The sequence below is a fragment of the Chelmon rostratus genome, chromosome 13 (assembly GCF_017976325.1).
Source record: "Chelmon rostratus isolate fCheRos1 chromosome 13, fCheRos1.pri, whole genome shotgun sequence".
Taxonomy (NCBI): domain Eukaryota; kingdom Metazoa; phylum Chordata; class Actinopteri; order Chaetodontiformes; family Chaetodontidae; genus Chelmon; species Chelmon rostratus.
Genome location: NC_055670.1, coordinates 25,692,210 through 25,834,266, shown reverse-complemented (window position 1 = coordinate 25,834,266; position 142,057 = coordinate 25,692,210). Strand labels below are relative to the sequence as shown.

The 142,057-nt window shown below is 45.4% G+C and overlaps 7 protein-coding genes across 14 annotated transcripts; 3 read left to right on the top strand and 4 right to left on the bottom strand.

The window, feature by feature from the left end:
* Positions 1–72,787: 72,787 nt before the first annotated feature.
* On the bottom strand, positions 72,788–80,468 carry insig2 (insulin induced gene 2). Its single transcript, XM_041950705.1, has 7 exons — positions 80,334–80,468; positions 78,424–78,617; positions 77,974–78,146; positions 75,578–75,702; positions 75,139–75,305; positions 74,554–74,653; positions 72,788–74,405 (listed from the first exon to the last, which is right to left on the bottom strand). The coding sequence occupies exons 2-7, from the start codon at positions 78,543–78,545 to the stop codon at positions 74,364–74,366; spliced, it is 729 nt and encodes a 242-aa protein (XP_041806639.1). The 5' UTR covers positions 78,546–78,617; positions 80,334–80,468; the 3' UTR covers positions 72,788–74,363.
* Positions 80,469–86,163: 5,695 nt separating this feature from the next.
* On the bottom strand, positions 86,164–90,042 carry si:dkey-251i10.3 (uncharacterized protein LOC553498 homolog). Its single transcript, XM_041950704.1, has one exon. It carries the CDS (start codon positions 90,003–90,005, stop codon positions 87,666–87,668), a length of 2,340 nt encoding a protein of 779 aa, XP_041806638.1. The 5' UTR covers positions 90,006–90,042; the 3' UTR covers positions 86,164–87,665.
* A 1,091-nt stretch (positions 90,043–91,133) lies between these two features.
* Positions 91,134–101,880, top strand: ccdc93 (coiled-coil domain containing 93). 2 transcript variants are annotated; one of them, XM_041950485.1, is made up of 23 exons: positions 91,134–91,249; positions 91,641–91,754; positions 91,967–92,061; positions 92,612–92,723; positions 93,731–93,829; positions 94,445–94,501; positions 94,671–94,771; positions 95,575–95,611; positions 95,703–95,801; positions 96,029–96,079; positions 96,400–96,486; positions 96,615–96,728; positions 97,219–97,281; positions 97,389–97,462; positions 98,633–98,714; positions 98,837–98,911; positions 99,051–99,122; positions 99,542–99,650; positions 99,746–99,828; positions 99,940–99,977; positions 100,070–100,154; positions 100,276–100,389; positions 101,127–101,880. In XM_041950485.1, exons 1-23 carry the CDS (start codon positions 91,166–91,168, stop codon positions 101,181–101,183), a joined length of 1,902 nt encoding a protein of 633 aa, XP_041806419.1. In that variant the 5' UTR covers positions 91,134–91,165; the 3' UTR covers positions 101,184–101,880. The 2 variants fall into 2 exon arrangements, with proteins under 2 accessions (XP_041806419.1, XP_041806418.1); XM_041950484.1 differs by having other exon boundaries at positions 96,612–96,728.
* A 1,025-nt stretch (positions 101,881–102,905) lies between these two features.
* On the top strand, positions 102,906–106,076 carry fgf9 (fibroblast growth factor 9). Its single transcript, XM_041951439.1, has 4 exons — positions 102,906–103,193; positions 104,946–105,074; positions 105,183–105,286; positions 105,435–106,076. Exons 1-4 carry the CDS (start codon positions 103,034–103,036, stop codon positions 105,615–105,617), a joined length of 576 nt encoding a protein of 191 aa, XP_041807373.1. The 5' UTR covers positions 102,906–103,033; the 3' UTR covers positions 105,618–106,076.
* A 642-nt stretch (positions 106,077–106,718) lies between these two features.
* tmprss3a (transmembrane serine protease 3a) lies at positions 106,719–116,680 on the top strand. The gene is made up of 14 exons (XM_041951132.1): positions 106,719–106,785; positions 106,913–106,959; positions 107,778–107,997; positions 108,911–109,024; positions 110,226–110,342; positions 110,675–110,798; positions 111,352–111,471; positions 111,778–111,824; positions 112,453–112,618; positions 113,461–113,630; positions 114,094–114,189; positions 114,273–114,415; positions 115,308–115,457; positions 116,552–116,680. Exons 1-14 carry the CDS (start codon positions 106,719–106,721, stop codon positions 116,594–116,596), a joined length of 1,626 nt encoding a protein of 541 aa, XP_041807066.1. The 3' UTR covers positions 116,597–116,680.
* An 87-nt stretch (positions 116,681–116,767) lies between these two features.
* On the bottom strand, positions 116,768–126,835 carry pknox1.1 (pbx/knotted 1 homeobox 1.1). Of its 4 annotated transcripts, none has more exons than XM_041950881.1 (11): positions 126,794–126,835; positions 125,165–125,277; positions 123,690–123,820; positions 122,996–123,167; positions 121,684–121,884; positions 121,355–121,505; positions 121,135–121,232; positions 120,263–120,391; positions 120,099–120,175; positions 119,578–119,744; positions 116,768–118,635 (listed from the first exon to the last, which is right to left on the bottom strand). In XM_041950881.1, the coding sequence occupies exons 2-11, from the start codon at positions 125,213–125,215 to the stop codon at positions 118,454–118,456; spliced, it is 1,359 nt and encodes a 452-aa protein (XP_041806815.1). In that variant the 5' UTR covers positions 125,216–125,277; positions 126,794–126,835; the 3' UTR covers positions 116,768–118,453. The 4 variants fall into 4 exon arrangements, with proteins under 4 accessions (XP_041806815.1, XP_041806812.1, XP_041806814.1 ...); XM_041950878.1 differs by lacking the exon at positions 126,794–126,835 and adding an exon at positions 125,457–126,510; XM_041950880.1 differs by lacking the exon at positions 126,794–126,835 and adding an exon at positions 125,664–126,508.
* A 499-nt stretch (positions 126,836–127,334) lies between these two features.
* On the bottom strand, positions 127,335–133,824 carry ndufv3 (NADH:ubiquinone oxidoreductase subunit V3). 4 transcript variants are annotated; one of them, XM_041950641.1, is made up of 4 exons: positions 133,752–133,824; positions 131,824–131,935; positions 129,444–130,682; positions 127,335–127,655 (listed from the first exon to the last, which is right to left on the bottom strand). In XM_041950641.1, the coding sequence occupies exons 1-4, from the start codon at positions 133,794–133,796 to the stop codon at positions 127,498–127,500; spliced, it is 1,554 nt and encodes a 517-aa protein (XP_041806575.1). In that variant the 5' UTR covers positions 133,797–133,824; the 3' UTR covers positions 127,335–127,497. The 4 variants fall into 4 exon arrangements, with proteins under 4 accessions (XP_041806575.1, XP_041806576.1, XP_041806577.1 ...); XM_041950642.1 differs by having other exon boundaries at positions 129,444–130,679; XM_041950643.1 differs by having other exon boundaries at positions 131,830–131,935.
* Between the last annotated feature and the right edge of the window lie 8,233 nt (positions 133,825–142,057).

The window sequence follows — 142,057 nt, the reverse complement described above, 5'->3', positions numbered from 1 at the left end:
GCAGTTTCACTTCAGCTCGTGTTGCTTTGGTTCTGGACGGCACACGGACACCTCCCAAACACCGCGAGAACAGCCACCGGCTCCATGAGACTTTTGTTTTCGTGCTTTTCTGGACCAACTTGAACTGTAATAATCCTACAGAACATTTCACAGAGATGCCACACACACATCTCAAGTGCCAAAAAGCAGCAGTCCAGTGATGACGACCGCTTCAGGGTTATTCCAGGAATATGACTGAAGAGGTCTGCAGTCCGGGCCTGAGCTGCCGTCCTCAGACTGGAGACCTGAGCAGTTTAAAAGGAGCTTAGCAAAAGAAAAACACACACATGGATCAGAAACAGTATTTTTGGAATCAAAACATTTCAGTTGGACTATTTTTGGCCAGTAAACTAATTAAATAAACGAAGGAGTCCAGATTTTTCCCCCAGAGTCTCTCCTAATGTGGAGAAAATATCAGAGGATATTTAACGGGAGAAATAAAATGTGAAAAATCCAAATATTTAAACAGAAAAAACTGTGAATCAAATGAATCATCCTGCGCGAGGCCATAATTAATATTTTATTTTACTGAAGCACATTAAATTTAATACAGTGTGAGGGCAAGTTTATATAAATACATTAAGATCAGGCCACTCATCTGAAGCAGGTATGAGATTCTTCTCATGTCCTGAACAGTCTCGCGATACTTTATTCACGCTTAATTTGAGGCATCTTGATCATTTTCCTGTCGCGTTTCCACCTGGACCCGGACTGTGTCTGTTCTGTGACTCTAGAACATTTCTACATTTCACTGTGCCGTGTGTTTAATATCTTTAGGATTACTACAGCTCTCACACACAGACAGCGTACAGGTCCGATCACACCTGGGGCGCGTGCTCCCCCCCCCGTGCGTCATTTCCTCCGGTGTGGCTTCATTTCGTCCAGCAGACACTCAGACTGTCTCACATGTGTGTTAGCTGCTCCCCGGAAGAAGAGCAGGGGGGTGGGGGTGGGGGTATATTCTGTACATTTAAACCATGTTTCCAAATAAACACTTTTTTATTGGAAAAAGAAAAAAACCGTCAGAAACACACTGACCCATTTTTTCTGGTGAGTGACACCGAATATTCAATTAATAAATGGAGGTGTGTGTGCGTGTGTGTGTGTGTGTGTGCGCGTGTGAGGAGGGGGTCGCAGCTCATTGGTTCAAGTGAGTGGGACAACTGAATCCATATTCATAGGTCTTTGGAAAGGAGGTGAATTTACACTGCGAGACGCGCCGCTATCAGCGCTGTTCAAAGCGTTGCAGAGCATGAAATTGCCTCTTCGTCTCTGTGTTCACTCATTTCATCAGCCAGCCCTCTGTGGGCCCGGAACAAACACACAGCGGTGCTGGAGCTCCAGGGACGGGGGGCGTCCTTTGTGCGGGTCTGGGAGACGTTCAGAGGAGGCAGCTGAACGCGTCCAGGCCGAGTCCGCGAACGAGACCTCATCCCACGCCCGAAGCGCGCCGGAGCGCAGGCACTCAGAGACTAACGAGGCCCCCATGTTTAAACATTAAGACAGAAGTAAAAGGATGGAGTCCTTTTCTCAACATTTTCACACTCTTGTTTCTGACATTTTCACTTTTAGTTTCACTCTGAGCCTTAATCATTAATCATTAATCAATACATTGATACACACTGCTCACACATCTGTCGACCAAGTGCTGGGTTTCTTTTAAATGAATTACAGTAAATTAAAACTGCAGTTAAAAAAAAAAAAAGTTTAAATACACATTCAGATACATGATAATCTGACGTCAATTAATTCAACATTTTACGTCACTTTGGCAAATTAATATAAAAGAATTATTTTCCATTTAAATAGTGAATTATTTAGTGTTTAATAAAGATGCAGGCAAACAAAAAAAAAGCATAAAAACGAGCTAAAGAGCTAAAACTATATTTAATATTTAAATTGTTTGTTCTAAAATGATTAGAGTTTGATTGGGTGATGAATGAATGAGTTTCTGTTAATTCCTGCTAAAACTTCCTAAAAAAAAAAACAAAAAGAAGAAGAAGAAAGCTCCAAATAATCCCTGGCCTTTTTCTTTTTCCATCTTTGAGCTGTTTTCATCAGAAACAAATACATTGCTCTGAATTACAGCAGGAAGCTTTAAAGAGAGAGAGAGGTGAGCAGCAGATGTGCTTTTAAACTGCCAATAAGGAAAAGATATGTTGGATGGAGAGATGGCCTCCGGTTACTCTGAAGTGAATGAATCATCACTTTAACTTCCTCCAGCTACCTGCCTGTCTGACCCATCACGTTTATGTGAGACAGAAAAACTTTATTTGTATTTCTACAGTGATGATGAACAGATTTTTGTACAAGGAAACTTTATTTATTGTGCAGGAATGATCAAAAAGTCCGTTTTTATAATTTAAGAGCTTTTTAAAGACAATGTGTTCAGCTGCTCACAGCGTCTCAGGTGGAAACTGAGAGCTGTGCTGCTGCAGTCCACTGTGTAATTATTTCTGACCAAATTACTTATCGAGTGAGCATCTTCCTGATGAAACCCGGCTATTTCCTGCAGCCTGGAGGTCATCTGTCATCTGGAGCTTCATACTTCCCTTATAGGAAGAGTTTGTCTCTTCTATAATCGCTCTGGAGCCTGTCCAAAGAAAGTATTCCCCCCTCCTCTTAAAAAAGCAGAAAGAAAATAGAGGGTAATAGTAGGCTGGGATCAATTTGTCAAATTCAAAGGTAAATGTTGTGACAGGCTGACTGGATCTTTGCCTCTACCTGTTTTCTTCCTCTCTGCTGCTGGCCTCAGATCTGCCGGGAAGAGAAGGGAGGTTTGCTTTCGAACGCGGGGCCTCTGTAATTATCCAATAGAAACACACAGGCAGGATAATATAATTTATTCACGTGCTTCAGTCCTGCTTTTTTCATTCCATGCATGCATAATTGCATAATAAAAGCATGGCGTGTGCATGTGTGTGAAATCACAGAGTGTGATGCAAATTTCAAAACAATTAGACAAATTAACATTTCCCTACCAATTACACGACACTGTATGTATATATGTGAGTGTGTGAGTGTGTGTGTGTGTGTGTCGCGCTGGACTGTGTTTGTACACGTGAAGCAGAGGGACTGCAGAGTACAGGCAGTGGCCACACAGCCGGCCCCGCGGCTACAAAGCAGCTTTAATTTACATGCAAATGAAGGTAATAAACAGAGAGGCAGCACAGAGCCACCGCTGCCTCCTCCTGCTGATGGAGAACTGTCGGATGTACAGTATCTACACACACTCATTTATTCACAAGAATTAAAAAAGAAAGAAAGAAAAAGCTGATTTGATTTGCTCTCAGTGATTTTGGGGTTTACAGAGCAGGCAGGCTGACCCAGGATCAGATCTGGTGTGTTTTTGTTTACATTTTAAAGCATAATTCTTTTTTTTTTCTCAACAAATCTCAAAAAACGAGCCCAGTTTTTATAAGTAAGAAATTTAAAAGTGCCAAAAAAAAAAAAAAAAAACAGGTTTAAATGAGGTTTGAGATTTGCTCTGATCACTGCCTTTGTGTCATTTGTTTGGTCAGAGACTTACATTTTATGGTTTTATCTTCTTTACTGTCATGCAGAAATTACTCCTATGAACATGTTCAAGTTGATCAAATCATAAAATATAAGCTTAATCTCATAATGACATATTTACACATAAAATAATGCAGCAAAAAATCATTGTTTTCATTGTTTTTAAGGATTATTTGATAAAAAAACTGAATTTCATATATTTTTGAGTCAGTTACTTCAGATTGTGACCTTTTATTTTTATGAAAATGACATCATGCTTTCCTGTAATAATGCACAGAGCACACAAGGATTTATATTCTCATATGGACTAATTTTGGATTTACAGTAAAGCTGCCGATGGCCGAAGCTAAAATTCTACATCTTCATGCTGACATTAAGAAGAAATCTTACAAATTGAAAACATTTCCAGCAGGATTTACTCAGAAAGCCGCAGAGAGCGAGAGAGCAAGTTGAGTGAAGAGCTAAACAAGGAACACATTGATCTGAATCAGTTCAGGCTGCAGACAGACTGTGCAGCATTGATCAGAATCAATATGATCAATCAAAGTGCAGCAGCAGCAGCAGCAGCAGCAGCGTCACACGATGATTCCTGCTCATCCGCCGCGTCTCTGCTGATCGTGGACGGTCTGGTGTCACGTCGAGGAAACCCGGATAGAGAAACAGAAGACCTCTGTGTTCACATCCTGCAACCAATAACTCATCCTCAGCCTCTGATCCTCACACACACACACACACACACACACACGGGCAGCGATGGGGTACACAAACACAAGCAAAGGCTTTACATGCATGCAGGCTTGTATACATGTGTTGCACACACACACACACACAGCGGCTGACAGTGGTGGGTGGTGCAGACTAAAACTCCACATGCCTCCCTCTGTCTACCAGCCTGTCAACAAGTGAGCTGAGAGGGCCAGCAGAGCAGTTGTGGCACAAATGGCCGCCGTTGTTTTATCATGGGTGAGTAACAAAAGTGGCATTGAGATGTTTGGGCCTCCCACGCTGCTGCAAACACTGTGTGTGTGTGAGTGTGTGTGTGTGTCGCTAAGCTGTGGAAATCATACACGGATTAGCTGGTAGATGGTCTTATGTGTGTGTGTGTGTGTGTGTGAGTGAGTGTCCATCTGTCTGCCTGTCTGTTAGGCCGTGTGCATTCGAGGGGGATTACGCCGATGCGTCACTGATTCCTGATCAGATGTTTTGACTCGTCCATGTCTGACGTGATGAGACGTCTTCCATTAAACGGGCGGGACAAGCTGGAGCTTTGCATTCGCCCCCTGATCGTGTTTTATGTGCTCATCTGCTGAGTGTTGCTCTTTCTGAAGAGCCGATAACAGTAAAATCATTTGAATTGGAGAGTTTTAGTGGTTCGTGATGGTTTAAAGCTCCTCCAGAGGAAACCTGAGCGACCATGAGTTCACAGACACACATGATGTGGATAAAAGCAGCTTCATGCCACACATTTCCCTGACTGAGCCTCCAAACGGCCACGCTGGTCGGACCCCGGTGCTGCAAACACACGCTGGTGTGTTAAAGCTGCCCGGCCCACCTCCTCTCAGCCCCCGTTTCCTCCCAGACGAACCATGCAAACAGGATTAGCTCATCCTCGGACGAGAGCGCTTCCAGCAGCCCGCCGTTCGATTCCTCCTCGACAGGACCGCCATTCAGCGGGCTGAGCCGGGCATCCCCCGCTGGGCGACGCCATTTTGATTCAAGCCAGCAGGTAGGTGAGCAGGGTGGGATTCAGACCTGCTCCTGGATCAGGTCCCGTGCAGTGGACCCACGGAAATAAATGCATTTACTCAAGTGCAATTTTTATATACTTGCACTTTACTTGAACCTTTAATGCTACGTTATACTGCTAACACTGCTGCAGCATTTATACGACAACAGATACAAAATAATAATCAGGTCATATTATTGGATGTTAAGATACTCTGCAGTATGAAAAGTAGCCGAACCTTTTCCAGCTGCACCATTAAAGTGATGCACACAGAAGCATCAGCAGTATAATAATGTAATAAAACACACTCTGAACTGGGATCTCCTCCTTTACTTTGGTACTTTAAGTATATTTTAGTAGTAATACTTTGTGTTTTTGTTTTTCTAAGATTAAAAACTGGAGTTTTACTTGTGACAGAGTATTTCTACACTGTGGTGTTTCTACTTTTACTGAAGGAAAAGATGTGAGAAGTCCTTCCACCTCTGGTTTATCTGGTCCAGCTGTTTATCGAGTTGAATTTATGTTGCGGCTGAGTTTGGGACGCATCATCCACAAACTCAGACTAAAACAAAGACACACTGTTAGCGTCAGCGAGCTTCAAACAGACTCTCTGCACCCTCACCGCTTCTACAATCTTTAATTACACCGGGCTCCGCGCTCAGCACATCCCACCGTCCAAAACACTCTCCCACTTCAATCCAGCAGACACTGAGAAGACCCAAACACACACCAGCCTTTTATTTGTTTTCCGAGCAGCACCGTAAAACTGTCTCTTCTGAGCGTCCAGTATGAAAGGTTAAAGAAGTAATAAATGTGACAGCGCTGGCATTTCCCCAAATCATCTGTTTGCAATCGCCCTCGCCAACGATTCCCCAACAAAATGGCAGCAGAGTGTGTGTGTGTGTGTGTGCGTTAGTGTGTGTGTGTGTGTGTGTGTGTGTGTCTGAGATAAAATGGGGTTTGCAGCAGCACAGTACACCGCGTTAGAACCCACAGCAGGAATTCATTTGGTGCTGTATCTTAATACGATAGCAGAGATGGAAAATACAACGAGCTGTGATAAAAGTCATATGAGAAAATCTTTTAACAAGACAACAGCCGACGTTCTTCTCTGCAGCGGCTGCAGCCCCACACGCCAATATTCAAGCTAATCTGGATAAAAGCAGTCACTAAAGGTATTTAATGTTTAATCAATAATCATTGTTTGATCATAAATTATTATATAATAAAACAATAATAATAAAATCATTAATATATGTTTAAATTCACACAGACATTTACAGAAATAAAGGAAATGGTTTGAACATAAAGTTCAATTGAATATTTAAATAAGTTCCAGAAACTTGAGCTCTGCTTTGCTCATTATGAGCCTTAATGATTATATTTGTCTTCACACGGATCATTTTTTGTTAGTGTGAGAGCTCGGCTTTGCTGTATCACATGCTGCATAAATATGTATGAGAGGGGGGGGGGGGATTCCATCGCCGCAGCAGAGCAGACATTTATAGAGGTGTCAGAGATAGATAATCGAGGCGAGGGCTTCTCCGCATGAAATGAAAATACTGTTGCAGGAGCCTGTGTGCACCTCCTCTGGGCAATAATAGACTCGCACCGTGTTGTGGTATTGAATCTTATCATATTCTCGCCTGATAAAAGGTTACATAGTGTTTCCAGTGCAGCAGAGATGGACAGCAGCACCGCGGCTGCAGTTATTACCGAGCCAGGCAGGACGCAGGGCCGCCATCAGCTGCATGTAAATCACAAGGTTTTACACAAGAAGACACGCACACAAGCACACAGTGTTAACACGGATATGTTTTATTTAAGCCATGAAAGAGAACATATTAATACACAGCAGGTATCACAATGCAGCGATCAGCTAAATATTACAGGTGTGCAGGTGTGCAGGTGCTGCGGGTGCTGCGGGTCGTCTCATAGGTTCTGGAATTAGCTGAAACTCTGAAAATGAGCTCAACTCCTCACAGTTCAGACGTGTTGCTGGAAGAACTGCTGATAAAATATCTATTTTCATTTAGCTCAGTCTGAATATTTGGTACCAAAACTCACAACATGGATGGACATTAATCACACCGAGTATTAGATTAAATAAATTTATTTGACTTACTTTGAGAATCAGCTAAATACAGCAGTTTTCAGCTCTTAAAGCTGCACTAATCAATATTTTGATAGTGAAATTGGGTCAGATCAGCTGTTAGCATTGTTCAGCTCATTGTTTGGGTTCGGTCTCGCTGCTGTTTTCAGTGAAATCACTCTGATGAAGCCACCGTTCGCTACCTGCTGCACACAGACACGGTTAAACACCAGCTCAGGAACATCGAGGAGCGTTTAGCAGCTAAAGGGGCACACATGAGACCAAAACAGAGCTAAAAGGAGAGCGAACGTTAGATTTACATCCATCAGGTGGCCAGAGACACGGCTGAAAATGCTAGCATGCTAACATGCTAACATGTGCAACTTTAAAATGTAATAATACGTCAATATCATCACAGCTTGTTCTCAAAACACTAACTGCAGCTTTAAGGTGAGACGTTAATCCAGAACAAGCCTTAGAGCCAAACAGTAATTATAGTTATAACATTAAACATCAAAAAGGTGATTTTGTCCTTCAGAATGATCCACAGGATGCGGTTTGTTCCAGATGTTCTACAAACTCAACATGATTTCTAGGTCATGTGTTGCAGATCTGTCCCACAGCGAGCTGCTGTGACCTGCGCTGTGTCTGACAGGAGAGGCTGCTGACTGATGGTTTTCACAGCTCTGCACGGGGCCCGCTGATAATCAATAGATTGGCTAAGGTTTGTGGCGAGGTGTTTGTACGAGCGTGATATTGTGTGAGGAGACTCACAGAGGGAGATGGAGAGGTGGAGTGTCTGCGCTCATCCCATGTGTTCCTCAAAGAGTTCAAGTTACAACTGGGAGGCATTTTGGGAATGAGGCTCAGCACAGACCGTGGCTAACGGCTTTAACACCAGCGAGCGTCATGTGTGGTCCCTGTGGAATTCTGTGTGTGTGTGTGTGTGTGTGAACCCCTACCTGTGTGTTTAATTGCAGGACTTTACGAGTGTGTACAGTGAGCTCTCGTGTCCAGACTGACTTTACCGTCCGGTTTTCCATCAGATGTCGGCGGTTAGCGCGGCGCGGCCTCAGGAGGCGGCTGAAGACTTTCTGTCATCACATGAAAAAGCAACTCAGGTTTATTTCCTGCGCTCGGTGCTGTTAAACGGTGCTGAGTGGACGGCCACAGTGTAGATCACAGGTTTCATTGCTGGTCGTATGGATGTCATGATGTCATCGACAATATTTTTGGACAACGCACACTGACAGGCGTGAAGGGTGTGTGTTTGTGTGTGTGTGTGTGTGTGGTAGAGTTAGCAAGTCATCCAAGTCAATTTTTTTTTTAGCAAAATGAGAAATGACATTTAAAGTCCTAAAATAATGTTATGTTTTATTGATTATAGGATATTATGTCATCTGCATATTGTAGCATATATAATAAATTAGCGGAAAATTATGTTTAAATTCACTTTTTCCCTCGTTTGCAAGTTGATGCTGGTTTTTATCTTAATGTGTGTGTAGTGGCACTCTGTGTCTTCAAAGTTGGTGTGTCACCTTTGCAGCTTGTCTACAACCAGTATTTGACTCACTCGACTGAAACCAAGTCTTCCTTTTATGCTTTTTACTTAACGAACTTAAATACACATTTTACAGAAAATAAAACGGTTACAAATCGTTTCAGTACGGTCAAAAAACTGTGTTGCTTCCTTCGCGTTCAGCTGCAATCTGCCTTGACACCCATGCAAGCAAAATTAAAAAGACGTATGACGCATTACGTAATGAAAGCCAAAGTTACATTTCACAGTAAAAGTTTCTCTTCAAATCAACTAAGATATGTATTCCTATGAAACATATATACACATCATGAATTTCCCAAAACCAAACCAAGCATATTTATACATTTTAAACCAAAGTATCATACTCTACAAATTCCCCATCAATTGGCTCTTACAGTGTGTTTAGAAGGAGTATGAATGCTCTGCTATCAGTAGAAATTATTTGTCATTTACTGGATGCAGACGATCTCACAGTCCAAACTGAAGCACCAAACGTTGACGCTGATGTTCATTTTTTAAAAACGTGGCTAATAAAGTCATGTCAAATAACCCAGTATGACAAATCACAGCCCAAAAGGAAAAACCCACAAAACGAATGACGCATGTGTGTCTGAACGCCGTGCTGCAGCCAAAGTCCTGAGCTGCAGTGATGAGTGTGCAGCCATGCAGCCAGAATCCTGAATCCAGTTCGCAAAGGGGACCGCCGACTGCAGTCCTCACAGCATTCGACCTGATGGCAGCTCGGCCCGATCGAGCAGGTTTTTTTCTACTTTTTAAAATTTTAAATTTGTAAGATTAACTTTTTAAATAAGCTATTAAAAAAAATCGATGCACACAATCTCACAGTATTAATTTTCAAAAAGGTCACAGCACAAATTATTTTATTTAATTTAATATTTTTAGCAGATTTCAGGCGACATTTAAGGTTTAAAAAGCCTTAAAACAAATTTGCAAAAAAATATATATGTAAAATTAAATATTTACTACTTTGAAAAACTTTTTACATGTTTAACCAGCAGAGCTGAGACCACCACACTCTCAGTCTCTGCTATTCTGAAAAAATGGACCTCATAACTTGACCCAGTTTGCAAACTGATGAGCCATTTTCAGATTTTTGTGAAACATCTCTCTCGATTTACTAAACTCTGTCAGACTGTGTGAGAAACGCAGGAATTGTCCTTTAAGAGAAGGCAGATTATCACTTGCTGTGGTATAATTGAGGCAGTGCTGCCTTAATTAACTGGGCAGTGTGTGTAATCAGCGGAGGGCGGTGTCGAGAAATAAAAACAGCTAATTAATTACCTATAGCTGCCGCCGCGACACGTCACAGAGGCACAAATTGGATGCAGTGATCTTGATGTATGAGCCCCACTCTGCTAAAACGCCATATTTATTAGAGGCGATGCTACAAAATCCAGATTCACGTGAGCTTCAGTTCAGGTCAGGCTCATTTTGAGCCGAGCAGCAGATCTGGTGTCTGTGTGGGCGACTCCGCTGTAGGCGGAGAGTGAGGAATACATAAAACTGTGGGGCATAATTCTCGCTCATCGCTCATCCACAAGCAATTGGTTATATGCTTTTTAGCGAGGCTGAATGGCCGCCTTTGTTGGATCCCAATTTATCATCTCCCCGATTCCAGCATGAGGGGAAATGTGCTGCTTTTCCAGGGGACCCTCCAGAGCGCAGAGCTGCACAGCTGGTCTGTATAAGCTGCCCGAGACACTGACTGATTAACTTACTGCAGGTGCATTTGCCAGCCTGCGCGAGCTGCGATTCAGCAGCAGTTGCTCTTCATCACCAGCGTGTCTGAGAGCCTCTTAAAAGTGTTAGCCACTAAGTTTATATGCAGCAGCACATCGTGTGTAATAGACATGGAATGTGGTGCAGAGCTGTCTAATTATCATGTGTGTTTTGATAGTGTGTGCACCTTTTGTCTGCTTTGTGTGTGTGTGTGTGTGTGCTGCGTTCAAGTTCATATTTGACAGCACTTCCTAATTCCAGCCGTGTCCTTTCCCTCGCCTGCCAAATCCTAATCTTCCAAGAAGCTGGATAGAACCAGCCCATAAAAGCCCTATCATTGTCCCACGATCCCCACTTGTTCCCAGAGCTGAACTTTGGAAACCGCTGCATGTGCACCTCAAAGGTTTATGGACTCTCTTAGTGGTAGACTTGGAGCCGAGGACTCCCATATGGAATCCATTACACAGTTGCAAGAAACAGATTTGCTTTCAGCTCCCCTTTTGGTGCGGAGGCGAGAGAGAACGGAGGGAGAGGTCAATCGCGTGTTTGCGCGTAAACAGAGAAACCACATGGCAAATTAGTGCATCGAGGGTTTTAGCGGGGCGCACCTTCTCCCGCGGCCTCGTGATGGCGTCTGCAGATGAGGAGGCGTGTGACGTCCGGCGATGGAAGCGGCGACCCTGCAGAGGTCAAAGCGAGTCTGTGTGGTCTCTTTCCACCTTACATCTGGATCGTATGAGACACTTTTCATACACAAACACAAACTGAAAATACCGCACATGCTCGTCTGTGCCTGGGTCTGACTTTATTTCATATGAAGGTAAAGATTTGCAGATTTGCCAAATAGAGAAACTTTACTGTTTTATATCTTCTTTATCTTTTATATCTCTCTTCTTCACAGACCTGCAGTAGCCTACTGACTGTATCTCTGTTTGAGCTAACTATTAACAGGTGGAGCAGCATACCTGCCGATTCAGACCTCTGGACTGGCCCGCTTTCTGTATACCTGCTTAAAAACAGGTTCAGATATCAGAGTCCACCTCTCAGAGTGAAGGCGGGGACACGCCTGAAGCTCATTGGTTCATGCAGCTGCCCAAACCGCCACAATCCAGACCCAGTGTGAGTCTCGTGAAACTAGAAGCATTGAAGCATGTTTGTCGGCCAATCAGCTTCCTTTCTACCTGCCTCACAAACAACCAGAGCCAACGTGTTTGTGAAAAACAAGCAGCAGCGAACTTTGGCGACTTTCAGGATCCCTTTAGTGACTTTCTTTAACTCGTCTGCTGCTCTTATTCCTTCTCAAAATACTGGAGGGCGAGTTTATTCTGAGGCTGGATCCTCTCTGTTCAGCTCTACAGTCGATGAAAGAGGCAGATTTTGATGCATACGGATGAGATGAGATAAGATAAGACGTAACTTTATTGATCCCACGCCAGGGAAATTAGGAAGATTGAAGTATTGGTGACATGTAGCAGCCTGAAAAATGATAATAGCCGATGATAACATTAGTTAGAATCAGTTTAGCTCGACTTTTTTGTTCTTTCTTCCTTTAAATTATTTTCTATTTGCAAACAGTGACACTATGACATCACAGATATGGAAATTATCATGTGATGTTTCGACTCTTTAAGCTACTTTCTGTAAAACTAGTTGGCGACACTGCAAGAACAGCTGCAAGGGGAAGAAAGTTTTATCAAACAGACATAAAGTCGGATTTTCCTGGAACATCAGCAACTTCCCGACGACAGCGAGACTCACAGGAGCATCACCTGTTTGAGCAAAGTGCACCCGCTCTGCAGACCTTCGTGTTTCATGCTCTGATTTCTGCAAAGGGGCTTTTGTTCCCTGATTTTCGCCTTTAAGGCAGTGCCTCCCCGCAGGCAAACTGGCTCAGCACAGTGGAGAATCTCTGACATTTTTGGAAAAAATATTTGGAAAAAATTCACACCGCAACTCACAAAAGGGTAGAAAAAAGCTCATCTTTTCACAGACGATGTTCTGTTGATTGTCTCAAGACGAATGTTTATCACCCTGCCAGTTGCTGTAAGGTATATCAGCCGTATGGTGCCTGCCAAAAACACAGAGGGCCATATGTGCCGCCATGCTGTTAGCGACAGAGCTGCTGTTACAACCTGGTGGAAACACGCAGCTGAGAGCTCGACTCCCACAGGGAAGCCTACGACACTTTGTCGCCTCGGAGTGCGACTCTGGTGATTATTGTGCTTTTCCACACAAATAAAAAGGGACGCCGTCCTCGTCAGACTTTGATCCATCCCGCCGTTTGCTCTCGGGCGGCGCGGCAAAGAAAGAGAGCGAGGCTTCGCAGCACTTTGCGCCTCAGCCTTAACAATCGACCTTAACCTTCTGCTGGTTGTGATGGTGGCAAAGGTCACGCAGAGATGGAATGAGTTTTAGGCTTTAGAACCAGGGCACGTCTGCCCGTGTCTAATATCGTTCAAGCCGGGGTAATGGCCTTTACCTGTCCGCCCGGCCGGCGCCGCAGCACGCAGACACATCCTCCTCTTCCTCACCTTGAACACCAGCACACACACACAAACACACACACACACTCTACAGCATCTTCTCACATCCTCTCCTCTCACAGATGAACTGCAAACACACACACCAACAATTACATGCAAAGATGTGCAAGAACAAACAAAGCATATATCTGTTTATTCACACACACACACACCTGCCACTCATCGTACAACACACACACACACACACACACACACACGCTCATACACATTCATCAGCAATATGAATTATACATAAAACAAGTACAAGCACACAAATACTACAGCTTACACACATCTACGCTTGGAATTTACACAGATGAGATGTTTCTACACATTCAAATGTAACATACACAAATGTACAACCACAAATGTAAACACACACACACACACACACAGAGGCATGCACACATAACATTCACACATACATGTGACCAGACGATGTCAGTTACAGTAATAAAACCCAGCCAGCTGCTCTCTGCACACAAGCTCACACATGCTAATTATACGCTATCAGCCCAGTTTGAAATGGTGGAGAAATAAGATTTGTCAGTGGCTGGAGAATAAAAGAGCAGGAGAGTCTTCTCAGCAGTCTGCAGGCACAATATAAGTGAAAATATCAGTGAATTATAAACAGACATTACGAGAATGAGGACAAAAACTCCCCGAGTTGTTCTGTTTCCTGCCCCCTAGTGGTCAAACAAGTCCTGGTGCAGCTTTAATCTGTGCCTGTATCAATATCTCATTCTGGGTTATAGGTTATTATACTGAAAAATGGAAACACTCACCATTATTAAGCATTTTCCTGACTTTTCTATTCCTCAATAGTTAAATTAAAGCTGAAAGATTCTGTAATTTCTTTTACTTTTTGGTTTTGTTTTTGTTCACAGATAGAGATAATGTAACCAGCAGCTCATTTGTCTCTTTACTTTTAATCAACAGGAGCATTTTACTGCAAACAGTAAAATATCTGCTCCTTTAACATCTGGATTTGTTTTTGGCAACAACGAGCACAAACACGTGTAATAAAACCACAACTACATATACACTTGGACATGCAGCGTTCCTCTACCCATGCATTCACAGCATGCATCAACATGCAAACAATACACAGAAAAATGCACAAAAATACTGCGGGTTGAACAACTTCCACACACGCAGCAAGCACCGACAAGCTAGCTAAGAGCGCCGCAGCGGCTCAATTGCAGCTGCTGAAGAGGATCCTGGCCAGGTTGAGCTCTGACTTCACCTGAAGGGATTGAACATTCCTGTGCCATCAGTCAGAGCGAGGCAGGACTTCAGCTACCTGTATGTCTCAATCCCGCCGCTCTGACAAACCGCATCCAGAACTCACGTCTCATAACTGATCGCACACAAGTGGACGCTCGAGGCAACGACCGGGCAGTAACAGATGAGTAAGAGCTGTTCACAGAGATAACACCTGAAAGCACGTCTCTCTCCGTCTTTTTATATCTCGTGTAGCAGCTAAAACATTCAGAGACTGTTTGATGTATTGTTGGTGGAAATCGTGCCTCTGGTGCTAACTCTTCAGCGTGCACGGTGTTAGCGCTTTAGCATGTTTAGCAGATCTGCTCAGTCCAACATCTCAGCCTCGATGCAGCTTCATGCTAACATGCTAACGGGCTGTGTGCATCTGCTCCAGTTCAGTTAAAGCTCTTTTTAAATCAAACTGCATCAAACAGGAAGACGTCCTGCTGCGTGCTGTGCAGCTTTCAACCAGCCAGTCTGTTAGCTTTGATATTTATCTGTCTCTGCAACTCTTTAACTGTGAATGACATCATTTTAAGATAAGATAAGACTTTATTTTTCCCATGTCAGAGAGGTAGAAAACAGAACAAGCAGAACAAATAGACAATAAAAAGGATATAAAATAAAATCAACTATAGAAAGCTGCACATTTATACAAAGAATAAAAAATTATATTACCAAAAATACACAAAAATAAAGTTTAATGTTCAGTGAATACGTCAAACAGCGACAAGTGACATCAAAAAGTCCTCCCATATGTACGGATGGACAGTGTGTGTGTGTGTGTGTGTGTGTGTGTGTGTCAGGCCTGACCCGTTGGAGGCCGTCAGAGGCTGAAGTTCAGCCAGAGTTCACCGGGCTACTGCCACCACAAACACCCAGGGAGCCTCGTTTCCATGTGTCACTCTAATGTGGCGCAGAGAAGAAGAGCTGCTCACATCCAACCTTCTGTCTGCTGGGGCCAGACGCCGGCTCCGACAGGGCCGACAGGGCCGACGGGGCGAGTGTGTGTCTGCGTCAGTGTGTGTGTGTGTGTAGGTGGTGTTTACGGTGCATCTGGAAGCATCCCAGCTAAAATCTTTTCCCCCGTGTGAACCAGATGTTTTCTCATCAGTGTGAAAAACTACATGGAGTTTGGTTGTGGAGATCAGATGCTGCAGCACATTTGATTTGACTTTACTGTCAGAATATTTAACCGTTCCACACGAACTGCAACCAAACTAACTAACAGTGAACTAACAACAAGGAGGAACGTGTTGGATGTGGGTGTTCTGGACGGTAAGTGATGGAGGATAAAAAAATCATCTAAAAACTTCAGTTTGAATGTATTTGTAATATCAGATGTGAATCAGTCGCTTAATTTAGTGTCATGTTGTTTGGATTAATTCTTCACTTAGACAAAATAAAAGGTCCAGTTTTCAGATTTAGTTCAGCACTCTGGAAAAGTGAGTGGACCTTGAGTTGAGTCATAATTATTTTTTCTATAAAAGCTTGAATAGTTGATGGTGATTGAAAGTTAATGAAACTCAACAATGCAAAGTGAGTAAAGAAAGGTGAAAGCTGACTTGCTGATGTTTCCTGATGCTCTTAGTGCTTCAATCTGAAACATCATCATATACTAACTGACTCCATTCTGTCCACCTGAGGCAAAGAAACACATCGCTTTATATTCACCACACACCTTCTGTGCCAAAGACAAACTCTACTGTGGTTTAAATTAGGCAAAACGGAGCATGAAGAGATGAGTTACAGACAAGCAGCTGAGTTATAACGTCTTTCTGTGACTTGTCTGCATGTGCAGACATGTTTTAAATATAGTGAAAAATTCAATAATTAAGATTCAGATATGAAATTATCAACCTCGTTTCCAAAGAAGCTGGGACGTTGTGTTAAACAGAAGCAGAATGTGATGATTTGCAAAACACTGAAACTCCACATTTAACTGAAAATAGCAGAAAGACAACAAATCAAATGTTGAAACTAAAACATTTCTTTGTTTTTGAAAATCATTTCCTCTTTTAGAATTTGATGCAGCAACACGTTTCTATAAAAAAAAAAAAGACCTTCCCAGAGAGGCATGTTAGCATTGTCACTGTGAGCATGTTAACATGCTAGTGTTAGCATTTAGCTTAAATCACTGCTTTTAGAGCCGCTAGCAGTTGACTCTTCATCTTAGGGGGATAATTGTGGTTTATTAGAACTTGGACCGAAGCTGGGCAGACTCGGCAGGTGGATACAAGAGATGATCCTGAAACACGAGGACGGGTGAGGCTAACAGACCTGCGCATGAAGCACATGAAGACGTGTTACCAGGCTGGTGAGCAGATCCGGGTTTTTATCCCTGGCTGGTGCTTGTGGATTGGCTGCAGCTGCGGTGGCTGATCAGGTGTAGGTGAGACATGATTGCAGGGAACGGCCCAGTCCAGGTTTTTCTAAATGATCTAAACTCTTTATTTGCAGGTAAAAAGTCGCTAAAAATCAGTGCACATCTGCACAAGCACAGCGATTAAAGCTGAAGCAGGAAGTGAGTCTGTAAGATGTGAGTTTGGGTGATAATTTGACAGTTTACCTTTAATTTGTCATATTTCTGGTGCAGTTTGCTGAACAGAGCCTGGACCTGGAGACCCTGGGCTACGAGTAACAGCGAGTCCTGAGTTCAGTCTATACGTCATGACTTGTCTTTAAAGTACACAAACCTGTCTAATGTGCACCACATTCTGTTCCACGGCGACTGCAGTGTTGATCAACCATCATGGATCTAATTACGTCTCAAACCTCAGCTGAGAGTCGTTTTTATTGCACACAGCTAAATATATCACATCGTACCAAAACCTGCCAAAAACATGAATGACAGAATGTTTTTACTCACTGACTGTCAGATTACAGTTTAATAAATATCATGCAATACGATCACATTAGCTGAAAAGGAAGTTTACTAAACCCATTTTAAATTGTAGGAAGCGACTCTTGATGCTCAGTGATCCTGCAGCTGCACACTGATTAAAGGTAAAGCCTGATGGAAACGTTACAGGGACACTTTTAATGCAGAGCTCCAGCATCATTGCCAGATTATCTTTAAACACAGCATTCCACAGCCAAAGATCTGAGTTCCTGTGTTACTGCGTGCTGCCAGTCGGGCCATCGCACCACACCTCATAGCTCAATCTGAGAGGCTGTGTTCCATTTTCTCCAAAATCAAATGCACACAGTGTTTCTGAGGAGAAAAAAACATATCAAAGGAGAGACGAGAGACCATGAGAACGTTCTGGTGCTCAGAGAGAAAGACTGACACTGCAGAGCTGATGTGATGCATTCAATGTGTTTAGTTTATTTGATGTTATGAGGAGGGATTTCAGTTCAAGACATTAAAGATGCAGGAGTCCCGGCGAGGTGAAGCCTTACAAACAGGCTAACATATATATACCAGCCTGTGTTATTATAGGTTAGGTTATCCAGCTCTATTTGACGTGTTAAACTCCACCTTTACCAGCTGCAGCACTAAACTGATGAACACAATTTTAATGCTTTAATTATATTTTGATTAACTGTTCATAAGTTTGAATGCAGGACTTTAGTTGCACTTGATGTTATAGGTATTATGTGCAGCTCCTGCCCTCAGAGGAAACCACCTGCCGGAGAGCTGCAACATGTTCCACTGAGTTCAAACCAGACACAACGCTGACTGACGTGTTCTGGAAGATCCGTAATTTATGTCCCTGTGTTTTATCCAGACCTTCACATCGCGAGCAAAGTGAGCGGTCAGAACAAGTCAATGCAAGAGGCCCGGCCAACAGCGTCTTTATGAATGAGAGCAGCTCATACCTCGTTCAGTAGTTGCATGTCAAAAAAGAAAAAGATTGTTTTTAAGACTAGCTCTCCAAAACTCCAGTGACGGACGTGAACGCAGCACCGTTTATGGACTTTTTAGCCTCTTTAGATCCATATCTTTACCAGCAAAGACAGAAAAGACATCAAGACTCACCTGATGATGATGGAAAGTTGTCCTTGGAAACTGTTTGGAAAAGGGCAGCCACTTTCAAAAAGTACTTAGCAGGTGATTGGATGAAGCATCCATCTATCACCGGCTAACGCCAACCAATCAGATCAATAAACGGTGAGAAGCCTTCAGTCCAGGGTTTATTCACCGTGTATAGAATCAGCCTATAGAAAATATAGCAACATGCGTTTTAAAAACAGCTGATTACAGAACAGTTCACACGACTCGTCAGAGACGTCTGTGAGGTTTTTAGTTCTCTTAAAGTCTCTGAACTCAGTTCAGCTCAGTGTTTTTAACCGTTGCTGTGGAAATCAGATCTTCTGAAATGATTGATGTTGATTTTCTCTGGAGGATATTCTTCATTCCACAGATGTCTGACAACAAGATCACAACCTTGAATTGTATTTTTAAAAATCAGTCGCAAGAACATCACCACAGCAGCAGGCAGTGGCGACAGCGCTAGCCGAGCTAAAGGCTTCAAATGGAGGCAGACAGTGTCATGACCCGTGCCATGCACGCCGGTTTTTTGTTTAGTTTTCTCTTATTGATCTCTGCCGTTGCCCCATTCAGTTATTAAGTGTTTGTCCATGTGCTGTCTTTGTTCATATCCAGGTCCCGTTTCATGTTAGTGTATTCCTAGTGTTGTCTCAGCCATGCCTTGTTTCTTGTAAGTGTTTCCCCTATGTCTTGTAAGTCATGCCACGTTTTATGTAAGTTTTTGTTTTGTCTTAGTCTCAACCATTGCCCCGTTGTGTTTGTGTTTTTGCCATTGTGTCTTGTCTTTGTCTGGGTTTTCTCACATCCTGTTTTATTTTGAAGGTTCATGTTATGTGTCTTGGTTTACTTTACTTCCTGTGTTTTCCCTCCTGTGTGACTGTCTGATTGTTTCCACCTGTGTGTCATTAATGATCCCTCCTTGTGTATTTAAGTCTGTGTCTTCCCCCCTGTCCTTCTTGGGTCGTCATCTGCACTACCTTGCTTTTTCGTCACCTTGTCATATACCACAGCCAACGCCACAGCCAGTCATAGCCATAGCCCCATAGTGAGTGTTATTGTCCTTCGTTTGCTACCGTCCCTGTAAGTTTGTCTCCTGTCTTTGTTCTTGTCCATGCCTTGTTTCATGTTAGCGTCCCACCGTCTTTAATGTTTGCCATAGCCCCTTAGTGAGTGTTATTTTGTTGTGTTGTCTTTGTTCATGTCTGAGTCTCTGTTAATGTCTGTGTTCACCCTCAGTTTGTCTGCGTTCATGTCCGTGCCGTGTTCTCTGAGTTTTTCTTTTCTTATAATTTGTAGAGTCAAGCCTTGTTTTGTTTTCGCTAATTATAGCCGAATTTCAGTTCGTTGTAAGAATGTTCCTTAATTGGTTTTATTTTCTTTAATAGTAGTGTTATTTCCCTCCGAGTTTTCAAGCAGTGATTTTGTTTCTGTTGTTTTGTTAAGTTCTCAAGGTCTTTCGTAGCTTGCCGATTTGTTCTCCTCATTAAAGAGTGATTTTCTGTTTGATTACTTTTGTTACTTGGATTCTTGTGCCTCCGTTTTTAGGAGTGTATTTTGAGTCGTTAGTTTTTCTTATCTAGTTCTTTCAGTTGGTCAGTTCTGTTTCATAGCCCTTTGTGATTTCCTCCTTCAAGAGTGTTTTCTGGTCTTTATTTTTTATTCATTGATAGTTATTCATAGTCTTGTCCCTAGCTCTGTTGTGTCTTCCCTTTGTTGTTTCATTGTTGTGTGACTCCTTTTCCCATACTGTGTTTTAGTCACAGTTCCACGAGTTTTAGTTTTCGTTGTTTTGTCTTGTTAATAAATTTGCTTATTTTTGAATCTACGTCCCCGTTGTGTCTGCATCTGGGTTCAACCCTTAGTTCTCCCATAGCTCCCTTAAATCCCCACTTCCTGACAGACAGGATCCCAAAAGGATGGACTCCCAGAAACCTGTAGGACCAAAAATGATCCGAACTGATCTAAACTGATCTGAACTTGCAGATATGTGCATTTTATTTACCTTATGAAAACTGCAATCCAACCACATCCATCCATCCATTATCTATACACCGCTGAATCCTTTGCAGGGTCACGGGGGGGCTGGAGCCTATCCCAGCCGTCTCTCGGGCGAAGGCAGGGGACACCCTGGGCAGGTCGTCAGCCTACCACAGGGCTACATATACAGACATACAAACAACCACGCACCGCTCATTCCAATCCAACCACATTTCTGACAAAATGTAAAATAAACGCACAGAATGTGAAACAGGGTTGAATTACCTGCCAGACGACAACTGAGGGTCAAAATGAATCTGATTGGAAGTTTAAATCCAGCATGATGTGATTCTCATACAGGAAAAACCTCCAGTTTGACCGTTTGGAGTGAACCAACAGTCTCATATAATTTACTGTTTTAGGTAGGAAAGCTTCGTCAGCTGAAGGTTAGGACTGTCGTATTACCAGCAGTAACAGCTCTGTGGGCGAGTTTTGGAAAACTCCAGCATGTTTCCCTCTCAGATGCAGCCGAGGCCTGAATTCCACAGCCTGGCTGGTTCTCATAGAGTTTGTTCAAAGTTATTTGGCACCATGATGGCTTGTCATGTTCGACACAGAGGCTCAGGCACCGACATATGGTACCGCAACGCATTCTTTGAGTAATGCTGTGTCAAAGTTACACAGCCCTTTCTGGATGCTCAGACCTCATCGACAAACTAATCCATCACTAGAGTTCAGGGTTTTGCTCCGTCAGAGATGAATGAAAGAAGTTGGGAGCGATTGGAAATATTTAGATTGAGACTGTGAGCCTTGACCGAGGTTTTCATATGTGGGGAGCAGATCGCGAACAAACCCTTCGCTCCGGAACCACATTACAGCTTTACTGGCACGAGGCTGAACTCGGCTCGGGCCGTCTCTGCTCTCTATCCCGAGCTTTGCTGCATCTTTATCGGAGGGCTGGATGTCCCCGGCTGCAACATCCTAAACTCTGATTCCTGCCACAGAGCTGAAACGACACACACCACGGCTGCATTTCCAGTTCACCTCACGATAATGCCGAAAGGAAGCTTTGAGCACGTGCTGCTGATGTTGTGAAATTAGTAATCACGATCCTGCAGAAGTCTCAAGAACATCTGAGTCCTGTGAGCTGTTGGAAACACCACAACGAGCAAACCAACAAGCTTTAAAACCAGTGCCATGTTTGCACCAACTGGAAGACAGAGTGAAAACAACATTTATTAGCTCTCACCACGAAGCCGCGATGCATGAAGAATAATCCCACGTTCTCCGTTCGTGCTCTCCAGAGTGAGTCCAGATCTGAAAACACTTCCCACAACGCAGCTCAACCGCATCTCTGTGCGCTCGGTCCTTTAAAGATCTGCAGTCATCAAGCCCCAACCCAGAGGAGTAACCCTGATGACATCACTATGACATCATCAGGGGTTATTCTCTCCTCCTGCAGAGTTTAAGTGGCTCTAAGCAGAGTTAACTGGCAGTCTGTCCTGACTTCACTCTGGTCTGAAGCAGCTGGAAACATCTTTGTTTCTAAGGTCGGAGCTCATCTCCGCTCTGCCGCTCCAACCTCTTCATCGCTGCACTATTTGCATTTTCTGGCTCAATCTTTGGGCTCACAAACACATAATATCTCCAAGGCACAATTTTGGTTTGGACGGGAGTGTGTTGGGGTCTGGGTGGTGCCAGTGGTCTGAGGTCAATGCGTTTCTCAGACCTGACTCCAGCTCAAAAATCAGAGTAAAGTGAGATCCATAACCTGATACTATAAATCAATTGGATGCTGACAAATACAAAGGGAAGGGAGACATTCAGCTGAACAAGAAGGACATTAATATAAGACATGATGTCACCATGGGGTGCGCAGGTGATGACAAGTCTACGCCTGCACAAATGCCAAATATATTGTAGTGTTATCTTCAATCTGCGGAGGGTCTGTCAGCAATTTTATTTCTGCTTTACATTCTGAGAGTCCTTCAGAAATGCTCTCAGAGTGCGGTTTTCAGGCCCTTTCTTCAGCCCAGAGCGGCAGAATTTCTCAATCACATCTACATTTCACATAATGAAAAACTGCAGCGCCTGTGTTAGTTCATATGTGCTCAATGTTAAGAGAGGCAGGGGCTCTGGAGGACCGTGCTCAGGATCAATAAACGCTCTGGCATAGGATTCCCGTGCCCCTGGCTCATGCAGAGAGAAAATATATGAAAAACAAAAAAGAGGCTTGCCAGCGAGCCTTTGGGGACCGCGTGTGTGTATTTAGTCTAGCTCCCGATGTCCTTCAGTGGTTTCGGTTCAAAGCGCGTGGAGTCTGAGCCAAAAGCAACTGTGAAACCAGCCCCTTGATCACAGTGGCGTTGCCTTTGATTGAATTTAGCATTCAGTGGTGGGTCGAGATCCCAGCAAGAAGGTGTGTGAGGTAGAGCGGGCGGAGGTCGGAGCAGTCATGTCGTATTTCCCACTCGTGTGAGGCTCAGGTCGGAATGAAAGCAGGGGGGAGCGAGGGAAGAGCTTTGGTAGACACAACAAAGGGAAACGCAGGCACAAAACAACCACGTGGTCAGTACCTGCAGAGACGGCGTGGGCCGGTCGAGCAGGGAGCCGCAGCGGTGAGCTGAATGAGGAACTGCAGGGCGTGAACACACGGTGCTTCATCACAGGAGAAACTCACCTGAAACAGTCCACCATGTCCTGCTGGAGGCATTCAAATCAAAAACATCTACAGCTCTACCTGCTGTTTTTACTTCTGTATTTTTGTGCTTTGAGTCCACTCTGAAGCGTTAAACACGTCTGAGTGGCTTTCATTCAACTTAAAGGTCAAACTCACTCAGGCTCCATCACAGAGGAGCGAGGAGCTGATGTTTAACACCCACTCCCTGCACACTTACAAGCCAAAACCTTTGGTTACATTAAAGAGCGAAGCAGGAATTCAGATGTCAGGCACTTCTGGAGATCACTCATAATAAAGTCATGTTAAAGAAAAGTACATCGCAGCATCCCATGACATAACAATCCCTGACACGTACCGAGCGTCACGAGGTGGCACTCCAATGAAACCTCCTCAGGTACAGAGACGAGAGACTTCTGAGCTCACTAATGTCTCCCCCCGTCTCTCCCTCTCACCTGACTAATGACTAATTATCCTGGAGAAGCCTCATCAGGATCGAGGTGGAGGAGAGGACGGGCGACGGAGCATTCAGACATAGAGAAGAGGCAGACGGTGGGTGTCTGTCTCCTCCCTGGGCGTGAATGAGGCACCGCCGCCTGGCTGCTCACGGCACCCTCGCCAGCCAGAGAGGAGGCGCTGCGAGGCGGGCGTCAGGAGCCACTGGATGGTATGATTACCGCGCCCCCCCCCCTGCCATTCTCCATGTTGGCCTGGTTGTCGTGCATCACTTCCCTGATGCGACGTTTACATCTGTCGCTGCTGAATGTGAATCACTCGCTGTTTGAGCCACTGATGCAAAGCTCGAGTTCGCTCCCTTAGTTGAGAGGCAGCACACGATTAGTCGGCTACAGACTCCGAGGGGGGGGGATACCCGACAAACACAGCTGAAGCTTCAGCTTGGTCTTCATGAGAGGATCTCTGTTTGACTGTTTAACTCTTTGAAAGCTTCCTTTAAAGGAGCAGTCCAGCGGTTCAGTATTGTGCTTTCATAAAGTGACTGACAAGAAACAAATCCAAGCTGCAGACGTGAGGGATCCAGACTTTCAGTCCTGCAACACAGAATCCTACATTTCCCATAATGCAACCAAAAACAGCTTTCTGTTATCATGTGGTTCAAACTCCCTGCACCCAGCTTGTGAAGCTCCTCCAGAGTTACAGGAAGCGCGACGAGCTTTAGAGCTCAGGTATCACAGTTGCCATGACTACAACGCTGACATTTAACTGTCTTACTGTCTTAAGTGTGTTTGTTTACGTGTCTTTGCATCAGTCCCACTTCATTTGCAACGAGGGTCATCAGGAGTAGAAAAAGCATCATGCATCATGTGAAACCTTTGACTTCACAGCTCTGATGACGGCACATTTTGCACTTTGACCCCTAAAACTTCCTGTTACTTCACGATCACGACGCTCATTCACAAAGCCTCCTCAACAAAAATCCCTCTTTTCTGAACATTATTTGTCAGCTGCGACACGGTGGATGCACCGAATGCCACCACGTGACGGTCGAGACACAAAACCATTTGATATGACAGACGTACCTGGAGGTGTCTCATAAGGAAATAAACGTCTGCTCCCCGAGGAATCCTGGTGAAATACTGAGGAGAAGAGAGCAGCGGGTCACAGAAGACATCCTTTCTGCTGCTGAGGCTTCCAGGGACAGAGCGGTGATCCTTCATCTCTTATCTGAACAGTATCTGTGTAGGTCACTGAGGCGGGGTAATGTCTTCCTGGTACCTGGCTAATGACAGGCCTTCCACTCCTCCTCCTTAAAGGTCATGACTAATTCCCTCCATCAGCCACCTTGACACTGTGCAGGCAGAAAGAGGCCATAAAGCAGCGGAATACGAAACTCCAAAACTTTATGAGGACGGGTTGTGGGTGCACGCTGCGTTGAAATGGATTATTGCAAAGCAGCAGCCAAAAAATGACACGCCTAATTAAAGAAAGACCCTCCAGTGCTCTTCTCCAAAGGTCAGGACTAACAGCTGCCTCCAGACCGGCTTGGTGCCACACCGGTGGATGCTCGGCGACAATGTTTAATATCTTGGCAGAGCGAGTAGAGCGAGCTGGAGCCGGCGTGGCGGCGAGTCTCTCCCTGTTGAAGTGTCTGTGAGCAAGGCCGAGTCTCGACCAGCTCATTGGCTGACACTGACCTTTTCATGGGAGGAAGCTTTATCCTTCCGAGGTTCAAGGTTTGACAATGTCGAGGAAGGAGTTGTATAGAAAATACTTGTTTCTGATTGGCTGGCAGGTGTCTTTTCTTACACTCAACAATTCATTCAAAGACCAAACACAGCGATGAGTCAAGTTTTGTGTGCTTATCCAAATATGGATTCATCCGCCGCTGAAAATAGTCCCAAACAGCTGCACTGTTTCCAGTAATGTCACATGGAATCAGAGCTCATTCTACTGCAGAGTGAGTATTTTTACTGTTGATACTTCAACTAGGCTAATACTACTTCTGTACTTTTACTTTGTAAAGGATTCTGAATGCAGCACTTCACGGTGATTGAGTATTTTTACTTTGTTGTACTGACACTTAGACATGCTAGTATGCTAACATTGGCATTTAGCTCAAGCCTCCGCTGTGCCTAAGTACAGACTGACAGAGCTGCTAGCGACCGTTAGCCTTGTTTACAGTAATGACATTTAAATAATGGAAACAGGAAACGTCATGATGCGAGCTGTCCTGGTATTTTGCAGCATTTAGCACGAACAGAGATTCGGAGGGCGGAGGAAGAGGCTGAAATAAATATGTCTTCTTAAAGGTTTTCATTTGGCAAAAAACACAAAATAAAAACGCATGAAAAAACAATCATATCAATGCATAAACCTGTCAATCAGCACAGCCAGGAAACATGGCGTCCACAGCGGAGGGAGATAACATGTGGTGCGGTTTGGTTCAGGCCGGAGGGCCGCACCTTATCAGACAGACGGGGGGATATTAAAGGACGGCAGACCAGGCGGTCACGGCCCGGCTCTGCGTCCTCCTCTTTCCGTCCAGACGGCAGCAGACGCCTGTTGCTGTCTGCTGGCAGGCGACGCCACATCCTCTGCTTCCCATAAATCACCCTGCGAAGACCAGAAGTCGGGACGCTGATTCTATCACCGAGCCGACCGCCGCGCAGGTGATGACGTGACGCTAAGTACGTATGATGACCCCACTTTATGACAGCGGTTCACAATTAGACACACCCATTCAACACCGAGACAGGGAGTGATGGAATAATAGCCGTGACTGTCATCATAATTCATTGCATTATAATGCCACTGCCAATATAATCTATGTATGAAGACGGCTGTCCAGTCAGCTGCATCAGCACGTTACTCCTCTGATCTTTTCTTATCTGCACCGTGAACTGAGTATTTATTTAAAGAGGCCTCTCTGCCCCTGATTCATTACAGCCTTCCGTCTTCATGTAGCACTGCGCCACTTATCTGATACACTGCAACCAGGCTGATTTACAACAACACTATCTTCAGCATGTCAATACTGGGCCCGGCAGCGGCAGGCAGGCTGCAACAATAGCTCCAGGCTGCTTTTATTTTCTCCCTGTTGAGGCTGAACAGACGTACTCACAGTCGCATGTTGTCAGACACCCGAAGGAAAAAACGCTGAGCAGACGACAGCCGTGGAAGATGACAGTGTTTAAAGCCGACGCCTTCCAACCTTCGCTGTCAGTATCCAAATGACCGCAGGAACTAAAGGCTGCAGCGGGAAACTAGAAGCACAAATGTCAGACGGCAGAAAGGTCACAGGTTCAAAACAGGCTGAACCTGCACCTCCCATACTGTCGGCCACCGCGGATAAAAGCAAAAAGCTAAATATGAACACATGTGTAACACATGTTTATCTGCTCCAGCCACTCTAATCAGGAAAAGATTTCTCTGAGTGATGTTCGGTGCGTCTCGTCTGTCGTCTACTGGTAGCAAACAGACGTGAATAAATACTGACTGACTGGCTGCAACAAGCCAAAGAGAGCAGCAGATTGTTAAAGCTGCACTCATCAGTTTATTCAGATTCATGTTTTTACACACACGACGAGCCCACAGAGAATTATCAGTGACGCTGCAGCGTTTTAGCATCTTTTAGCTCATTGTTTTGCCTCCGCAGCTTTACGGCACACAGCTTCCAGTCTCAGCAGCTGTTTTCAGCACAGCTGCAGCAGCCAGGCAGTCAGGGACGAGCTGGTGAACTTTTAACAGCTAAAGAACCCGACACTTCCCTCAGGAGGAGGTGGAGACCAAAAACAGAGCTCAAAGAGAGCGAACGCTGGATTCATCAGGTGATACGAACATGCTGCTGCCTCTAAATGCCTCAAAAATCAATTAATGCTTCGACAACAATAATCTACATGACGTGCTGAAATACTCCTTTTGCATTGTTTGTTTACCGTCAGCTCATGCTTCATCAAAGATTTCTATTCGTCACACTTTCTTTCCTGTGGTGTCGTTGGACTGAACTTCTCAGCTGCAATCAAACTGTGGATCAGGGTTTTTCTGGAGGTTTTTTCTTTTTATTTAAAGAAAACGGGAAATGCCAAACAAACACATGACAAAGCATCCAAAGTGAGAATGTTGATTGCACAATAGAATGATTCTAGAGCAGAGACGCCATCAGTGATCAGATTGCTTCCCTTTAAGCCACAGTTAGTATCAGCATCTCTGTAGTTTCTTTCACTTTATAAAAATATCAAATAGCATCATACCAACACAGTCAGAAGTGAACTGCTTATAGACTCAGTGAATGAGTGAATTCTCCCTGCCTTTGAATATTCTCATTCATCCAGGTCATTGTAAGCTTTAGGGCATTCAATCGTTCACAACTGGACCTCGTCAGTTTGTCTTAGAAGACGTTTCGCCTCTCATCCGAGCAGGCCTCATCAGTTAGGGGTAGGGTACCCCGCCCTAATGGGGGGATCGTTTGCCTCACAATAGAGTGAAACCATTCTTGGTTTTGGGGGTTGGCCTCACTCAGGGGATAAATACTTGAACCTAACACCATTTCATTGGACCTATCTAGTCTGGTGCGCATGAACTGATGAAGCCTGCTCGGACGAGAGGCTAAACGTCTTCTAAGACAAACTGACGAGGTCCAGTTGCGAACGATTGAATGCCCTAAAGCTGAATTCTCCCTCTCTTCTTCTGCTGCCCCCTCCACCCTGACTCCAGCCGTGTTATTGCTTAATATAGAACGATGACAGTTTGACTTCGCCTCCTCGGTCAACGTGCTTCTTCTTCTCTCCGGTGGTGTTGCTGGTTTCTTCGTGCAGCTTTGGAAGCAGTTGCAGTGTGTTCTGTGTTTTTCAGGAAGGCAGAACGCGATCTGCTTGTTTTAGAGACGGAGGCGCCGACAGTAATACCACAGGGAGACCTCAGCAGGGGGGGGGGGGCTGAACAGTTGTCTGTTTCCACTTTAACTAACCTAAATAATAATAACAATAATTGCACTTCCACTTTTACCTTACATATAATTCTCACTCACAGTTTTTAAGTCTGTTTATTGTCTGCGACACATTAAGAAACCGGCTCGCAGTGAGAGAGCAGTCTGAGGCTGATCAAAACACTGAACTGCTCCTTTAAACCAGGAGTTTGTTGTGTTGCTTGTACGCCATCAGAGGTAACTGTATGGAACCAACATCTTGTAAAATACCCCGCCGGACTAATTAGAACATCAAATGTGTCACCTAACCTCCATCACGTCAGCACAGTGGTTTTAATTGGCCGACATGTCGTCTCGTCTCACCTCAACAACAACATGCGTACTGAGAAACCAAAAAAAGAATGTCAAATTAACGTGTGAACAACACGACGAGGCTGACTTTCCTGTTAATGAGAGACGTGTTTTATGAACATACTGGAACTGAACTGAAGTGATCAAAGTGCACGTGTGTTGAACGTGACCTGTTCGTTAAAGAGAAACGTAACGTGCAGCATACGCTGTGCTGCGTGCATGACAGCATCAGATCACGTGCAGCCAGCCTGGATATCATCTGTTTACAACGATTATGTTGCAGTTTTTCTATGTAATGAAAATAAAAACTTATCTGTTGTTTCTTATTCGGTTTTTACACTAAAAATGTCCAAAATGACAGAGAAAAGGTGCAACTTTGAGCTCATCATACTTTACCTGTTATTCAGTGACGGCTGTTTGTGCATCCAGGAGCACGGTGCAAACAGGAAATGCTCACGGCTAATTCACCACACGGTTTCCTTCTCTTTTCTTCTCCCGAGCACATTGACCTCAGCCAAGAGTGAAAACTTCACAGAGGCATTTTTCGAATTTATGGCACATGTGGTGAGAATGCAGATAAAAACAGGTGGATGAGAATGTGCAACTGAAGAAGAAGAAGAAGAAATTTACTCATTAAATACGACTGAAGGCTGGAATTTATCAACTCATCAGCTCGATTAGTGAACAGATTCACACAAAACACCTTTCTCTGCAGGTGCAACACTGCAAAAAGTCAAATTTAAGTAAGACGAAAAATCTAAAATCAAGCCAATAAACGCTCATTTTTTAAATTTTTTTTTTGTCGGACCAGATTTATCTCCCTACCACATAATTTTTATGTTTTCTGTTTTCTTCATATCCACACAAATGTACTGTGGCTCTCTGAGACCAGATATTTTTACTCGTTTAACAAATCCTGTCAAGTGAGAGTTTCCTGTTCTGTTGGCCAATCAGAATTTAGTTTATTTCGTCTATTTTACTGCTTATGTTGTTGTTTTTGAGAGCTTCTCACGTTCTCAAACAACCTGCATGTTTCAAAAGTAGCTTCACAAAGTTTAAAAGCTATTTAAACATCAGTGGCAGACAGCAAGCGAGCCACAGTGAGTGGAAGCTGTGGGATGGCGTTATGTTGTGCTTCCTGTTTCCTGTTTGTTACCTGCAGTCAAATCTCTCTCAGATCGGACAGAAGTTCGGATCAGTGTGTGTGACAGTGTGCTGTGTGGAGCCGCGAGCAGGCAGGACGATGCTATGAGCCAGCAGGGGAAGCAGACCTGGCAGGATTCACGGGCGGCGCCGGCGGTTCAGCCTCGCCCGGCGGCTCACCCGGACATGTTTTGTCGCTCCGTGTTCTGTGTCACCTTGTACAAATGTTTTGATTCAGAATTGATTCCTTTCTTGCCGAGGCTGTGCACGTTTTGTGTGTGAGATAGACGGAGGGAGATGGAAGCAGACGTGGAGGAGAGAAAGAGGAGTACCTTTTTACGAGCTAACTCCATGCTCTAATGAATACAAATGGGCCCTCATCTGCTCCACTTTGCATGGCTGGTGGAGGGCAGTGTGTGACACCAGCAGGCCCCGCTCCGCGGACACTAAAGGAGCTAATCATTACCCTTTCAGAGCCTATCTATCACCAGGCTAGCCCTACTAATCTGCCCGTGTCTGCACATGATGGATGTTTTGCTACCTCTAATGCCAGCTCGCTCGTGCATGCCGACAGATAATCAGAAAAGGAAGTGAAAGCATATCTCATAATTACGATTATGATCCATACCGACGAATTACTACCGAGGGGTTTTGGCGCTCTGCAGCTTGCTCTCTGGTGACATTCATAATCATTGATCACTGTGGAGATCCCGGTGGTGATAATAAATGAGTTATGGCGAAGGGCTGAAAGACGGATGGGAGGTGTCTGACTGGATGTGGAAATGGGAGGATATATGGGTTAAACTGAGGCTGCTGTGGGAGCACAGGTTTCCCCAAAGATCATCTCCATCCCACTGTGAGCCAACAGACACACCGAGACCATCGCAGGGCTGACGTGTTCTGGAGAGACCGGGCGCAGGCGTGCATCGCAGAGGCCAGGGAGGGTGCTGTTTGTGCAACCTGTTTCAGCCTAAACTCAGATTTACAGAAGCTCTTCCGCCGTCTGCTGAAGACAATAAGCCTTCAGGCTGGAAACAAAAGCCTCTAGAATGGCTGAAATGTATTCATCTAGCACAGAGAGGACGCTAGGAGGGAGGGAGGGTGCCAGATGAGCCAGACGAACCTCTTCCTGAGGCTGAGCCACAGAGCCCGCTTGCTAATTTCCGCCTCCTGGTCAGGCGTTGTTGATTCCAGGAGATTCTCTCTCTCCCTCGTTAAGTGAGTGTCTGGAGGGGTGGTGTTAAGGGGGCTGGTGGGAGCGTAATCCTTGGCCTTTTCATTGGCCTGTAATGATACCGGAGCTCTGCGGCTAATAGGGCATTATCAGGGCCCCCGCCTGGCCGGACAGCTGATTAATGTCGGAGGAGAAGACACGGGGCCCGGCCAGGGCCTGATAAAAGGGCGCTGGGATTGGAGGGAGCAGGATGATGAATGAGCTACAGAGCCCACGCCCGTGTCTCATTAGCGCGCCCCTGCTCTTCGGCGTTGAGCTAATGTAGCGCGTCGGCGCTGCGGCCGGCGCGGCCAGAGGAAGTGAAGAGTCTGTGAAGAGCGAGCAGGAAGTAGACCAGAGAGAAAGAGAGAGAGAGTGGGGGTGATAGTGACCTGATGGTAGCAGGAGCTAATTGAGGATACCGCCGCCATCGCCATGCCAACCGCTAATACACACCTTCATGATAGCAGTGTGTTATGTAACATGCTGTCCACAGTAATTCAGTTAGCCTCTTTGTTTCTGGGTGTTTCGTCCTTCTTATTGTGGCAGCGACAGTCAACCTCAGCACCAACAGCATGAACACACATCCTGCTGTCTGTGCCACGACAACTCGACCAATGAGAAACAGGCTGGAGCTTCCCTTAAAGCTGGATGATGCATGTAAGACTCCTCTGTATCGGCCTGCCGGCGTACCCCAGGTCTCTGTTCAGACCGTAACGCTGACTGTTGTATCCATGACAACAGATGTGGTCGCACTGCTATATGGCCACAATTGTCATTGTTGGAATATAAACTGGCAGGAACTAGTATGGCTTAATTTATGAGAACATCCAAATATTTTAAGGGTGTTAGGGGGTCCTCGGTCTCACTTAAGGGGTCCTACATCCCCTGAGATCCTTTCTTTCTATAGGGCCAATATCGATCACGGTTGGATTTTTTTTGTTTTTCCGACGCTGCTCTCCAAACGAGGTTTAGCGTGGCGGGAGGGCTCGTCACCCCAGATCACACGTGATTGGATGAATCTTTGCGACCTCCTACAAGAGCAGGATGAGTCATCAGGAATGTGTCACTGTTTTACAGGAAGAGAGGAGGCACGAATTTAAACATGTGAAACATGTTGTCACTGACAGAAACATGGAATATTTGATTATGGACATTTATTCTATGTGTTTGTTTTGTTAAATCAACAAACTGATTAAACTCAACCTGACAAAGATGTGAAGTATATGAGCGAGTCAGAGCACCTTTTTTAAGTTTATGTGATCAAAAAACTCTTCAGACCTCCAAAAACTTTTATTGGACTTCAGCTATAATGTGACAGTGTGTGAGTGTGTGTGTGTGTGTGTGTGTGTGTGTGTTGGTGGCACATACTAAACATTTATGAGGATGTATCCTGTCTCGTTTACTGCCACCAGCTGTACGCCCACCGCCTCCCGCCTCCCCCCGACACCCGCCCATAAAAAGCCAATTACATCCAGGGCTACGGAGCTCATTGATACCTAATTAGATTATTGTTAAGGGTTCTGTTGCCCTCGTGGCTGAGGGGGCAACGTGACATCATCTGAGTGACACCAGAAGTGATAGGGGGCGTTGTCCCGGGCTGAACCCCTGACCCCGGCCCGCGTATAGAGCCGACGGGACAGTTTGGGGGAGATAGGCAGCCTAAAGACCCTAAAGAATACTTTCACATTCAAATGAGGAGGAGCCCCCATCTGCTTCTGGTCCCCCCCCCCCCCACCCGACCACAAGCTCACAACACAAACACCCACACACATGAACACACAGTCTGCACAGAAGCAGACATGATGGCAAATAAACGAACAAACAACTGAGCAACATGAGATCGATCACACATCACAGCTCCAGTCCTCTGCTGATTCATCGTAAAGCTAATCAGCCTGTGGAAGCTGCCCCCCCCAGCACTGATGTAACATCTGATTACCACTACTACTGTGTTTCTGCTGCATCATACTTGGTGCTTCTACTCCTCTCAGAAGGAAACACGCTCTTTTATTTTTATTTTATTTATTTTTAAAATGAACTGCTTGGACATAACATATTAACATAATATTTAGTAAGGAGTAACCTTATATCAGCCAAGGTATGACAATATGAAAATCCATTATTGCTGAAATAATCAAGAAGAAAAGATTGTTTGGTTTAAAACTTCTAACGACTGAAGAGGCAGAAACAGCACAGACTGTCAGAAACACTTCATATGACACAAAATATTACAGGTTAGCACCCGGGAAGCTGTGACATTAGACAGTTTATGTTATTTTTCAATATGCACCTACAAATTATGTACAAAATACATTACATGCAAAAAAAATGTCAGATCAATAAAAACAGAGGACATCCCTTACTCAATTACTATAATAATCCCACTCAGTAACTATGAAGCAAACAAGAGGCCCAGACAGGCTCTATCTCACTGAACAGAATCACCCTAAAGCATCAAGGTTTAAATGACCCAACGCCATTTAAATTAGAAAATGTGAACGCTGTTTACGCCTTATAAATAAGTCATAATATGAGAAATAAAATCACACAGCGTTGCTTTAATCAATCGTCAAAAGGATCTAAATGCTTTTTCTTGCATGAAAACAGAAGTGAAATCTAATTTTGTGTCTTTATACACTAACAATCAATTACAAAATCAGCACCCAGGTGTGGCTAAGTTCGCAGGTGTAGCTCGGGTCATGGGTGGGACCTGTTGGACCTGTGCACCTGTGCGATAAATAAGAGGCTGTTGTCATGGCGACCGACGGGCTCAGGCAGTGACTGTAGTGTTTGTGGCCTACAGACGGAGCAGCGACACCACAGCTGGACGAAGACGAGGAAAAAACAACAAGAACAATTCACAAAAAGACGTCACAGTCCGGCCCACGCTGCTTGACTGACGGGTGAATTCGGCGAATCGGGAAGCAGGCGGTCAGTAATACAGTGATGTTTCACATCACAGCTGTCTGGATAATCACATTTATGATAGCTTGTGAGACCCTCACAGGTCTTCATGTGTCCACACAGTTTCACCTTCGCTCTCGTTCTGATGTTACGTGATGCTGCAGTGACGCTCAGGATCCACGCTGGCGTTCAGATGTTTCACTGCGGATGAGAGGAAACACATTGGTGCACTGACAGAATAACACATGACTGAAATGACAGTTACCACAGTGACATTCACAGCAGCTTAAAAAGACATCAGCATCCAGCAACTGTGTGCAGAATAATAATGAGCCAAAGACTGAGCCCTGTGGGGCTCCACCAGGGATCTCGTGTCCCGAAAATATGAATAATTAGATTAGACGGTGAATAAAGGATACGTTCAAAAACAGGGAATCAGAAAAGGCGAGCGTGCCCCACGGTCTGGTGTACTGAGGCGTGTTTGAAGGGTAAATGTTACAGTGCAGCCAGTGACTGTGGGTGGCACAGCGCCGCAGTTGTTGAGGGATATACGACCCCATGGGGGGGGGTCAAAGGTTTATTAAAGAGCCAGTAAGTGCTTGTTCAAAATAGAGCCCTGACCCATTACCCCCTCTCCCCACCCCCCACCTGCTCTGCACACACACACACACACACACACACACACACACACACACACACACACACACAATACATACACAGCAAACACACACACTCACATGCTCACACTGCACCTGTTCAGGAAATGGTAGGAGACGAGTTCTGGGTAAAGAACAAACACTGCAGCTTTGTAATCACAGCCGTTATATATACACACACACACACACACACACACACACACACACACACAGACACACACACACACACGTATATGTATGTGTGTGTGTATATATATGGATATACGTACAGATGTGTATATATATATGTGTGTGTGTATAAATATATATATATACACACACACATATATATACATACATACATACATACATATACATATATATGTACATATGTGCAATATCCTTGCAATATAATCTGCACTATCTCTCTTGTATGTAGGTGTTTATATGTATGTATGTATATACATATGCGTGTATATATGTATATGTGTGTATATTTAGATATTTTTAATATACTTTTGTTTGTATACATATATATATTTACTTCTGTGAAGTATCTCGCTGCTGTACTTTCTTGTTTGGTTCTCTCGTTCTGTTTACACCTGTAAACTGTAAAATTTCCACACGGGGACAATATGTTATGTGTGTGTTATGTGTATATATATACACACACACAGACACATTTGCGTATATATGTATATATATGTATGTGTGTGTGTTATATTGATATAGATATTTACATCTATCTACTGTATAGATATAGATATAGACATATAGAGATATACATTCAACTTTATTGTCATTTGTTGTCACCAGTGCAGCAGTGTAGTATAATGTAATGCAGTTGTTTATTGTCAAACCTCAGACATACAGATATATCCACTCATAAAGAAATGCACAGAATAGATGATAAACTTATGGACTGACATGTGCGAGGCAAGTTAATTTGTACGACACCTTCCAACAGCAAGGCAACTCAAAGTGCCTCACATAAGATCTGAAAGCTAATGAAGAAACACAAGACAATATAAAGCTGCACATTAAACAGGACAGAAAACAATGGTTTGTGCATTAAAGACAGAACTAATAAATCTGTGGGAAACCCCGACATTTTGATTGGATGCACACACACACACGGCTTTTCTTCTGCAGGTAAATGCTGTTGTCGACCTCCACAGAGAGTCAAGAATCAGATTCTGGTTGAGACGTAAATGAAACGTAGACTCAGTGAGAAGCATCAGTCCAACAAAGAGCTGAACAGAAGTGAGTGGGCGCTGCCACATGTAGACCCTGTTGTCATCAGATCTCTGACATCAAGTTGTATCAGCAAGGTCAAGCTCTAGTTGTGCCTCGGATCAGTGAATCTGACCTCCCCACCTCCCCCCGGAACGCTAACCGGCCTCCCGTTCCCATCCTGAAGGGGAACAAGACTTTCTCAAAGTCATATTAAAAGAGGCTCGATCTCTCCTGTGAAGCGTTGATGTCTAGACGGCTCCTCTCCCATGAAAGGCTCGGAGGCCTCGTCCCTCACGCTCATCCTCTCCTCCCTTTGTCTCGTCCCTGTGTCCCTCCGTCTTCCCCGCTGGCACAGGACAATTACCAGCCAGCGCTACTTCCTAAACGTGTCGTCGGGGGCCGAGCGATCACCCGTCGGGCCCCGGCAGCCAGGGTCCGAGGGCGGGACTCCCGTGATCGACCATGCGGAGCCACAACACAAGAGGCCGGCTGGCTGCTCTCCAAGGCCGGGCGGATGCAGGTGTCAATCACGGCAGCGGAGGAGGACAGTGGGAAAAGAATGATCCTGATGATGACAGTAGGCTGAATATTTATCTGGTGCTGATCGTGGACTGCGGTCCTGGCGGTACCGCGGTCCTTGTTGAGGCGGTCGGGGGCCCCAGCGAACACTGAGAGGTGAAATAATACATTTTGATCTTGATTAGAAATCTTTCTTTGAGTACGAGCGGCGTGCACGCCGTAGGTTTACAGCTCGCACCATCTTTTTTCCTCCCAAATTGGATCCTGCGCTCTATCTCTTAGCGCCGCCTCCCTGGGCTTATCACGAGCTAATGACTACATCGGCACACCAGCGAGGGGGAGGTCCAACAGTGTGTCTCGGTCTTTTCATGCCAGAGGGGCCTCTGGCACAAAAGGCCGTCCACAAAAGACCTCTCTTATTCTCTCATTATTGACACCCTTAATTGTTTGTGCTGTCTGATAATGGCCCTCAAAGCTTCACCGTATCAGCAATAACCTTCTGTCTCAGTTGTATGGGGTGGATTGATGGGGGGGCGACTGTAGCCATGTCCCACTGCTGGGGGACTGAAATAAATGTTGAACTATCAGCAAGGGTTTTGAGTCGTTCTCTCTGCCACTTTCACAAGGTTGAAGCGCTCTGTATTCATAACCGCCGAGCGAGTGGATTCTCAGACCCCCCGGAGGTCATCGGGGAATCCCATTTCCATATTGTTTATTAGCAGCTTTGTGTGTTTGCCAGCGCCGCCATTCGAATTCGGAACCACGGGCGCTCTGCGATATTGTTGTCTTATTAATTACGTGTGGGGGTGTAAGTACAAATCTCTTGATACGTCAGGCACGCTCTTCAAACGGGCTGCTTTATTATGAGAGGAAACGTTAGCCTTAATTAAACGGCACACTTTTATTAGCGCGGCGTGTAATGGCGGCTTCCATTCCTGTCAGCGCTGAAGGCCTGACGCTGGTGGTGGTGCCAGTCAATGGCCTTTAAGAAGTAAGAACTGTCTAATCCCATTTCAACTTGTGTAATTAGAGCGAATGCTCTTGTCATTAGTCAGGCACAAATTGCCCACTTACCCTGGCTTATAAATATTTGAGAGACACTTCTTATAAATTGTCGGGGTATTGAAAGGAATTTGCCTGAAAGCAAATTAATAAGTTATTTATGAGGAGTGTTAATCAGTTATCTTTGTGCATTCATAGCTGCGTCTGAGCAGGTTTACTCATTGAGACGAGCGGCCGACACAAACAGGATCTGTAGTCGGCTGAAACTTTTAGCAGCACAAAGCAGCTGGTCACAGAAAGCACACACAGCATCGATGCTAACAACGCTCGCTAACCCGTTACACCAGCACGTTATTCCACCGACGAGACGGTCAGTGCAGCAGGATTCACCGCTGATCTGCATCTCTGGTGCAGGTGGTGTTACCTGGAACATTCAAACCCTTTGTGCTGTGCTAAGCTGCTAGCTAGCAGCTGCTAGCTAACAGCTGCTAGCTCTCCCTAGCTGCCACTCAGAGTGTTCTGGAGGGAAAACTAACCTAAAACAAGAAGGTTGAACCTGTTGAAGTCACCTGGTCCAGAACTTTTTTAAAGTTTTTTTCACGCTGCTTTTTGCTCCTAGAAGGAAATATTATACTGTTTACATTTATACTTTATACAAGTACAGCTGAAACTGTGACAAACTGAGTTGAGAGGAACCCAGGAGCGGAAACGGAGAAGGTTTAAACAAGGTTTATTGCACAACACAGGAGGCAAAAACAGGGAAATGGTGAATGTGATCCAAATAACAAAAGGAGGCTTCAGAGAGTGCTGGGCTGTGTGGGCACGGGAGGCACTGGAAGAAAAAACAAGAGACACGAACAATTACTCCACACGAAAAAATCACCAGAAGGTAGTCAATATATACATGTTACCACAAGAGAGACGTGAAGCCACTGGTCCCACGGTACGTAGTAGTATACTCTGGCGTCGAGGAGCGCCTCAGTGGAGTATAAATAGCGTCCTTGATTAGGAAGTGAATCCAGGTGCGCCCGATCACTCCTGGACGCCGCTGGGGGAGGGGAGCCTCAGGAAACAAAAGTAAAGTTAAGGAAAAATACAACAAAACAGGAAGTGGTCTTTAAAAATAAACAAAACGGAAGTACCAACCGCCACAGAAACGATGAGTTAATCAATCATTCAGTGGACTGACAGATAGTTAATGATCATCTATTGATGAAGTTTTAGTGTTTGTTGATGTTTGATTTGCTGCTTCTCCTCTGAATGATCTGAATGATCTGAATGTGTTTGTAATAATGTGGAGCTTTGGACTAAACAAACACTGTGAAGGCGTCACTTTGGCCTCATCGTCACCACATTTCTCACTATTTTCACAATGTTTCCAAACCGATCGATCGATCGATTAATGGAGGAAATAATCAGCTGATTGATCCAGAATGAAAAGAATCATTAGTTCAAATGAAGCTCAACCAGCTCCAACAGTAAAATCCTGCTTTGACATGAACGACTGAGTCACAATAATCTGATGAGAGCAGAATAAGATCAGACATTGATTATCTGCACTCAGATCCTTTCACTTAAGGACATGTAGCAACATCAAATCGCAGAAATATATAAAAAAGCAAAATCCAAAGTCCAAAAGTATTATCAGTAAAAAGTACTTCAGGCCACAACCTCCAACCTTCAGCTTTAACAATAAAATATACATTTCTGAGTGAAACAGAGTAAAAGGACTAATTATGCAGAAAACAGCTGTAAGCTGTGTTATAAAGCCTAATTTGGGATCATTATGATCAACATGTGATGATAGTGTTAGTCTGGAAGCTGATCAGAGGTTTTGTACTTCAAAATAAAAGCAGTTCTCCCTCTGAAATGTAGTGAAGTTGCAGTAAAGAGCAGCATAAACTGGAAGTCAAGTGAAGTAAAAGTACATCAAAATATTTTTAGTAAATGTATTAAGCTTATTTCCACCGCTGTCTGCGCCTACATGCTACACCGGACCTGCAGTCTGTCAGCCAGTCACTTTATACTTAGAGAAGATTTACACACAGCTGAGTCTATATGACAGCAGACATCGTCAGTAGCAGCGCTGTGATGCAACTGCAGAGCCTGGACGCGGCCGCGGCGATAACAGAACGGTTCCAGCGTGGCTGTTGTCATTGTAAATATTGTCGGTCACACTACAGCAGCGGGGGTGACGATAGGCACTGAGCAGAGAGAGAGAGCTTCCTGAGGTGACAGAGGGAAAACTGAACAGGTCTATTTGTAGTGGCTGCCCTGCAGAGGGGCTTTTCAACACCCCCAATGAGTGAAGATAATCCAGGGCCAATACAAGTCCCTCCTCCGTCTGGACGAGATTTGGCTGAAGTGAGGGCGCTGCTGGAGGGGCTGACTGAGAAACTTCAGTATCTCAGAGGGAGTTTGGTTTGCAAGAGAAAGCCGATATGACGGCAAACACAGCACAGAGCAGGTGTGTGCACCTGACACCCCCGAGCACCTGAACAACTGCAGGAGTGTCAGCGGGGACGGAGTCCTGACCAAGCTGATGTGAACCTGTTAGTCTGGTGCCAGTGCTCACAGCTTTGCAGACACTCTCAGCAACAGATGAGGAAAACAGTGACAGGTTAACTGAGACTGATGCTGCTGAGTTCAGGTTCAGTCGTCTTTCTGAGCCTTTATTTCGAGGAGCGAGTCGATGCTGAACGACCTGGCAGACGTTTACAACAACACTCACACTGATGGGCCGAGCAGCGACTCTGCAGCGCCTCAGTCAATGCTGCAGCCCCGCTCTGAGATCCAAGCTGATTGGATCTGTGAGTTCCTGTTTAAATGTGCTGTAAACGGTGGCGGTCGGGGAATCTGTCGAGCTCACGGGCTCGGAGAGGAGTCCCCCCCCCCCTGCAGCCCACCCACATCTAGAGAATGTGAGCGGCCCGGCTGAGACCCTGACCCTGTGACCGTGCTTCACTCTCTCCATCACGACTCCCTCCGTCACACACACTCACGCTCGCGGGGGTCCAGCGGCCCCGGCTTCGCTTCAGATGTGGGGGTGCGTGTCGTACATGTGACGGTGCTGCGGGCGAACGGCGAGACGCCGCTCGTGTCCGTCACTGCATGTGTGTCTGGTAGCTGTCGAGCAGTTGTTTTAATTTATATGTCTCTCAAACTGCATACAGCACACGCACACACACACACACACACACACGCACACACACACACGCAGTCGTCCAGCCTGTCAGTGCTGCAGTATCTGAGGAAGGCGTGTAAACCTATAACTGTGCTTGTACACATGAACTAGAGACTTTCTCTGTGCATGTGACGGCACTTCAAACCCGGCAGACCGGCTGGATCCTCTTACAAGTCCTGCTGGTCTGTAACTCATTCAGGGCGTTGACGGTGGTGAAACCAGCTCCTTTTCCCTGATCCGCACCCCTGCTGCCATTTCTGCCAGCCGAAAGAGCCCCCCCGCCTCCACACACACACACACACACACATTCTCAAAACTGAGACAGCTGGCAGACAAACTGCTGGACGGCTTCTTTCTTCGTGGCCCAGAGTCTCTAACAGGCGCAACCAGTTAATTCTTCTGACTGAAAGAAGCTAAAAATAAACTCACAAAATGCTTCTTATTAAATCTTTAACTTCACACAGTGTTTTAAACAAATCCTCTAAAGTTTACAGTGCGACATTTACATTTATACACCTACACACTGCACGTTAAGAAGGAGGAGGAGGAGGAGGAGGAGGAGGCCTTTGCATCATCAGTTCAGGCTGCAGACTCTGTATGAAGAGACTCATCCTCGTCCTGAACACCTTTATGTAACACACTTAAACTACAGTTCCCATGTTCACCGTTCAGCCATGATGTCTCTGCTGATCTCATCTTTAACCCCTTAACGCTGCTTGTCCTGAATTCGCATCAGACCGCTTTAATCCACAGTACCACACTGTGGAACCACACACCTAGGAACCTTTGCAAGCACTGGTTTCTCGTTGGACCGGTCAAAGTGAGAGAACCCCTGTTCTAATTGTTGTTACCATGTCATGGTTGTGAGCCAATTTTGTGGCTGTTTTGATGAAATAAATGAATTTTGAATACACAAAAAAGATGTTTTTACTGCATTTAAGCCTTGAAAAAAGTGGACATACTGTTTGTTTGAACCCTGTTCTAGTTAAATTTATATCTATTGTTTGTGCTACAGAAAAATGAACAAACTCCTCTTAAATTAGGATCAATTTGAAAGCAAAACACAAAGAATTAATTTTTTAATATAATTCTAAATAAATTCAGGCATCATGGGGTTAATCTCTGCTGTGTCACAGAAGTCCACACTGTTCGGCCCTCTCTGTCCTGTGACTTTTCATTAGCATTTATTAGCATTTATTTTGCATTGTCCTGCAAACGCCTGAAGGGTTCTTAAAGGTCCAGGTGATGGTGAGCTCCAGGTTCCAGGTCTTTAAGCCCCTGTAGAGGGAAAGGCCTCCATGTGGCAGTGAATGAGGTTTTCGAATGCGTGGACCTGAACGTGGACCCTCCTGTATGACTTCAGGTCTCTATAACGAGCTGCCGTGCTGATGTTCAGGCTGTTTGGAAAAGAAAACCTTCCGTTCTCCATTTTGTCTTCTCGCAGCCTGAAATTTGGAGCTCATTACTTCTGCCCGTCTGTGATATTGAAGATATTTATCATCGTCCGTCCACATGGGACTAATCACCTGCAAAGGTTCAGTGGCTTCCTGTGTGCAAATCTTTCATCAGTAATTTGTCAAGTATTCATTTCAGTAAAAACCACACATGAATTTTGTTGAATGCAAAACTTCCTGATAAGATTAATCCAACACAAACTGACCCTCATTCTGAACTTTCTAAAATAATTCACTTGTGTGTATTTTCTTCATCATCTTATATGAATGATTCATTACTTTGCATCCGTTGCCATTTGTAAGCACCCTTGCAAACAGTTGACACAAAATCTTGATGGGATTTTCCATATTGAAAGCATCCAGTTTAATAATGTCCAGGCGTGTGTGTGAAATCACCCTCACTCGTCAGATTGCCACATTTGAATGTGGACACACGATAAGAGAATCGCTCTGCAGGGCAGGAAATTGGCCTTGTTGACAGGTGTGTAAGAGAATGAAGGCGGGCCACAACAAAAAGATGAAAATGATTTCAAGTGTGGATGAATGGAGGCGCTGCAGATGTGCCAACCAATTTGCTCACGCCAACTGCCTGAAATGTTTTAGCTGAAATCCGAAGCTCGTTTCTTCATACTCAAATTAGAGCAGCAAATAAAAAGCCCCAAAGCTTTGGAGAATAACGGAGAGAGGAGAGAGGGAAGACAGAGAAGACGGAGAAGAAAAAGAAAACTTTCCTGCGGGGGGATTTGAGGAGGGGGAGTTCACAGAGGAGGAGGGTGCCTAATTTAAGACAGGCCAGAGGCCAGGTGTCCAGCTGGTGCTGTGATGGTGTGGCCTGGCAGCGCAGAGTAAACACACATTCCTACCATCGGAATGCATGTGTGTGTGTGTGTGTGTGCGTGTGTGTGTGTGTGTGTTTTATACAACGTGCTTCCTTCAGGTTTCTGTGTGTTAACAGCCTGAGTGTGAAACAACAAAATAAACACAGGAGATACAGAGTGACATCACGACTTCTCTGACCAATCACCACCCTACACTACTAAAAAAGCACCAGGTGCCAGGTACAAGACAAAAAATCCAACAAAGAGCGAGTGGAGTCATACCGTGCAGTGGAATCATGGAGGAAGACTCAATGGGCCCCTGGGCACTAACATGTGAAAGCCCCCTGACCCCCACTACACAGGAACAAGACCCCCAGACTGAAAGAGACACAACACGACTGCAGCCACCTCATCTGAGGTCCATTTCTGCGCATTTTGTGTCTATTTGTGGTCATTTGATTGACTTTCCAACAAGAAACATGTACAGTGCTTCTAACAGAGGGGCCCCCTGACCCCCTGGGCCCCTGGGTCCGCCCCCAGCAGGGCCATTCGGTGCTCCATCCATGATTATCGGTCACATACACACAGACTGCAGAAGCACAGGTGCTCTTCCTCTCTATAACACACACACACACACACACACACACACACACACACACACAGGCTGGACATTCCACACATAACCTCCCACCACCTGAAAAGTGGCCGGAGAGCTGCTGACCGCCCCCCCTGACCCTGACTCAGGACGCTGTGCAAACCTCCCACAGGCAGGACAGGTGGCAGGAGAAGGAGCTGAGAGGAGCGAAGGAGGAGCGGACCGTTTAAAACGGACTATGTGACCCCCCTCACCCCTCTGCTTCAGACCCTTGACCCTCCCCGACCTCTGAGGCACCTGCGCAAGCTGCTCCACGATATGTGGACAACCTGTTGCCATGCACCATCGGGTCTGATTCCAGGGTGGAGCTGTGCTACTGTACATGTACGCACTGCGAATGAACGTTCTGGTTTCCACAGCCTGGAAGCCAAACACCCCCACACATTAAATACGACGAACACGCAGTCACATGTGCACATATACATGCAACTCCTGCAGACCCTCCTCCATGATGAACCCCTGCGTGTCTGATGGCTGTGTTCAGGTCTGACAGATCTTCTATTGGAGGGCTGATGGTGTTAGACCTGAACTCACTGATGGGACACAAGTGAATTGCTCTGCAAGGCATTGTGGGAGTCCACGTGATGCAGGACTGAGAGGTAATGTGAAAAGTAGGAGCAGGAGTTGATGACTTGGAGGCTCCGCAGAGATAAAGAACAGACGATGGAGAAGTAAATCAGAGGTGGGTCAGGAGGTTTAGTCTTTACCTGCTGTGGTTACACACCTGTGTAGGCGGAGATTATTACTGTAATGTTTAAAATCCCTGTTTTGTCCATCACTCCCTCCCTTCACTGAAACAAATGAACCAGTATATATGTTTATATATTATACAGAGTATTTGCAGACTTACCTCCTGCATTAGTCATTAGTCATGATTATAACGTGTGATCTGGAGACTCCTGATGTCTGACATCCTGACAGCTCTGTGAGTGGAAGCACTGATCGCACTGAAGAGAGGGCTGGACTGACTTCAGAGCAGCTGTTGGTGTACAGTGTGCAGCTCTGCAGTTTATGGATTTTTGATTAGCTCCTCTAGCGCTCTCTGATCGGCTGTAGTATCAGCTGCTCTTCTGCTTCTCCATCAGATTTACTCCTCTCTCAGCAGACTCTGTGCTGTGCAGCAGAGGACCTGCTTTAATGAGGGCTGACGCTGAGAAACACATTAAAACGATCAATTTTAACTCATCCTATCAAATGAATATCATTCGTGATGCCATTTCATTGGTATTTATATCCCGAGTGCCGCCTTTCTCGGTCTGTCAGTTAACCCGTCAGGTCAGCAGCTCTGTTTGTGAACCCGAGTGTCCTTCCTGTATTTTCCCAGCAGTCTGGACACCAGAGCTCTCTGGGAAGCAGGCGATGGGCAAAGGGCAGGTCACAGAGCCACAACACCGACTGCCTTTAAAGAGTCCACCTGCAGCCTGCTGCTCTGCTGTTCACCGCCTGCCGCTGCTCAGCTGGTACGGCAACACTGACATGTTTCATACCTGTGGAGGTGTGCAGGTGACACACACACAAACAATAAAGGAGGTGAAGAAGAAGCAAGTAAACATGGATGTAAACAATGAAAAGTTTAAAGAAACATCAGTTTTGCAAATTCTTAATGAGGAAGGAAACACATTCACTCATGCAGCAAACACAGAACATTATTCGTCTGCTTGTGTCATCCTAATTCAAGTCCAGTATTGTCTCTATTTCAGCTCTGTTTTTGGTCTCCACCAGCTCCAGAGGGAAATATCTGGCTCCACTATGATCACCAGCTGCTCTCTAACTGTGTCTTTCTGCTCTTTAGTGCTGGGCAGGTAGTGTAGAGCAGGTTTCAGAGCTTTTTCTCTGAAAATGACGCGATGAGAGCACGGAAAGTTGTGGGCCTTAAAACCGAACAGATGAGCTAAAAGATGCTAATAAGCTAATATTGCTGTGTGGGTTCATCACTTTGAGTGAAATCGTTCTATTGTTAACATGAAAATACAGATTAGTGCAGCTTTAATGTGTTAATTGTTGATGGAAATAGATGGCTGCTCTTTCCAAACTAACAATATGCAGATATGTTGCAGTGGCACAGCTGTGCAGATACAAAAAGACAAACAAATTCAAGGTCAAAAACAGCGGCTATTGTCTTAGAAGCCGGTTTGGGAAATTGTAAATCCAGACTCATTCAGATCTGATGAGACACCAAACTGAAGACGCTGCAGCATGACAAATCTAAAAATTACCCTCTGGGCCCTTCCCTTTGTTTTCACTCCAACTTACAGTCATGTGTTTTTTGAATATCAACTTCCACATCAACAATGCATAAATTCATTCCACATTCAACAGAGAGGGCGGCGATTCCATGCAGAGAGACGGGGCCTTGGATTTCGGGAGGCCATCAGGCCCCCCGCTGTGTTTCTCATCCAAACTCATTTGGATGTGTGACTGGGAACGAATCAAGGAGAATTACTTCTACTGAGCCGAAAAGCTATCTCACATGCACAAACAGTACACACACACACACACACACACACACGCACATGCACAAACAGTACACACACACACACACACACACACACATCCACAAACAGTACACACACACACACACACACACATCCACAAACAGTACACACACACACACATATCAACAAACAGTACACACACACACACACGAACAGTACACACACACACATGCACAAACAGTACACACACACACACACATCCACAAACAGTACACACACACACATCAACAAACAGTACACACACACACATGAGCAGTACACACACACACACATGCACAAACAGCACACACACACACATCCACTAACAGTACACACACACACACATGCACAAACAGTACACACACACATCCACTAATAGTACACACACACACATCAACAAACAGTACACACACACACGAACAGTACACACACATACACATGAACAGTACACACACACGCACAAACAGCACACACACACACATCCACTAACAGTACACACACACACATACACACATGAACAGCACACACACACACACACGAACAGTACACACACACATGAACAGTACACACACACACTTGCACAAACAGCACACACACACACATCCACTAACAGTACACACACACACACGAACAGTACACACACACACACACATCAACAAACAGTACACACACACACATGAACAGTACACACACACACACATGAACAGTACACACACACACATGAACAGTACACACACACTCAAACATAAGCCCACTGTGTGCTGCGGGGGGGATTTTTAGGTTCTTTCAGGTAAAAAAGCTCAGCATTCGAACTTTTCTGCTCTCGTTTCATTTTTAAATGTTTCTCTCATCTCCGAGCACATTTCGGACTGTTCCAACTGTTTTTAAGATAATGTAACCCAAACTGTGCGCTGGGGGAGTCATTAGCCTTCATCTTGGCCATGACTATCAAAATAATTAGCTCTTGTGGGATGGTTCGCAATTTAGCATCAGAGGGTTCGAATAATTTATCATAGCTGCTGGCTTTTATTGGATTGAACTATATCTGAAATCGACCACGGAGTGCAGGTTTGGTGAGGAGGAGCTGCGGAGAGGATCCAGGATTTGGTTGATGCCAAAACAAAAGGTCGTGAACTTTAGTGACCTTTGGAGTCTGAACAAAGTTAAGAATGTCAGATGCAGTGTGTCCTACAGGAGAAGCAGCCATTTCTTCTTCTTCCACAAACACTCACAGAACATCAGCGCGCAAATCTAAAAAACACTCAGCGATAACGAGGCAATTTACACCATTTAATTATCAATTCTTTAAGAAAATGATTTGACTCAGGATGAATACAGATGTTTAAAGCAGCTGATCATTTGAGGAGTGAATTATTTTGTCATTTACAACATAATGATCATCATACACAGGAGTTCATCTGGAAAATGGTTTTAAAAGAAGGTTTTACCTGAGTGTTCAGTTCAGTGAGGTTTGACTCCTCGTTATAAGATTATTTTTAGATGAATAATAAATCACTAAGCCCAGGAACACCCCTAAAGCTAATCAAACAAAGATGCAACACACAGTGTTTGAGATTAAGCCTTTGAGACGGGGCTAAGCTAACATGCTACACGTTTGTGTAGCATGTTAGCTGAAACATGCTAGTTGAAATGCTCCTTTAAAAGTTGGTGCAGACGTGTTATCATGGTCCCGTTGCATGAAGTGTTTTATATAGTTGTATTTATCAGGAATTTCAAGGTAAAGACAACTGATTTGGAAAGTGCAGGCCTTGGACGTGTATTGATGGCATGCAGATCAATAAAAGTGATCAATTAAACAACTGAATGAATCAATGAATATTGGTCTGTGGAGCAGTCGGATCCTGCAGGCTGCCAGCTCACAGCACCGTCTGAGCTTTGATAGTCAGCCAGCTCGCTGCTTCCACACACGCACGAGGTAAAGTGATTGTCTAGGTTTCCTCAGTGTGTATGTGCGTGTGTGTGTGTGTGTGTGTGTGCGTGTGTGTGCGTGTGTGTGTGTCAGGCTCATGCTGGGCTGGAAGCTGTGGGTCGGCTGTAGTTTCCATACATCCTCTCGTGGGGCTGTCCGGTCTTCAGGATCTCCCAGCAGCCCCTTCAGCTCTTTGATGTCAGCCTGCGTTTCATATGAGGTGCAGCGTGTTGGGTAGAACAGAGGGTCCCAGAGGCCGCCGTGCAGGACCACCTGCACTCTCTCCTCCATGCTCCATCATTTAAGAGCTCGGGACAGCTGCCCCTCAAACTCCGCGCAGGACGGCCAAAAATAGATTTGAAGCGTTTGGTGCAGACGTGTGATTTGGGCGGCGAGGGACGGCTCTGATTCACTTCTGCAACATCTGAAGAGCACACCTGAGACCAACATTATGTTATATAGATCATTAAAAAGGGGGGAAGTCCTAAAGCTTAAAGGCAGGACGCTGCTTTAGAACAACTTGGGTCCTTTGGATGTCCCTTCTGTAACTTCTGATGAAATAACACTCAGATGATCCAGGAGGTTAGAAACAAACGTCCAGGTGAGACCAGTTCACAGGTGAACCTGCATGCTTCCTGTAAACATGCGTACTCACGGTTTTCCTGTGCAGTGAGGAATTATTGGTGTGGCGTGCTCACCTGCATCTGCTCACAGTTATTTACCACCTGTGTGACAGCTCGTGTCTCTCACCTGTCGAACGCTGATAGCAGCCGTGTTTCCGTTAACATATTTTTATCAGTATCACATGAGAAAAGGTTGAAGGAAACTCAAAATCCTGCTTGAGGAGCTTTTTGCCTTTTCAACAGAGAGTTACTGTGATTAATGAGAGCTGGACAAACCTCTGTGGAATAAGTTCTCAAGAAGAAGAAGCTCCACACAGATCTGATGGAACCTTCCTCACATTCATAGATGAAACCAGCAGAATGTGTGTTTTCGACTGTTTTTCAGCATTGGTGCTCTTTTAATTATGCCCTCTTCTTCCTCAATCACCTAGTGGCCTTCTGACTGGAGAATTGACGCCACCTACTGCTTTTCTACACCTACGCCTAATAATCACGAATCGAGAATACGCCTGAGTCCATGTTTGATGGAGGACGAGTCAATCAGAGCAGACAGGAAGTCAGACACAGGAACAGTGAAGAGAATCTGGTAAATTTTTCAAAATAAAACAAACACAAAAGAAATTATTTAATTATGAAGCAAATCAGCAAAAACCCCACCGGTCGCCTCTGAAGGGCGGGGTTTGAAGCCGCGTAGATGAGATGTGACGTCACAGAGACGGTTTAATCTCGCTGTGATGTGATTCAGATTACTCCAGGTATGTGAGGATGAAATGCTTTTAATGAGAGAGTGAAGTTTAAACATTAAGCGTGGAGATCAGATTAAGTGCATGAACAGGATGTGAGCTGGCGCCTGCTGACACACCTCTGTGTCCCCAGACTGGCGTCCTGCGCTCTCCTGATGATGCCGTTCCTTCCTCATTGACTGACAAAGTGCAGTCGGCCGTAGAAACTATGCATGAAGGGCCTCTGGGATGAGAGGGTGTGAACTCCCTCCTTTTTTCTTCCTCCACAAGAATTACACACCTTGTGTTTGAAGCGGAGGCCTTCGGATCCTGCTCTTCGCTGGCGTTTTGCCGACAGCAGCGCCGCAGGCTTGACTCAGCGATCTGTGAATTCTTCAGTTCCCATCCGGCTCCAGGTGTCACGGCCGCGGCCACGAGCTCGGGCGGGACACGCCCTCCGAAGGCCTGTGGACACAGCCGCGTTGTCACGCCCTCATTACGGTGTCACGCCACATGTCAGTCACTCAGCACCGAGGTGAGAGGCCAGCACTTACCTGCCGCTCACACACCTGCCACAAACAGGACTGAGGAGGCGAAGCTTCAGGCATTCAGCGTTGACAAAGCTGCTCGACAAAGAGGGACAGAGACTGCTCAGGTGTCAGGAACCTATCAGGTAACAAGCTACAGTCACACCTCTGGTGGCCACGTGTAATGCTGCTACCTGCAGCTCCTCAGAAATCACACATCACGTCGGAGGCTGTGATTGGTCAGCTCGGGTCGCTGAAGCGTCTGATGCTTGCAGAGATGAGACAGAGCGACAACAACATGGACCTGTCTTCACACCTTTCCACTGCAGACCTTCAGCTCGCTGCGACGCCTGTCTGTCACTGCGAGTGTGCAGAATAATCTCACCTTGATGATGAAACAAGTCATGAATGAAAGAGTGAAGGCAGTTCAGGTGTAAAGCTCCGTACAGGACAACGTGTCCAGGTAGTGCCGTGGTGGCGGTCAAACACGCGTTCGGTTGGCGTCTCAGGTGGATCTACGGTGTTTTGAGGCAAATGCAAACGTCCAAACATTTTGATAACAGTTCCTGAAGCTGAATCTGACAGTCAGGCCGACTCCACGCGGTGATTGTCCAGGTGTGCGCAGGTGAGAACTGTTTCCAGGACAACAGGCCCATCCCAAAGCGTTTGCAGCCGTCCTGATCTGAATCATCACTGAATCTCTCCTCCGTCCTCCCTACCGCTGTGCATGTCCCCCCGCTGATTTGCATGTATAGATTTCTGCTGCGCGTACCTCGAGATTCACCAAAACACGACCGCAATGATGAGAACACACCGCTGCTCGGACGTCAATGAGAACGCGGCGGTGAGTTTCTGCGAGAAACAACACTCGCTGACGCTCGACTTCTTCTGCACTCCCCAGCTCATTAAGGCTGCGGCTGAGTGCGGTGGGCTAATTGAGTGAATTGTCTAACAGTGGACAGTGTGTGTGTGTGTGTGTGTGCGTGTGTGTGTGTGTGTGCGTGTGCTCCAGCACGTTCCCCTGGATTGTTGTTAGAGCCCGGCTCCTGACAAAACCAGCCTGGGCCCTCAGTGCCTAGATAACGAGCTGTATGCCTGACAGGTGTGTCGAGATTAGGGGCGGGCTGTTCCCTAACCCCCCCATACCCACACACACACACACACACACACACACACACACACCCATCACCCACCACCCCACCATCATCCCGTCCTCTTACAGTAAACATCCCCATCAGCCTGCCTGCCCACTCTGGGGAGCAAAAGGAGAGAGCATGTTTGACATAATTAATTGGCTCTTTCTATAAAGTGAGTCAAAAGAGATGAAAAGGGTTATCGGGCTGAAATAATTAATTTGGAACTAAATTCGCTGACAGTTGGGTTCTCTCAACAATTCACCTTTTTTTCCTCTCATCAGTGCCTCTTGAATGACGAAGGGCCTGATACTGGGCCTGTAAATGAGAGCGTTTTAATGAAATATGGCTAAAAAGGAATTTAATTAATTCGAACCTGCAGAGAAGGTCTTGCTCTTATACATTTTTCGTAGATTATTGCCTTTCATTATGAGGCTAATGTAGCAAGCATTTTATTCCAATTAATTTGAAATGAAAGAGGAAATTATGTGGATTAATAATGGCGGGGGTGGTTACACACATCTCTTCAATTACCATCCGTATAGTGCCCTATCCATATCTTACCATCACAGTAATTAACGGGCTTCGGGAGGACTATTATACCGGTCAATGAAAAGAGTTTGCTATCGCTGCCCAGACAGAGAAGCATCGCCAGGATCGTTCGCAGGCTGAATGAAAGGCCGTGACTGGGATCTGTTCGGTTGCTGATTCTAATCATGGAGGTTCATTTAGGAAACCTCTTGCACTGAGAAGACCGGCAACATTTGCAAATTGAATTGATGAAAGCTAATTTGCCCAAACATTGGCCTGCTCGCTGCTGAAACGGCCCTTTTGTTCCTCCTGGCTGCTGTATGTTGAGCTGAACCGCTAACAACTGTTGAGAGTTTATTGCGTGTTTGCGAGCGGCAGCGCCTGGAAGTGGTGTGAATCTGTGTGTGTGTTTGTATATGTGTGTGTGTGACTCGGAGAGGAGGAGGAGGTGCTGTGCTCGTGGCTGCTGCTATCACCATTAGTGCTAATTATGTTCTTTGTTCAATGGACAAAGGAGGAGTAATTGAATCCATCACCTCTCTCTCCTCTCTCTTGGAGACTCTGCTTAACCTGCAGAAGTCTGTCCTCCCATTAACGGCTTCAGGACTTAGAAAACACTACTGTGCTTTAGCAACTTCGCTAAAATGCTAAGGAGTTAAATTAAAGTTTAAATATAGGCTTTAACGTTTGTTGCTTGTTTGTTTTTTGGGGGCAGAACTTCAGACTGACTCACGCCCTCCTCATCCTCAGCAGATTTAAATATGTCCCACAGGGTTCAATACTGGGACATCTGGTTTTTCATTCGCCAGCTTAACTTTCGCTACCTGTAAAAGCTAATTAGTAAACATCTTTACAACCAAGTGCTGAATTATGTCTCAGTTTTAAATTAGAATTTTTCCCTCAGCTCTATAACTGTTGCTTTATTTAAATTTTCAAAGTTTTGAAATTGTTGCTCAGTGCTACAAATTATTTAAATTTTAAAATCCCTTAGTTTTAAATAAATAATAAATAAATAATATGACAAATATTTTTTCCTAATCAAAATCAAAATCATTGCTTAATATTACAATATTTTATTACTTTACATAAACTTTCAAATTTTTGTAAACTTCATTTTCCCTGAATTTTAAAATTTTCCTTTAGGTTTACAAAATCTTAACATTGCCTGAGCTTTAAAAGCTCCATAATATTACTTAAAAAAAAATAAAAATAATACTTAATGCCTTTTTAAAAATTACAAGCAATGATTTAAAAGTTGGGGAAATTTAAACACTTACATGAAGCAGATCAGTGCTGGATTAACAACAACTTTCAGACGACCAGAATATTAAAGTAATGCAGCAGAAATATGATGTTGTCCGTCAGTATTAGAGAATCTCAAAAACCCTTTTTAAGCTAACAATCTTTGTGTATCTTCATCTATCTATCTAAATAAATTCCCTCGTTAAAATCCTTTCACACTTTTAGAAATCTGCCGTGTGCTAAAATGCTTCAACGTCTCACCAACAGCAGCCTGATAAACAATCCATCATCTGAATGAATCCCACCCTCCACTCCCCTCCCCAGAGAGCGGGTCAGCCATCTTTTGTGGTAATCTCACCCCAGCCTGCTGCTCCTCCTCCATCGGGGGGGAGCCCCAGTGCTCTCAGGGGGCCCCTGCAAGGATCTGGGGCCAGTGAAGCAGCACTCCACAGGGGACCCACCCTAACATCCTGCACCTCTCCCTCTGGAGCCACATATAATTGTCACTGGATGCTCGTTAAAGGACGCAGTTAATCAGAATGGATTGGCCATTACAGGTCAGCAGGCAGGGCACCCGGAACCAGTTGGCCTTTAGTTCTTCTCATATGTGGCTCCAGATGAAGACTCGCTGTACCATGACTCCATAATGTCCCCTTGATGTGCCATTAACATTCATCACTCTGGAGAAGACGTCGGGGCGTCGCAGCGGGCTTCTAAAGGATCAATGTGGCTGCAGGTCTGCAGCACTAAGAATGTTTTAACTCCATTATCATGAAATTCAGACTCTAGTCTGATTTTTCTGTGACTGATCCTGATTGGATGAATTTGTGCAGCTGATTCTGATGGCGCCACGTTTGAATTCCTTCATTATTGTTTTGAAGTGAAGACATTTTGGTGTTTCGCTCCTCCCTCGTGTTCCTCCTCTCCCAGGTGCTCATGGTTATGGTGATTATTGGTGGCCCATATTTAAGGAGGCTGGAGGAGAAGAATCCTGACAAAGCAGCTTCAGACAGTCTTTGGGGGGGGGTTGCTGAGAATGGAGGTCTGCTAGTTTATGCATTTCTGTGGTTGTCGCCATCTTCGTTGTTCACAGTTATCGTTACAGCTGTTTCTCTGTCTATCGCTGGGTTGGCGGAGACATAAAACTGTTTACCCGTTTACACCAGACCGTAATGGTTCACATGTTAGCTTCCAGTCTGTGGTCGTCCAGCTTTTCTCAGTAAATACAGCCGTCACTCCCAAACCTCCCGCACAGCAACTGAACAATATTCCTTTAGAGAACACATGGCCTGACAATAGCCTGCAGCAATGCTACGTTAGCATTAGCTCATGTTTTTGTAAATGTCAGTGAGCCTGTCAGTGGAACCGGGGATATTTTTAGTCCAGAAATGAGGTTCCTTCTCCGACATGAACGAATATTTCAGCAGATTTCAACATTATCATAAAGATGCAGATATTCTGTTTTACAAACTGATTCTTTTTGAGTTTTTATTTGCTGATGAAAACTGAAACACATTTAGCCAGTTTGCATTTTATAGGATTTATTCTCATTTTGTTTGGAAAAAGTCATCAGCAGCGTTTTTAGAACACGTTTCTGTTTTTGTTGGTGAAATTAATAATTAGATAATGACACTGACAGACAGTTTTAAGTTTACAGTTTATATAAATATAAATGATGTGAATCCAGCTTTATGTTCTTCACAGAGAGGTCAGAATGGGGACGGTCTAGACCTGGACCTGACTGGTGGTGTCAAACTGAGACCTGAACCTGCCCTGCCCTTCGCCTCAGTAATCTCAGTAAGGTGTTACCTGTCGGTAGCAAAACTCCAACAGAGACTTAAATATATGACAATAAGCACAAAACATGAATTGGAGCAGTGATGAAGGCCAAGAGACGTGGCTGAAGGTTTTTTTTTGTTCGTCAAATAACTGTTTTAGTTTAAAAAAACATCCAGAAGTCTCCCAAACATCCGAATGACGTACAGCAGAACCAATTTGTCAAACATGTAGGAGCCTTTCAGACCCTGAGCCTACAACAGAGGATCCACGTTTCATTATGCTTCCCAGGCTTTGTCTGGTACAATAGAGCAGAATGAACAGTTCAAGGTGTTGGGCCTGAAGCGGTCTGTCTCCCCCTCTGACACCGCAGCAGTGATTTAGGCTCGGTGTTCACCGGGAGCCTCTTTGATAGCTGCTACTGCGAAGCAGATGCTCTGGAGGAATCGCCGGTCGCAGCTTTTGTTGTTGCTCAGTGACGAGTTCAGTCCCATTTCAAGCACGATGCTCTTTTTGTCGAGATGTTTTGAGCTTCTCACGGTGAAACTGCAGCAGTCGAAGATCTCGCGCCGGCTCGCGGCGTAACTCCGAGGCGGCCGCGCAGCTCAGAAACACATCATCTGAACACAAGGGGAAGAAGAAGCTTGTTCTGTGAGCAGAGGCTCCCAGCGGACACATTACCTGCCTTCCTGTGTGTTCGTCGAGCACACTGGGAAAGAGACTCCGGGGACGGCGTGCAGCGCCGGTGGTGCAGACTTCTTCTTAGTCATCTTCTTCACACCTTTAAATCACATTCTCTCTGCCTCCTCTGCAAAATTGGAAGCAGAACTTTGTCTGAGGAGTCGAGTCTGGAGTAGAAGTGGAAAGAGAGACAGATGGGGGTCTGAAAGACAGAGGGATGGAGTGCAGAGGGATTGTGTAAGATGAATGATAAGCTGCTGAAGAGCACTTTCTAGTGGCACCCGGAGGACTAGCACCGCCTCTGCTGGATCTCATACAAACAGGTCTTCCCCAGAGTCTGGAACAATACGAGGGCCTGAAGGTAAATATCTAAAATCACTGAGAAACAGATTTCACCTCACCAGTCCAACAAGGGCTCACGTCACAGGATCACTGTTTTAGACTTTAGCCGGATCAAGTCGGCATTTGGGGTTCAGAAGTGGACCAGCCTTCATTTCTGCATCCATTTAACTATTTAAAAAACAGTGCACACACATGGAGCGATGGTGGCGAGCTGAGGCGAGCAGAGCATCGCTAACATCACTTCTGATCCATCATGCATCAGTTTCTGGTATCACGGTGGAGCAACTGCGCTCCGCTGCTCTCTTAGGAGCCAGGAGGCGCAGAGAGAAGATAAATTATCAATCCCACAGTTGCTATTGTGCTTTTAGCATGGCGAGAGGCCACATAGCGCACCGGCTATGTCATCCTCACCAGCTCTTGCTGTGAAATCCTCTATTTGAGGCGCCAGTGTACGGATAATACGTATGTAACTGATGTTGTGGTGATGAGCGGCTCAGTGTCCTGCTCCAGGAATAGAGCTATGACACAGTGTCGCATGTTAAGGACAGAAGGTTTCTTATGTGGGATCAGAGCTCAGAACGAACTGCAGGAGAGCGCTGTGTGCAGTCGGCCTGCACAGATGTTATGATATATTATACGAAGTGATAGTTGGAAAAAAAGCCTCTGAAACACAGTTTCCTTCATGGAAAACTGATCTGTCTGTTGAAATGTGCTCACATTGTCATGATTGATTTAACTGAATGTTTGTTCTGGTGACCAAATGTCAATATGAGCTCCATAAATCGATCCAGTCCTGATGATTCAATAACGTTCATGGTCACAGTCATCGCTGCAATGCTGCAGTTAGCTCACGCTGAAGAATTTACCTGCATGTTAACCCCTTAACGCTGCTTGTCGCGAATTCGCATCAGACCGCTTTAATCCACATTGCAGCCGAATCGCGCTGCATTCCTCTGATGCCGGTGTGTGCATATTCAACACACACCTAGGAACCTTTGCAAGCACTGGTTTCTGGTCGGACCGGTCAAAGTGAGAGAACCCCTGTTCTAATTGTTGTTACAATTTAATGGCTGTGAGCCCATTTTGTGGCTGTTTTGATGAAATAAATGAATTTTGAATACACAAAAAATATGTTTTTACTGCATTTAAGCAAAAAAGTGGACACATACTGTTTGTTTGAACCCTGTTCTAGTTAAATGTATATCTATTGTATGTGCTCCAGAAAAATTAACAAACTCAAACTTAATTTAGGATCAATTTGAAAGCAAAAACACAAAGAATTAATTTTTTAATATAATTCTAAATAAATTAAGGCGTCAAGGGGTTAAAACAGAGAAAAGAGAAAGAAAAACATCTCTGGTTGTGTATTGTCTCTTATTTTGCTGTATTATCAATCTGATCATCAATAGAAGAAATCTGAGGCTAAGCTGCCCGTACAGCTAATGTTATTATCAATATGTTACTAGATAATTAGTTTGCATTTTAAAGTTAAAGTTTTTCTCATCGTGTCAGGAGGGATGAATGCATGAATGTGTCGTGTGACGTCATCAGTATATAAGTAAATCATTTTCATTTATTTATTTAATTTATTTAACTGTCGGCGCTGAAGACGGTTCACATTATCTCAAATGGTTTTTCCCCTTTTAAACCCTTTTCCCTGCTGAGCTGATATTAAAGGAGGATAAATGGTGAACTGTTGTCTACCCTGTAAAGAAAGAGCGCCAAACCACAGTAAACAGGATAATAAAGATCCTTCCGAGTTCCCAGAAATGACGCGTTCGGCGAGGCTGCGTGCTGTAAATTCAGCATTTGGAATAAAGCAGCTTGTAATTCAGACAGCACAATTGAAATAAGGCCTGACAGACAGTACAGATGAACTTTGTTCCCGGAGGACTGTGAGTTCAGCTGAGTGAGTCAAAGCTTTTTCTCAACATCTCTCCTGATAGACTGCAAAGCCGCAGCCACCTCTGTTCGGCTCGTTAACGTGGCCCCGTCAAATGAGCTTATACCGGCGGCAACGAATCAATCAGCGCGGATCAATGTGGCAGCAAAGTCACCTTGTCAAACACTGACTGAAGTGACTGACTTCTGTTAAAAGCCAGCAAAGCAAAGGCAAACGTGTCGTGTGAGAAAACCTCCTGTGTGAGACGACTCATGCTTCATCAGGACGAGAGATTCTCCAACATCTTCATGGCTTCTCCTGGTTGATGAACAATGTTAATTATCTGTCAGGAGCTCGAGCAGGTCGGCTAAATATTGTCTCATCACGTCAGCACCACTGTTCCCGTAGAGAGAAGCAGAGTCCTCACTAAACATTTAATTATATCTCTTTCTAAAATTAGCATCATCAGACATGAACACACAGCAGATTTGATGTTGGCACAGTTTTAAATTTCAGTCTTTTTTTTAAGTAAATATTGAATCTTGCTTTCATTCATGCATTGTGGAAATTAAACCTGCACAAATCAGTATTTTTTCACATTAGCATGAATGATAGAATAATTATTTGTAGTGTGAAAGCAGTCGGGAGGAAGCAGCAGCAGCTCTGCGGAGCCTTTTAGCGTCTTTCAGTGAAAGTTTCATTCAAAACACACTCGTACAGCTGTATTATATCTCCAGTGTGTTGGAAATATACTGAAATATACTTCAAATGAAGTGAAATTAAAGTAAACTTAATTAAGCTGCTAATATGTTTTACAAAGGTCCTGAAAATATGTCTACTTTTCATATTACTATTAAAAGTATTTGTAATTTAGTACACTTTTTATTAGTACACTTATATATAACTTATAATACGCTTACAAAAAAGTAAATTTTTTATAAGTACTTTGAAATACCACTGTAAGTACTGCAGAATTAGTATATTAATTTTAATACATTTAAGGAGAAACACTGAATTTCCCCAGCTGAGGATAATAAACTTTATCTTATCTCATCTTCGAATTTAATGACGTCTGTTTAGAAGCACTTTTTTCTGTCAAATATACTTTAAATGAAGCACAAGAAGTGAAGTGTAAATGATTTTTCTGTACTTACATTATATTTCTAATTCACTAAAGTAAACAGTTTGACCTTCAGTAGCACATCATCGTTTTTTAAGTCATGAGGACAAAACACAAGCCTCAAATCACAGTGAGATATATTCTTCATGGAGTCGGTCCAGTAAGAAGAGTGAGCACAGACTTACAGTCTGACTTCAGATCAGTGTTGTTCTGAGTCTGCTGCATGAACAGCTGTTAGCATGTTGGCTATAAGATCTTTAAAGGTCAGCGTTGATCAGCTGGTTTTACTGCATGTGACCGACGTCCTGGTGAAGAACAGCCAACAATCAATCAGTAAAGCTTCAGAAAAAAAACTTGTCGTCATAAAAATCATTTTAGAGTAATTTTATCTTAAAAAATCCTGGATTCTCTTGAAAAAATGAAAAACCATTAAAAAACTCAGGACCCCCCCGCCCCTATCATATAAAACAGCTGCTGGCACCATCAGCTGGTGGGTCACATTCATTTCAGTGGAGCTGATGTGCGTTTGACGCCGAGTTGGCAGCAAAGTTAAATCTCTTAAAGAGCAGCCTTGAGGTTTCATTCATTTATCCTGATCTAACAGTGAGGACGCGAGAGAGACCAGCAGCTCTCCTTTAAACTGTTTTCATTGGCTGGTTGAATGTCAGGCGCCGAGCCCGGCGAGGCATGCCGAGGCTCAAACCGGGGCAGCCTCAGAGAGGAGGTGTGCGGGGATAATTAGCCTCGTCTCAAACCCTTCCACCTAGAAAGGAAGCCATTTTTTTTTTTTTTTTTACAGGCCAGGTTATCATTGATGGAACAATTAAAACTCAAGTGTCTCTTTCATGTCGCCTCTAAATTGAAAGCTGGGTTTCCTTGTCAAACGCGTGCAGGGAAATTCCTCCTCCTGCTCCGGCGCTTGCAGGTAGGGCGCAGGGCTGCACGCAGGCATCATGGCCGCCTCCTCTGGCGCCTCGGAGATGAAGCAGCAGCAGCTGTCAGGCTGTACACCCTGTTCCTCCTCAGGTGCTCATGTAAACAACCTCCACTGCAGGCCCCGTAACAAGAGAGCTCACTTTCCACCTCACAGCACCACACGCTGCTCCTGTTAGAGATGCATTCTCTCCACGCAGGTTTCCCTTCTAATCGGGGGTGTCAGAGACAGAAGAGGGAGAGAGACAGAGAGGAGGGGGGTGGGGGGGGGGGGGGGGGGGGGAGCATTTCGCAGGAGACGCCGGCGTTCACGGCTCGAAACTCTACATACGAGCAGCCGAGTGTCGCGGAGACGAGCTAACTGTCAATCACGAGGCACCCGCCTGTGCAGGGCTCACATGGTAGGCTGCTGCAGGAAGACACAAAGTGCTCCCAGATCATTTACACACCCGAGTGGGAGAGAGTCGTACGTCTGCAACTGGAACAGATTGTTATATGTGTGTTTTGAAGGGTGGGAATTATTCGCTATACGAACGAATACATGTCTGTTATTTACGCAGCTGCGAGGGCCGTGCCGCCGCGGAGGAGCGCCGGAGCTGCAGGCCATGAAGGCACCGGCTCTTTCCGGGCCAGAACACACACCCACGTCTCTCCGAGGAGCGCCGGATCGCCACGGCTGCGCTCGGATGGCAGTGACCCCTCAAAGCGGGGCGCAGACCGGAGTTCATTTCAGTCGCAGTAATCCAGGGATTGGAGGAAAATAGAGAAGTGAGGGAGGAGAGAGTTACGTATGCTTCTGTGCAAAACAAGAAGACTCTCGCTTTTCTCTGGAACTTTACTAGTTTGGTCCTGTTTATAATGGACCACCACTCAGGGGTACAGACACCCCCCAGGACCCCTCACTCTCCTGTCACCTCTCTCTATCTGCTATTTCTAATAAAGCCTTAAAATACCGTGCAGATCTTAGTAATTACGTCCATATTGGATGTTTCCACACTTTACGTTTATGTAGTTTCTTCTGTAGCAAAGCAGAGGGTGAGAGGTGGGGGTCAGGGTGATGCATTTCATACAAAAGTTTGCCCAGCCCAGACTTTTATTTTCGCCTTTTTAAGTCAAAGTCAGCTTTATTGTCAATTCTGCAGTATGTACAAGACAAACGGAGAATCGAAATTACGTTACTCTCAACCTCTGTGACAGGACATATGTTAAAAAAGAAATAAATAAAAACTGTACAATCTAAACAATGACACATTAAGAACTGTAAGCACAATCTTCTGCTAACTTCAGAGCTGTAATCAGTATTTTTGTGGTATCTTTCAGCTGTTTTTAGTTGGTTTTATTGTGTCGCCGCTCTCGTGGCGTCATTTTCAGCACATGGGCACCAGCAGATAAAGTTAGCATCTAGCTGGCTAGCATTTAGCAGCGGTGGAGCTTGAAAACAAAGCTAAAATGAGACTAAGTGTTGCGTCTATGTCTATTTGTCTATTTCTCTACTTGATGCACGAAGCTGCGGCTGTGTGCTAACCAGTTAGCCGTATTAGCTTTAAAGGTGATGGTTCGTCAGTGTTGTGTTTTCAGTTTGTTTCTGCTGCCTCCAGCTGCAGAAAAAGCAGCTTTAACCAAGTGTTAAACATATTTTATTTGCCATGACTGTGACCTTTCCTTTACATACGTGCTCTATTAGTCGAGTTCACACGTACGTTGTAGAAAATAAGAACGAAAGCCTTTTGAACAGATCGTGGAGAGTTCAGATGATCGTGTGGATTCAGTTAAAGATGCACCACAAGCCCTTAAAGTCTGAAACATAAACCTTCAAGAATCAGCCCTTCATACGTGTGTGTGTGTGGTGTCAGCTGGTCTGGTGTTGGATGCCAGTTTTCCTCTGGTTGGATCCAGTCCCTTTAAAAACCCTCATTCGAGGAGACTCCTGACTACATTAAGCTACAGATCATGCTCTCCTAGATCTGCTCCGGGGCTCCATATCCGCACTTATCTCTGGCAGATGATTGACAGGTCGGGGTTTATTTCCCCTGAGACCGCCTTCTAACCCCCCTGCTCTCCTCTCATTGGATGATCTCCCTGCTCGCTCTCATTACAGCCCTTATCTCTGTGCCCTGCTCATAAGGTTTATCTTTTTAATTATGTCGCCGCTAACCTGCTGAAGAGGCTCCATGAGTGCCTATCAGTGGCCAGGGTCTCCTGTGTTCCAGACCTGGTCACACACCCCCCCCCCCTCACACACACACACTCCTGTCCGTCCCACATGGGCCCACCCTCTGTTTTCTCACACACAAAGCCGAACCTTTGTGTTCAGGGTCTACTGACGAGAGATAACCCGTTCATGCACCGGCTCAATTATGCATTCTGCTCCTCTTCCTCCTGCTCTGTCTTCTCTTGTCTTCCTCACCTGCTCACCCTTCTGTTTATCCCAATTGTTCGTCCTCTCGCTCTCATTTCCCTGCCTATGAGGGGTGTCAAAGAGGCTTTTTTTGGGGGGAGCTTGGCACAGTTCAAGGTCAACAAGCTCTCGTGAGACGTTTCAACACCTTTCCGGCCGATGTGCCGGTGCCGTCGCGGTGCGCCGGGGATCTAGACTCGGCTCTGGAAGGGATTAGAGGTCTGACTCGGACGCAGCGAGTGTCAGACGTCAGGACTCCTCTTAACCCCCCAGCTGTAATTGTTGTGACCCAACAAGCAGCTCCTGACAAAGACATTCCTGGACACGGGAAGTGGGTGTCTATTTTGGCCCAGTGCGGTGGTCTCGTGGTGACTTGTGAGTGCTGGAGGTGTACCTGTGGAGCCCATCCAGGATCAGCACTTTACTGCTTTCCTAAAATCCTCCTTAAAATACTCACACCAGCCAAAAATCAGCCGTGAACAAGAGTTTCAAGAGGGCAGCTGGGGTCAAGTGCCACGCCAGCAGGGGAACATTTAAAGCTGTCACCCCTCTCACCCCTCTTTAGACCAGGTCCACCGGGGCTCCGCGTAGACCCGCAGGCTCACCAGGGCTTAACATCCAGGCTGTGAGCACAGTGGCGGGGGGGGGGGGGGGGGGGGGGGGGGGGGGGGGGGGGTCCTGAAGAACACAAATCATTGTCTCATAACCAGGGTGGCAACTGCAGGGTCAGAGGTGAAATCACTTCCAACTCAGGAAGAAGATTTTCCATTGATGAGCAGCGAGCAGCAACAATAACATGCACTCCGCTAACGAAGTGTAGAAAATAAAGTTTGTATGGATGAACTAAAGGAAGTCACAGCTTTAATTTTTAACCTTCGTCCACGATTTCCTTGAAACAAATCTGAATGTGGACGGGAATGAATCAGCAGACCGGGGAGGGACGTTTCCCCGCCGAGCGGCGGGATGACGATGAGCCACCTTGTGAAATTCACACTACGCAACCCCAATCACAGCCTCTTTTCAAACGCTCCCCAGCCTTTGCCATCTATGCTTGTTGACAATGAAGTGTGCAGCCTGTCTGGCACGATATCAGAGTTGAATGTGGAGGTGGGAGGGGGGGGTGGGGGGAATAATTGATTTGACTTTGGAGGCAACGAATCCCTGCGAGGTTTGAGGGCGAACGGAGGAGGAGCAGCCACGGAGTGTGTAATCACTGGGTATCCATGACACCACAGACAATAAGCCCTCTTAATAAGCCTAATCTCCATCATTGGGATAGAGGAAGAAGGAAGAGAGGCGAGAAGGCGAGGGAGAGGGAGAGGCGGCCCTTTTATGGCAGCTAAATTGGTTTTTCTAGGGACTTGTAGCAGGGATTAAGCACAGTGTTAAACCCTTTAAGTGCCCCTGAATACCTTGATATTCATGAAAGCTGGTCACATAGCTCAGGAGTCGCACTGAGGACGTGAACACGCACACATATCCTCGCACTGTGTGCCTGCCGCCTTTTGTCGCTGCTGAGGAGTTAACCATCAGAGGGAAACCTGATGTGCACGCAGTTAAGAGAGAAGCTGTTAATTCGCCTTCGGTGTAGCTGTTTATTATTATTGAATTAACTGAAACTGTTGGGGGGCAGAAGTAAAACTGGAGAACTTTAAAAACCTCATTCAGAGTCATTTTATGTGAGCATAATGAGAACATAAACAGCTGTTTCTTTTCTTCTCTCGATTAGATGATAAAATATTTAAAAGCAACCCTCTTTTGCTTGTGATCCTTCAATTCTTCGACCTCCAGAGAGCAAATCAAAGAGTTTAGAGTAAAGAAAAATGCGGAAAATAACAGAATTATGTTTATGAATTCTCATTTACGACCCAGGTAATCATCATGTGAACCCCTCGATTCATCTTCACGTATGTATTAATCTCCCAGAGCTGGTTTATTTAGTATTTAATGCTTTTAGAGCTGAACAAACACCATTTCCCACAAGCCCAAGAGCTGTACAGGTTAAACGTCATCAGCTGTAACACCTGCAGGACAGAGAGGATGACGTTCGTTCGGAGCGATGGCGGATGGTGAAGTGCTTCATGCTCGGCTGCAGAGGCAGAACTTCATGGGAGGTGGAAAATATTCTACACTTACTGCCCAAAGGTCAACAGAATTCACTCAGTCATCACGCGACCTGTGTGGCGCTGGAGCGGCGTGTCTAAAGGTGGTCGTATGTAGAAGATGAAGGATGGAAGGATGAAGAAGGCTGTGAGGCAGGTCAAAAGCCCCGAAATAAGCTAGTAAGTGAACCATGAGTGGAGACCAGTTTAACGCAGGTTTGTGTCTCTGAGCTGAAGAATGAAGCTCTGCGCTCACGTTTCTTATACGCTAACAAATGACGTGCTAATTCTTCACAGAGACGATGAGAATCACCGGAGACTGCTCAGTCGCTATGACGACGCTTCGGCAGCGCAGGTAAAACCGCTGGTAAATAATTTGAATAATTGTAAAATACAAACATTTCGTCTTTAACTTTAACAGAGGCTAACAGCTAACGGTGACAGTGCTGGTTAGAGGAGGAGGACACACTTCTGCATAAACAGCAGCTTTAGCATGAGCTAATCTGGCACCTGCTAGCTGCTAGCTTAACTCCCCCAGCACCGCCATGACCTGCAGGCCACGTACAGCTTAAAGCTGCTATGTTACAGTTTGTTATGCTATTTTGGACCACACACATTCACCATCTTTGTGTCTCTCTGTCACACACACACACACACACACACACACACACACACAGCTAAGTGGATTACACACTGATGATTTGTGTTTGACCAAAAGCATTTAGTCACGGAGCGCACAGCAATTCAAACTGAGGATTAGGACCTAGCATGTCATCCGTTTGGTCAGCGAGCATGTCTAATGGCGTCAGTGATTTAGCATGTCACATGTGTCTGTCAGCATACAAGCTAACAGGACGGGGTGGAGGCCGTGTGCGGAGCGACCGGGGGGGGGGGGCACGACCGGATAAACAGGGTTCGGCTCCTGCTTCGGGTTTCAGGTCTGCAGTTCACATCCGCACCAGAATCAGGCCTTTTGTCACTGTCAGACGCCAAGCAGCCATGTTGTCCGCAGACGGCATCACGCAGCCTCCTCCCTGAGCTCCTCCAAAGCCGACCGGCGACGCAGCTGGCGTTCGCGTTTAACATTTATAACTGCGTTAAAAACGGCATCAGTCCGATTCTTTGTGTGCCGGAGCAGCGAGTCGTCGCGTCTGCTGCTTTGTCTAAATGCTGTTTCACATTTCCAGACTCGGAGAAGAGAAAACAGAGTCCGTGGACTTCTTCTTGTTCGGAATATACAACAATTTTAAATGCTAAATTTAAGTCAAAGCACGTCGTCTGAAGTCTGCGTCCTGTTAAAGGTTGATTCTGTGATTTTCAGGTCAAAAGACTTTAAAAATACCGAGGACGAGTCTCTGCCCAGAAACATTCAGCTCAAGATTCAGCTCAGAGTTTCTGTACAGAAATACTTCATATTTTATATTTTGCAAATACACAGTGAGTGTATATCTGACCCCCCCACCATGACCATAGCGTCCTCAGTGGCAGCTGAGGCCTGAACGATGAAAGAATAAATAGCAGCTCAACGACGATGTTTCAGTGATAGTTATCATGTTTTCTTATTCTAATATTTATTTAGTGTAGAAATAAAAGCTGTAAAGACTCCAGACATCAATAAACGTCCACTTTTTAACCACATTTTTGAGCTGGATGTCGCTGATCTCAAAGCAATAAATCGTTATCAATAATAAGTAATGATAGGAAGCACATTTACTCAGTTTGAAGTGCTAACTTGAGTTTTTCCATTTCCTGCTGCATCTCAGAGGGAAGTACTTCTAACTGCACTGCATCTATTGATAACTTCAGTTATTTTACAAATTCAGATTAATAATATAAAATATAATCAATAAATAAAGTGATGAGTTATTATAGATTGAATAAGATTTTATTGGTTCCTGGACGGTAATTAAATAATTAAAACCAGCTGCAAACTTTAAAGTGTCAAACACACAAATGCATCGATGCTTTCATTCAATAAAACTCTTTATTCTGAAGTGGAAATTCTGCATGATGAGTACTTTTACTGTTTGTACTTTAAGTAAATTTTCATGCTGATACTTTCACCTGTACCAGAGTATTTCTACACTGTGGTACTGCTACTTTAACTGAAGTAACAGATGTGAGTACTTCCTCACTGCTGGCTGAAAATGACAGATCGGTTGTTCCCGGGTGAAAACACTGTGGAATGAAACGAGCAGCCTACCTATCAGAGCTGTGCTGCAGCATCAGCAGCGCCACGAAGACGAGGAGGCGGCGACGAAGCCGAGCGGCGGCGTCTGATGTGAGGATCCGAGCGCTCGTCGTCATGTTCCTTCACCACAGTCCCCAAAAATGTTGACCTTTTGGCCCGCAAACCACTTCTCAAACCGTCGCTGCACACATCTCCCAACAATGACGAACTTCATCTTCACTTGAAATTTAGCTTTGTACCTTCCCAGCAGAGGGGGGGGGGGGGGGGGGGGGTAGCCAAAATCACAGAGGGGACCGTGACAGTGCCTTTGTGTCTCCAGACCCTCTCTGAGAAAATTCGGTTTGACCTCCATGACCGAGTGGCTGTGGAGTTTGTGTCAGGGCAGGAAATCACTGTATGATGACAACGCCATGTGTGATTAGACACAAACTGAGTTTCCACCGAGGGGGGGGGGGCACAGTCGGCCTTTGTGCTCGGGCGGCGACACCGAGGCTGCGGTGACGAGCGTCTTGATGAAAGACCTTCACTGCTCCCCTGACACCTTTTGGAAATTGTTCGGAGATGATTTAGCTCTGTCTTCGTCCAGGGGGTGGCGGCTCTCTCGGGGGGTTCTCTTATGAGTGTTTGCTGTAGTTGTTTGCAGAAACGTCTCAGAGGTCGCAGCACCCCCTAATCCATCCAGCACTAGTGTCGAGACATATCTACCTTCACAGGTATGTTTCTACCACAGTGAGTCCGGGTCTGGGGAGCCGGTCTGGGTTCTGCCGGTCTCTTGACTTTGGTCTTGACCTGTCTTTGCAGCGGCGCCCCAGCCTGGTGGATCCCCACTGGCTGGACCTCTATGGAGATTCAGGGACTTGAACGCTGGCCACAAAACGCAGCCCTTCATGTGTGACCAGGCCATTGTTCCCCTCACACAAAGTCCTCACTTTGATGTGTGTGATCTGTGGACATGGCCGTCCCAAATAGAAGCTGCTGATTTCGTCTGCCCAGAGAAACCTTTTCCTTTTCCGTTCAAGACGCGGCTGCAGCGTCGAGCTGGAAGAATTTCCCTACGATGAAACAGATGTTTGTTAATAATAAACATCAGTCAGACACAACACAAAGACTTGCTTTCTGTCAAAGGACGAAGGTTAACTCTTCGTGGTTCGGAGGAAGACGCCTTTCGGGGGCCCCCAGTGCATTTGGGTTTCAGGGGCGTGTGGGTCGGGGCCCCAGTCTAGCCACATTTGCTCTGGAGCTACCAGGTTGCCATGGAAACGTGGTGCCACATGCAGACACCCCTTTGATTGACATACATGTTCCGCGCAGACAGCCTGAAGACGACGAAACAATACGAGGCGGAAGTCAGCCATTAGTCCGGGTACAAGTCTTTAACCTCCACTTGATCCCTCTTGGGAAACTGTGTGTGTGTGTGTGTGTGTGTGTGTGTGTGTGTGAGGGAGGACATCCCATCAGTCACCTTACAGAGAACCAAACGCCAGCTGACTCACTGACAGCACGTTTTTGAATCTTTGCGTTTTCAACTGAAATCTGTGTTTGTGATGGGAGAGTTGATCTGCTGTGACCCCCCCCCCCAAGAATAAAAGCAGGGTGGACGGGCGCGACGGCCAGAGCACGACCAGCCTTGTTTTTATTCACCCCGGTAACATCACTTCATCCATTAACAGCCGGGTTGTTGACAGTGTGCTGGACGGGCTGACGCGTCAGGAGGCTTGTTGAGGAGACGTGTAGTATAGTGCCCCCTTCTGGTCGTCCACACACCGTGTTTCTGCACGTCTACACAGAAGCCTGCAATGAACACATGAGACGTGGAGATCCACTGAACGCTGCTTCAAATCTGAATCTGTGACAGAGAAGATCTAGTGCTGTTTGACGTCATGGTGTACTTGGATGGCGATACAGCTGAAGGCTATATTTTTAAATCCCATCCCTGATTTATCTTATTTCTCTGCTGTCCACAAACTTCAGGTGACATGAAATCACCTGAAATAAGATCCAGGAATTGCCTGAATTTGAAGGCATCTCAGTGTAGCCTGTTAATAACGCTGCTAATGAGACGGGAGTTTAACTGGAGATTCATCACAGTGTCAGTTAGTTTATGTTTCATTGTGACGACCACAAGGGTAACAGTAGAAATACTCTTTTCCTATGAAACATGTGTAATATAAAATATTTACAATTATCTCTTTCTGGAACGTGGTGAAGCTGAACGCTTGAGATGAGATTTGGAGGTCAAAAAGAAGATGGACAAACACCTGAGCTGAAGAGCAGCCAGCCGTCACCTGTGGACTGGCTTCGTGCTCGCACTGACGCAACTCAAAACATTTCAAATGTCCGGAAACACGCGCGTGTTCCTTCCTGCTCGTTCATTTCTCTCCTCGTTCACTGGTCCTTTGTCTGCAGCCGCTCTGTGGGTGTAACAGTAGACTGAACAGAGTGTAATGAAAAACCAATTAGCTGCTTTTGGCACCAAACACCCAACGCGCTCGTCCCACCTGAGACCGGCTTTGCATTAATTCTCCTCTCCCCTCGCGGCCCAAGGCCTCGTCCAGGCTTTAACTGCTCCTCATGGCCGTTTTGTGGCTTTCTTATTAAAAGACGCGCTGACATGGCAAAGCATCTACTGCTTTGGCTGGAAATATGACTCCTGGACGAGCCGCTAAGCCACAAAACTCCATTATTGCCTCTATTCCAGCTCCCCTTTACAGAGCCGAGGAGAGCGGAGACACTGGTGGAATAGGAGGCTGATTGTGATTGATGGCTTCCCATTAGCAAGTCTGTTATCGCTCCGGCTGGGGGGAACGACCACTGAGTTGTAACACAACACATTACCTGAGTCTCTCTCGCCGGCCCCAGCCGAGAGCCGCTTAAATAAAATATAGACCCTCTCTCCGAGATCCTCATTCCCCGCTCAAGGCGCTCCGACTGTTATCCCGTCAGCTGTGATTTGCTGAGCATTCCCACTCAATAAACACATCATTAGTATTCATATTAACTGCGGCCGGCGTCGGAGGTGTCTGCGCCGCCGTCTCTCTCGCCGCGTCGAGGGCCTGGAAGTCCTGATTGTGGATGTATCTACTGAAGCTTCACCAGCTCTGATTTTTTTTTTTTTTCTTCCTTTTCTCTTTGGTGCTCCCTGTCAAAATGATTGATTGGGACCAGGGCACAGAGTGTCCTGCATTACCCCAACAAATGATCTGGCCCTTGCTGGCAGACCTTGGCCAGAAAGAAATCAATATTTCACCATTAAAATCTATCAGAGGAGAGTTAGGGCAGCGGCTGTCAGAGGCGACGCTATCAAGCCGCTGCAACATTAAACCTGACACCTGCAGCACATGAGTAATCAATATCTAGTGGCTCACAGATCATTTGTGGTCACCTTTTAAGCAGTGATGGATGTCTCCGGGGGCAGTGATTCATGTTGTGACACCGTTTAACAGGGTTTTATTCCAGTTTAGACGGTCATCCCTCAGAGACGGGCTGGAGATGGAGCGCCGTGGTTCCCCGCTAAGACCTATTTCATTGTATTCAGCCTGTCCTCAGCGATTACTGTGTGCCTTTTATAGGTTTTGTGCCCTGCTATGTGTGAAAAACACGTAAGTGAGCGCAAGGTCAAGCGTTATGAGCTCCAGCTCCAGCGGCGGACCTGGCAAGTTTTACACGGGGCGTCAAAAAGGTGGCGGGAGGCTTCGGCAGGGTGGTGCAGGCTGCTGGTGCACATCCAGAAATTAGATGGTAAAAATGTAAATGTGTGTTATGTTAAACCTGGTTCAGGTGACTCCACAGCTGCACGCAGGTGTGCAGGTTCAAATTCAGTGTTATTGTGGAAGTACATGATTAATGAGCATCGTAAACTGCTGCTGTTGTGGAGCAGAGCGGCGTATTGTTCATCTTAACACCCCCGAATGGTGCTTTGTGTTTAATTATAGCTGGACTGCAGCATTGGAAATGTAAGACCTGTGGTGGAAATGCATCAGGACTCACAGTGAGTCCACCAGGTTTCCTGAAGCTCGGGCTCCATCCTTCACTGATGCTACATCTGTTTTTACGATGGAAGCCGGTGGAGTTTTACACAGAAAAGGTGACGACTTCCATCCTCACCTGCGCACGAGGCTCAGCGTTCACACTGCGACCTTCTGATTCCAAGAGAGGGAGACGCTGTGTAAAACATAGATCAAACCAAACGCGATCATTTCTAATCCTCTCTGACATTTGAAAACAGCACAAAGTCGATGTATTTACTGTCTGAGCTCATCATTTTCATTGATTTCTGTAAATATCTGCTGATTCTGAATCTGACGCAGCAACACGTTTCAAACAGGAGCAGCTAAAGACTGGGAAAGATGTGGAACGCTCCAAAAACACCTGTTTGGATCATTCCACAGGTAAACAGGTTGATTGGTAACAGGTGATAGTGTCATGATTGAAAGGCTCAGTGGTTCACAGCGAGGATGGAGCGAGGGTCAACACTTTGTGAGCACGTGATTGGATAAAGAGATTAATACCTGGACTCAGGACGGCTGTTTTGAGTTTAAAGATGTTCGACACCTGAACACACAGTTTCTAAAACTATGAGACCCGATTTTACAACATCTGGAGATGTATCACAGCAGGATGATGCTCCACTGCGTCACGGCTGATCCAGGTTCAGTTTTTCCTACCAGAACCTTCAGAGTCGGGACCTCAGTTGAAATGAATGGGTGTGTTTTTTCACACACTGCTGCTGTCTGAAGGTGAGTCCAGACCGACGACAAACCGACTCTCACCGTTTATTCGTCCCAAATGGCCCCAATGTGACTGTCCAGATGTGAGCCGGAAGGGAAGGGCCCGCTGTGCGTGTGTGTGTGTGTGTGTGTGTGTGTGTGTGTACAGGCATTTCTATGAATGTTTTTTGCTCATGTTGACACAAGGTGGAAACTCGTGTCGATAACTCCACATTTAGATGAAGGCTAACATTAAAAAGCATCTTACGAAGGTTTTTTAAAGAAGTGTGTCGGAGCAGGTGCGTGCGGGCAGCAGCGATTGGCTCCCTCTTAATGTTTCCTCCTCAGCAAATATGGCGAGCTCTCAACCTTGCCTCCTGACCCTCATTCTGTGAGAGGAGATAATTGCTTGTCAGGAATAAATAGAGAGATTAATGAATTCATTAGTGGTGGGGAGTTTAGCTCTTCGGAGCAGCACTTACTGCTATGACACATCACGCCTATTGTTTTACTAGCTAGTTAGCCTTGAACAATAACATTCACACAGCAAATTGCCTCATACACTCATGTAAACCACAGAGAAACTGTGTCCTTATCCTGGAATTTAGCAATAATGCAAACAAAGGCTCCTTAAATCCCGATTATTCATCTTAATTACTTTTGTCTATAAGAGCTCGTGTCTGTGGGAGCTGGAACAAGACAGGACACATTAATCCACATTAGCAATGAACACTGTACCGGTTGATGTGTGCAGTCCTGCAGTGGCACCACAGCGTGTGGTTCAGCATTTGTGCCAGATATGTACGATCTCCACTTAATTAGCTGCAGCTTTAAATAGCTTTTAGACTTTTAGTGCGATACAGAAACGTCCCACACAAGCGTCGCGTTCGCTTTGACTTTCTGTTTCCTGCTCAAAAACACATTCGAGACGTGGTGGGAAAATGTTTTTATATTTCACAGCTGGGATTATATGAAGTTATTTTATATATTTATACACACACTGTAACGTATTTACTGATCAGCATGAATCTTAGCAGGAACCAGGCTGTATCAACCAGCTCTGTGAACCTTGTTACCATCAAATCAGAGCTGTGCATTTCTCATACGAATTTGAAGATAGCAAACTTTAATGAGCGTAATGAGGGAACTTCATTTTATATCTTTACATTCTGCACATTTCACTGGTATATTTTCTGGTTTAGTATATTTTCATTCTGGTATATTTTTAATTGCATTTTTTACTGCATGTTGGTTTATTTTATTGTAGTTTGCTTAATTTTTTCTAATCTTTCTTATCATGTTTCTAACATGCAATGCAAATTTCATTGACATGTCATGCTAAATGACAATAAAGAATCTTGAATCTACATCTTGCAATAACACCCCCCACCCCCAGAAAAAAAAAAAAAAAAAAAAGGACTTTGTCCCCTGAAGTTGAAAACTCTTGATGAAGTTTCTGAACAGGTGAGAACAGAACTAATAATGTTAATGAACGTGTTCTGACCGTGTCCATGTTGGAGGGATCCTCCTCAGGTGTGAAGGCACCTGAACCATCACTCGGCCTGAATCTCCTGCATCCCAAACTTTGTAAAAATGTGAATCACTGTGGTCTCTGTATTATTGTTATTGTTTCATTATTCAGGTTGTGTCTCTCATCAAGCTTTTCATTAGAGCTCGTTTAGGGTTCCATTTAATCTGATGTTCTTCTTTCTGTTCCGTCTTGTTTGTAGCTTTTTTCGCTGCCGACATTTCTGTAACATTGAGGTTAAAAGCAGAGAAGGAAATCTATTATTTACACCGTCACGTGTTCCTCCATCAGGCTGCATCCATGGAGCTCGTGTTACCATCTGAAGCTGCGAGAGGCGACCAGAGAAATCAGAGGCAGTTACCAAAAGGCCATGATCTTTATTCCACATGTTCATGCTTCAGAGGGTGTTTCAGTGAGTGGAACTACGAATCCCTGTTTGACCACAATACAATCCATCCTGAAGGAAGCATTTCTCACATTCTGACATATTTACAGTTGCTACACAGCTGATATAAAACAAACTGCACATTTCTCTAATCTCTATCAAGGAATATTACAAAAACACTGTTTTTATAGTTCCTGTCTTAAATGCTGCAAATCTAATTATTCCAAATTCTTAGAAAAATGTTCCAGTCACACCTCTTACAGGTGCACTGCTTTTATTCTGCAGGATTTCTTCTTTGTTTCTCAGCTCATCCACCCAGCACACACACACGGAGCAGACTGTGAACGCTGCTGGTCTAACAGTCATGTAGCTGCGTTAACAGCAGAGGAAACATCTCCTGCAGCGAATCCTCCAGCCGGAACAAAGGAACGTGTGCAGTGCTGCGGATCCAGTGAGCTCGAAAACACGCCTGCAGACGGGATCCGTCCAATACCTCACACTCATAACGCCGCGTGTCCTTCATGAGCCGGTGAGACATCAACAAAGATCAGTTCATCGTTTCTGCGTCTGTAAATATCAAAGCTGAGACAGCGAGTTATACAGGATCATACATACGATCAGAGATGGACTGTTTGATTCTACTTTAAGTTCTAACTACCTGTCTCCTTTATCTACTGTCATATGTTTTAGGTATTTAACACTATGAAGACAGTAAGTGGGGAAATTTGGCATTCCTGCTGTTTTTAGCAGGAAACTGAGAAGGCTACAGATATATATATATATATATATATATATATATTTAGACAAATGTTGCTCCCTGAAATAAAGTATTAAAAACATCCTACAATTTAAAAAATGTCTTAATGTGCTTAAAACTCACCGTTTATATATGAATAAAACTAATTTCCACTTACATCATTCGTATGAACACAAAGCCTCTAAAGCTTCATGAATCCTTTCATTCTTTGGATCTGATGATACTGTACATCACACCCACAGCAGCTGAACACTGAACGCCGTGAGTCCTCACAGCCACATCATCATTCCTTTATCAGAGAATATAAATGTAGATATAAGCTAATAATTACATACAATAAAAAGGTCTGGGATACAGATGCATATCTCTTCAGATACACGTTAACTGGGCTGTGTGTTCTCCACTGATACGTGAAGGATGGGAAAGAATCAGCAGATAAGAGCAGACTTTAAGACTGATCCCCTGTGTGACTGCGTTTGGCACAATGGAGCCAAAGGTTTCAAACATTCGAGCTGATCTGAAGAACGATAGACGCCTCGCCGCTAATCCCTTTCCAGGTAAGTAGAGATAAACTGCACCGAAGAAAAAAACACAACAAACTCTGCTCTCGCCGTCCCTTCGGCTCAGGTCCGACCGCGGCCGGCGGCCGAACCGAGAGCCAATCAAAAATACTGTTTAGTCCGGCAGAAAGCAGCCAATCAGGAGCTCGGGACTCGTCCGACGTGCCTGACCGGCTCATCCGGGACCAGCCAGTCCTGGTCGACGCTGCATGCAAATGCCCAAGAGATCCATCAGTCCTGATGGGTCTTTTCCTGAATGAACTTATATTCATACTGAAAAAAAAAACACAAGAGCAGGAAAAACCTTCAGACACACATCTGCTGAATCCACGTTCAAGACAACCTGAACAAAACCAGCGTTAATTAAACACTCATTCAGCAGAGTTCTGGTTAATTTCCTGCCATGACTCCAGCTTCTCACCAAGGCGAGCTGCCGTCCGATGTTTCCCATAGTTATCACCCCCGCAAAGAAGATGCACGGCAACCAGGAGCGGATATACAGGAAATCTGGAGACGTATACCTGCGCAGAGAACAAGCACATGACAGCCACTTCAAACAATATAACAACATATAACACCGACCTGTCAACCTTTGCTCGGACTTTGCTGGTTTGACTGTTTCATAAAAGCTCAAAGTTTTGTGTGATGCTGTTGGTTTGTCATCAGGAATAAAGTCCAACTAAAATCCCACTGAGTCATTGAAGTCGCCCAAACTGTATTTAAAACTGCAAAAAAATCCAGTGTTTTTTCAGGAATTAGCCAGGCCCGTCACTGCTGGTGGAGGGTGTGGATACATACTGCAGCTACTGCAATCAATACACAGAGATACTACATGACTGCCTGCAGGGTTTCCTGTTGTACTTCAGTTTGTGTTATCTAATTCATTTTTTCTTGGTGGTGATTAAGAATTTGTTTCTTTCTCAAATCCTGCGGGTCCTCCTCGTCTTCCTCGTCCCTGCTCATTGGGACTGGATCAATACGTGAAGGTGTGTGGGGGGGGACTTACTGAAAGACTCCATTGTAAACCAGGAGCTGGGTGGCCAGCGTTGCCAGCAGGGCGATGCTGACTCCCAGGATAAAGCCGCTGCGGGAACGGTCGAACGTCCACCACAGGCCGATGGAGAGCGCCGCCAGAGTCAGAGACAGCTGGACGTTGTTGGCAAAGTCCACTTTCTGACAGCAGGGGGGTCAAGGACCAGGCAGTCGGTGGCTGGCGGCTCCAAACTGTATTTACATAACTGTGCTACAGTGCAGCTGTGCTGTTCAGGCACATGTGTCTCCACCTTTTACCTACTTAGTCATCTAATCATAGGGATCAAGCACTGAACCGTGTTCCTGTGTAAATAAACACTGGTTTACAACACGGCCTACACTCACTGGGGGGACGTCTGAGACAGACCGGCTGGTTTTCCCTCCAGCACACAGGAAAAGAGATTTAAGGATACAGCGCTGGCGTGGTTGATGCCCACAAACACAGCCACACAGCGCATCACGCTGGACCATTCCCGCTTGAACTTGTGCGGCTCGCCCAGTCGTCTGTCGATGCAGGGGTACAGCAGCCCGATCATCGCTGCAGGAGAGAGAGGAGAGAGAATCAACGTGGAGGCAACACGACCTGTTTCACTCATGTCACACGGGGTATTGTTTTGCTGAGAGGAGGCATTCAGATAGCATTCACGCTATTCTGATGGCACACTCACGCAGCCATGGGAGGATTACTGAAGGGGCCTACCGGGCACAGGCGCAGGGGCCCGAGAGGACAGAGCCTGTTTGACGCGACAAAAACAACTAAAAAGAGACACAAAACACCACAAACCCGGCCGCCCTACAAAAGGCCCTCAAGTCTGGCTGTTCTACTCGTATGTATGGGGGGGTCGGGGGGCCTTTTACATGTCTGTGCCCAGAGGTCCATTGTCTCATAATCCCTCCATACACACAGCACTGTCTTTACAGACTGTTTGTGCATTGAACGACTACCTCATGTACTGGATTAGCAGTCCGACTAACACCTAACGAGCACCGAACACCTGCAAGACGAGTCCCGACGCATAGATAACATGTTAAACACAGCAGGATCTGATCTGCAGCTGGAACGAAAGCAAAACTGAGGCTGTTCCACATGAAGCTGTTCAGTCGCTGCTGCAGATCAGCTGGTTTTCCTCACTTCACGGTGTGAGGACAAACGTAAATGTGCCCATGACTCTTCACAGAGTTCTCATGTTCTCTGCAGCTCACATCCTGATAACCTCTCACACAACTAACGTGGCTTCAAAACAAATTCATTTTTGCAGTGTCAACAGAATGCAGCAGCCCTCCCCTGGGGTCCCCTGGTGTGTGTGTGTGTGTGTGTGTGTGTTAGCAACAAGTGGAAGTGACGGGCTCCTGCAGGAGGCGTGGTGTGTCTGGGGAGGAAGAGAGCCCCAGGCTGTTGTGCTTTGTGTTGAGCCTCTGGGGAGCAGCAGCACTGAGCTGCGTTTCCATCCTCAGCTTCACACCCAGGGGACGACATTTCAATAACGCCGAAGAGTCGAGCCTGGTGGGCATGTTGTGCATGTTGTGCATTCATATGTAAAGCTGTGTGTTTGTGTGTGTGCAGCTACACTCCTGCGTGGTCCACATATGCTTTATCTTAATGCAATGCGCTGTGTATACTCTTATGTAACTCCACAAAACCATTTTCATTTCTGCGATCAATATTTGTTGAGCTTAATAAAATAAAAACATCTATTCGATATACATCGTGATTTTATTTTGATTGGTCCATATAACACAGATCAAGTTAATGACTACAACTGACCCCTGTGCCAAACCGTTCACACGTGTCTTTAGGTCACTGACATGAAATATGAAGCTTGACTGACAGTTAAGGTAAGGTAAGATAAGACTTTATAAATCCCCAGTCGGGGAAATTAAGGTTTTATGATAACTGAAATAATCTGGAGACATATTCCATTCATATTATGAAATGAAAGTGTAATCTACTGACCACCATTATCCACTTTCTACTGCAGCGCTACAACCAACAACAACAGTGTGCTACAGCTGCAGGGCTGACTTATTTTCTTCACCTGATCAGCTCCGTAGCTTCTGTAAAGGATTGTTGTGGATGTTTATTCGCTTACTTGTTTGTTAGCTCTGAAATTAAATACTTCTCGTCTCCAGGCGATGGCGTACAACCACCACAATGCACCGTTGTCTTGTGAATCTTATTGTTAAAGCATTAAATCCAGAACGCTCTGAACTCTCCTCGCAGGATTTGAGTTCTCGTCGTCTGACCGGGAGCTTCTGTTTGAGGTTGTGAAATTAGTTTGTTGTGTTTACGTCGCTCCCTTTTTTGGACCAACTCCTGAACTGCCGACTCAGTAGTAATGCTACTTAACTTTCAGCCATGTTTGTTGTTGCTGTGCGTAGCATTACGACACCATTATTATTATTATTATTGTGACTGATCTGAGATGGCACACCCCTAATTCACACCCACCTCACGCAGTTTGATCGAGCCCATCACTGTGAATGCTTCCAGGTCAAACAGTCTGAAAATGAACATCATTATACCCACATTTAAACAATATTGCGTCTCCCCCCTCGCTTTTCCCTTTCCAGCATAAACTGACCTTTAAACTAATCATCTAAGTCTTCTTTAATCACTTCATGTGTTCAGTGTGGTTGAACTGCCTCATGATGTGACCTAAGCCGCTTTGGTTTGCACTCTGATGCCACATGCTTTATTAAAGTGTCACTTAATGTGTTTATGAAAGGTGTGAAATCTTAAAAAGGTCTCCCGGCCGAGATGAAAGCAGACAGGACTGTTTCACTCCGTATGCAGAGCGCGTTCACATACCCGAGGCTGTGCCACAGCATGGCGGCACCCACCAGGCCGAGGAGAAGATACTGCTGATGACATCGGGGGGAAAGAGGGTGACGTTTCTCTGCACCTGAAGTAAGTTCAGCACCAGGGCCAGGAAGACGCCCACAGAGAACAGCATGGCCCCTCGGATCACCAGGTTGGTGGTCCTACAATGCAGAGCACAAGTAGTCAGGATACTTTGAAAATGCCTCCAGGGGTTTATAGGGCAAACTGACACAACATGACAGGAGTTCAGGGCCTCAAAGTACATTAAGACAGTGAACTGCTTCCCACATCGAGCATACACCTGCACATCCTCCCATAGCTACTTTACATATAGCAAAGACAACAAAAAAGGCATTATGGGGGTTGTGGGTTTAAAAACCATGCCTTTGGTCATAATCTTCTTGAGGTTAGTTTATGTAGAGGATATGCAGAGCTAACCTGTTGGTGATGACTGAGATATAGGGGCCCTGGGAAGGCCGTGGCGGCTGCCCGGACCCCGACCACTGCTGCTGGCTGCTGGTCACTGCGCTGTCGCTCATGGCTGTCAGTGTTCGGGACATTCGTAAGCCTCAGTCAGGATGATATACAACAGTGTGTGAGTTCAGTGTCCTCCCCTGACATCCCCGACCAAGCTGAAAAACAGCACAGGCACGAAATCAGGACAGACTGAAAAACAACAACACAACCTACATCATGCCATTTTTGTGATTTTATATTGTGAGTATCCACAAACACACACATACAGTACATCTGTTTGAAGACACATTTATATTGTAAGATGATGAAGATATTAAAACCAAATGTCTCTTCACTGACTACAGGGCCTCCAGGACTGGTGAGCAATACACACTAACAGCGGTGTGTTGTGATTTATGGAGGAAATGTATCAGATGTACTATTTAAAGATAGAAGGTGATGAAGAAAAGATTAAAAAAATACAATTAGTCCTTATATATGTTTTGACAACACATAAAAACATATATTGTACTTTTAATCATAAGGACCCATTGTGTATTCAACCAATAAACACATACAAGCCACGTACTGTACTCTACTGTTTAGTTATGTAACTTATTACATTATCACTAATCTTTACTGTCCTGTGCAGTTTTGTCCTATTCTGAACCTGTACTGTTTACAGCAAATGTGTACCTGTATATAGACACTGTCTGTGTGTATATACACCCTGTTAAAAGTACTGTCATCTAAAACTGTCTATTAAACAATCCTGCGATGGATCCTGCTTTCATTAAAGGTCAAAGTTTAGAGTTAATTGTTGAAACTGTTTCAGAGAGGTGCTGACTCAACATTTAGTCCACCCCTCTGACACAAATGGCGAGGACACCTCTCAATATGACGCAATACAGTATGACATGTCTGTGTGTACCTTTAGGAACATTTGTTGTTGACACTGTGTACATGGAGAGCTAATGAGAAACAAAGTGTATGCTTCAACGTAAAATACTCAGCCTAGAAACTGATCCTGGTTCTGAAGCCTGCTGTCACATGTTTTTGCTGTTATTACCTCATTCACTAGGACCAGAGCAGCTCCAGACTCTGTCTCGAAATGATAAAATTACCACCATCTAGGTTTTAGATGCTCAGCTGATCAGATACTTTTCAGTGTCATCAGAGGCAGGAATTACATGTAATTTCTATGCCAGCCTTGTGCTCTGCATTGTGCTCACTGCCTCACTGTATCAAGTGTAACACTGGTTGTAAGGGCTAATTTCGTGCTAGTAACTGATGATACTGTTGCTAACAAGTTGCACCACTTTTCCATCAACAAGCCACAGTTTGTACCTCATTAAATTAGTGATGAGAGAGTTACCTGCCTGCATTCAGCTGGCTTCTGTCGGACTGCACTCACCTTTAGCCCCAGCCTGTGCCTCTCATGCAGTGATAATGAGAGGCACACACTGGGTACAGTTCGCCTCATGTGACTCTGTACGGTCACCTGAAGCATAACGGTAACACATTTTACATTATAACCGGTGTGCTTGTATGACAACTTCACAAACAACAGAGTGGCTAATTTAGAGTAATTAACTAGCAACCTGATGAACTTAGTCCAACGCTAACCCAGAATTATCAAGCAGTGTCAATAGCATTTGCCTGTCTTACACTAGTAGCTGCTGATGAGTAAGTATAATAAAACAACAACGAAACACCTTAATTAAACAGTAATAATGACTAAATAGTTGTGATGGCATCGGATATGCCAAGTTGGATTGACGTTAGTTTGCTAACGTTAGCCTGATTATATGTAATAGCTAAACGGCTAGCTAAACTGCTCATTAACAACTAGCCGTCGTAGCACACCGGCTGAGTTCAATGATAACTCTTACCTCATGTTGACAGAGACGTTCCGCGAATACAATCATAGATGTCATATGTCATTTTAAATAACTCGGCATGTAATACTTGTCTGCAATACACGGAAACATTAATTAGCCTACTCTCCCTCCTGAGACTACTTCCGGCTGCTAAGCTGAATGAACAACCAATGGGAGTCCAAAGGCATGACGTAACCACGTTACACAAAGCTGACGTGATCACGTGATTAGTGCTCGCGGTCCATGGATTAGCCCAAACAGAATTCCTGTAAACCTGCAGAGGTCACGAACAGCTGGATGATACAATGAGGCTCATATTTAATATTTAAATGTTCATTCTTAAATTTTACATGTGAATGTCATTTATTGAACCTGCGAATTAGATGAGAGAAATGTTATGTCTAAGAGCACTCTGTTTTTTTTCTTCTTCTAGCTGTTAAATAACCATGTAATTTGTGGCTTTTTATAATAACTATAAAATTGACAAATCTCCTGGTGGTTAGTGCAGCCCTCCAGCTTTCAGCCACAGAAAATAACCAGCAGGATCCTGAAGTCATTACACACACACACACACACACACACTGTTTTCATCCACAACATATTTGATTTGCTCTTGTGGTCTAATAGGCTTACAGGGATGCAGAGGTGAGAAAGTCACAGTGCGGAGTGGATCACTCTTAATCCTAAATCCCATTTACACTCCATCCTGTATTCAGCATACTGAGGCCTGCTGCTCGTGATGGGGTTTCAGGGATTATACCTGGCTACACAATAGTTTGAACATAAACAACTGTAACATAAAAAAAACAAAAAGTAGTTTTTGTGGTACAGATTTAAAAAATCCCAGCTGAAAAAGATCAGAGCGAGCTGCTGTTTTTACCTGTGATGTGCCAAAGAAACAGAGAAGGGAAAAGAAATTGACAAATTAGATTAGTAAATATTTATTTACATATTTATTGAAAGTTTCATTTAAAGCTAATTACATTTAAACATAAGTTGACCACATAAAACTGGACTGTGCACTGAACTCCTCTAAGTGGTCTTTTTGACTGCGTGTGAGTGTGAAGAACATGTCTGAACACATGGCAGCAGCTACCACTGAGGACAGCCGGTCACACCTCAGGGATGGTTCTGGATAAAGTTCAAGTCATATTGACATGAAGAGGAGTTAACATTCTGTAGCTGGATGCTCATGTGAAACATGTTGGATTTCAAGGCTGAGCCAAATATTTTGTGAACAAGTTAGAATTAGCAAAAATATATATAATTAAAAATATTTAACTAAAATTAATACATTTGCGTAATAAGGTTACCTACCTGCCACCTGTGGGTTGATGCAATTTACAGAAAATATATCAGACAACAAACAATTTAATTTTAATTAAATTAAGTGAAAGGTAGAATTTTTGTGATTTTCTTTGCACCCAAAATGTTTTGCAGGGTTTGGTTAGTGACTGGACGACTTCAGTATTTCTAAAATCTTGCCACAGCAAGACTACGCCAACTGTTATGACATCTAGTTCATTAAAAAAAGAATATAAGGAAGTTAAAAAGAGGATATCTTTACAAGAAAGATCAGCTGCAACAGCACTAAGTGTTGGATAAGATATTATTCTATGTTTTCACCACCAGTGTGTTAGTTGTGTACTACCTTTCTAGGACAGAAGGAAGTAGTGCGTTTGTTGGGGACTATTTTCAGCAGCGGATGAATCCACGTTTGATTCTGTAGTGAATATTCGTGACAGCAGGACGGTGTGTGTGTGGGACTGAGTTAAAATAAACGAGTGTGTGTGTGTGTGTTCGTGGTAATGAAGGAACATGTCAGCCAGTGGAACAGTGAGGCTCACTGATGTGTTTTAATGGAGCTCTGTGGCTCAGAGGAACACACACACACACACACACACACACACACACACACACACACACACACACAGTAGTTGTGGTGTATAATTATTGTGGGTGGGATTTGTTGACTATAATAACTATAATAAACATTTTTTTCACGTCCTTTTATGTTATGCCATTTTCGTCGGGTACACACACCGTGACCACAAACCTTCAGGACCGGCGAGAAGGACCTGCACGTGGCTGGAACTCACTATCCTCACATTCAGGCAGCTGCAGTGATTAATTTATGCTTTCGCCATTTATTTTTTATCTAATACGATGACTCGGCAAGTTCTACACCTCTCACAGTCCCATGGGAGACTCACTTAACCCTAATAATGAGAGTGATAAAGGAAGTCTGGTAGGTAAGAGGAGGGTATGGGGGCTTTCAATTAGTTGTCAAGGGCTACTTGGAGGCCCCCTGACGCAGCCAGAGAACAGCCAGGGATTCAATTCATCATCCTGCCTCTGCCAAACGCTAAGGGCCTTTTCATTATCAGACCACTGAGTCCCACTGTCGGCTCCGTCAGTATAAATGTGAGTGATGGCGTGCGCGGGGTGGGTTGTGGGTGTGGATGGTGATGGAGGGGTGGGGCCGGGCCCTCGTCGTAAATGTCATCCCCATTGGACCGTTGCAGGTCCCGGCTCCAAAATAATAGGCCCTGTGACCTCTCTGTTGTCTATAATTAACCTCTAACCCCCTCCCTCCCTGCCTCGTCCTCCAATCCCCAGGCAGCCGTGATGTGGGAGATGTGTTTGCCAAGCCTCTCAAACCTCGCCGCAGATTCTCTCTGCAGGCAGGCGTAAGGCGGGGAAAGGGCGTGGGTGCAACAAAAGAAAATGGCTGCTGCTCTTGTGCTCCAGTGAATGTGTCACATGTTGGGGATGACCTCAGCTCTCCGCATCGTGAGGCCTAAATTTAAGTCTTAAGATGTGAGACAGTTTGGAGTGAGGGTCATAAATCTATACAAAATGTTTGGTTTTTGTCTGGGAAATATGTCAAAACCCAAATAAAGACTTATTTCCGAGTCCTTCACGCATTTTATCAGCGCAGAGAATATGCAGCCACAGGGCACGAGGCAGAGAAGCTCGCTCTGACAACGAGCGCTCGGCACTCCCTCTCTGTCTGTGTGTGCTTCACATGCTCTGAATGTGCATGAACTGCCGCTGTGCCGTGTCTCCGGCAGCAGGGGAGCAGCCAGGTTTGGACGGACAAGCTCGGCTGAAGACAGGAATGAGCTGGAGAACACAGGTACCTCCCCCGTGCAGGCGTGCTGACATTTGCCACAACAATGGACACAAATTGTGGCAACTGTAGGCGTCGGCTAAATAACCCCAACTCACAATAGAAAGTCAAATGATCCCTAATGGCTGGAGCTGACACCTGTACAAAATGACATTTTGAGGACACGCGCGCAGACAATTGCAGGAGAAGAATCACACGAGGAGGAAATGAGACATAGAGCTTTTCTCGGCAGGCGGGGAGGAAAGGCATCTCTCATCTTCAGGCAGTGCAAACAGAGGAGTCATTTGCGGCGCATCATTGTCTCTGCAAATTCTTCGGACTATGAGGAAGAAATGCAAATGCCCTGTTGCTGGCAGCACCACGGAAGCTATGCCAGCATGTGTGTGGCATATTGAATGATAATGACAAAGCGGGCTATATCCCCTGTGAGCAAGCCTGCGGAACAATGATTACAGATTGGCCGGTGTGTCCCTCAGCATCACAAGGGACTCTGATTCTAATGCTAATCAGAGCCGCTGCCCATTGAAATATATCTGTACTTGCAAGGCGGGAGGAAAGAAGATGGAATATCCCAGTTATGCTGTAATTGTATAATGAAGCCCTGTTTATTTTGATATTTTAGCCCACTTGATTTCATACAGTAGCTTTTGGCAGCCTTAACCTATTGCACCACCTGCTGGCCTCAGGCTGGAACCAGAGAGGTACAGGCTTGTTTTTGTTCAGGGGCACTTTGAGGCAATTATCCGCCGACGAGCTTAAAATGTTGATGCATGAGCTTGACTGTATTCTGCGTTATTCAATTTGTTATTTGAGGTAGAGAGCCGGTTAAAGGCGCTTCATCTTCCTGGTTAGTTGGATCATGCAGGCACACGCTAATCCAGTCTCAGTACACGTGGCACATCCAGTGGGATTCATCCCCGACTCAGGGTTTGCCACTCTCATCCCCCCTGCTCCATCAGCCTGCATCAGTCACACTGCCTCCCCCCACCTTTCCGCTTTGAATGTACTTTATTTTCATTCCGGGGAGAGAAACAAGAAGGAGAGCTGAGGCAAAGTGATGCTCAGCTGCACACTCAATGTAGGTTAATGGAAGGGAGGAGAGTCTGAGCTCAGGCCGGCTCTGATTGGCCGGCCGGCGACGTGCAGCTTCTCCGCAGCACAACCTGTCACTGTTAATCAGGGGCCATCTCTTAACAGCCAGCCAGGGCTATCGGAGAGGTGAGCCCATTGCTATTCAGGATGAAACAGATGATAAATCATTTGTACATAATTAGTGCTCAGCAAGGTTACAACTGACACGTATTTTCATCTTAATTAGGAGGGAAATTTGTTCCATTAATTTAATTTGGTGCGCATGAGCGGCTCTGCACCTAACTAAGTTAATCTTACACCTGTCAGGGTGGGAATGGAGTTGGGCCTCGGATTGCAGGGGAAATGGGAAAGAGTCCTCTATCAGACTGTTTCATGCACAAACCTCCAAGACAAATGGACTGTAGTGAAGCAGCAGCAGCAAATAAACCTGCAGCTTTCAACACCTACTGCAGCCTGCAGGAGGAAGCCACTGATGTGGGTGTTAACCTCCTCTCACTGTTCTTCAGTCGGCTCGGAGTTACTCTGCATGATGATGCACAGAGGAAGATAACACCTCGAAGCACATCACTCTGCTCAGGGGACAGAAAATAAGACAGTGTTGCACCTTCAGTGGTTTGCAGCCAGCCAATAAGGCATAAATGCTCCTTCATTCTAGGACAAATATTTAAGCGGATCTCACGAATGGGCATTATGGAGAAAAACATTTTCCATCACGGGGGCTGTAGACCACTCGTACCCCCAGCTCTCTGATTTACAGCCACAGCAGCCTTCGTATATTTGAGTGAGAATCACTGTCTGATCGCGTTGCAGTCCAGCGGGCAGGACTAAGTCCAAGGACTAGGTCTCTTTTCATTGCTGAAAGCTGTATGAAGCTGTAGTAATTGCAGCAAAGAGGCGGTTCGATAGAGAGGAAGGTGGAGAATGACTGATTTAGTAACTATAAGGTTTCTAATGGAATTCTCCGCTGCCTCTCGGGCACTCAAGCTGACAACCATTACCTGAACTGATGCATAGTCCATTACGGGTTCCCCCACTTTAATAGAGTGTCTATCATGTGAAATACAGAGATGTCAGGTGCCAAAGCATGCACTCTCACCCATGTGTGAAGGTTTAACCCAACTGAAATGGCTTTTCTTTGAGACACTGCTGCACGGCCTTACAAATGTATTGAAGATCAACAGAGAAAGGAAGTGGAGCACAGGCTCTGGATGCTGTACGACTCCTGACTGCGACCCCGTGCCCCCGTCAGGCAGGGCAGGAGGAACTTCCTGTCCCTGGTGCTGAATGAGGCGTGACCGGGCTGCAGCATGTCTGCAGGCCTGCTGCTCACATCATTCCTCTCAATGGCACTGACTTTCAGGCACTGACTAGCAGGATGTTGGAGCTAATTTCTGCTTCTGATTGACAGCAGGAAAAACTAGAGCAGCGTGCATAACAGAGTAGAAAATGATGCTGATATTCACCCATCAGGCCTGAAACTAATGATCATTTCTAATTAAATTATTGATTAGTCTGCTGAGCATTTTCTCCATTTATGGACTAATTGTTAGGTCCAAAAATGTCAGAAAATAGACAAAATCATAATTTCTTAAAGCCCAACATGAAGTCACGAGTTAGTCCAAAACTCAAAGATGTATTTTATTATCACATAATGTAGAGAAGCAGAAAATCTGAACGCTGAGAAACCGAAAAAGAGGAATGAAAACAAATCAATTATCAAAACAGCTGCTGATCGACCTGCTTTTGATCAATACTGTTTCAGCACAGCATTGATTCCACAGCTGGACGTCATTTCAAATGTTTTTGTGCTTCATACTCGAGTTTTAGTCTTGTAGCCAAGACAAAAATGTTTGATGTGTCTCATAAACAGCAGCAGTACAACAACTTGTCTAATAAAAATCAGCTGATTACACGTAAACAACAACACAAACATCTCAGCTTTCTGATGTACCGACGTCAAACACTTTGATCTTATTATTAATGCTGTTTCCAAACACTTTGATCTTATTATTAATGCTGTTTCCAAACACTTTGATCTTATTATTAATGCTGTTTCCTGGATTGTTTCACTTCATGCTCCCACTGTGTTCACCTACATTCCCACTGACGAAGCTTCAGCTTAAACCTTTCAGTCATATAGAAACCAGCTTGTGCATCATTCCAGATGCTGAATCTGACGTTTTAAAGAACATTTACAATTCAGCTCAACAGATTTGCCATCTTCTGTCTGCCTGAACAGCCTTTCCGCTTTAAATTAGTGGAAAATAAGAACATTTTCTCAAACTGCTTGTCTTCATATTTCTGCTTTAATACGTCTCAGAGGAAAAAACTGCACTTTTTACTCCATTTATCATTAAAGATATACTTTACAGATTCAGCTGTTAAACCTATAATGAGTGTGTCAAATACAAAATGTACTCAAACAGTACGTTGAATCACCCTTAACACAAACACCTCTACCGGTAACATGAAAATGCTGCTCAGACATGAATGCATCAACGTGAATACTTTAGAAATATACTGAAGTATACTTATACATGTAAACGCAGTCATTCTGCATGATGACTGGTTTCACTTCTGATACTCTGGAGACATTCTGCTGTTAATGCTTCTATACTTTTATTTAAATAACAATGTGAAAGCAGGACTTTCACTTGTGATGGAGTATCTTACATGATGCATGGAGGATTAGCACAGGGTTTGTGGGGTTAAAAGGTCACCTGCTCTGAACATGAGGACAACATGAAAACGCTGCATTTCTAGTAGAGGCTGGCAGGATGAGAGCAGGATGAGAGCAGGATGAGAGCAGGGTGAGAGCAGGACGAGACTTTAACACAGTGTGACGCCTTTGACTACTGGACAATAACAGCTGTTTTAATTCTACTGAGAGTGTAACTGTATCTTTAACTTCAAAGGTGAAATTTATTTCAAATATTCTCTTTAAACTTCTGTTTGATTGAAGAGATTTTAATATCAAACATACGTCATGAAAAGCTCTGGAAAAAAGAGGAGTTACAGTTTGTCAAACACATAACTTCACTTCTCTGGATTATTCTCAGGTGGACTGAAGAAACGTGATCACACAGACTGAGTGTTTGCAGACCAGCTGGTTTTTCTGGTCAGTGTTTTCTTTTCGCCACATCACTCGTGCTCCCTGCAGACACCTTCGTCTTGTCCTTCATCAGCTCCTCCCGGGTCATGGGCTCGATGATGGCGCCCAGCTGGGTCACCACCCTGGCCTTGCTGATCTTTTGAACGGTGCGCTCGGTGTTCCAGGTGCGGCCCAGCGGAGAACGGATGGTGTTCTCGAACTGCGCGTGGTTCTGGAAGGGGAAGGGCAGCGAGCTCACCTGGTGGAGGCTGAGGGAGCTGTTTCTCTCCTCTGAGATGATGATGCTGGGCAGATGCTGGTCTTTCCTGGGTGGGGGCGCTGCCGCCTTGATCCTGAACTTCTTGCGTTTGAAGCGGGACGGCTTGAGGCCCGTCCCTCCCCACTCGCCCCACCCAGGCAGCGTCAAGTCCACCACCTGTGGCTTCCCGGCGTCCTCCTGCTTCTTCTTGTCCTTGAGGAAGTCTGAGATGACGTCGTCTCCAGCGAAGGCCTCTTTAATGAGGCTCCTCTGGTCCAGCTTTTCATCCGAGTCCTCAGAGTCCTCAATGGTTGGAGCGAGCGGGACCTGGAGGACTCCTGTCTCTTTGGTGAGAACTTCTTTTAGCTCAATCCCTCGCTTTCTTTTTCTGTTTTTTCCCACCTGCTGAGTTTCAGATGGCCGGTTTTCTGCTGCTGGGGTCTGAACAGGTGCTTTATCAGCGGCTGAGTCCTCCTGACTGAGGAGCTCCATGTCCTCCAGAGTCCTGATCCGCGTCAGCCCTTCGTCCAGCTGTGGCGAGGTGTCTCTGTGGCTGCCGGCTGCTGCCGCTTCAGCGTTCTCTGCTTCAGCCTCCCTCCGGCCTTGGAGAAGACTTGTGAACTCTAAAAGCTCCTCTTCCTCTTTGTCTGAAGCATCTGGCTCCTCTGCTGCAGTTTTATTCTCCTTCATCTCCTCCTCCTCCTCATCATCATCATCATCATCATCATCCACAGATATTACAGGAACTGTGTCAGCCTCCTGCGCCCGACGCAGTTTCCTCCTGCTATCAAACTCTCTGAGGAGCACTTCCTCCTCTGCTTCTTCCTCCTCATCCTCCTCTTCCTCAGCTATACTTCTGGCTGCTCCAGGCTCGTCTGCTGTCAGATTCACAGTTATCTCTTTCTCTGCGGGATCTTCGGACAGCTTGCCTCTCATCCAGGGATTTGTCGAATCCAGTCCTTGCTCTGCATCATTAACAAAGTCAGGCAGCACTTCTACATCACCTGCCTCCTCCTCCTCCTCTTCCTCATTATTCAGCGAGGTCACCATCTTCTGGGTCAGCTCTTTGTTCACCTCCAGCTGCTGCTGCATGGCTTTGCGGGCCCCCTCGTCGTATTTGGCCATGATCGCCTTCGACTTGGCCCACTTGCCGCTGTTCTGGTGCTTGAGCGACATCCTCTCCTGCATCCTGGCGAGCTCCATCTTATTCAGCTCTTCGAGGGCGGCGGCCGGGTCCGTCTTCACCATCTCGTCGAACTGCTTCAGGAACTCTTTACGCTTGGCCTTGTTGTGCACTTTGTGGTATTTCTTGCTCTTGATCTTCCTCTCTCTGCGGGCCTTGGCCTCGTAGTAGGACTGCAGGGCCCGGGTTTTCTGCAGCTCTGCCCGGCGGATCTTGGCCTCCTCCAGGCTCATCGCCCTCATGGAGGTCTCCTCAGCAGGGGTCAGGATGGGGTCATTGATGGGCTGCTTGTTGGTGGACAGGAGAGCGAAGATCTCCTCCTCGAGCGGGGTTCGCGCCTTCCAGCCGGTCACCACCCTCTCCATGGGTTTGGGTCCGGAGGGCTCCTGGTTCAGGGGGAAGACCAGCTGCTCGGCCCTCTGGTTCTGCTTGATGATACTATTCCATTGGGTCACCTCCGTGGCTGCCTTCTGGAAGGCCACATCTCTCTGGATCCTCTCACTCTCCTGCTTGCTAAGAGGGCAGGACATGGTCGTTTTGCTCCGCTGCAGGTTCTTCAGCTGCCTCTTGGTCTTGGTCGAGACGGCGGGGGTTTTCTCCATCGTCCCGATGAGGTCCGACAGGTCGATCTTGTCGCCCTCCCCCTCGGCGTTGACAGTAAACTCGGACATCTGGACGGCCGCCTCGGACCTCTCCCCCAGACTTTTCTTCCTCTTCCCACCGAGTGAGCTGATGGCTTCCAGCAGCTTTTGGCGTTTTCGCTCATCTTCGCCGTCCTCCTCCTCCTCACTGGTGATGTTCTCATCGGCTGCTTTGAAATCTTCGTCGTCGTCGTCGTCGTACATCACTTCAGGCTTCTCGTCGCTCACATCGGAGCGCTTCTTCAAACCCTTCTTAGTCGCTTTCTTCTTAGAAACTTTGGCCATGCTGAAGTAAACACCACCGCAGTGGAGAGACCGGCCACACGTGTGCCGTCAACCGAGCCGTTGTCGTAAACCAGTCACCGCAATGTGAGCAGCACTGTCGCAAAATCCCTCCTCCTCTTTTTTTCTTCTCTCTAGTTATTGAGACGATTCAAAATACAATTTACAATAAGAATAGAATATAAGATACGTCTAATTGACAACAACCGACAACGAAAATATGAAATGTATCAACACAAACAGTGATAAATAGAGATGTGTTCAAATAAACAGGAAAAATGTACATTTATTCTTGTTTTAAACACACTTGACATACATTACAGATCATGTAATTTTATCCAAACCACGGTCGCTACAAGACAACTTAAATAATCAATAAATAAATACAGTCTAACAAAAACAGTTTGCCAGTTGGTTTGGAGTCACTCTACACTTGAATGCTTTCCAAAGAGGAACAGACGTTTGAGGAAATCTTCAGTATTACAACCCAAAAACAAGACATGTGATTCCTTTAAGTCTATCACACCAATCAATGAAACAAACTGCTACAGAAAAATGAGCCGTCTGAGAATCAGACTCAGGTGTACCTGCCAAGTAGGTTTACAACAACAAGCATGACAATAAACAGAGTAAGAGAAATGAAAAAGCAAGTATGCATAGGGCAAGTATCATTCATAAGTTAGAAAACAGAGAAATGTACAGTAAAAAATATGAAATATATGTGAAGTATCTATTAAAATGTTACAAAATTAGATTTAGAATATATCAAACTTTGTTAGAAATTTGTTTAAAAGGTAATGATACGGGTGGTGCATATGTGTATTTGTTTAGCTTTATTTTGTTATAAAATGTTTATTTATGTCTTTATTTCTTCTTCTGGACTGTTTCTTTTGCAGGTGATTTTTGTCATCTCGGGGCGCCCCCTGCTGGCTGAAAGTGCGCGTGCACGTTGTCCACATGTTTGAGCTCCTCGTGACATTGTCTGTCACAGTCTGCGGTCTCAGGTATGAGCTCGCATGTCATGAGGCCGCTTTCTGCGCGTAGCCGCATTCAAAATTAAATCAAGCTTATTAAAATCTATACATCCAGCGCGTTATTGACGATCACTGTAGGCCTGTCACATGTTACGGTCATGTGACCTGTCATCAACGCTTCCGTTCAACATGGCGGCGGCGTCTGTTTTCCACAGAGTGAGAACTGGCTCTAAAATAGGTGCCCAGTATGACCAGGAAGGCAACCTCATTCAGGTAAAGAGCATTTTACTCACATTTTTAACACCGCGACCAGACTTTTAGTGAAAAACCTACACAGAACGTTATATGCCAACAAATAGCATGGATGCTAGTTAGCTAATGGCTCAAAAAGCTAGCTTGTAGCGAGTGGATTGAAACTTTGGTGGTATTTAAACGTCTCAGTTGTGAGTTCAAGAACAGTTCAAAGAAAACAGAAGGTGGGGGAACACCGACAGTCCTTAATAACGTCGTGTCACTTCATGATAGCAGACGGAAACGTCCCCTCTGCGCTGTTTGGCGGCTACCCAGACATCAGCACCTGTGCAGCTGTGGGGGATTCAGTGTGCAGCTAGAGAGCACTTCTACGGAGATACATGATGATGATGATGCTGTGTTTGGCTCCCAGGTGGAAACTCGAGAGGATGAAGAGCAGAGCGTCAAGCTGGCAGAGATCCTGGAGCTCCTGCTGGCTGCTGGATACTTCAGAGCACGAATCAAAGGATTGTCACCTTTTGATAAGGTACACACAGTCATGTTTGTACTGGCTCCACCGTGTTCTGAGGGAAACTCGTTGATTTGTGCCTTTTTTGTAATAATAACATAATAACAATACAGGCTTCACTGTGATTAGTGAGTTCAGGAAGCTCCACACAGTAGGTGGTGCTGTTGATTTATCACAGCAGCAAACTGCCACCCTCACTCAGCTTGTTTCCTCCTGTCCCCCCTCCTCAGGTGGTCGGGGGTATGACCTGGTGCATCACCACATGTAACTTTGACATCGACGTTGATCTTCTGTTCCAAGAAAACTCAACCATTGGTCAGAAAATGTAAGTGTTTGTTGAGCTGGCTGATTGTTCCCGAAGACCCGTCAGCACTGTGATTTTGACCTGTGGTGAAATCTGTATCATCAACCTCATACAGTGTTTCTAGATTGTACTGTGGCTACAGGCCGTGGGCTAAGGTTAGACCTGACCCTAGGCCTAACCCTTACCCTGTGATCTACATGTCAGATTTATGTCAAACCTGGATTCATCCCAGCTGCATAAAAGTCAGCTGATTCAGTCTAGACTTTGTGTGTGAGACTGAATTTTACAGCAGCCTGATCAAGTATCTGGCAGGAGAAAAGGGATTTTATCATTTATCATCTTTTTTTTTACTGGATTCAGTTTCATCACCAGTGGACTCTCAGAGTTTGTTAGTTTTATTAGTTGCTGAAGAAACATAACGAGCAGAAAAGGCTTCAGTCATTGTGACTCCAGAGGCCAACGTAAATCTTAAATTTAGATAGTTGAGACAAGTTAGTCCATCTTTTTTACTGGTTATAAATATAGAAAAGAACGATTCAGTCACCGATGAGTGTTTTCTTTCTCTTTGCAGAGCTCTAACAGAGAAAATAGTGTCTGTGCTTCCGAAGATGAAGTGTCCTCATCGCCTGGAGCCCCATCAAATCCAAGGGCTGGATTTTATCCACATTTTCCCAGTGATACAGGTGAGACAATTCATCCTGAACACAGATGCACCCTGTATTAATGTTCACCATCAACAGTGGCCTTTGCATAGAGAGTTTAAAAATAGTACCTTAATACCTTGTTTTTCGCGGGCGTTACGTTCCAAAAAGAACCCGTGATAGGCAAAATCCATGAAGTAGAAACCTTTATTTTATTTTTTTTTACAATTATTGTACAATTAAATACTCTATTATACATTGAAAAGAAAGAACAAACCATTTTACAGGCTCAAGCATTTGTTTCACAAATAAAAGTACTTTAGAAATGTTTTTTTTTAACAAATAACTTCTGTACTGTGCTGTCAAATAATAATTTTAATCATCGATGTGAACAGAAGGCTTCAAATTGCGGAGATTAGCACCGCCCACCGCGACCCGAGTAATTGGATTAAAAGGGAGAAAATTAAAAATGATTATGAAAAACATACAAAGTACAGTCGGACAAATAGTGACTCAGGTGTATTTCACTGCTCTTCAGACTGAGCCACTGCATCCTGACTCCGCTCTGCAGTGTTTTCCTCTTTTGAAGCTCGCGGTGCAGGTGTGTTTGTTCGGGAGAAGAACACAGTGATAGGCAAAACTCGAAGTTGCAAGGGAATTTGCACGTACGTAATGTAAATTTGGCGAGCTGTTTTACGTACGTGTTCATATTAAACTGCAATGTTATTGACGCACAGGTAGAGAAGAAGCGGAGTGACTTTTTAGCCAATCAGAATGCAGAACACAATGCACGATGCAAATCTGTGAAGTAGCGAAACCGTGAAAAGTAAACCGCGTTATAGCGAGGGATCACTGTAATGATAAAGGCATTTCCTTGTGTAATTTGTCTTCAGAGTAGTTTTTCCTCCGTCTGTCTGTCCGGTTCATTTGAATGAAATTTGCATCGGCTGAAAAAGATTTTGCTCGTGATCCGGATCTGTGATTTCCACCTGAACCTACTGCAGCACCGGCTCATGAATGTGTTCACATGTTGTTGTGTCTCCTGCCAGTGGCTTGTGAAGAGAGCCATAGAAACCAGGGAGGAGATGGGCGACTATGTGAGGGCCTACTCCATCTCTCAGTTCCAGAAGACCCACAGCCTCCCAGAGGTAACAGCACCAGGGCGTCGTCGTCGTGTTTGGTGGAGTGACGTCCAGATGATGGAGAAGCTCTGACGCACACGGCTCATGAATGTTGACAGCAGCTATTTGAACGTCCATGCAGTTAGCTGGTCTGAACACTCGTTGGAACAAAGTTTACAGGCTTGTTTCTGCCACCGAAAGAAAAAAGATGAAAGTGATGATTCAAAAGTCACAAAATTATGAGCTAAGCCAGGGTATTGACTTTCTAAGTCAAAATACTGTGATACAAAGACAGTCTGAAATACTAAAAGTTACCAGACAGTGAAAATTGTGACGTATTTCCCCTCCGAGTATTTTTATCTTCGTTGTTCCTCACCTTTAATCCATTTTTTCCTTCCCTGTGGAAATGGATTTCCATATCAGTAAGTTAGACAAGCAGAAAAACAGCCAAGTTCATCATGATGAGCTGAAGCAGGAGAGTCAGACAGCAGATCTGCAGAAACGGCCTGTGTGTGGTGGTGCTGTCTGACCCTGTTCGGTGGTCTCACGTGTAAACTGAAACGCTGTTTGGCTGTTTTTACGAAGCGTCCTCTTGATAAGAGGAGGAAGTGTTGACATGTGCTGTGAAACCCTGTGGTCCAGGATGAAGAGTTTCTCCAGAGGAAAGACAAGGCTGTGAGAGCGGTCCTGGACGTGTTGGTGAGTTTTTACACCAGTTTAATCTCTAACAAAGTAAAAGTAAGATTTTTATACGTTCAACAACAGTAAGAACAAGCAGTTTTCTATGTTTTCCAGCTGTGTTTTTATAGAGAACATAGAATATAGAATAAATTCTTGTGAACATGAGTAAACGCTGGTGTTTTCTCAGGAGGTGTACAAACCCCAGAGGAAGTACAGGAGGCAGAAGGATGCAGGGGAGCTGCTGGATGAGGAGTCCAGGGTTCACTCCACTCTGCTGGAATACGGCAGGTGAGGCTTCGCTCCGGATGAGAGTCACCTTAAACACCGACCGGTCAGCCATTTTCATCTCCACGTGTCATGAACGTAAACACGGCCCCTCGGTGGATGAATATCGTCAGGCTGGAAGCTGTGACCTTTAACCCTCCGAGTCCAGGCTCACTCTTTAAGCTTGTGCACAAACTGATTGGTCTGTCTCGCCGTCAGTCATCATATCAGTAGCCCCCGGTCCTCGTGGACAAAGCGAACGGTCACACTTGGCTGTAACCTCTCTGCATGTTTTCACGGCGACTGAGCATCAGTCTGGGTTGAGTCTTATTCTCTTGATGCAGAGTTCACTGAACAGAGATGAAATAGTTCCTCGTTGAGTCCATTAATGTGCTGCTGTAGCCTTAAATCCTCACATCTGGTCTGTCGTGTCTCATCTGTCTTGTTTTTCCACCCATCCACCTCCACCTCTGTACTAGAGTGTCAGATTTCCTGCTGTAAGTACCGTATGAAGCTTTGTTCCTCTGCGAGCTTCCACTCACAGCACCGTGTTTTGTGGTTGAACGTGTCGTTGGGAGAATGCAAACAGCTCGTACGTATTTCAGGCATGATGGATGCAAACTGCGGCGCTGCTTTTTAACGCCTTTCTTTATTTAATGGGACGTTCCTGCCCTGGGGGGAGGGGCTGGATTACGGCCGTTTGTTGTGCTGATGTGTGATAGTTGTAATGTGGCATGGTGGATTTTTGGCGGGAAACTTGTAGGTTATTTTCAGACCTTATTTATGCCACAAACTGTGTTTTTTTTGTTGTTGTGTTTCTCCTTTAGGCGATATGGTTTCAGCAAACAGTCCAATCAAGACAAGGTAGGTGTTTGAGAGATTTGGCTTTAACACAGGAACCCACAGTGGGCTGTACCGGCTCCTTCATCTTCTTCCTCCTCTCTCCCTCCTCCAGGTGGATGAGAGGAAGGCTTCGCTGGCCGGTGGCTCCCAGGCCACGCCCCCGGGCATGGCGGAGGTGCCGGAGGAAGACGCCCTGCAGGCGGCGGAGGAGGTGAGAACTTTATAGAGTGAGAGTATCACACCTGGGGGGAAGAAATACGGCGAGACGCAGCAGTGAGACGAGAAAGAGTTTATTTATTCTCTCCATATAAAACATGGAGGTAATATTTAAATTTGTAAACCATGTAAACAATGAGTTAAACACAGTTAATACAGTTTGTGTAAGGTGTGTGTGCGTGTGTGTACTTGAGTAACTGTGGTTGTTTTTCTTTCTCTGAGATGCGAATCAAAACTCTGATGACCAGCATGGCCGCCATGGTAAACGAAGAGGTGAGCAGCCTGGTTTCAGTCGTGTCTCTTCACCTGTGAGATATGATGATGCACATCGTGTGATGAAGGAAGTTTATTATGTATAATATATACATTCATATGTTCTACATGAATATTTCATTGGTTTACAGCTATAGTTCGTGTGTTTTCTATTCATCTTTTTATGTTTTCTACATGAACTCTTCTTATCCTGCTTATCTGGGCTCAAACTGCTGCCAGAGATTAATGATGTTATAATAATCTGAGCTCGGAGATGAGGGTGGTTGAATGTTGTTGTACAGCTCAGTGAAGGGCTTTGACTGGAAGGTGTGTCTGTGCAGGGGAAGCTGACGGCGAGTGCCGTGGGTCAGATAGTGGGTCTGCAGTCTGAGGAGATCAAACAGATCGCCTCTGAGTACGCCGAGAAGGTGAGCGACTGCCAGCAGGTGGCGACACCTGTTTTTGAAGACACGACACTTTTATAACTTGAATAGAAACCTGTGTGATGAGCTTTTCCTCGTTGTAACAGACTGTTTCTCGTGTGTCCCTGCAGCAGTCGGAGCTGTCGTCAGAGGAGCGTTCAGAGCGTTACGGCCCCCTGCAGCAACACCGCCGGGCGGTGGCTTCACTCCACAAACAGATCCAGCAGAAGACCAAACAGCTGGAGGAGGTCAGCGCTTTACTGTGGAGTCCACTGTGGTCCACTGTGGAGTCCACTGTGGAGTCCACTGTGGGGTCCATTGTGGTCCACTGTGGAGTCCACTGTGGGGTCCACTGTGGGGTCCATTGTGGTCCACTGTGGACCCCACTGTAGTGTCCACTGTAGTCCACTGTGGGGTCCACTGTAGTGTCCATTGTGGTCCACTGTGGGGTCAAAAATGTAAAATGTAAAATGTAAACATGTGAAAGTTGTATTTATTCATTTGTTCCTGTGAACTGCAGTACACGTGTAGAACATGTAGAGGACCTCTCACAGAGTACACAATACATGCAGTACTTCCACACATTCATTTACCTGGTAGGACACAAAATGGACCCATTTAAAGCACCTTAATTAGTACTGAGCCAGGTGAATGATTGTAAGGAGTCCTGTGATTTGCTGCAGTGATCAGAGAGTTTCATGACTATCACTGACGAGTATTTATATTTTCTTTTGACAGCTACAAGCCAAACACACAGAGGTGAAAACAGGCTGTGACGAGGCCAAGAGGAAGCTGGCGGAGGTAAGACGAGGCCTGGACACCATCTGAGCTCAGCGTGGAGACTTTTTTGGACATTTTGGTAGCTGATGTTTGTTGTTATAGATTCAGATTTCTGTGTGTCTTCACAGGCGACAGAGCGCTCAGAGAAGCTGGACAAAGAGCTGAAGTCTTTCGAGGAGATGGAGGAGCAGGCCGACAGCAGGTGAGCGGAGGAGAAATCATCTCTGACCCCTTTTAATCCTCCCTCTGTGGTTTGTGTTTGTTTCCTCCGTCACCTCCAAAGCTGCCTGCTGCTCTTCAGATCTGTTAACGAACACTTCGGTCATTTAGCTGTCGATATAACTGACTTCTAACTATCTATAAGTGAACTGTGAGAATGATCCATGGATTTATTGAGGACACTTTGTTTGATTTTCTTGATTTGATCAGCTCTCTGATCAAAGCCCCACAGGTCTGTGCACACAGTTCACATAAAGCACTGTGAATAAATAATGTCGAGCACTCGTGACCTCTTTGATTACATTCAAAAGAAATGTGTAGTCGCTGAAGTTCAGTGGTGACTCAGTGTCTTTCTTTTCATAAAGAGCCTTTTATTGACCTCTTGTGGCAGCTCAGAGGAACTGCAGCTACTCTGTGGCGCCACAACACATTAAAATAATCCTGAACCTGTCTGATTTCAGCTGTCTGTTACGCTGACGCCTTTTTCCGCTCAGACAGACGAGACTCGAATGTTTGTATCGTTCATGACGGCAGAGACGAAGTGTTGGGTGATGTTTGGCAGCCGGTGAGACGTGATGGTAGCAAAGACTTTCACAGGCTGCACAACTGAAGGATTTTAAAACTTATTTTGCCATCAAAGACTTAATGAATGCCTTCATGAGCTGGAGGGACGCTCGCCTTCCTCTTCTCACACTGATCTACTGATGCATCACTGAGCGTTGCCATGGAGACACACCTGGAATAACAGGACGGGAAGTTTAATTGCTGATGTGCTCACATGCTGCATAAATAAGCGTTTTGCTGGATATTTATTTATTCACCATTCGGTGAGATGAAGGTTTTAGAGGCTGCTGGTCTGATTATCACTGTGTCTGTTGTCAGGTTTCTTTAAGCTCTTCTGCTCCAGTGAGAGTAGACTGATCTGATCTGATCTCCTCAGCAACTTCAAACTGTCTCTTTAACTGTTTCATAGTTTATTAAATGCATTTTGTGCATAAAAGATGGTGATTGAGATACGTGCAGAGGAGGGACATTAAGCCTTTGTTAAGCTTTGAAGGGTGGAGGATGTTTAAATCAGGAAATCCAGATGTGAGTAAAGCTCTGCTCTGACCGATGGACGGGTTATCTGACGGTGTGTTGCTCTGTTGAACAGCCTGCTGGAGAAGCTGAGGGCTCTGGTGACGATGAACGAGAACCTGAAGCAGCAGGAGCAGGAGTTCCGCTCCCACTGCAGAGTGAGTACACCAGCCCCCCCTGCTGGTGCTGCTGGGTGTGACAGGAAACGCCGCTGATGTTCTCCACTGCTCTTCATGCTTTTACTGTGTGACACCGTGTGTGTGTGTGTGTGTGTGTCCAGGAGGAGATGGTCCGTCTGCAGCAGAACATTGAGGAGTTGAAGACGGAGTCAGGACAGGATACGGAGGAGGTGGAGGTACTCGTCCACTCAGATTTCTATTCTGCATTCGCCACCCGGCACGTCTCACATCTCAGCAGCGATTCATGAAGACGGAGAGAAAAATCCGTCCAATGAAATTTTTGTTTGTTTGAAGTCGTTCTGTCTGTCTTCTCAGGAGAGGAACCAGCTGATAGACAAACAGTACAACACAGACAGAGAGAAACTGCAGAAGATCCGCCTGCTCATGGTAACCGCTTCACACAACACTAGATTAGATGCAGCTGCAGTCATCGCCGTGGGCGATGTAGGTCACAGCTGCAGATAACTGAGCGCAGATAAGAAGAGACGAGTCGAGAAGATCCGACAAATCAGCAGCCTGTTCGCGCTCCTGCTTTGTTTGCAGCCTCACTGGTTATTCTCAGTATCACGTGGAAACATTAACATCAGTGAGTTCATGCCTTTGTGTTGTTCTCTGCTTTATATCTGACAGGTTGTATCATCCATCTTTCTCTGTATTTTTGGGTTTGGGGGGTTCTGCTGTTTGGGTGCGTCCGCTGCCGTTTGTTAGGCCTGAACAGAATTAGATTTGCGTGTCATGTGCCGCTCAGTAGTGAACGTAAATGTGAAAAGCTGCAGAGCTCCAGATGAAAGCTCTGCTCTGTTCAGGCTCGGAGGAACCGTGAGATCGCCATCATGCAGAGGAAGATCGACGAGGTGCCGACCCGGGCCGAGCTGACCCAGTACCAGAAGAGGTTCATCGAACTCTACAGCCAAGGTGCGTCTCGAGTGCTCAGAAAAGATTCTTTAAGAGTGAATGACGGCGCTGAATGTCTCCAAAGATATTAAATCTCTGCCGACTCTTCCTTTTAGTTTCTGCGACACACAAAGAGACCAAACAGTTCTTCACTCTGTACAACACGTTAGACGACAAGAAGGTTTATCTGGAGAAGGAGGTCAGTACCCGCAGCTGGTGGCAGCACGGGAAGCCACGTGATGCCACGTTCAGGTGCACACAAATATACCTTCTTCATGTTAATGACAGGAATGTGCTTTGACGTCTGCAGGTGAATCTGCTGAATTCCATTCACGATAACTTCCAGCAGTAAGTATGAACTCTTTCGTCTTGTAAATGAAGCTGCGGTGGTGCCGCAGAGCGGAGACTACAGGTGAATAAACTGCTGCGCTGTCCTTCAGGGCCATGGCGTCGTCAGCAGCCAAGGACCAGTTCCTCAGACAGATGGAGCAAATCGTGGAGGGAATCAAACAGAGTCGCATCAAGGTGAGTCTCTCTTTAACATCATTCTCACAACACGCGAGCAGTCAGACGCATAGAAATTACCCAGAGTTCCTTGAGTGTTTGAACACGAGCTGCCGCACTTCCTGGCCGTCTGCTCTTCCAGATGGAGAAGAAGAAGCAGGAGAACAAAATGAGGCGCGATCAGCTGAACGACGAGTACCTGGAGCTGCTCGACAAGCAGAGGCTTTACTTCAAAACCGTCAAGGACTTTAAAGAGGTGAGAGAATCAGCGCTTCGTTAGCTCCTAATCAACTAAAGAGAGACTCGTTAGTGAGCAGCTGAGAGGCACGCTCTTCAAACAACAACCCAGTGAATAAAAGAAGAGTGCAACCAACCAGGCGATGCGTTTAGAGCTATTGATTCATTTGTTGATAGAAATGTGGTGGAGAAAATGTGAAAACACGTCGTTATAACACAGACTGCAGCCTCCACAGTGACCATGAACTCCTCTCTGAAACGCTTCAATAGAAACATTAAAGCTGCAGCACTGTAGCGTCAGCCTGCACTGGTGTTAGCTAGGTGCACCGAATAGCCTGCATGATAAGTATGTACAGACTAGTTTTACACAAATATCTGCAGTGACATGTTCAAAGACATTGGAAAAAGTTGGGAAAAGTCTCATTCCTGTATTTTATAAAACAGTTTAGATCCTGAACAAACTGTTTCTTTAGACCGATATTGATATTTGAGATTTTAAAACTCTGATGAACGTGAAACTCCTGATACTCGTTTCAGCATCAACGTGTAACGAGAACAAACATCAGAATGAAGTGAGACATTTCACAGTAACGGTCCGCAGTCAGAGCTTTCTGCAGCTCGACCGGTGAAAAATATTCACATCAGTGCAGAAACCGTCGCGTTTATTGGTCAGCAGACATTAAAAGTAAAGCATCGTTTCATTAACTGATCATAAAACTTCATGAATGACTGAAGCTGAGCCGTTTTTGTCTGCAGGAGTGTCGGAAGAACGAGATGCTTCTGTCCAAGCTGAGAGCTAAAGGAGCCTCGTAGCTCCGACTGTTGGTAAACTGCTCGTGATGTCAATGAAATGTGTAATGAGTGCGAGCTAAACTGATCACAGATCAGCTGTACGTTTTTTTTTTCCCACATGTTTCATCATTCTTCTTCTTCGTGGCTCATAAATGCTGAGTTTCATCTAAGAAGACGTTAACTGTCTTCGCATGTGCCAAACAGTCCACAGGACAACAGAAATGCCTTCAAACAGTCTCTGAGAAATCATGTGTTCAATATGTGACCAGTCTAATCATAACTAACACGGACTGAAGCTGCACGAAGAGGAGACAGGAAGCATCGTGTGCTGTGACAGGACTTCGTGGCTTTTTGTGTGGACCTTAAAGAAGCTAAATGTCAGATAGGAAGCGCTCTGTCAGACTCTGCTGATTGAAGACTGCCGACTATCAGAAGTCACATGATGAATCATCCTGCGTGTCACCAAACATCTGCCCCCCCCCCCTCAGCGTCCACGCTTCACAGCAGCGGACACACGGTTTGATGAATGTCTTTGAAAAGGATGTGTTCCACCTTTTATCTCACAAACGTGTCCATGAGACGAATAAATATACATGCAGATGTTCAAATTTCCATCTTTTAACATGTAAAAGAGAAACTGTAACTTTAAATGTTGCACATGTGCTCATACGAATGAAAAGTTGAGTTCATTAGAAATAAAACGCATTCTCATCCTTCAGCTCGGTGCACTCAGAGGTTTTACTCTTCCAGTCTTACCTGGGCTGATATTTCCTCATTATTATTGGCTCCTTTTGCTAATTTGTCAACTCTTCATTACCTCATAATCATCCTGTGGTGTTTCCTCCTTCTTCTTCCTTCTTGTCTGGTCTGGTTGCAGACCTCTGACCTCTGACCTCTGACTCGCTGCCCACATCTCACGTTTGTTATATGAAGTGAAATGAAATGACAGGTCAGTTCAGTCAAAGAGAAATCCAGAGCAGCTGTAGACGAGGAGTGACATTCAGAGATCCACATCTTTGTTTCCCTCTGCTTTGCTTTAAGCTCTCAGTGTATCATCATGTAACCGACATCAGGTCTGCCCTGTGCACTCTGATTCTTCACCAGCATCAGTGTCAGACCTCTCTGGTGGTGTCTGAATGGGATCAAACCAGCAGCAGCTTCAGCATCAGGTGGAGGTGCTGGAACCAGGAGGCTGTCGGAGCGGCACGTTAACGAACGTGGTTTCAGCTTTCACATGTCTGTTCAGTGCTCAGGCGTCCACATACATTTGGCCGTGTGTGTGTGTGTGTGTGTGTGTGTGTTCGTTCCTGCTCACACTATCAGCTCAGCTGCTCTCCAATCTCCTGATTGTGATACTGAACAGACAGTTTGCATGTCTCTCGCCCGTCAGAGGCCTGATTGGGCGACATGAAAACACGCTCATGTACGCAGGCTGCACCCAAACAGCCGAGCGTGAGAGCGGACCAGACTGCACCTTTCTCCGTCCTCCAGTGGTTGGGGTAAAGCTTTGAGGCGGATGAGCTGCAGCTGGAGGAGGAAGAGGAGGAGGAGGAGGCGTGTGTGTGTGTGCAGCAGCTTCAGAGAACAGCACGTGTGTTCAGGCTGCTGTTGGCAGGATTACTGATATGTCACTGATAATGATAGTGCAGCGCAGAGCGTCTCACTGTGTCCCTGTCAGTCAGTGCTGCAGGGGAGAAGGAGGCGTACAGGAGATAAAAGCAGGAAGTGTGTGTAGAGGGGATGAGCAGAGAAGGCAGGGAGGCTCACGGAGGAAGAGGAGGCCTGACCTGGACCTGCTGGACTGACTCCGTGGACATGAGTGTTTGCTGGACGCCGTCGCCCGGTCTGCTGGCAGCTGTCTGAGCGTCAGTATGAATGTTTCCTCGCTGCTGCTGCTGCTGGTGTTCGGGCTGTGTGATCGACCGGCGGGAGCAAAGAAACAGGACGCCGTGATGTCACCTGAGCAGCACGCCGCTCGCCTCCGAGACCTCTGGAAGCTGCACATGAGGGACTCCCCGCTGAAAGGAACAGGTGAGCCGGCACCTGACAGGTTCTTTCAACGTCTACACCGTCTTTTCACAGACACAAATGTTTTTCTCTTTGTGTCACCTGTGTGACATCACGAGATGAAAACAAGGTGAAGGAGAAACATCACTGATGAGCAGTGTTACTGCAAGACAAATACTCACAGTAATAACAGCAATAATCACATGTTACTGCAGTAAAAGTATGTCAGTATAATGAGGAACATGAAGTAAAACGTCCCTGTGACTGTTCTGCTGTTCTATCTGTTCAACTGTTCTCCTGTTCCACTGTTCTCCTGTTCTATCTGTTCTCCTGTTCCACTGTTCTTCTGTTCTACTGTTCTTCTGTTCTATCTGTTCTCCTGTTCCACTGTTCTTCTGTTCCACTGTTCTCCTGTTCTATCTGTTCTCCTGTTCTATCTGTTCTACTGTTCCATCTGTTCTACTGTTCCATCTGTTCTCCTGTTCTATCTGTTCTACTGTTCTCCTGTTCTATCTGTTCTACTGTTCCATCTGTTCAACTGTTCTCCTGTTCCACTGTTCTGCTGTTCTCCTGCTCCACTGTTCTCCTGTTCTATCTGTTCTCCTGTTCCCCTGTTCTATCTGTTCTGCTGTTCTCCTGTTATATCTGTTCTCCTGTTCCACTGTTCTCCTGTTCTCCTGTTCCCCTGTTCTCCTGTTCTATCTGTTCTCCTGTTCTATCTGTTCTACTGTTCCATCTGTTCAACTGTTCTCCTGTTCCACTGTTCTCCTGTTCTATCTGATCTCCTGTTCTCCTGTTCCCCTGTTCTATCTGTTCTCCTGTTCCCCTGTTCTATCTGTTCTACTGTTGTATCTGTTCTCCTGTTCCCCTGTTCTCCTGTTCCCCTGTTCCCCTGTTCTCCTGTTCTATCTGTTCTCCTGTTCTATCTGTTCTCCTGTTCCACTGTTGTCCTGTTCCACTGTTCCCCTGTCCTCCTGTTCTATCTGTTCTACTGTCCTCATGTTCTCCTGTTCTACTGTTCTGCTGTTCTCCTGTTCTATCTGATCTCCCGTTCTATCTGTTCTCCTGTTCTTCTGTTCTCCTGTTCTCTCTGTTCTCATCAGATTACTGTGACTCAGTCGTTCATGTCAAAGCAGGATTTTACTGTTGGAGCTGGTTGAGCTTCATTTGAACTAATGATTCTTTTCATTCTGGATCAATCAGCTGATTATTTCCTCCATTAATCGATCGATCGTTCGGTTTGGAAACATTGTGAAAATAGTGAGAAATGTGGTGACGATGAGGCCAAAGTGACGCCTTCACAGTGTTTGTTTAGTCCAAAGCTCCACATTATTACAAACACATTCAGATAGTTCATTAAAACGAAGGAGCTAAAGCTGTCGGAAGAGTACAACAAGAAAGTACCTCAAATTCAAAGTGCTTTACGAGAGTAAATGTACTCATTTACATTCTACTTCTGGTCATAATACAGCAACATGCATGTTGAAAGAGTTATTGGTGGCTGTAAAAAATCCATTCTAAAGCTCAGCTGAAGCTAATATGAGGTGTTAGCAGCCACATCAGGTGTGAAACAGACTGAAGGCTGGCAGTCTGAGGACAGAACCAGGACTCTGTCCTCGGCCAGTATGAACAGGAGGAATGTTTACAGTAACACCTGAGGGCTGCGTTAAACCAGATTTGAAAAAATCCCCTCCTGTTCTTCTGCGCGGTCCGATGGGAACTGATGGGAATTTCCTCAGGTGCTCGATCATCACCAATCATCTCTCTGTGAAGCAGGTTCCAGTCCTCAGCCAATCAGAGGGGGCGTCAAACAGCAGCTGCTCTACTGTCGCGTTGGGATTGGCTACCATCTCCAGATTCTGCCCAGCGGCTCCGTGGGAGGTGTCCACAAACCCACTGAGGACTGTGAGTCCAGCCACACGTATGCCCCCCCCCGTTTGTCTCAGGTTTTCTGTGTATTCGTTGATGTGGTTTTACTCGTGGCTTCATCCTGCATGTCTGCGTCCCCTCCAGGCTGGCTGAAGGTGTTCGCCATGAAACACGGAGTCGTGGGAATCAGAGGAGTGAAGAGCGGCTTGTACCTGTGCCTGAGCGCAGAGGGCCTGGCGTACGCAGCGGTATGTAGCCCACCGCACAGCTCACAGCAGCGGGACAGCCAGCTTTAAACGTGTCCGGCATGAGATTAGTGCATGTCTCAGAGCTGCTGAGGACGAAGCACGGAGCTGAGCAATGGAACCAAAACACCATCTTAAATGTCTTTTCCAGGAGCAGTTTTCTGACGACTGCCTGCTGAAGGAGAACCTGGAGGAGAACCACTACACCACCTACTCCTCCCTGTCTCACCCAGGCATCTATCTGGCTCTTTCACACAAGGGGGAGCTGAGGAAGGGCAACACCGTGGGCCGCCACCAGTCCTGCACCCACTTCCTACCTCGGAGGACTGCCTGATCAGGGACCAGCTTTTCTAGAACTGTGAAACTGGCCTCCGCACAGCAACCAGACCGAAGACGAGCGCCTCGTCCAAGAGACGCAGTCGGAGGGATTCTGTGGAGCACAGAACAGAACAGAACAGAACAGTGAACTGAGCGCCGAGGCTACGTCACACTCCACTGTGCTTTACAGACCTGAAGTAGGCGGCCGCTTGTGGTGCGATGCAGCCACGTTTAAAGGGAGTTAAAACACGTGGAACAGACGCAGTAATGATGTGTTCACTGGGCAGCAGCTGCCCAAACTTGCATGTTAAATAACTGAAATCATTCAAACGAGCTGCCTGACCAATCAGCTGACAGACAGACAGTCAGCTGATGTGTCACTCAGGACTTGGTGGAGACCAAAGCAGAGCTAAAGTAAGAGTGATTGTCGGACTTCAGCGATTCCAAATGAATGCTAATGATGCTACATGTGTAATGCTAACTGTTTGTTACCACGTAAACTATAACAAAGTGAAAGTCGGTCCACCAACTTTGAAGCTTTGTTAGAGAAGCAAACCTTGTGGAGTTTGAGAATCTGCTGTGTTAGAAATATTGAAGTGGAAGAGACTGTTTATGTCTGCTTGTTTTTAAGTTGTTCATAGTTTTTTTAATCTGTATTTATCTCGTTTGTGTGGTTTCGTTTTTGGATGCTTTGCAGCACTAAATAAAATGTCTATTTTTCTACACCCTTTGACCGCGTCAGCATCTGTTGAAGCAGATTCCCGGTTCAGATGTTTGTCATGCTGGTCTGTGGAGGAAGCAGCGGACGTTCAGGTGCACACAGAACCTCTTTCAAAGCCGTTCCTGCACCTCCCTCCTCCTCCTCCACCTGCCTCCACACACCGACTCCCTGCACACTTCAGGGACACACGAGTCTGTAATCTTACCCACAGAGTGGGAGGCGCAGGGTCACCTGATCCCCACTCTGAGCGGCAGCACTCACCTGCTCAGGTGTCTGTTTGTACCAAAGTGTAGGCACGGCAGGAGGGCGGCCATTAAAACAGAGAGAGCGGGAGAAGAAGAAGGGAGTAAAAGAGAGGAAGGAGGCAGGAACAGGGCGGCAGGTACCCGGTGGGATATGGTCTTAGACAAAGCCCAGCTGAGTGTGGACGATGGCACGATGACGAAGAGCTTTGTGGAGATCAGTACGTTGGACGGGAGCAGATCTGCTTGTTTCTCCCTTTTCTTCGTGTCTTCTTCCTCTCGTCTTTCTTCTGTCCACTTCGTCTCCACTCATCTACCTGTCTCTCATCTCTTTTTTTTTTTTTCCAGCAGATCCTGCTGCCAACAGTCCTGCTGACACAGCGACTCCCCCCACAGTGAGTGGACAAGATTCTGATTCTTTTCTCATTATTTTCTGGCATAGATTGTATTTTTAATTGATTCATACAGAAATTGGTCAATCAACAGTAAAATTAATCAGTGGTGACAGGTCTAAATGAGACGGTGATGGAGGGAGCTGGAGGAGGAGACTGTGTCTCCACAGGACGACCTCAGACCTGTCTCCTGCAGTGTGAAGGCTGCATGGTGTCTGCTGCTGTTCACAGGCCTGGTTTGGCTTTAAAGAACAGAGAGTGGAGGTTGTAGTTGGCTGGTTAGAGTTTGAGTTATGAAACCCTGCAGCAACACAGGGGGCGAGTGCATCTCCCAGAGACCCCCCCCCCCAACAGCTGGTGGTCAAACAGAAGAGTGTCCTTTTGTCCAGAGAGCAGTCTTGATATCATCTGCTTTCTACTGGCGGACAGCCTGGAGGTGCGTGATGAAGACATGCTGTGGTAACAGAGTCTTCATTTCAAACAGAGAAGAAGAACAGAAGCAAACGTTCAGCTCTGTAGAGGAGAACCTGTGAGTCCACCTGGTCTCCTGGGACCTCGTCCATCAACCTTCCTGCGCTCCGATGTTGCAGTTTGCACTCTATCTGAACCGTCAGGTATCGTCCCGATTGCTGGACTGAGGCCGGACTCTTCATCAGCCGCCTCACACGTCAGCACCTTCTTTTGTCCAATCCCGAACACGTCTCCGAAACCTTGGATGAGGTTTTCACCCTCGAGTCTCTGCTGTCACAGATTTGTCAGCAGGTGCAGTTTGTTAAATCACCATCAGATGATTCATTTCTATCTATTTTGCTCCCATTTAGGAAGTTAAGGCAGAGGCACCTGAGCACCCGGACCCCTCCAGGATAGAGGTGGTGTCAGTGACGGAGGAAGACCTCCCCACGGTCGAGACCCCCAACACACTGAACGTCAGCCCCCTGGGCAGCTTTGCGGCTGACCCCCAGTCAGAGGACGATCCCGCCAAACCTGCGGCCGCCCCCAGCCCCGGCATGCCAATCACCAAGGTGCAGCCGTTCATCCACGGTGAGAGCCGCTGATGTTCTTCAGGTAACGGCGTGAAACAATGGAGATTACCGCACACAGGTCGAGTTACGGTGGGATCTGCTGGAAACGTGAGCTGACTGACACCGAGCAGAGAAGTGCTGCATCCGTCCCACACCAGCTTCTATGTTCTGTCCTTCGGCTCTTTGTTCTCGTCACTTTCCCACGAGAACACGTGTTTCTTTACCTCCAACAGACAAAAACAAAGTGCAGGATTCTGATTCGGCTGCTGAACGTCCGTGTGATCGCGCTGAAGAGGTTACACTTAGTTCAGTTTCATTAAAAACTCACACAGAGGTGTGAACGTGACCAACAGACACATTAACCTTTAAGCATGAAAGTCTCCAGTAGGACTGAATGGACTGACTGTCAGACCGAGCACAGGACAGACGTGAAGACACATTAAAGGTCCAGTGTGGAGGATTCAGGGGTTAGTTCTGTTCCATTAGTGTACAATCACCTGAAAATAAGAATCTTTGTGTTTCTTTAGCTTAGAATCAGTTTTTATATGTACAGAGGGAGCAGATCCTCCACAGAGTCCACCATGTTTCTACAGGAGCCCAGAGGGGACAAACCAAACTCTGACTTGTGTTTTTAGCCGCCTGCATCTCCTTCACGTTTAAAAGGAGGGGGTGAGGTGAGGGGTGTTCAGTTGGTTGCAATCTGCAACCTCACCACTAGATGCCACTAAATCCCTCACACTGGTCCTTTAAACGCTGGTTTTAACTAAAGAAGAGACTCTTGGTGTGATGTGACCCATTGTTTCATGGCTTCAGAGCTGAGAAGCTCTGCGGGCGATGACGTAGCTGGCGTTGTCCCGTCCCCTCTCCCAGTTTCAACTTATATTGGGAACCATGTAAGCAGATGATGTTGATAAACTGTGTCGTCTCAGCAGAGGATGACCTGGGGAAAAGCTGGAAGAACCGACTGCTGGCCCACCGCTTGGAGCTGTTGATCGCCTCGTGCCTCGCCGTCGTGGTCACTCTCGCTCTCGGCGTCGGCCTCGGAGGTAAAGAGCTCAGAGCCGTGTGAACTTTGTCCATTTGGCAATAATGGAGCCACTGTAGCGTGGGCTGCCTTTGCTCCATCAATATTTGATGGGGTCCTTACCTGTTACACAATTTCAATCCCACCCACACAGTGCGGGCAGGATGCACGAGGTCACTCGTGGTCGCGATGTCGAGCAGAAACTTTACACGAGGGGGGTGAATGTAGTTGGTTAGTTAAATTACAGTTAATTATGGCGTTTTCTGTGAGCTCAAACAGCTCTGAAACAGGCGATTTAAGGACATGATGTGCAGTTATTTCAGACACTCAGTCTGATTTTCAAATATCTGAATCTTAAGTTTTCATTTTAAAACCAGTTTATTCCTTCAAAATTGACTTTGACTCTTTTGAATCTTTGCATTAATCTTGATGAGACTTCATGTATTTCCTTTATTTCATCTTGTTTTGGTCTTCATGATCAGATGGATCAGATGATGGTTTATATCGGTTCTTACTGTGTCTCACAATCAATATGTTGTTATGTGTTGTTGGAAACATACAGAAACAGTGAATACCTGTTAGCAGCTAACCAGCCAGGTGGTCACATAAGCATCATTTGGTTGCAGTAAAGGTTAGGTTTAGGTTTAGGTTTAGGTTTAGGTTAAGTTTAGGCAGGTAGTGGTTATGGTTAGTCTCCAGGAAATGAATGTAAGTCCAAGTAATGTCCCCAAAAGTGATGGAAACCTAACATGTGTGTATGTGTGTGTGTGTGTGTGTATGTGTGTGTGTGTGTGTGTGTGTGTGTGTGTGTGTGTGTGTGTGTGTGTGTGCATGTGTGTGTACATCTGTGTGTGTGTGTATGTGCGTGTGTGTACATGTGTGTATATATGTGTGTGTACATGTGTGTATATGTGTGTGTGTTTGTGTGTGTATATATGTGTGTATGTGCGTGTGTGTATGTGCGTGTGTTTGTGTGTGTGCGTGCGTGTGTATGTGCGTGCGTGTACATGTGTGTATATGTGTGTGTGTACATGTGTGTGTGTGTATATGTGTGTGTGTACATGTGTGTGTGTGTGTACGTGTGTGTGTGTGTATGTGTGTGTGTATATGTGTGTGTATGCGTGTGTGTATGTGCGTGTGTGTACATGTGTGTGTGTGTGTGTGTGTGTACGTGTGTGTGTATATGTGTGTGTGTGTGTGTGTGTGTGTGTGTGTGTGTACAGTGGGTCTGAGCTGTGTGGGGAAGTTTCGTTGTGGCTCTTCGTCTAAATGCATCAGCAGCTCGGCTCAGTGTGACGGAGACGTTCACTGTGACAACGGAGAGGACGAGCTCGGCTGTGGTGAGACACACACACACACACACACACACACACAGTCATTGAGTGAAAAGTTTAGAAAAGTCCTCTCAGCGAACACCTTTACCTGCCCTCTGGCAGCTCAGTGAACCACTTCCTGTTTGTCTCACAGCCACATGGAGCTGCAGCGCTGAAGAGGACGTTCATTTATTTGATGGTTCACAAAACAACACATTTAGATATTTTAAACCTGGACTCATACTGACTGACACCATACTGGTCCTAACTGCTATTACAAACCTGTCTCTCTCTGTCTGTGTGTCTGTTTTTATGTCTGTCTCCATATCTGTCTCTCCGTCTCTCTGTCTGTGTGTCAGTGCGTCTGAGTGGGAGGAGTTCTGTCGTGCAGGTCCAGAGAGGAGGGGTCTGGAGGACAGTCTGTTCAGAGGGCTGGAACAACTGGTTGGGGGTCTCTGCCTGCAGGCAGCTGGGATACTCCAGGTTTGTCTTCAGGACTCTCTGCTCTGTCTGCACGTCCCCCTTTTCACTCGGCTTGTCTCCACCTGGATTGTCCCGCACCGTTCAGACGTTCATGGAGCATTAAAGAGCTTCAGATGTCCATTAAAGTCCCTTGTCTGATCGAATCAAAGCACAACGAGCTGCACTTTAATGAGTCTGACAGGAAACAGGCTCGTCCTGCTGCTCTAACACATTATTTTCAGGTTCACACAGCCTCATGGACATTCTGTCTGTCTGTCTGTGTCTCTGTCTGTCTGCCTGCCTGTCTGTCTGCCTGTGTCTCTGTCTGTCTGTCTGCCTGTCTGTGTCTCTGTCTGTCTGCCTGTGTCTCTGTCTGTCTGTCTGCCTGTCTGTCTGTGTCTCTGTCTGTCTGTCTGCCTGCCTGCCTGTCTGTGTCTCTGTCTGTCTGTCTGTCTGTCTGTCTGCCTGCCTGTCTGTCTGTCTGCCTGCCTGTCTTTATGTCTGTCTGTGTCTCTGTCTGCCTGTCTCTGTCTACCTGTCTGCCTGTCTGCCTGCCTGCCTGTCTGTCTGCCAGGTACGTGGAGTCGTTCTTCATCTCTCTGGCCTCCATTGAGCAGGACCTTCAGTACAACCTGGTGTCCATCAACCTGAGCCAATCACAGATCATTAAACTCCAGAACGCCACGACCTTCAGGTAGGACGCACATCCACATCTGAACGAATGAAAATCACACAAACTGTGCTTCATCTCCATCTTCATCTTCGTCTCAGCCTGCAGACAAAGCAGCTGTTTATGCTTTTATTGTGAAAGCTGTTGGTGCTCTGAGGACATTAAGGGATGAAATAATACGCAGCCGCTTCATATTAATGCTCCAGCCATGAACATGAACACTTTCAGCCTGTCGAGCTTCTTCACTGACGCTGATGAGTGTCGCTGCTGTCAGTCACTGTTGTACTGAGTGTCTGTGTGACCTGACCCCCACTTCCTGTGTCGCCGCAGTAAGACTGAGTGCAGCTCAGGGAGGGTGGCCACTCTGAAATGTCTGGGTGAGAAAACGTCCTGCAGACGGACTCTTTGTTGAAGTCTGAGGATGCAGTCAAAGGGTCACATGTGCTTCCTGCATGTGCACACGTGACTGCATGGCATGCTATGTGTGTGTGCGTGTGTGTGTGTTGTTATTTTTGCCTGCTAAGACAAGTAGATGTCTCACGTTCATGTGAAAGTGTGTGTTTGTGTGTATTTGTGCATGAGTTTGTGAAGGCTGATATTGATATTTTTGCTCGTAGTCGATAATTCGGATCAATATTTACAGCTGCACCCGTCTGGTATTAGGGGCCTTCAGCCTGTGAAAACAGGCATCATCTCTTCTTCTGTGGTTCTGATAAGTCTGACTAAATGACCCTGATGACATCAGGAAAGTGCAGCATTAGACCAGCAGATCAGCCACTAGAATGAACCCTTTTCATGGAAGTGAAAGACGTTTTGGATGTTTTTCTCACGTTCATGCTGCTAAAAGCCTTTGAACGCGTCACGAGACAGTGAAACAGCAAAGTGACCCTCAGCGGCTCAGACCGTCACAGACTGACAGCGTCAGCCCACTGGCGCCTGCTGCTAATGTAGCGTGTATGAGTCGTCCTCGAGCTGACCTTTGACCCTCCATACGTCCGTCCTCAGAGTGCGGCTCCAGGCCTCAGTACAACACTCGAATCGTCGGGGGGAACATCTCGAAGCCGGGGCAGTTCCCCTGGCAGGTGAGCCTCCACTTCAACAGCGAACACCTGTGTGGAGGCTCCATCGTGACGTCGCGCTGGATCCTCACGGCAGCTCACTGTGTGTACGGGTGAGTCACACACGATGACTGAGTGCAAGCATCCACAGGAGCTGTGCAATAAAGTGCCCGTTAGTGGCTAATTAAAGGTCCACACCTGACTGTGTGACAGGAGGACAAGAGACTAATTACTGGGCACAGAAATAAATCCTGTTCATATTTTATTTTCATCTTAAAATCTCTCTGAACGGCGGCTCCTGTCTGTCCAGCTGTCAGGCTTCAGATGAGAGATGATTTAAAAAAGGCTGATACGAGCTTCTTTCATTACTGTGCACTCGCAGCTGTCCAGCTTCATCGGGAGCTGAGAGGAAGCCTGCAGGCGATACTCAGGGCTGAAAAGCACACTGTGGCCTTCGCATGTTAGGAAGCTCCTGAGCTCATAATTAGATTTTTTTTTTAAAAAGTAAATAAATTAGAATTTTTCATTGTTTATCCACCAGGTTGCATTCATTTAATTCATGATATCACGCTGCTGTAGTACTGAAAACGTGTGAAATACAGTAAAAATATCTAACTGTAGGTCCTGTTTTCCATCATACTTCAAAGCTTTGATCAATATGACCATGACACAGATGTCTTCAATTCAACCTGCTGAACTGAACGTAACCCTGATCAATACATCACCTGAGCTGGCACCGTGGCAACAGGGTCAAGCCCGGCCCACCTGAGCTGTGTGAAGCGGTCTGAACGCTCCACGTGGCGTAGTGGACTCAGATTACTCTGCAGTTACTCCTTCAGCCCGGCGGGGAGACGCGCTCCTAAACGAACATGTGACTTGGTGCTGTGATTGTTTCTTCCGCTTTGACTTGACTGTTGTGTTTCGCTGCGTCTCCTCCTCTGCTGTCTGCCGTCAGGTTTGCAGACCCCTCCATGTGGGCGGTCCACGTGGGGCTGACGGAGCAGCCGGTCCACGGGGCTCAGTCCCTGGCTGTGGAGCAGATCATATACCACAGCCGCTACAGGCCCAAAGGACTGGACTACGATATCGCTCTGATGAAGCTGGCCGCGCCGCTTGTCTTCAATGGTAAAGTCCTTTTTTAAGACCCTGCCTGCTCCCCCTCACTCATTCATCCACTCGTCCGTCTCAAAGCTGTCCAGAGCTCTCTGCTGCATCTCAGCAGACTGAGGAGCAGCCAGAAGGTCTGCAGATTAATCTGAGGTGTCCGTCAGACCTGAGGCCTTTGGGACCCCCGAGGGTCTGCGTGCTGATACATGATGTGTTCTAAGCCCAGTGCTAAACACGTTGAGGGTCTCCCCTTCATTCTGTCTCTGGTCTCGGTGCAGTGAGGGGGCCTCTGTCGTCCCTCTGTGTGTCAGCCATCAGTCCTCTTCTGTCCTCGCTGCAGCGTCCTTTCCGTCCGAGCTGCACAGACCACCTTGTGCCGGCAGGATTACTTCCTGATTGATGATGATGATGGTGGAAACACACGGTTTGGTGCAGTGTGTCTGATCCTCTGGGGTTGCACTTCATCACTTCTCCTCTGTAGGCCTCGTGGAGCCCATCTGTCTGCCCAACTACGGCGAGGAGTTTGAGGAGGGCACCATGTGCTGGATCTCTGGATGGGGAGCGACTGAGGATGAAGGTGAGTCTGAGCACGAGCCGATGAGGTCCGTGATTTCACCCCCACGCCGCTGCCGTCGTGACTGACGTGACGCGTTTTTCCAGGAGAGACGAGCGTGGTCCTGCGCTCGGCCATGGTGCCGCTCCTGTCCACTAAGACCTGCAACCAGCCGGAGGTCTACCAGGGCTTCATCTCCTCCTGGATGATCTGTGCAGGATACCTGGAGGGAGGAACCGACTCCTGCCAGGTACAGACGGTCTTCTCTACATTTAGGATTGGTTTCAGAGCAGAAACAACTATACCGAGTTTAATCAGAAAAAAAAATGATAACACATTACAGTGGAGTGGATGTAATCCTGAGTAAAACAGTAATCAGTCATAAATAGAGGACATTTGGACCGCGAGGCTTCATCAAGCCAACCTGAAGTGTTATCAGGAACCAAATCATTTCCACGAGGGCATTTAGTTCTGGAAGATCCGCAGAGCTGAGATCAAAACCATCCGTTTATCACATGGGTGAAATCATCCACCGTGGGAGAACTTCCCCCGGCCTCGCAGGTCTGTCAGTCAGACTGCAGTCTGTTCCCTCACCAGCAGATGCCAATAAATCCTAACTGAAGCGAACTGTGATCAGTTCAGAGACACACAGTGTTTTCATCCTGTACACAACCTGAACTCTACAGCGACAACAAACTACAGCTGTTCTGCAGAGTGTGCTCCAATCAGAGGCGACCACCTGCACGACAGGTGGAAAAGCCCTGCAGTGTCCGTCTCAAATAGACAAATTAATCATTTAAATCTTACTTAAAGCGGCCGTAATGGATGTTTTTATTAGATGACGATGTGGAGGGTGCCTCTGGTGGTGGTGAGCCTGCAGAGTGAGTTCATATCATCTTTTCAAGGAATTTACACGTAGTTACACATCTGTTCGTCTTCAGGAAATTAAACGGACACAATGGGACGTGCAGAATGAATCGTCACCATAGTTATCACAACTAAAATACTTTAAAGTCAGAAAAATAAAATGTGTCACTTTAAAATGCCCCAAAAGTTTTAAAGAAGCCTCTCCTGCATCTGTGAATGAAGCTGTGAGGGAGATGAGGACTGTGGTGGTCTCACCTGTGTGTGTCCGTCCTCAGGGGGACAGCGGAGGTCCTCTGGCCTGCGAGGACTCGGTGTGGAAGCTGGTCGGAGCGACCAGCTGGGGAATCGGCTGCGCCGTGAGGAACAAGCCGGGCGTCTACACTCGCATTACACAGTCGCTCAGCTGGATCCGCCAACAGATGGAGGTCAGTACCTGACAAGCTGCCTCTTTAGAGGGACCCGACCCACAGCGGTTTGGCCTTTGAGGAACACAATACTAGCGCTGAGCCTCATGCATCAGCGATTCACCATGTGGTCAGCATGTCTCTCCTCTCACGGTTGAGTTTGGGATGTTAATGAACAGTGAATATATTCAGACACAGGACGGCTCTCAGCCCACGCTGAAGGACGGCAGAGCGGCTCTGAAATAATACAATGAATGACGGCTGAATTCCACTTAGCTGCTGCAGTTTCGGGGTTCTGGGGGGCTCTGGGGGTCAGTCCCTCAGATCTTTAGACTGGTCTGTGGCCACAGTAAAGTCAGACAGCTTCACAAAAAGAAAAACAAACTTACTCTAAGGCTAAAGTTAGCCGCGCTGCCAGCAGGCTAACTTTAAACTCAGACCCGTGTTTGTTGCTTTGTTTCACTCTTCTTGTCCAGAACGTGAACATTTTCTGCTGGACTGAAGGAAGCTAAACTGCGCTGACGTGATTTCTCGCTCAGGAACTGGAACGGCTTCGAGCAGCCGATGAATTTCTGTCAGTCTGAAGTCTCTGACTCAGATCGAAGCCGTTCTGGTCTCTGTGGAACCGGCCCAGGTACTGAGCGTGCTGGCTCACTGCAGTGAACCCTAAGTGGTTTTAATCTGATATTATGACTCTTTAATGTGGCCATGAGGTTGTTCTGAGGACATTCAGTGAATTTTAAGAGGAAGTTCCTCCAGTTAAACCTTGACTAATTGACCGCAGCAGAGGACCAGCTGTCGGCGACCTCGCTGTGTGATGTTGGACCGACAGCTGGTTCTCCTCTGTAATGGAATCTGACCACAGCAGCTGGAGGGGTCGTCCTATTGGCCTAACTTCAGCCGTCTTTATATGGTAAAAGCAGAGCGGTGTGTGTTCTGCAATCTAAACTCCAGGTTTCACTTTGCATTGATATGCTGAAGATGCTTTATGCATCATTTTCTCTGCATACGTGGGGGTTCACTTTGAAAACAAACCCCGCTTCGCCCTGGAGGTTGGTAAAGATGGAGCCACGGGTGGGTGTCTGTTAAAACTCTCCATTTCTTTGTTCTTTCAGAGAGAAGAGACTCAAAATCCTCCAACTCTGAGTTCAGACAACTGAAGCTCCTTGTTGCTTCTCACAGGATTCTGTTTGGATGTCCACACATGAAAAACACCGACCAAAAACTAAAGAGATCAACTCCAGCACCAGAGAGATAGAGCCTTTGAGCCACACAAATCCCGTCTGGGGGGGCAAAGCTGACGGAGCAGAGACAAGAGACGGTGCACAGCAGAGAGTTAGGCATCGTTTATTCCAAAATAGAAAGCTCTAAGGCAAAACAGACAAGAGAAAAGTGAAGATCGCTTCATAAAAAGCAAAACAGACGCAAACGAGGAGCCGAGAGCTCAGCGAGGGCCCACCCAGAGTCACTGCACCCCCCCAGGCTGCATGAAATTAACCATTTCAAGTCTCAACTGTACAAGAGGGATAGAAACCAGATTACTGCACCTACTGACAGACAACTGTTGTACAGTACAATATTACAGATATTCAAACAAGAGGCACCCCAGCTTGTGCAGTAATATCAACATATTGATAAAGAGATTTCAGATCTTTCACTACGTGTGTGTAGTGGCAGGGGGGGGGGGGCAACAGAGGCGGCAGCGCTTAGTCCCAGTCCTTCAGGCAGGCAACAAACAAGGAGTCCAACTTTCCAACTGCTTTTTGTTTTCGACGCAGTAGCATGTACGTGTACATAAATAAAAGTTTAATGCGTGCAAAAAGTCCACTGCTTCCTGTTGATGGAGTTCACGTCTCACCGTGGATGCTGCCCCTCCAGGGGTTCCCAACTCAGACCCTTGTGATTGTGTGATTAGCATAGTGTTCTGGATTGTGCATTTCAGAAAGTGACGCCTACGCTACTACTGTAAAATGATTAAAAGACATAATGTATGGTATACACAATGAGGGTAAAAATCTGAGCACTGCAGTGCGTGACTGTGAGACGACTCTTCAGAGAGCTGCTTTACAGAACCACACGGGTTCTGCAGTTTAGTGTCTTTTTGACCAATTTCATTAAGGGTCACACTTTGTTTTTGTGCTTCTTGGCAAGAATTCTTTAGAAAAGAACGCAGGTAAGGCCTTGTTAGTATTGTAAGTTTAAAACCAATTTAAATAGCAATTTTCTTCAGCATTCAATTCACTTTTCTGTTTTTTAGAAAACTTCAAAGAACCCTGGAAAACAGGGTCACCAGCTTTAATTATGAATCTGTACATAAATATTCCTTACAAAACAGGAGAACACAAAAATGAAACAAAAACACTAATTTCTTATGTTTGTATATAAAAATAAGCATCTCTCCTCTTTTTTTTTTTTTCATTCTCTCCACCTGGACTCAGCCCGGCCGGCAGGGGCCGGCGGGGGCCGGCGAGAGCGCGGAGTCAGTCGTAAGAGTGCGCACATCTACTCAAAACACAAGCATGCAAAAAGTGAAGACAAACCCTTACAGGTACAACTCTAAAGTGTTGGCATCCAAAACGAGAGTTTAACTGGAGACGGGGAGGAGGGGCCGAGAAAAAATCAAAAATCAGTCAACATTTAGTAACGGAGCATACGAACTCGCTTCAGGTGTTTTAACACTTCTTTTTTTCTTCCGTTTGTTTGATTTTAATCTTTTTGAGCTTAAATATACAAAAAAGTGCACTCGCATACATCAACTAAATAATTATAAAACAGTTTCTGAAATGAAACTCCTGATGTACACACACGCAGCATAAACCGCCGTTCAGCAGGGTGGAGGGTTGGAAGAGTGCAGGACCGTTCCCGTTCCGTCCTGTAGCTTTGTGCTCTATGTAAACCTAGTGTGTGTGTGTGTGTGTGTGTACTATGATTCATCGTGTGTCGAGAACGCACATGCATTCTGCAGACCTATTTACGCACGTCTGGTGTGCAGATCGGAGTGTGAGGGAGCGTGTCCCCTACTGCAACGAGTCGCTGTTGTCCAGGCCCAGCCCGGCCATGTCTGCGTCATCGTCCTCGTCTCCGCTGTCCCCCGACTCGTCTTCACTGTGGCCTCCCAGCATCACCTGCTGTACCGCCAGCGTGGCGCCGTCTGACGTCAGGCTCTGCAGACCCTCCACGTTCATGGTCACCATTGTCCCTGGGAATATTAAAAAACACTCTGCATTCAGTTAAAGTCTAATTGGTTGAGGCGAAGTGAACAGACTCACGCTGCAGCCTTCGTGTCATGACGCGCGTCAGCATCTAAACAGGCTGAAGCAACATCTGCATGTGTGTTTACAGGCTGTTTATGTGCTGCAGCTGAGAAGTGTTCCCACCTGCTCGATACGAGGGAAACCTGAGCAGGAGAGCTGATGTTTGCTGGTTCATGTCTGTGGCTCTCGTGTTGTAAATCAGCGCTGTTTGGCGGGCGGAGCAAACCTCTGACTGACTGTATGGAGGCTAGTCCTCCATCTAAACGGAGCCACGAAACAAAAGATGTTCAATATAAATGTCTCCCTTTTGGTTTCTGGTTTTTCCTCAAAGGTGAAGGCAGGACAACTGATTTAAGGAGCAGACGTCTTTGCTGTAGCAGACAAAAAATGTGCACTTTTAATTTTAACGCTCTATGAGGCTTCATTTGTGACAAAGCAGGCTGCTGCTGCTTCTGCTTTCACTCCTCGCTTTATTAACACTGGGCGCTGCCTTTGATGTGTAACTGACAGGATCAATAATTAGAAGGTTAAACCTGTTACCCAACAGGACACGCCTGCCCTCTGGCTGGATTTTAAACATTCAGCGATGTATTAAACCACCAGAGGAAGAAGAATATTTAAATACTTGTGTCAACACACACTTTACTCAGGTGTGCCAGATCTTCAACTTTGACAGTGACACGATCAATAAAACGCTCCCTCACTTCATTTACACTGACTGTGTGCAGGATGTTTGATGAAGATGACTCACAGCAGCTTCACTGTTGCCGCTGTTACAGCTGAGCTCGTCTGCCTCAATCACACAGTGACACACTTTGTTCGAACACTGTTTGAGCTGTTTTAGATCTTTTTAGATTCTATTTCACTTTCATTCGATTACTGCGTACCGTCTGGCATGGTGACTTGCTGGTGAGTGCCTCCGGCTGCGGCGATGGAGTCGGGCCAGAAGCGCTGCAGTGGCCGGTTCTGAGGCGTCTTCTTCTTGGCTTTTGGTGTCTCGGAGGAGCTGGCGTCCAGCATGGGCTGCAGGATCCGCCTCCGTGCATTTATAAACCTGGAGACACAAACCGACGCAGGCTGGTTTGGTTCTGGCTGAATGGGTACTTTCTTGCAGATCTTTACACCTTCAGTCCTGACAGGATGTGACATCATCGTCTCCACCAAACCTGTTTCTCACAGTCTAAGAGGGATATCTAAATGTGGCAAAGCTAGCATCCCAAGTAGAAAGACAGTGAGTTACCTGTATCTACGTTGAGGACTATGACTGTTCTGTGATCCTGAGGTCATTTACTGTTTTTGTTTGTGGGTATGAAAGGAAATAAGACAACAAGCATCCCCGTGGGGGTGGGGGCATGAAGCTTCACGGTGCTGGATTGTGTTTGTGGGCCACCAGGACGCCCAAACTCACCAGTTGTTGACCTGCAGAAGTGTCAGGTTTGTTTGGCTGGCAATCTGTTTCTTTTCATCCTCTGTTGGATACGGGTGCTGCAGAAGAGAACAGAGAAGAAAATGGTGCATGTTTCTTTCAGGACCGACGTGATGAAGAGGCGAACACTTGATGCACAGACTCACCCCGATGTGCTGGAAGAGCCACGAGCGCATGACGTTGGTGGCGTGTTTGGGCAGAACGCCGCGTTTGTTCTTGGTTGAGTTGTCGTCGTGATTAAAGAGGTTCAGGTCCTGGTGAAACTGCAGCTGAAGCTGAGCAGACACACATTCATTCAGACACCTCTCTCTTCCTTCATGTCACCAACACACTTTTCATCTGGATTTGAATCTCTGAACGAACAAAAATCACAGCTGCTGAAAAACAGACGATGTGTTCGAGGGTTTGCTGGAGCTGAATGTGTTACAGCAGGTAACAGGTCACAGCACTGAGGTGAAAATCATTCTCTGTATTGCCGTTATGCTCCAGCAGTTATGAGTTTGGCTGATTTGGAGCCTGTTTTAAATTGTTGCGCAGGTCTAACGATCGCCTCGGGAACAGAAGTGTTTTTCACAAAAAATAATAAAATGTTCTTGCGAACAAACAACATTTGAAATCCTGAAACGCATTTCCCAATCAGGTTTTATCCACCACACGATCTTAAAACAGGAATGCTGTCTTGGCTTCACTGTTACAGGTCAAAGCTCAAATTAAAGAGTGCAGGCTTTAGGATTCACCAAGAAAACGAATGAAAGCTACTTTCCTCTGTAAGAAATGTTGGAATGGAAACCTTACCTGAAGTATTACATATATATATATATATATTTTATTATGAATCGGTCTAATTGATATCTATCTCTGTATTATCCAGCATATTCTGGATAGTTTAAAACTTTCTCAAACAAAATGTAGTTTCATGCTGCAAACACTTTCAGCTATCTATCATCTTTCTATCAGTTTCTGCCCAGAGGTGATTTTATCCAGCAGCCTCACCGTCACAGAGAGAGAGATGCACTACCTGATTGTTTTGGACGCGTATTGTCCCGGGAGACAGAGCCTGTGTTACCACCTGGCCCTGAGGAGTGACGACTGTAACAGGCTGATACACCGTGCCGCCTGGAATAAACACACACACACACACAGCTTTATATAATCTGCTGAGCTGCAGAGACAGCTCTGATCAACGTGCCCCACTGCTACATGACAATGTCTCAGCTGCAGTCTTGACAGTACAGTACCTGAGGGAGGCGTTGTATGCCATGGTGACATACCTGCGACCACCTGGGTGGGGTTGACGGCTGTCACGGTAACATTCCCTTGCTGCAGGGCGGACGCGGGCACCACGATTTGACCCTGGGGACTGATGGTTCCCGACATGGAGCTGGGGGTCTACACAACACAGAGTCACATTATGTGAATGCTAACATTGGTTAGCAGTGAAATGTGCCGACGTGCATTAAAGGCAGTGTCTCACTTCAAAGGCACCAACAGAGCCAACCACTTGTGGCAGTTGGCTCTTGCACCCGGTGATGGTGGTGATGCGTGCAGTCCACCTTTCAGGTCATACCTGAGTCTTGGTGGGCGAGAAGCTCTGGATCTGGCCTTGTACGGGGGAGTACGGGCTTCCCGGGTCGCCACTCAGCAGAGTCTCGCTGTTCATCTTCGTCTTGAGGCAGGCGATGTAGCGGCTGCAGAAGTCCTTACACAGGTCGCTCACCTTCTCCAGCTCCAGCAGGTGGATCCGCAGCACCTGGATGGCTTTCACCATCTACAGGTCGGAGGTGTCAAAAACACAAAGAGGTTCACGGCAGCTCTCACGCTCAGGATTTGGACACTTCGCTCTGACTTTGTGTCTTTCCCTCTGCTGTCCTCTCTCTCTTCTGGCTGCTGTCAGACGAAAAGCTGCTGCTTTCAAGTGTCTGATATTCCCGAACGCCTCACCTGTTACCTCTTACACACTCACTAGCTTGCTGAATTGTTAGCCTCAGTGGCTTCATGCTGTTATCCTGCGTTACTCAGTGCACAACGATGAGGCTGAAAAAAAAAGTGCAGTAATTTGAGGACAAAATAAGAGTTGATTCGGGGGGTTTCTACACTGATATTTTGAGTCATTAACATTTAGGGAACAATCTTATTGAATGGAAAAGTTTTAATACCTTTTTGAAGGAAACTGAATTCAGTGCTTTTTATGACTTTCCAAGGCTTGTGGTCACCCTGTGTTAACATTTGTTGTGTTAACTGATTATTCGGGAGGTTTACTTGTCAACTGTAACATATAAAGGAGGCATCAGAACGACCATCCAGAGCAAAAGTTAAAAAACCAAACGTACAGGTGTGTACTAGAGGTTAAAACATATCAGCAGCAGATCCTTTCAGTAAGAGCCCGAGTTCAAACACAAGGTCAGGTTCGGCTCAATGATCGCAGCATCTGATCGTTCTGTATTCTCATCAACAGGTGGACAGGACGGCATCTCACCGTGCTGCTGAGGTTAAAGGTCACCGAGGTTCCATTTTGTATTTCTTTGTGAAATTCCTCTCGTCCCTGTTTTGGTGCTGTCAACGACGTCAGAGCTAAAAACGTTTTTTCAATTTTCGGTCAATGTTATTCTCCTAAAAAATAAATCTTCAGTAGATACGGATGGGAGCTGAGGATCCAAGAGATACTAAAATTAAATGCCAACCAGTCAAATCCAGCTCTGACTTCCACTCTGTTTAAACCTCTTTTTCTACTTTATGGTATCATGACTTCTTGTTAAAAAACAGCTGTTCTATTCTTTTCTGTTCTTTTCTTTTTGAACAGGTTTGTTTATGATGCCAACTACATCTAAATGCATTCTCAGTGTGTAGGTTCAGTGTGTAACAGGGCTGAGGCGTCTCACCAAGTTGTCGAGTTCAGGGTCCTCGCTGAAGAAGGGTTTGCCCTCCTTCTCCTGACTGCGGACAAAGTTCTCAATGTCCACATCAAAGCTGGCCGAGGTGATGCAGTCAGAGCTCAGCGTGGACTGTTCGCACTTCTCAAACAGCAGGGCCAAGAGAGGGAACAGGGGATGCCTGGGAAGGGTGCGCCCACACGAAACAGTGCGAAATTTCACTCATCAAAATCATATTACACTTTCTCCACAGTAACAGAACATGTACAAAGGCTGCTGTATTAACTGCTTTCTGCATCTCCTGCACATCCGTTCTGAACAGGAGACGACAGCAACATGACTTCACATTTCAACCCAGTGCACCGACACATTCTGGCCAATAAATGAGCTTTTTGTGGCTTTCGGACCATGTGACTGGTTTGTCAGCTGTGACTAGACTGTAAGTGGGCAGTGTGAATACAACAAAAGTGCAACAAACATTTCCACTAGCACATGCGCACACACTTCAAACACCAGGGAGAAATATCAAAGTCACATGAACAAAGGGGAGGGCTTCACAGACTCCATTATATTTTCTTGATGGTTTAGTTTCTGGCCAATCTGAAAGGCATTAAGTCAAGATGGGAAAGAGAAGGACACAAATTTAAGAATAGATGGATGCTGTTCTGGATCTCTGACAAACACACAAGCAAATTAGTTCTACCGATATATGGAGGCTTTGTCTGCGTCCATGGGTGTCTGCGGCTCTGTGGGTGCCGGGCTGGGTGCCTCTGCCAGCGTCCCCTCAATAAACTTCTGCTCCGTATCGCTGTCCACCGTCGCCACACCTTGCATCTGCAGGAAAACAGAAAACACAGACGTGAGAAAAAGAAAATCTTCAGAGTGACAGAAACAGAGATAGAAACTGACAGAAGAGGTGAAGAGAAAGGCGGAGAATGAGAGACATAAAGACATCACGTGAAGACCAAGAGTAGCTGGAGGGCAAAGCTTCACACAGAGCCTCGCTTCAATATGAACCCTCTGGACAGCCACGGTCTGAACAACACTATCAAAAACTATACATTTCTCATACAGGTCTGAATTTAATTTTAAAGGAGTACAAAGACTTACTGTGATCCAAAAAAGAGGTTTTTATAGTGTCATGAGTCGTCAGTCCAGTATCAGTGACTGCGAATCACCAGCAGAGTTTTTTCTTGTTGTTGCACTTAATGAACCTCCAGTGGGCAGATGCACCAAAATGTGTGCTTGCATTCCTTCTTTCCCTCCAGTCTCTTGATATCGCTTTGTGTGGCCAGTATGGTAAGACTACATCCAAACAGGGCTGTGTTACAATCACAATGCAGCCCTAAACACTGGCATATCTGGTGTTATGGTCTGACTGGAACTGAGAATATAATCCAGAACCTGTGTGTACACACCTGTCACTGGATGCATACAAAAGGACACATTAAAATGTGTCTCTAGCCTCTGCAACGCTCCACTTGAAGCGCATTCATACATCAGGAGCCAAGTTTCTCCTCCTTTTCTTTCACATTTTCACACCGTGCCTGCCTACCAGCAGGCCAGGATCCCTTCCAGAGCATAAATCCCATCCCCAACCATGTGACCGAGACCAACAATGACTTAGATTGAGCGCAAACAAGCTAAAAATAATCACTTGCTTGGGGTGGAAAATTTCTCATTAGTCATAGATCGTTCTCAGCTCTCGACACCCCCTAATTTGGCACTTGAATAAAGATGTTTTGTAAGCAATTTACATAAGCACAGACAGACACAAATACTTGGCAGAAAAGGGGATTTAAACTGCATCAGTGTCTCTCATATAGTGATTTATTTGTGGTGGCCTGCCACAGACAGACAGACATGCATGCTGCCGACAGATTACTAAAACTGATGTAACAGCATTAACATTGCCTGTGTTCTAGTATTACATGCATAAAGTGCTTCCCTTTGTTTGGCTATCCAGGCTGACTTGTCACCACTAAAAATAACTGGGGGATCCATGGGCAAACAATACAGAATACTGAAAGTTGTAGCTTGAACCATTTCGGTGTCATTATCGCACACATGCTTGTGGTCCATTGTCTGCAGCCAAGAAGCAAAATAGTGCAGTTCGGCCAACTGGAGCAGGATATGTAGGCCTCACGGTCCCAAACCAAATACCTCCCTCTCACCCACCTGATGCTCTCCCTTTGGGTACTTGTCTATGGAAACCGACTGGGCTGCCATCACGTTCACTGCAGATGCTGCAAACACTGGGGCATTATAGAGAGCAGGGACAGGTGGCCAACCTACACAATACACACATCACAGTTAGACTAGCTTTTAACAGTGTAGCTGTCATGATGTCAGAATGAAAGATTGTTTTTAGCTTTGTGAACTGGGATGGTGTGATTAAAGGAGAACGAACAAGCTTATTTTCATACTACAAAGAACTGTTGAACATTAATATTGATTAATGTGACTTTACGTTGGGTGAGCAAAAACTGAACTGCTAAAACTGACATCCTTATGGTCAAAAATGAACGTGTAGCGTTTGGAGGCCATGAAGGAGGAGAAGCAGAAATAATGACAAAATATATATAACACAAAAAACTCAACAGTTAACTGTTCTGTGCTGGCATATGCAAATACATCTGGGCAAAACACGGGGGAAAGAAAAAAGTAGGAACCTTACATGAACCGCGTTTACTTTATTTCGATAGATCTCGTCACTGTTCATGAACGTATCTGTTCACGCTAATCCTAAAAACAAGAGAAGGTCGATATACCGACCCTGAAGTGTGTTGTTGTAATACTAGTGAGCTTTATGTTAACGTTACCCTGCTACTGCTTTTAACACACCCACCACGATCAACTTAGCTTTTAGCCCCCGTTTTAGCTGCTCGCACCATTTGTGGCGGCAAGGGGGCATAAAAGTTTAAAAAAGCCTTTGGGCTAACAGTAGCTAACTACCCTCTAACTGGGAAAACGTTCGTGTTATTTGTAGACAAAGAAGCTCGGTTGGATTAAGCCTTGATTCACAATCTTTAGCTGACGTTAGCCTGTAATGTTCACGCTACATTTGTTAGCTCCGGAATCCCATCCGAGGTTAACTCAAACGAGCAACCGTCTAGCTAACCAACAGCTAACGTTAGCAAGGGAGCTAACTGTTAACTTAAAAGTGTTTCTCATGCTGGTACGGTGCAGCCAAAATGCAAAGCGCCATATTTAGCAAGGGAATCACTGCCAAAAAAACAAGCTAACCCAGCTAGCTAGCCAGGTACAAAAAAAGACCCCGCTGCGGATTGATACGAAGCGAGCTGTTTGCCCAAATAACAAGACAGCTTCGGTCGCTTTAGCGTTTTTCAATTTACATTTTAAATGAATATGCATTTCTTATAAGTCGTGTACAGTAATTCGACTGCAATGATATTAAGAAGCATTGGCTGCACACTAGGCTAGCCCGGTTGATCCTCAAATCCTTCCCACATTAGTCAATCAATCAAGCAGGGACAGCTGCCCTCTCCTTCCCCTCCCCTCCGCGCTAACATTACAACTGTCGGGCCTCGTTTCTAGCTCTCGCCCTTTGCTTTTCCACAATCCTCCTCTGCCCCCAAAACGCCGACATATTTTTTACCCCCCCTCCCCTGTATACAGATTTTTTTTAATTCTTCCCGGAGCTCTGCCGCTTCTGCTTCCCTTCCAAAAACATCCTCCACTGCCCTGACTCGGTCCGCGCTCCTCGCCCCGGGGCATTTTTGCGTGCGGCCCAGATTGTTTGATTGATAGGGAACGGAAAAAGAGGGATTTTGAGTGACAGCTTACCTGAGTGCCAATCTTCGTCACACTGACAAGCGGCTGCAGCAATCGGGACCCGCAGTTGTCGCGTTGCGTCATCGCGTAAGGGCACGCAGGGGCTCTCGGTTCATGAATATTTATGAGGTAGGCGGAGACATGACGTCCTGCTCCCTCTGCACCCTGCTGGGGCTTTTTGCTTGGCAAACGCTATTCACTGGCCTCATTTACACATTTTCTATGTATATCTCCAGCTTTACACTCCTTTATGCATATTCTGTAATCATATACACACTAATACACAAACATAACAACAGATGCTGATTGTTGTCTCCTAAAAGAATGCATATAGCTGGAATAATTAGGGCATTATGTGCAAGCAGGCAGGCTAAGGGAATGAAAATTGCAATCATTAAAATAGAAACACAGATAAACCACTTGCACACTCAGCTCTATTCAAATGACCCCCCCAAGGCAGAAAAGCAGCAAAAAAGAAGCGTTTGATCTTTGCCTATCCCTTTATATGCATATTCCTTTTTATAAGACAAAACACAATCACACCAGGCAAATACAGGCTGCATTCCTCAGTTGTGTACTTTAATAATATAACATTTTAACAGCAGAATTTCATGCAGATCTGACAGGTGGGAGCATGATCATATGCAAAGAGGTGCAAACAACACTGTCACCATCATCTTTAAACAATAAAACGGTTTGCAGCCAGGCCACATCCACTAGTGTTTGAGTGAGGAGGGCTGAGGGAGACGAAACTTGGCCATCTCTACATCCAGGTCTGCAAATGTGTAGGGGTTGTAGCCGTGGTGCTGGTAGTTTTTGTAAGTGCTGTTATCAAAAGGCTCCTCTGGCTCTGGAGGTGCCGCTGCTGCAGCCTCTGCAGAAGGAGGGGAAGAAACAAAAGGGCATTTAAGAAAGCTGAGTCTGGCACAAAGGTGAGTACACAAATCTTCCTGCTGTTCATGCATTTAAACAGAAATAGCAAAAGGTTAGCCAAATACAATACTGGGTCTGTGTCGTTGTCAGCGTTACTGAGTTTAAGGCAAAAAAAAAAACAGAATTAAGACTTGATGTCAGCAGTTCTGATGAGCTACAAAATAAAAACAAGAATTTGGCTTGCTTTGTAAATATTTTAAAAGATTTTTGAAGCGACGGCGCATTTACATATTCACACATGCTGACAAAGGTGGTTTATGGTGGGACATTTCCTATGGCGGCAGGCCACATTACCCCCAACAGAGTGTGGAGACACACTGGTGTGAAAAGCCTCAAAGATCGTGTTTGTGAGGGGAAACCATGTGAAGGTGAACGTGCTTGCAGCCAGTAAAGACGGCCCATACTAGAGAAGTGCTGGCAGAGGCACGCATGAAATGGATTTTTAAAAAGGGGCAACGAGTCAAAGTGGGAGTGTGTTGGAAACTTTGATTAAACAGCAGTGCATAATGTTCTTTAAATTCCAATTTACTTTTACATCTAAATCCGTCTGGAAAACCCCTTATCATGAGACAGAGACAAAAATCTTCAACATCCACAATCACAGAGGAAAGACACATTTACAGTTTTCATTAATCAACACCAAAGGCTTTCAGGTGAAAAACAGATTTACAAAGTTAAAAAAACGGAGGAAAGAAATGAGCAAGTGGTGAAATTAAAGAGCAGGATGAGGAGGGGGCTGTTCCAGGAGGCAGAATTACCCAGTTGGTCAGAGAAGTGTTGAAAGGGCTGCAGTTACAGGAACGTTAAGGATCAGAATCTGTGAGATCCACTGAACTTGTGATTTTTAAAAACATTTCTGTAACTGTGAGATCCTGCTTCCTGAAAAACCTCCACTGACTCCAACCACTCCCAGCTTCTGCCCGTCCAGCTGCTGTCAGAACAGGAGGCCTCAGAGAAACGTCTTCAGTGTAACTGTGCGCTCTAACATTACTGTTAGCAGTAGCATTACCTGGCACAATGAAACCAAACAACTACATCGTTACCTGTAACCTTAACATTATCACACAAACCCTGTAACCCATATTTCACACAAACAGATGAAATAAATGAGCCAAACCGAGCAATTTATCATAAAGCGTAAAGTCTGAGAGAAATATTCTGGGAGTGAAGATGGATTTGGCAACAGTGAGGAAGCTAAGTGAGAAGGACTGAAAGAAAGCTAGAAGCAGGAACATGAGCAGGGTAAGTGTCACAGTATGCAACAAGCAATATCACCTTCATCGTGCATCGACTGCATCGCCAGAGATGTGTGGGCGGATCAAAGACAGACAAGTCTAAACTTCAACTTGCAGGATGCAAGCAAAGGCAATGTTCAGGGAACAGAAAAATGTGGAAGGAAAGGGAAAGCACCAAAAAGCCCTGTGAGCATGGTTAAAATGCAGGGACACTACACCCAGCTCATGCAAAACAACCAAACTAATGAAACTAAGGCAGTGAGGCTTCATCACAGCAGCCAGTGAGGTCACAGCGATGGAGCAAAGGTTAACAAAAAGAATGATAATTAAAAACAGCAACTACTGTGAGTGACACCTGGTTAACACCTCAGCAGTACACAGAATGTGTTACAAAGAATAGACAGAAAAGTATGGTCATCTGTGGGGGCTCAAAGGTCCACAAAAAAAGACAGGGAGAGGTAGAGATCTGGGGGATAGGGTGGTGTAGTGTGTACCCTCAGATGGTTCAATTGGGGCCTCCGCCTGCAGCTCCTCTCCTGCAGCTTCCGCTACGACTGGAGCAGGGTCCACCAGCTCCTCTGCGCTCTCCACAGGGGCAGAGACTTCAGCTGCAGCCTCAGCAGCCACTTCAGCTTCCACAGGGACAGCTTGAACAGCTTCCACAGGCTCTGCAGCTTCCACAGGGACAGCTTGAACAGCTTCCACAGGGGCGGCGTCTGCGAGGGCTTCAGCAGAGGAAGGCTCTGTGGTTTCTACAGGAGTGTCAGTCTGGGCTTTTTCTGGAGTTGCAGCTGGAGTTTCTACTTGGGCCTCAGGAACAACAGGAGATGGAACGTCTTCTATGACTTCTGGACTTGGTTCCACTGCTTCAGCTGAAACTTCTGGGCTGGTCACAGTGCCCTCTGCAGCATCTTCGGCGGCAGTGCAGACCTCAGGAGCGGAGTCAACTAACTCCTCAGCGCTAACACTGGGTGCCTTCCCGGGAGCTTCTGTGGGCGCTGCTGCTGCTGGAGCAGCCTGCTGTACAGCCTCAGCAACAGAGGCAACAGTAGCTTCAGGTTCTGGTGGAACTTCCTCCTGAGCTTCAATAGGGTCTTCCTTCACTTCAGCTGCAGCCTCAGCAGCCACTTCAGCTTCTAAAGGCTCTGATGTGACCTCCTGGACTTCTGCTTCTCCTTTCACAGTGGATTCTGACACCTCTGGTGGTGAGCTCTTGGTTTCAGTTTTCAACTCTGACTTCTCGTCCTCAGAGTCAGAGTCAGAGTCAGAGTCACTGGATGAGGAGGAGGATGACCCATCAGCAACTGGATCACCATGCTCAGAGGAGGCTGCAGCAGCTGGCACTGCATCATCTGTGGTGGAGGCAGCAACTGGAGTGTCGTCTGTTGTTGTGGTCTTACTGCTTGCATCCACCAGGGGCTCAGCAGCTGTGGGAGCTGCGTCAGTTACAGGTGGAGCTGTGTCAGCGATAGCCTGAGCAGTGTCAGGGTCAGGAGCTGGAGCTGGAGCCTCTGTTGCCTCTGGCTCGGCTACAGCTGGTTCACAGGCAGCAGTGACGGGCGCTGTAGCTGTTGCAGCTATAGTAGCTTCGTAGGAGGTGGGGGGGCTGGCCACTGCTTCAGTTACATCTACAGACTGTGCTGGGAAAACTCCAGGCTCTGAAAGTTTAACTGGGAAGGCAACTGCGGTCTTGTAGGCTAACAAGGTTGCTCTCTCATCTGGAGCCTCTGCTGCTGAGGAAAATGGCAAATGGAACAACAGCAGTTAAAAAACACCAAACATTCAGAGTAAAGTGATATGACTTCCAAAGGGGATCAAAGTTCCCTAAAACTTTCTTGCTTTCCTGGAGTTTTCCACATTTTATTTCAAAAACTGAAAGAATTACAGCAACACAACATTCAACGTGAACTTACTGTTAACCTTTATACTGTATTCCTAATCACAATCAGCAACGCTTTTAGTAAACTTAATTTTAACTGTGAATTATTCTGGATGGAATGAATGACTGAAAGAAACCTTTTGGCACATTAGACCTGATGGCACTGCAGGAGAGGAGCTACATGTTAAGCTTTAAAATCAGTTTAAATACAAATAAAGGTTAAGGATGGGTGAAACATCATTAATAAACAACAGCAACCACTTAGCAAAACTCTAAACCAGGGGTGGGGAACATCCGTTTGATCCGGCCTGCAAGGTAATTCAGAAATCCAAAAAAATTCTCCAGACAGCAATTACTTTTTTCTGCGACAAAAGAAAATAAGTGAGAATAGCAGAATAACTTGTCCTCCCGGGTGGTCCCTGAAGGCAACACGCACATAGCGGTTGATGTCACGTCAATGCATCATAACGACTGTCAAGAAAAGGGAAAATAGTTGCACAGTGATGTGTTTTTCAAGAGAAATGGACAAATGGTATTTTCTGACAAAGTAAAAGAAAAGCCAATGTGTCTGATAGTTTGCAGGGACGAGCTCAAAGTGATGAAAAAGGTCGATCTTAAGAGTCATTCCAGCTACAAACATGCTAAACTGGACGAGCTGCAGGACAGATGTGCAGATAAAGTTAACGCTCTTCGGAGGAGTTTTATGCTGGTTTATGCAGGTTTGTGCTGAGCAAGCTAAGAAGCTGAAACCTCATTCAGAAGGAGGATCTGTGAAGGAGCCTTGTTGCTGCTGTGGAGCTGCGAGCACCAGACAAAGTCACACTGTTTCAAGGTGTCAGTTTGTCTGGAATAGTTCATGAAGGTGAAGGAAAACATGACGTGGAAACTCAGTGATAAAAGATGAAATGGCCTTTGATAGGAAAAAGGTTCCCCACACCCGCTCTAAACACTAAAATGTCAACCTTTATAAAGCGAACAGAATCAAATGGCCTTACTCTTACTTGCAGCCTTTGTCTTTTTCGCCGGCTTTGGGGGCGCTACAGCCTCAGTGCAGAACGAAGCAGCTGATCGGCTCCTCAGGACGCCCCAGCTCTCCAACTGGAGACACTGCACAAGAGCACAGAAACATTATGGTATGAGTAACAAACATACAAAGACAATCAGCCTTCAGCATGGAAACTGACAAGAGACATAAAAGGAGTGATGCAAAGAGACTGGACTAGTTAAGAGCCGTGTGTTCTAATTCTTTGAAATTCCACACAGAGATCAACAAGAGCTTTTTGGGCTGATGAAGTGAAGCACAGGCCATATGTTAGCCATCACTGTGTGCCACCTGGGCTAAGAGAGTCAGCTACATACACAGTGTGCAGTGCAGATAAACCAGAACCTTAAAATAATTTAGCTTGACAAACAGCAAGGAAATGTTATTGTAATATTATATAAAATGTATTTAGATCAAGTCCAACCACAAACATGAGCATCTTCTTTCTACATGAGAATAATCAGATACAATAATGCAGTTATTTGCTGTTATTGTCCTTCTGGGGTTGTTTTCAAATACAGAAAAGTCTAATAACTCCAAATCAACTTAGTTTACTTTGGAAAAATAGATTTTATCACACAGGTTTCTATTCACTGCCAGACACTGTAGGAGTCATGTGACGTGCTGGATTCAGGTGTTAGCTGCGTGGTTGCTTTCACTCAGTATTTGCTGTAATTTACTGGAACTCTTTCTTCGACTCTGCTGTTGTCATCATACCTGAAATGTTGCACAGCTGTTCTGGCCTTGTGTGCTTTGGGTGGGGACTGAGGCTGGATGATGGCTAGTTCAAAGCTTTTGTTATGGCGAGTGGCACCAAGGGTTGGGTGATATGATGATTCATACTGTGGAAATATTTAACTGACTTTTTTTTCCTATTGTTTACACAGAGGATCCTTTTAACAGCTCTTCCTCTTCCTTAGTGTTTTTGATGACATCTAACTGGTCACAAAAGGAGGATAAATACGCCGACTCTACGTCAGCTTGAGTGGAAGCTCCAGTTAAATAAATGCAATGTCTGGGTGGACAGTGTTGCACATCAATAAGCCACACTGTTTGTGGCAATCGAGTATTTAAATGCATCCTGAATAAGTGTGATGAAGTAACTTCGCAGCGACTGTAACACAGGTGGATTCTGGCTGCCACTCATATTTACATCAGTCCACCTGAGCTTGAATCACTTTCTGATGCCATGACTGAACTTGATACAGCTTAAAGCTGCCGGGAGATTTCCCAAGATGCATGAGCTCCTCCCTGTGCATCCTCTCATCAAATTAATGCATGTTACTAACTCGACATCTCTGTCCTGTAGTTTTATTTCTCGTCTCTCCGCTCCTGTTGCAGGTGTCTCTGCCTCCGGAGCTGCTCCTCCTGGCCCCATGTTCATGCTCAACACCCACTACTTCATGACCGAAACTTACCTCAATGTGGTGAACAGGAAATTAAACTAACACAAAAGTACTAAATTAGCTAATTAGAAAACATATAAAGGCTCAGTGTGTTGTTCGGCTTCTTGCGCTTGTTGTTGTTGAACTAACGCAGCTAGCTTGTGGTCGTGTATAGGAGCTGTGATTGGCCTCTTTAAACCGGAAGCTTTCAGCATTAAAATTTTAAGCTGAAGATGGTTATAAAATAGTTATGATGAGGTGTACCAGCCCAGAGGGACGTCAGGTGTGGTTAAAGTCAGAGAGCTACCGTCTGTGCCCTTCTGCTCGGGGGTGGGATCATACGGACGCGTCTCGGGTCATTGCGAACCAGAAACGCGCCTGCTGACAACTGTCGCGCTCGCTGTCTTCAATAAACCGTACGCTGATCTCTATTATTCACTTATCATCAAAACACAACACATGTAAATCTTTTGAGTGACAACTCAGTTGATATTACCTTGAGGGAACCGAGTCGCCCTAACCGCAGCAGGGAGGCCGCCATTTTGAGTTCCCAGTGTTATGCTCCGGGCGGAAACTGTGAAACGCAAAGGTTCCACAACGATGCTGTCTGAAAGAACCAAAGGGTTCCTCTATCAGTTCCTCGCAGTGTTACACACATAGCAATTTCAGAGATAGAAATACAGCTCAAAGCAAGCACAGCTAAGATGAACAAAGAGGTAAACATGGTCAGTACATGTCCATATAAATATATATGAAAAGCAACGATAGATAGATAGATAGATAGATAGATAGATAGATAGATAGATAGACAGATAAAAATCTACATATAAAGTGTACCATGACTGTAAGCATAACACAGTGAAAAAAGTGAAAATTTATGAAATAGGACTATAAAGAACAAACTATAGATAATAAAATATCAAAATAGCAAGCAGTAAAAATTATATACATAATAATTAAAATATCAAAAGTAGCAAACAGTAGTGATAAGAAGTATTGTACAAAAGAGTTTTTTTTTTTTTTTAGCTGTTATTGTACAGTGTAATGGCATGTGGCAGGAAAGATTTCCTGTATCTGTCCCTTCGACAGCGGAGCTGTAGCAGCCTGTGGGAGAAGGTGCTCTGCTGTCTGTCCACTGTGTGATGGAGAGGGTGCTGATCATTGTCCATGATGGATAACAGTTTATTCAGCGTCCTCCTCTCCACCACAGTCTGAAAAGACTCAAGTCTGAGTCCGAGTACAGAGCCAGCCTTCTTGATGATTTTATCAAGTCTGTTGGTGTCGCTGGCTCTGATGCTGCTGCCCCAACAAACAACAGCAAAGAAGATGGCGCTGGCAACCACAGACTGGTAGAAGATCTCCAACATGTTGCTGCACACGTTGAAGGATCTCAGTTTCCTCAGGAAGTAGAGTCTGCTCATCCCCTTCTTGTACACAGTCTCCGTGTTGGATTTCCAGTCCAGCCTGTTGTTGATCACCACTCCGAGGTATTTGTAGGTATCTGAAATACGATTCTCTGTTTGTCTTGTACATACTACAGAATTGACAATAAAGCTGACTTTGACTTTGATTTTTTAGTCCTCCACCACCTCCCCTTTGATCCATAGTGGCTGTGAAGGCGTCTCCTTCCTCCTGAAGTCGATCACCATCTCTCTGGTCTTGCTGATGTTCAGCCTCAGGTGGTTTTGTTCAGACCACTCAACAAAGTTGTCTATCAGTGTCCTGTAGGGTGACCAGATCCCAATTTACCACATGTGGGACAGGGACTACATCTGAGTGGGACAATGAGGGACACCAAGATTTCGTGGTTGTCTTCAATAATTAATTTTAAAAAAATCTACCTGTATTCTGCTCAAGTATATGATATTTTATTTTAATGCAACTTTCCCAGGTTCATGTAAGATAACAACAAAACCTTAGCTCAACTCCAAACACCACAACATTAAAGTGTTTGTCCTGAACAATAATGAACCACATATTCAAGTACAAGATGTAGGCGACTGAAGAAGGCTCCATTTGCCTATAGGCTCAACAAATCAAATCCAACAATCTGAAAAAAAAATGCTGTAAGGAGCTCACCTCACTCATGCAGTTCAGAATAACAGACTAATTAGACCTACACCAAATGCATTTTACATTATGTATTAACCTGTTATTTACTGTGCAATGCCACATTGTGGTACTGAAGGCACAAAAAGATGAAGACCACCATGAAACACCACACTATTAAAGTGTTTGTTCTAATAGAACAATACTGAAGCACATATTCAAGTAAGATGTACTGTATGCTACTGAAGTAGGCTCCATTCAGCTATAGCCTCTACAAATCAAATCAAACAATCTGAACAAAAACAATGGTGCAGAAGGAGCTCACCTCACTCATTCAGTTCACAAACAGTAATAGACTAATTAGGCCTACACCAAAAATGCATTTTAAATTATCTGTTGTCGGAACTATTTATTTATTGGTATTTAGTGTTGTTTAGTTTAGTATTTAGTTTTGTAAGTATTTAGATTTGATTATTCTTAATCAATTTATTTGATTTCATTATGATTAGATTTTTTGTCAGTATTCTGTTTATTTGTTTAGTATAGGTGTTTTCTTGTTTGTCATATGTGGTTTTGTATAATTTGGGCATGTTAGGGGGGCACCCAATGACATAAGTAGGGCTACGGTAAGGGACCAGCATGCACCTGGGTGGGCAAATGGTTTTTTACCGGAGCGGGAGAAGCACTGTGGAATGTCTTTGTTCTTTGTTTGCTCGCTGTTTGGTTAAATAAACCACGTTTTTTGTTGAAACTGAACATTTGTTTGGACATTACGTTTTTCCCACCCGCGTACACCACAAACCCATGGTGCAGCAGTGGCCCTTTGATTTTTTATGATTTGAAGTTTGGTTTGAAATTTTTTGTTGCTTGGACAAACGGCAACTACAGGAGTGGATTATACATGTTTACAATCACAGAGGAGGTAGATGTGGTTGATAAAGTGACACTGATTCCAGGTGTTGGTACACAGAACATTTTGAAGAGTAGATTTTACTCAATTTGAGAAAAGTTTTACTCCCAAAAGTAAAGTTAGTATTTGGTCCCAGTCCAAAAAAGAGCAAAAATTTACTCTCATCATAGAGTTATATTTTCAGTTATTTCTACTCTATCAAGAGTTCATCTTTTACTCCACTAGATTGAAATTTACTCAATTTAGCATAAAGTGAGAACAGCACCAGCACCATTTCACTCAATACAGAGTTGTATTCTACTCTGTACAGAGTAGTAACTGCCTCAAAATAGAGGTCCAATTCTACTATGAATAGAGTTCTACTTCACTCAATAAAGAGTTGTATTTTACTCAATAAAAAAAATGATTTAAATAATGATAACTCTGGATTAAAATGTTTGAAATAAAAAGACCAGAAATGAAAATTCAACAATGCACTTGTATTTTTCTGAAATGCATCACACATGCACTGAGCACCCACAATATACATGTCAGTACTGTTTGGCCTTTGTAATATGACAGCATTGTATAATACATGAAAAACTAAAATGCAATACCATTTCCCTCGTCCATTATTATTATTTCTTTAAATGGAGTGGACCATGTTCCAGTTCTTCTGTTGTGGAATCAGCACTATGAAGGAGATCTTCAAGGTGGCTTGTCTGGGTGAGGCCACGGCTTTGTTCAAGGACTTTCTGCCTGTATTGAGTAGGTCACTTCTCCAGGAACTTTGCAGAGAACTGTGCAACAGGCCTCATGAATTTAGGCCTCCTTCCTCATAGTCCTTAATTATGATTCCTTTTTTAATGTAGTGTGTTTTCCTTTTCCAAATGTAATTAAAATTAGCCTGGTTTATAGATTTTATTGCACTTTTGGAGAGTGATAGTGAGTAGGCCGGGTAAATGAATCTCGAGAGACATTCTGTTTTTGTGAGGAAAATTCTGCCAAGAATAGAGATGTCTCTTTGAGACCAGAGATTCAAGTATGACTTGCATTTTTTTAATGTATCCCAAGTGTTGCAAAAGAATGTAATCTGTGCCGTCACCACCACACTAAACAGACAACTTCCTGCTGTCCGCGGTGCTGAAAGCCTGAGCACATGTTGGCTGTCCTGTCCGAGGACTGTGGCACGTCAAAGACTCTGGCTGTGTCTGTGCTCAACATGTTCGGTTCAACCTCAAAAATGCTTTTCTTATCTAATTTGCCTAAATTCATCTTCTCTTGCTTAAAAACGACATTGGTGAAATATTCATGCCGGCATTTATTCCCATTTAGTACTTCTGCTTTATCCTGGGAACTCTTGTCTCCAGTGTGTTCTGAGATTTCCCTGATGGTTGTCAACTGCCTTGTTGGGATTACAGACAGTGAAAAAAGAGTGTTCAAGATTCAAGATTCAAGATTCAAGAGTCTTTATTGTCATTGCACATGTCAATGAAATTTTCGTTGCAACCCCCATGTTAGATGGTAAGAAAGATAAGACTGTTTGTCTGTTGTTTCTCCTGTTAAACACAATAATCTACTAAAAGATATGAGACAATGTTGATTTCACAAACGCACTGTAGAAACAAAGCAGTCATGATAGAAACACAGAATTAAAGAAGAGTTAAAACAGTTTATTCACAACCTCTCTGGAAAATGATGGATGTAACTTAACATAGGAAAGTGGGTCTTACATTTTCAATACTGTCAATTTTATTTAAGACTTGTTGATTTTATTATATTCAAACTAAAGTTAATTGACGTATAGTATCATTTGTGCAGAAGGCAAAGCATATTGATGCCTGTGCGGGAAATAGGTTGGAGCAACTTTGATAAGCCCGTATGCTTTCAGGGCTTCAGGCCTCACAGGCAGAACACAAACTGCATTTGACCCCATTTTGTTAATAAACCAGCCTGTTGAGCGCGAAAAACAGGCAACAAAAGGCGCTTAGGCAAAAGGGCAACTAAGGCAGAAGGGCAGTAAGGCAAAAAGGCTACATGGAAACATTTAATTTGACTCTTTGTCTCTCTGGCTGGTTAGACTGTGTTGCTCCTTGTCCCATATAACCATTTTAAATCCGTAACTTTAGATTTCAAAGAACACCAGCATCGGTGTAACTTCATTCAGCAAGTACAAGAGCAGTGAAAATATCTCAGTAGCACTTGCAGGAGCAACTACAAAGATACTTGGGCTCGAAGGTCGGACAGGTTTGGACAATTTTACCACCCGATGTCACAAATCACAAATGCGCCTCAAGGGTCTTTACAATCCTCTGTCCTTAGACCCTCGATTCACAAAAAGAACAATTTCCCAAAACAGACAAATTATATAAAAATACTAATTTTATTACTTTTGGCAAGTATTTAACAAGTTTGTTATAATACTATTGACTAAGTTCAATTTTGGTTAAATTTTTTTATTGGCGAACCGGAGCACCCGGAGAAAACCACACAAACGAGTGTCCTCATTCTACCCTCGTCCACCACTCTGGTTTAGGACTTAAGCAGAGATGAAGATGCTCTTGAATCTGCCCTACTGTGAAAGCTTCTCATACTTTGTCTGGACCTTCTTATTAGCACCCTTATTGTTCTTATTTTGCACCTTATTGTTCCTGTTGTTCTTATTTGCACCTCCATTTGCTGCGTCTAGTCTGATTTTCGCCAACCTCTGATGTGTCTTGATGCGGCTGGTATGCTGCCAAACGGGGTGTTTCTTGGATGATGTTCAGTTTTGTTTCAGTTTTTTGGCCTGAGGCGAACTGACTTCACGATGTCCCCTGTACTTGGACAGACCATCTGAGGCACAGACGGCTCATCTGTGTTTTCAGTGAGCGGGGCAGGATCGGTCTGGGTCGACTTGTCTGTGCCCTCCCTGATCTCAAGCTGTCCTGCGGTCTGGGTCGACATGTCCGTGCTCTCCCTGATCTCAAGCTGTCCTGCCCTATTAGAGAGATGGGCAAACCTTTCACTGACGCCCCTCAACTCCTGGATCAAGAGATTCTGTTCACTGATGATTTTTGTTTGCGCGTCAATGATACGTAGCTGGATGGGCTCACTTGGATGAACAACATCCTTGGTCTTCTTCCAAAACTTGAGCTTCTCTGGAAACCTCAATTTCCACCATGGCCTTTTCTTCTTCTTTGTATCTGCATCAAGAACATTGGGCAGAGTGTCTGCTTCGCAAGCTCTCGCCTCAGCAACGATCGCCTCAGACCCAGCATCGCTCGTTTCAGACTCAGAAACGCTCGACTCAGACTCAGCATCGCTCGTCTCAAACTCAGAAACGCTCGCCTCAGACCCAGCATCGCTCGTTTCAGACTCAGAAACGCTCGACTCAGACCCAGCATCGCTCGTCTCAGCCTCAGCAACGCTAGTCTCAGCCTCAGCAACGCTAGTCTCAGCCTCAGCAACGCTCGCCTCAGCCTCAGCAACCCTAGCCTCAGCCTCAGAAGCTGCCTGACGGGCCTTGTCCTCCTCCCAGGCCTCTTTCTCCTGGATGAATTTGTCCAGCTGATTCCGAAGCTCTTTGTTTTCTTTGTAGAGCTTTAGGCCTTGTTGCATGAGGAACTTATTCTTATCAACAAGCGCCTCATTTTGGCACTGAGTGGCTTCAAGTGTCCCTTGGAGTAACTCATACTCCTTCAGGGGTACAGCTTTCTTGAAAAAATGCATGTCTAGTTAAGTAAGTACTTTCTGCGGTGAGAATGTATGATCCCTCGAAGGTATAAAGGTGTATGTTGACTCTGCTGTGTGCTTTTAATTGGTACTGACAGAAGTTAGGAATGGTGACAAGTCATGTATCTCCTCTAGCGTGTCAGGATCAAAGCGACCCCAAGCGCCGCCTACTGATCAAAGGACAATGGTCATGTGCTGACGTCACAGGATGACTGTGGCACTCGGCGCATGCGCACACATCCTTTGATTAGTAGGCGGTGCTTTTGGGAAATATGCGCAGGTACGCACCTGTCCCACATCACTGCTCACAACCACGCAGTGGCGTGGGCTGTTTTCGGTCTCGACTGTTTGTTTTTTTTCTGGTACGTCGAAACTGCTTAAATGGTAAGCATCGACCCGCTCTTGTCTGCCCGATCACTGTTTGGCTGGCGGCAGGTGATAGCGCTCATCCTCTGCGTGGGATCGGCTTATCCATCTGTGAGGCAGGTCTGTTATGTTGCTGCTGCAGTTTTGTTTAAATGAGTTCTAATAATGGCTGCGTTCCCTCTGTAACCCTAGCTCTAGCCCCGCATCTCGCCTCCCGGTTCCCCGACGCCAACTCATCATTGCGCTCCGAGCCTCGGTGTGCGGCCACGTTCAAGCCGGTCGTCAGTCCGAACAGAGCTGCTGTTGTGTTTTCGCTATTTTATTAACCCTTTTAACAGTAGTTTGTTTTATTTGTGCTGCTCTGATCAGCACTAACAGACTGAGGGACAGCTTCTTCCCCAGAGCTGTCACCCCCAGCAGCCCCCCCCACTGGAGTCAGGAGAGACTGTGAGAACTGTGAACACTGCACACCGCACTTTACACCTACACCTCCACCTCCACCTCGCAGTGCTACACACATAGCAATAAATAGTAAACATGGATCCTTTCTGTCAGTACATGTCCATATAAATATATATGAAAAGCAACGATAGATAGATAGAGCAAGTAGTAAAAATTATATACATAATAATAAAATAGCAAAATAGTAAACAGTAGTAATTAAAAAGCATTGCACAAAAAAGAATATCTACAGCAAATGGCAGTGTGTAGAAAATGAGGTGTACCGTGACTGTAAGCATAACACAGTGAAAAAAGTGAAAATTTGTGAAATAGGACTATAAAGAACAAACTACATATAATAAAATATCAAAATAGCAAGCAGTAAAAAATTATATACATAATAATAAAATATCAAAAGCAAACAGTAGTGGTAAGAAGTATTGTATTATTATTATTATTATTATTTTAGCTGTTATTGTACAGTGTAATGGCATGTGGCAGGACAGATTTCCTGTATCTGTCCCTTCGACAGTGGAGCTGTAGCAGCCTGTGGGAGAAGGTGCTCCGCTGTCTGTCCACTGTGTGATGGAGAGGGTGCTGATCATTGTCCATGATGGATAGCAGTTTATTCAGTATAATAATGATAACTCTGGATTAAAATGTTTGATATAAAAAAGACCAGAAATGAAAATTCAACAATGCACTTGTATTTTTCTTAAATGCATCACACATGCACTGAGCACCCATAATATACATGTCAATACTGTTTGGCCTTTGTAATATGACAGCATTGTATAATACATGAAAAACTAAAATGCAATACCATTTCCCTCGTCCATTATTATTATTTCTTTAATTGGAGTGGACCATGTTCCAGTTCTTCTGTTATGGAATCAGCGTTATGAAGGAGATCTTCAAGGTGGCTTGTCTGGGTGAGGCCACGGCTTTGTTCAAGGACTTTCTGCCTGTATTGAGTAGGTCACTTCTCCAGGAACTGTGCAACAGGCCTCATGAATCCTGCTCATATCTTCATCAGTTACCTTCTTCTCCACGACAGGCTGCACAGGTTTTGGTTCTGTTTTTTTTTATCTCCTTCCAGGACCGTCATGATGGAGGCCGGTATGTGAGCTTGCTGTTACACAGAAAAACAGAGTTGGTGCGTGAGGAAATCCCAAGACTGCAAATGAGGTGCCGGCCAGGTGAGCGAACCTCCCGCTGCGGAATTACAGCTTTCATTTAAGACCTGAACTGGGATAAACGCCGCTCAATTGTTGCTGGTGAATTACTCGAATTTTAATGGTCATAAAGCGGTGAAGGGCAAGACAGTCAGTTTGACGAAACTC

Excerpts from the sequence above, each read along its gene's own strand:
- ccdc93 (XM_041950484.1), top strand. The coding sequence starts at position 91,166 with ATGGCGGCGGCGTCTGTTTTCCACAGAGTGAGAACTGGCTCTAAAATA. Across the intron at positions 96,729-97,218 it reads AGACCAAACAGCTGGAGGAG|CTACAAGCCAAACACACAGA; the intron begins GTCAGCGCTTTA and ends TTCTTTTGACAG. Across the intron at positions 99,978-100,069 it reads ATTCACGATAACTTCCAGCA|GGCCATGGCGTCGTCAGCAG; the intron begins GTAAGTATGAAC and ends GCTGTCCTTCAG.
- tmprss3a (XM_041951132.1), top strand. The coding sequence starts at position 106,719 with ATGGTCTTAGACAAAGCCCAGCTGAGTGTGGACGATGGCACGATGACG. Across the intron at positions 106,786-106,912 it reads GAAGAGCTTTGTGGAGATCA|CAGATCCTGCTGCCAACAGT; the intron begins GTACGTTGGACG and ends TTTTTTTTCCAG. Across the intron at positions 115,458-116,551 it reads GGATCCGCCAACAGATGGAG|AGAGAAGAGACTCAAAATCC; the intron begins GTCAGTACCTGA and ends TTGTTCTTTCAG.
- fgf9 (XM_041951439.1), top strand. The coding sequence starts at position 103,034 with ATGAATGTTTCCTCGCTGCTGCTGCTGCTGGTGTTCGGGCTGTGTGAT. Across the intron at positions 103,194-104,945 it reads CTCCCCGCTGAAAGGAACAG|GTTCCAGTCCTCAGCCAATC; the intron begins GTGAGCCGGCAC and ends TCTGTGAAGCAG. Across the intron at positions 105,287-105,434 it reads AGGGCCTGGCGTACGCAGCG|GAGCAGTTTTCTGACGACTG; the intron begins GTATGTAGCCCA and ends TGTCTTTTCCAG.
- ndufv3 (XM_041950641.1), bottom strand. The coding sequence starts at position 133,796 with ATGGCGGCCTCCCTGCTGCGGTTAGGGCGACTCGGTTCCCTCAAG. Across the intron at positions 131,936-133,751 it reads GGCGACTCGGTTCCCTCAAG|TGTCTCCAGTTGGAGAGCTG; the intron begins GTAATATCAACT and ends GCTCTTGTGCAG. Across the intron at positions 127,656-129,443 it reads CCCAATTGAACCATCTGAGG|AGGCTGCAGCAGCGGCACCT; the intron begins GTACACACTACA and ends CTCCTTCTGCAG.
- si:dkey-251i10.3 (XM_041950704.1), bottom strand. The coding sequence starts at position 90,005 with ATGGCCAAAGTTTCTAAGAAGAAAGCGACTAAGAAGGGTTTGAAGAAG.
- insig2 (XM_041950705.1), bottom strand. The coding sequence starts at position 78,545 with ATGTCCCGAACACTGACAGCCATGAGCGACAGCGCAGTGACCAGCAGC. Across the intron at positions 78,147-78,423 it reads ATCTCAGTCATCACCAACAG|GACCACCAACCTGGTGATCC; the intron begins GTTAGCTCTGCA and ends TCTGCATTGTAG. Across the intron at positions 75,703-77,973 it reads ATGCTGTGGCACAGCCTCGG|CGATGATCGGGCTGCTGTAC; the intron begins GTATGTGAACGC and ends TCTCTCCTGCAG.
- pknox1.1 (XM_041950878.1), bottom strand. The coding sequence starts at position 125,493 with ATGTCAGTTTTAGCAGTTCAGTTTTTGCTCACCCAAC. Across the intron at positions 121,506-121,683 it reads TCTCGCCCACCAAGACTCAG|ACCCCCAGCTCCATGTCGGG; the intron begins GTATGACCTGAA and ends TGTGTTGTGTAG. Across the intron at positions 121,233-121,354 it reads GCATACAACGCCTCCCTCAG|GCGGCACGGTGTATCAGCCT; the intron begins GTACTGTACTGT and ends TGTTTATTCCAG.